General features: G+C 37.5%; 7 protein-coding genes across 8 annotated transcripts; 2 read left to right on the forward strand and 5 right to left on the reverse strand.

Moving 5' to 3' along the window:
• The first annotated feature begins 29,962 nt into the window (after positions 1 to 29,962).
• On the forward strand, positions 29,963 to 33,927 carry LOC107792231 (ABC transporter F family member 4-like). The gene is made up of 2 exons (XM_016614425.2): positions 29,963 to 30,104; positions 31,485 to 33,927. Exon 2 carries the CDS (start codon positions 31,497 to 31,499, stop codon positions 33,672 to 33,674), a length of 2,178 nt encoding a protein of 725 aa, XP_016469911.1. The 5' UTR covers positions 29,963 to 30,104; positions 31,485 to 31,496; the 3' UTR covers positions 33,675 to 33,927.
• Positions 33,928 to 63,801: 29,874 nt separating this feature from the next.
• Positions 63,802 to 65,041, reverse strand: LOC142172457 (uncharacterized). The gene is made up of 5 exons (XM_075236078.1): positions 64,943 to 65,041; positions 64,740 to 64,892; positions 64,568 to 64,640; positions 64,155 to 64,406; positions 63,802 to 64,025 (listed from the first exon to the last, which is right to left on the reverse strand). The coding sequence occupies exons 1-5, from the start codon at positions 65,039 to 65,041 to the stop codon at positions 63,802 to 63,804; spliced, it is 801 nt and encodes a 266-aa protein (XP_075092179.1).
• Positions 65,042 to 68,126: 3,085 nt separating this feature from the next.
• On the reverse strand, positions 68,127 to 71,588 carry LOC107818331 (receptor-like protein EIX1). The gene has a single exon (XM_016644323.2). The coding sequence runs from the start codon at positions 71,394 to 71,396 to the stop codon at positions 68,325 to 68,327; it is 3,072 nt and encodes a 1,023-aa protein (XP_016499809.1). The 5' UTR covers positions 71,397 to 71,588; the 3' UTR covers positions 68,127 to 68,324.
• Positions 71,589 to 75,082: 3,494 nt separating this feature from the next.
• Positions 75,083 to 78,515, reverse strand: LOC107791567 (receptor-like protein EIX2). Its single transcript, XM_016613657.2, has one exon. It carries the CDS (start codon positions 78,360 to 78,362, stop codon positions 75,339 to 75,341), a length of 3,024 nt encoding a protein of 1,007 aa, XP_016469143.2. The 5' UTR covers positions 78,363 to 78,515; the 3' UTR covers positions 75,083 to 75,338.
• A 3,611-nt stretch (positions 78,516 to 82,126) lies between these two features.
• LOC107818332 (receptor-like protein EIX2) lies at positions 82,127 to 85,796 on the reverse strand. Its single transcript, XM_075236709.1, has one exon. It carries the CDS (start codon positions 85,392 to 85,394, stop codon positions 82,386 to 82,388), a length of 3,009 nt encoding a protein of 1,002 aa, XP_075092810.1. The 5' UTR covers positions 85,395 to 85,796; the 3' UTR covers positions 82,127 to 82,385.
• A 2,395-nt stretch (positions 85,797 to 88,191) lies between these two features.
• On the forward strand, positions 88,192 to 110,679 carry LOC107815883 (tRNA-specific adenosine deaminase TAD2). The gene is made up of 9 exons (XM_075236710.1): positions 88,192 to 88,523; positions 88,774 to 88,827; positions 95,805 to 95,842; positions 96,361 to 96,427; positions 101,653 to 101,812; positions 101,900 to 101,996; positions 104,653 to 104,756; positions 106,194 to 106,273; positions 110,077 to 110,679. Exons 2-8 carry the CDS (start codon positions 88,774 to 88,776, stop codon positions 106,229 to 106,231), a joined length of 558 nt encoding a protein of 185 aa, XP_075092811.1. The 5' UTR covers positions 88,192 to 88,523; the 3' UTR covers positions 106,232 to 106,273; positions 110,077 to 110,679.
• A 4,182-nt stretch (positions 110,680 to 114,861) lies between these two features.
• On the reverse strand, positions 114,862 to 119,969 carry LOC107815695 (protein LONGIFOLIA 1). 2 transcript variants are annotated; one of them, XM_016641462.2, is made up of 5 exons: positions 119,669 to 119,969; positions 117,985 to 118,156; positions 116,375 to 117,892; positions 116,086 to 116,275; positions 114,862 to 115,711 (listed from the first exon to the last, which is right to left on the reverse strand). In XM_016641462.2, exons 2-5 carry the CDS (start codon positions 118,102 to 118,104, stop codon positions 115,131 to 115,133), a joined length of 2,409 nt encoding a protein of 802 aa, XP_016496948.2. In that variant the 5' UTR covers positions 118,105 to 118,156; positions 119,669 to 119,969; the 3' UTR covers positions 114,862 to 115,130. The 2 variants fall into 2 exon arrangements, with proteins under 2 accessions (XP_016496948.2, XP_016496825.2); XM_016641339.2 differs by having other exon boundaries at positions 114,862 to 115,720.
• Positions 119,970 to 144,179: the final 24,210 nt, after the last annotated feature.

The raw sequence follows: 144,179 nt of genomic DNA on the forward strand, positions 1-144,179 counted from the left end.
AATAGAGATGAGCCTCGCCAAATAAAGATGCAAAATTGCGGGGCTCTCAATAAATAATCATGATAATTATTTAGAATTCAAGATAGGCCATTTAATAAATTTCATGGCCTTATACAAAGATAATAACGCGTTAGACTCTGTAGGCGCGGCTTAATTAAATCACATTCTTAAATTCGGGTGCACATTGATGTGACCCAAATCCGAATCTCAACGAAGTCCAAATGTGTCGACGATCACGGGTGCATTGATTGTGACGTGGTTCGAGATGCGTTTTCACGACGTTGCAATTCTATAAAAAATAAGTGATAATAATAAAAGCGGTTCTAAACTTAATAAAAGCACGTAAGTCATAATATGTATTTAAATCAGATATTTAGCCATTATAACAATTTAAGCGACCGTGCTAGAACCACGGGATTCGAGGGTGCCTAACACCTTCCCTCGGGTCAACAGAATTCCTTACTTAGAATTTCTGGTTCGCAGACTTCATTTGGAAAAGTCGAAAATCTCCTCGATTTGGGATTCAAGATAAACCGGTGACTTGGGACACCAAAAGCCAAACCTTTCCCAAGTGGCGACTCTGAACTAAATAAATAATCCCATTTTCGAATATTGTCACTTAAATTGGAAAAACTCCACCCGCGCATTTAACCCTTCGGGAGGGCGCGCAAAAAGGAGGTGTGACAGCTCTGGCGACTCTGCTGGGGATTGTGACCCAGAACCACTGGTTCAGGGTCCAAGAATTCGAGCTTAGAATAATTGTTATATCTGGCTTATTATCTGATCTTTATTACATGTTTTGCATAAAAGTGCTAAATGTTGTCTTTTACCGCTTTTGATATTATCTGAACTGTATATAAACTGTGCCGAAACCCTTCTTTTCTTACCTCCGGGGAGAAGCTCGCTGGTCGAGACTCCCTATTCTGTTAGTGTCAATACTTGAAATAAGAAAGAGGTCGGACAAGTTACAAAGCCGGACGATCTCACGGGTCCCCGGTACATAGCCCCCTCCTCGACTCGAGTTGTCCGCTCGGGTACACAGTCTAGGGCAAATACCAAGGTCTAAACCTAGTATAACGAAACTTCATGTCGGATCCCTAGTAGGAACGCTTATTTGCATCATATGGCATTTGACTTAGGGGACTCAACACAGGGGTTGGGTCCGTCTAGGACAGGCAACCTGAAATGGAAAGACCATCATGCTGCATTCCTATCTGTGTTATGCATTTATTTGCTTCGGTTCTGCATGTCGACCGGTTCTTAAAAAAAAGAAAGGAAAATAGCAGCGCAGGGGAGATAATTACTTATTTTTGGAAAATAAAACCAATGTCCAAGTAGTGTCAAAACCTCGCCGGAATTTTTCTAAAAAAAAACTGTTTTGTTTATTGAGAGTTGTTAAAAAAATATATACAAAAATTTTTCTTTTATCACTTTCAAAGATCAAAAAAAAAAGAAAAGGTATTTATTTTAAAAGTAAAAAAAAAATCGAAAATTCATAATTCAAAAAAAATGAGTTGTTTCTTTCGTAGTACCCCTTTTATGAATTCAGACTAATAGTCCAAATTTTTTTTAAAAAAAAAATAATAAAAAAAAAAATAGTTTCTTTAATCTTTATCTCTTTTCAAAAAAAAAATGTAAAAAAAATACGCATTCCTGATTTATAGGTTTATTCGATTTTTTTTTTCCTATTTTACGATACCCCGAACTACGCCGGTTTGATTCTCACCGGATGTGAGATACGTAGGCAACCCTCGTCGGGTTCAACCCCCATTTTGCTAAAATAGCCAAAATCAAAAAAAAATATGTTTCAAATTTTTAAAGAGTCATAAATAAGTCAGGTGATGCTGTTTTGACATGAATAGCCGAATGTTCCCGAAAGGGACGCCGGAAGGCTGACTTTGCATAAATAGCCACTTTTGGGTTTTGCTTAGCATTTTTAGACCCACACAGCCTTAAAATCTTCGTCCCCGAAGTGCTTAAAGGCCGTGTTCAAAGCTTGGTCCCCTCTGTAAAATATTTTGAGTCAGTCATTTTTGTTAAAATCACCTTAATAAATGTGCAGGATGAGCACGATGCAAAATGAATATTTTTCAATAATGACCAAAATCCCTATCAAGTTACGGCTATGGTGGAATGATCTAGGTGTTGAAGGGCAAAATGAGGTTAAGAAATATCTGAAAGGTCTTGTGGGTCTGTTGGAAATCCAGCCTCGGGGAGATATCATAAGAGCTTTGGTTACCTATTGGGACCCGGCGCACAATGTTTTCCATTTCTCTGACTTTGAGCTCACCCCAACTTTGGAAGAAATGGTCGGATACATCGGGAATACTGAACTTCCGTTGAGGGAAAAATACGTGGTCGCCCCAAGAGTCGTCACGGCACATCGATTCCTAGATTCATTGAAGATACCCAAAACAGTCCACAACCCGGATCTAGCAGCCGGATTTTGTACTCCATGCTTCATATATGATAGGTACGGTCATGAGGGGGGATTCAATAATCCAATCAACAAACTGTGCAGCAAAGGAGTTCGGCAGAAGTGGGACGAGCACAGACGGGTAGCATTCATGATGATCTTCCTGGGCCTTCTGGTATTTCCCAGGAAAGATGGAAACATTGATTTGAAGATATCTGGGGTCGTCACCACCTTACTCACGCAAAGTGACAGTACTCTCGCGCCTATGGTGGTATCCGACATCTTTCGAGCTGTCACAGCTTGTAAAGCTGGGGGAAATTTCTTCGAAGGTTGTAACTTGCTCCTGCAGATATGGATGACCGAGCACCTTTGCCATCATTCCGAGATTTTGAGCCATGGTTCCCCGGAAAAGACCCGCATAGAAGAATCTTACGCGAGAGCCAAAGAGATCAGTTTGCCCGAAGGAGTCCTGGCTTGGACCTCGTTCTTTCAAGCTCTTACTGCCAGCCAAATACAATGGAAGTTGGGATGGTTGCCCGTTGATGAGGTCTTATATATGTCAGCGGCTAAAACTCATTTCTTGCTGATGGGGTTTAAGAGCATTCAACCTTACGCACCCTGCCGAGTTTTAAGACAGTTCGGAAGATGCCAGACAGAGGAAGATCTAAGCACTCAAGCAGTTGAGATAAGTCCTAACGGACAGTTCCCAGAAGCAAAGATTCGCCAAATCTGGAATGAGGGTCAATATTTGAAATCAGATACTTGCGTGCGGGATCAAGCCAAAGGAGAAACGGCGCCAGGTTACCTTGCATGGTACAGAAGGGAACTCGAGCATGAAAGGCCAGCTAAGAGACCCCACATCCGGAATTTTACCGAATCATCACAAAAGCAGTGGGATTGGTTAGCAAAAGAAAGAGGCTATTGCACCGAAATCAGCAGGTTAAAGCAACAAGTGGAAAACTTGAAATATGAACACAACGTGCAAGTTGCTACCGATCTGGGAGAGTGGAACAGGTTAATTCAAGAAAATGAAATGCTCAGAGCCCAGATCAAACAGATAAGGTTGGATGCAGATAGACAACCAAGGCGTCGATCGGACGAGCAGCTGATAAAAGGGCTAAAAGGTGAAATCAGGGAATGGCGAGATGGTTTGGAGAAATCTGAAAACATCATAGCAGAGCTCAAAGCACAGCGGGATACAAGAACAGATAAGCATCGCAGGTACCTGAATCGATTGGAAAGCGACCATGAGAAGACTGTTGCTAAGATAAAGAGAGAGATGGCTGCACTTGAGATCAAAGCAGCTAATCAGGCCAAGGATTTCCAAATTGAGAGCAGATACTGGTATGACTCAATAGCCCAGATGAAGTTGGAAGTACGACGACTGAAGCATCAGCATGTACAAGATGCTCAAGTTTTCAAGATATGCAGCGATCAGATAAAACGCCTGCTCGTAGAGAAGAAGCAAACCAGAGATAGGATCAAGGCCATTGCCCATGCCATCACCAGACGATGCCTACGATGTGAGAACATGTCCAGCGCTACCGTCCTCTCGGCAGTAATGGGTTATGTCAAGCAGACTATGCACGAGCTGGAGCAACTTGAGAGGGATCTCACGCCTAGGACCGCGGCGAGGCCGAACGATGCCCCGCGGAAACCGATTTTTAAAACCATAATGCATTCATAGGTCAAATCTGTATTTTAGCATCTTCTGCCTGTTTTTTCATCAAGGTGATTTTCAGTCTATTTTGAGTCTAGGTTCATTTTCCAAGTTTGCTTTTTCTTTTGCAGAATGTAGCTTGTAATAGAACATTTCAACAATGAAGAGGTTGTTTTCTTTTACGTCCATTTGTGTTTCTCGAACTACGTAATGATCTGATTCACGTAGGCATCGTGATACGTAGGCAATCCTCATCGGATCCGGTCGCATTTCTTTTACTACAAAAATAAAAAAATATATATATATATATAATAAATAAAATAAAAGGGAAAACAAAAGAGAAAAGAAAAAAAAGGGAAAAACTAATAAGAGAAAAAATGCCGGAATGACGCATGCTCTTGTAGCAAACATATAGTAATCCACTTAACTGTATAGGTGCATCATGCCCAACGTGAGATTAACTATCTATTATTTGCTGCAGAATTAACCGTGCGTTTGTCATTGAGCATTTTTTTTCAGGGTTTTTTGAAAAGACGGTTGGTTTGGTGAAAGTCTGGCCTCGCACTCATACTTCACGAGGTCAAGGAGAGGTGTTCAACTACCTATTGTTAGGACCAGAAGCAGTACTCACACTTACTTCACCAGGTCAAAAGGATGTGTGGAAATGTCTTCGGAAATTCCATTGCAAACAGTCCCCGTCTCTGAGGAGAGCTCAATCTCAGCCGTCCTCACACCTGAATCCGCAACTGCGGAGGAAAATAGAATCCTACGGCTCCGCATGTTGGAAATGCTGGATGACTGGAACAATGGGAAAGAGCCGCCAAGTGTCGTCCCCGGATTCCCTGAACTATTCTCCAGGTCAAGTGGGACTTCTAATGTTCCCATAAATTACCCTGCTACCCCATTTGGGTACCCAGCCACCTCCGCCTTCTCTGCAGGATCACCGTCTGAGCCTCATCCCCGAATGTCGGCCAATGATGCAAGCATGAACATCTTTACTGCATCGCCTTGCCCAGCTACGGCACAGCCTGCCACGTACAAGCCAAGCCTTGACTCATCCTCTTTTACATTCCAAGCACCGTCCTTCTCAGTGGAACCAAATAGGTTCGCTACCAGTACTAATCCTCTACCGCCTCAATGCGAGCTTGTACCAGGGCAGGATCAGAACCCCAGAGTTGTAGAACAAAACGAAATGGCCAAAAGGATGAGAAGCCTTGAGCAAAGTCTGAAGAATATGCAAGGATTGAGCGGGCAAAAGAGCGTCTCTTACGCCGACCTATGCATGTTTCCTCACATACACCTGCCAACGGGTTTCAAGACCCCCAAGTTTGAGAAGTACGATGGGCACGGTGACCCCATTGCACATCTTAAGAAATACTGCAACCAATTGCGGGGAGCCGGCGAAAAAGAAGAACTGCTAATGGCATACTTTGGGGAAAGTTTAGTAGGGATAGCCTCGGAATGGTATATGGATCAGGAAATGTCCCGATGGCATATATGGGATGATCTCGCCAGAGATTTTGTAAAACAATTCCAGTATAACATCGACATTGCGCCAGACCGAAACTCTCTTTCAAATTTGAAGAAAAAGCCTTCAGAAAGCTTTAGAGAGTATGCTATTAAGTGGCGTGAACAGGCATCGAGAGTGAAGCCTCCCATGGATGAAGTGGAAATGGTCACTACCTTTCTCCAGGCTCAAGAGTCTGACTATTTCCAGAACATGATGTCGGCCATGGGTAAGCCATTCGCGGAAGCAATCAAGATTGGAGAGATGGTGGAGAACGGTTTGAAAACGGGAAGGATTTTGAGTCAAGCAGCCATAAGGGCAACCTCCCAGGCCGTCCAAAGCGGGTCTGGAGGAACAACAAGGGGGAAGAAGAAAGAAGAAACGACTATGGCAGCCTCTGAAGCAAGGGAGTATCATCATCCCAGGCCCCATTTTCCGGGAAGAGCCCCACAACACTATTACCCCCATTCAAATTCGGCATATGCTCATCAACCTTATATGGTCATGAATGCCCAACCTTATAACCATCCACCACAACAAGCCAACCGAGGCCCAGCTCCACCTCCCAGAAATCAGCCTCACTACCGCAACCACTATAACCCACAACCCCCGCAGAATAACTACCGCCCCCAAGAGCCACCTCGACGGCGGACTTTCACGCCCATCGGTGAGCCATACTCAACTTTGTTCCCAAAGTTGGTCCAGTTGGGTTTCTTGCAACCCATCCCTCAAACAAGGCAAAACCCGACATCTCCTTCTTACAAAGCCGGAGTCAGATGCGCCTATCATTCAGGGGCCGAGGGACATGATACAAACGACTGCTGGTCATTGAAAAGAGTGGTCGAAAATTTGATAGAGCAGGGGAAAATAGTGCTAAGGGACGAAGAGATCCCAAATGTGACTAACAATCCATTGCCCGCTCACAATAATGGGCCGCTGATCGGCATGATTTGTGAAGACAAAGAGTTCGACCCTGCCTTGAAAGCCATAATTGCCATTGTCGACACGGGGAGGAGGCCTGAAATAGACCAGAAATCAGAAAGGGGGGAGGAGGCCAAGGCTGCAGAAAGCAAGCCTGAAAAGAAGGTGGAGAAGAAAGTAGTACCAGCAAAGGGTGGAGTTCTTTACATACCGCGAGGTCAAGCCAAGAAGACGCAGAACTTCGGGATCAAAAAGACAAAACCTATGTACGTGCCAAAAGGGGCCTACGTGGTCCGGGGGACGATTCAACCACCTCGGCTGAATGAGCCAGTGGTTATCGGACGCGTGCCACAAAAGCCAATGACCAACCCGTCCACGGTGCCGTGGAATTATCAAAAGACTTTGGTAACATACAAAGGTAAGGAGGTCATGGAAGAACTTCCAGAAAATACTTTCGTTGGAGGGTACTCAAATACCCAAGAACTGAACAACGCCACACAAAGGCGCTTCCCTCCAAAGGAGCCTGTGAGTGTTGAAGAAGCGGAAGTGTTCTTCCAACAAATGAAGATGCCGGATTACGAAGTGATAGATCAGTTGCGCAAGCACCCTGAGCAGGTGTCCATGCCATCATTATTGACAAGGTCGGCCGAGCATCAAAAGATCTTACTGAAGACCCTGAATGAGGCATATGTGCCGGTTGAAACCTCGGTGGAGCAATTAGAGCAGATGACAGAAAGATTCTTCGCCGTCAACCAAATCTCCTTCAGCAAGAACGATCTACCCCCGGAAGGAGCAACACACAACAAGGCATTGCATTTAACAGTCAAATGTGAGGACTACTATGTCAAGCGGGTAATGCTGGATGGGGGATCAGGTGTTGACATTTGCCCGCTCTCCACGCTGCAAAGAATGGAAATTGAGACCGGAAGAATCCGACCCAACAACGTCTGTGTAAGAGCTTTCGATGGTATCAAGAGAGACACCATGGGAGAAATAGACCTGCTGCTGGTCATAGGACCAGTCGAATTTCGAGTCACTTTCCAAGTGATCGACATGGACACATCTTACAATTTCCTCCTTGGCAGGCCTTGGATCCATGCGGCAGGAGCCGTGCCTTCTACTCTTCACCAGATGGTGAAGTTCGAGTATGAAGACCAAGAGATCGTGGTCCATGGAGAAGACGAACATGCCATTTATCGGGACCCATCTATCCCATATCTTGAACCAAGAGAAGGGAGCGAGCATACGGTCTATCAAGCTTTCGAGGTGGTATTGGCAGAGCAGCACGAAGAGGGAGTACCTTGCCCCCAGCCTTTCTTGTCTAACGCTTCGGTTATGGTGGCCAAAGAGATGATCCGACACGGATTTAGGCCAGGGAAGGGGCTTGGACGAACCCTTCAGGGAATGACGGAACCCATTACTTTACCAGTCATCAAGAAACCTTTTGGACTAGGTTTCAAACCTACTCCAACAGACGAAAAATGGGCAAAGAAAAGGAGAAATGAGGGCTGGAAGCTGCCTCAACCGCTGCCGGATTTATATGCGACTTTCGTCAGGCCAAGGTACGCGGAAGAAGAAGATGATGAGGTCTTCACAGCTGAGGAAATCGAGGAAATATGTGGGGCGATGAGAGAAATGCTCTACGAGGTCCACATGGTTCAACCAGGTGAAGGCACAAGCACTGCTGAGATGCTGTACATGGGACCGAACGCCCAACTTCAAAACTGGAAGGCTACGCCATTCCCGACTAGACGGAAGTCCGGGTAGACCTGCCCTGCCACTTTTCCTGTATCACAAGTTATCCCCGGGACCTAACTTGAACGTTTTCTTCTTTTCGATTGTTGTTTTGAATTCCTAGTTGAAAACATTGTTGTATTCCAACTTTCCAAAAGAAATATACAAAAAAATCATCATTGCTTTCCTATTCTTTCTCTTGTTCTGATTTTTATTACTTTTCCTCTTATCTTCCTTTTCAGTCCTAATAATGCGGCTTTAAATATGACATGCTTGCGGACTTCACGCCCAGACCACAATGAGCTATTTAACTGCGAATTAATGAACCCAGAACCAGAATATGATGCGGAAGAGGCTTTTAGGGAGATAAACCGAGAGTTGGAATATTTCGAGAATAAACCTAAGCCAAATCTGAATGACACTGAACCGATAAACTTAGGAACCCCGGAAGAAGTCCGGGAGACCAAGATAAGCATTCACACGAACGAGAAAACGCGAGAGGCGATAATTCAACTTCTTCTTGAATTCAAAGACGTGTTTGCCTGGTCATATGATGACATGCCAGGACTAGGTGTCGATCTAGTGGTTCACAAATTGCCAATTCATCCTGATTATCCTCCGGTTCAACAAAAGCAACGAAAGTTCAAAACCGAGGTCAGTGACAAAATTAAAGAGGAGATCACCAAGCAACTGAAAACAGGAGTGATCCGGGTAGTCCAATACACAACATGGTTGGCGAATGTGGTTCCAGTACCGAAAAAGGACGGGAAAACTCGGGTATGTGTAGATTACCGAGATCTGAACAGAGCAAGTCCTAAAGATAATTTCCCGCTGCCTAACATCCACATCCTCGTTGATAATTGCGCCAAACACGAGATACAGTCTTTCGTAGATTGTTACGCTGGATACCATCAGGTGCTGATGGATGAAGAGGACGCCGAGAAAACTGCTTTCACCACGCCTTGGGGCACCTACTGTTATCGGGTCATGCCATTTGGTTTAAAGAATGCTGGGGCTACTTACATGAGGGCCATGACCGCCATTTTCCATGACATGATGCATCAGGAAATAGAGGTGTACATGGACGATGTGATAGTCAAGTCCAGGACGCAGGATAACCACATCCAAGACTTGAGGAAATTCTTCGAGAGGCTAAGGAAGTATGACTTGAAGCTAAATCCAGCCAAATGCGCTTTCGGAGTTCCGTCAGGTAAACTTTTGGGCTTCATCGTAAGCAGGAGAGGTATCGAGCTAGACCCGACTAAGATAAAATCTATCAAAGATCTACCTCCCCCGAGAACGAAGAAAGACGTGATGAGTCTTTTGGGCAGGCTGAACTACATCAGTCGATTTATTGCCCAGCTGACAAGCACGTGTGAGCCCATATTCAAGTTGTTAAGAAAAGATGCGGCGATTAAGTGGACAACGGAGTGTCAAGAAGCCTTTGATAAAGTCAAAGAGTACCTTTCGAATCCCCCAGTCTTGGTCCCTCCAGAACCAGGGAGGCCACTTTTCTTGTATCTGACAGTCTTGGAGAACTCTTTTGGCTGCGTCCTCGGGCAACACGACGTAACCGGGAAAAGGGAGCAGGCGATCTACTACCTGAGCAAGAAATTCACCAGCTACGAGGCCAAATACACTCTGTTGGAAAAGACATGCTGCGCTCTCACATGGGTTGCTCAAAAGCTGAGGCATTATCTCCAAGCCCACACTACATTCCTCATAAGCAGGTTGGATCCCTTGAAATATATATTTCAGAAACCAATGCCTACTGGGAGACTGGCTAAATGGCAAATCTTGCTTACGGAATTCGACATAGTTTATGTCACTCGCACGGCAATGAAAGCCCAGGCGTTAGCAGATCATTTGGCCGAAAACCCGGTCGATGAGGAATACCAGCCATTAGATACCTACTTTCCAGATGAAGAGGTAAACACCGTAGAAGTGATCTCGGAGGAAGCTCATGTTTGGAAGATGTTCTTTGACGGAGCCGTAAACGCCAAGGGTATAGGGATTGGGGCAATTTTGATCTCACCTGCCGGTCAGCATTATCCCGCCACAGCTAGACTTCGTTTCTTCTGCACAAATAATACAGCTGAATATGAAGCCTGCATTATGGGCATACATATGGCAATCGATCAGGATGTCAAAGACTTACTGATTATGGGAGATTCTGACCTGATCATCCGGCAAGTTCAAGGCGAGTGGGAAACTCGGGACATCAAGCTTATCCCATACCGACAACATGTAGAGGACCTCAGCAAGCGCTTTACCTCAATAGAGTTCAGGTATATTCCGAGGTGTCACAATGAACTGGCAGATGCACTTGCTACTCTGGCTTCTATGCTACCCTACCCGGGCAACGCCCACGTCGATCCTTTGGAAATCCAAATCAAGGAAAGACACAGTTACTGCAGTGTAATCGAGGCGGGATCAAATACGCAGCCTTGGTACCATGACATCAAGAGGTTCCTGAAGACGCAAGAATACCCCGAGCACGCTACTGGAGATCAAAAGAGGACCATTAGGCGACATGCAAGTGGTTTCTTTTTGAGCGGTGAATTGTTATATAAGAGGACTCCGGACCTCAATCTCTTAAGATGTGTCGATATCGAGGAAGCGAGAAAGATCATGCACGAAGTACACGCAGGTGTGTGCGGACCTCACATGAACGGGTATGTCTTAGCGAAGAAGATCCTCCGAGCAGGTTATTACTGGATAACCATGGAAAAGGATTGCTTTAGTTTCGTTCGGAAGTGTCATCAATGTCAGGTGCATGGTGATTTGATTCATGCACCCCCCACGGAACTGCATCCCATGTCCGCACCATGGCCATTTGTCGCCTGGGGCATGGACGTCATTGGACCGATTGAACCAAAGGCCTCAAACGGACACAGGTTTATACTAGTTGCCATAGACTACTTTACGAAATGGGTAGAGGTTGTCACTCTCAAGTCGGTCACCAAGAAAGCTGTAGTGGATTTTGTACACTCAAATCTTATCTGTCGCTTCGGTATTCTTGCGACTATCATTACAGATAATGCGGCAAACTTGAACAGTCACTTGATAGGAGATGTGTGCGAGCAATTCAAGATAACACACAGGAATTCCACTCCTTATCGGCCGAAAGCCAATGGTGCTGTGGAAGCTGCAAATAAAAACATCAAGAAGATTTTGAGGAAGACAATACAAAGTTCCCGACAGTGGTATGAGCAGTTACCTTTTGCATTATTGGGGTACCGCACTACGGTACGCACATCGGTGGGAGCGACTCCTTATCTTTTGGTTTATGGGACCGAGGCTGTAATACCGGCAGAGGTAGAAATTCCTTCGCTTCGAATCATTGTCGAAGCAGAAATCGAGGACAGCGAGTGGGTTAAGACTCGGTTAGAGCAATTGACGTTGATTGATGAAAAGTGGATGGCTGCAGTTTGTCACGGACAGTTATACCAATGCAGGATGGCCCGTGCTTACAACAAGAAAGTCCGACCCTGGAATTTCGAAGTAGGTCAGCTGGTACTGAGGCGTATTCTGCCGCATCATGAAGAAGCAAAAGGAAAGTTTGCCCCAAATTGGAAAGGCCCATACATCGTAAGGAAAATATTGCCAAGAGGAGCATTGTATTTAGGTGATATCGAAGGAAATGACCCTGACACAGCGGTGAATGCAGATGCAGTCAAGAGATACTACGTCTAGATCATACTCCAAGCAGACCTGACACATTTGAGAATGGCGAAGGTTTTATCCCCCACTACTCCCAAACACTACCCAATCCTCTCTACAAAAAGAAAAAAAAAGAGAAACAAAAAAAAAAAATTTAATTGGGGCCGGAACTACGTTTGACTTGATTCCGAAAGGATACGTAGGCAGCCTCTCCCTGAGGTTCAGTCACACCAACAATAAAATCCCATTCACCCTGAAATTGAAAACCGGGGCACGTCGAGCAGTTGAGAAGTTAGTATCACTACCTCTCTTTACCAAGCACAAGCCTTCAAATCAATTACCAAATATGGTGGGGAATCAATAAGTGTCACAAACGAAGACCATCACACTCTGAATTGAGAAAGATAAAATGAGAGAGTCTCGGCGGTGAAAACCTTCGGGCACCACGAGGCGACGGGAGTAGAGAAACCAAAATGAGAGAGTTTGTTTAGTAAAAAACTCGCAAAGAGTGCTATCAAGCGATGACAGGGAGAGAAATGAGAGAGGTCAGCCAGCGAAAACCCGCAAAGGGCGCTGTTGGCCGAAAAGAATGACGCCATCCCAAGAAAGTTTCGCCAGAATGCCACCAGTTTGGAATCACAGATCCGTTCTGGTTCAGGAAAACGCAAGCTCTTAGAAGGTCAGACGTCCAGTCCAAAAAGCATGTCATGTCATTGAAAGCCAGCATTATCTTCCTCAGATAAGTCTTTCTCATCCCGAAAAGGTTACTCCTTTTCTGATTTGTTTTCTCTTTTCTTTGTTTCTTTTCGAATCCCTTTCGCATTTTAACCCCGAGTTCAGGACACACCGGAAAGGACAGGTGGCAGGTTTGTTTGCACGGAATCCCGTCTCATGAAGGAAAGCACCTCATCTCGTTGATGTGATTACCCAAGCATGATGAATCATGACGTTCGATGGTGTTCCGGAGTAAAGGAAAAAGAGAGAAATCTTGAAATCTTCCCCAGCAAGTCTACCTTCGGACAAATCCCCACAGAGTTTCCCCCTGTACAAAACCCCACAGAGTTTCTCTTTTGTACAATCTCCCACAAAGTCTCCCCGCTGGAATTTCATCGGCGCATCCCCAGCGAGTCCTTTTGTAAATATTCCCCAACAAGCTTACCCCAACAAATCCTAGAAATCCCGCTTTGAAATAAATCCCCAATATGCCCCATTGTACAAAAATCCACACAAAGAATCCACTTTGTAAATATTCCCCACAGAGTTTCCCTTTTGTACAAATTCCCACAAAATACCTCCAATAAAATCCCCGTTGTGAACCTCCAAGCAAAACGGGACACACACACAAAAAAAAAAAAAGAGCCTTACGAAGCAAGTCATCACAGAATCCGGAAATACAAGCCTGAGCAGTCTAAACGTTTCGCCGTTCGAATCAAATCAATGGCGTGATTCCGCAACATAAATAGAGACGCAACAAAGCAATTGGAAACGATCAAGGTCACCGAACCGACCGTCATTTTCGAACTAACAATTGTTCTTTAAGTTGAAACAGGTATTAATCCAAGACAACCGTGCAAGAAGCAGGTGTCGCCCAAAGAAGAAGGTACACGGGTACAAGAAACATTTTGGCAATAAGGAATTCACTCGAAAGGTAGGTTTCCACGAAACTCCCTTTTATCTTCTACTAAAATAAGAAAATTCAAAAAAAGAGGTCGCTTAACTTTGTCCCCAGCCAATCAGCATTAGGGTTTTAAAACCTAAACTGAATTTTCCTTTTAGTCAGCATTAGGGTTTTAAACCCTAAACTGAACTTTTCCCTTTCAGCCAGCATTAGAGTTTTAAACTCTAAACTGAGCTTTTCCATGCAATCAGCATTAGGGTTTTAAAACCTAAACTGAATTTTCCTTTTAGTCAGCATTAGGGTTTTAAACCCTAAACTGAACTTTTCCCTTTCAGCCAGCATTAGAGTTTTAAACTCTAAACTGAGCTTTTCCATGCAATCAGCATTAGGGTTTTAAACCCTAAAACTGAATTTTCCTTTTAGTCAGCATTAGGGTTTTAAACCCTAAACTGAACTTTTCCCTTTCAGCCAGCATTAGAGTTTTAAACTCTAAACTGAGCTTTTCCATGCAATCAGCATTAGGGTTTTAAACCCTAAACTGAATTTTCCTTTCAGCCAGCATTAGAGTTTTAAACTCTAAACTGAGCTTTTCCATGCAATCAGCATTAGGGTTTTAAACCCTAAACTGAATTTTTCCTTTCAGCCAGCATTAGAGTTTTAAACTCTAAACTGAGCTTTTCCATGAAATCAGCATTAGGGTTTTAAACCCTAAACTGAACTTTTCCCTTTCAGCCAGCATTAGAGTTTTAAACTCTAAACTGAGCTTTTCCATGCAATCAGCATTAGGGTTTTAAACCCTAAAACTGAATTTTCCTTTTAGTCAGCATTAGGGTTTTTAAACCCTAAACTGAACTTTTCCCTTTCAGCCAGCATTAGAGTTTTAAACTCTAAACTGAGCTTTTCCATGCAATCAGCATTAGGGTTTTAAACCCTAAAACTGAATTTTCCTTTTAGTCAGCATTAGGGTTTTTAAACCCTAAACTGAACTTTTCCCTTTCAGCCAGCATTAGAGTTTTAAACTCTAAACTGAGCTTTTCTATGCAATCAGCATTAGGGTTTTAAACCCTAAAACTGAATTTTCCTTTTAGTCAGCATTAGGGTTTTAAACCCTAAACTGAACTTTTCCCTTTCAGCCAGCATTAGAGTTTTAAACTCTAAACTGAGCTTTTCCATGCAATCAGCATTAGGGTTTTAAACCCTAAAACTGAATTTTCCTTTTAGTCAGCATTAGGGTTTTAAACCCTAAACTGAACTTTTCCCTTTCAGCCAGCATTAGAGTTTTTAAACTCTAAACTGAGCTTTTCCATGCAATCAGCATTAGGGTTTTAAACCCTAAACTGAATTTTCCTTCTAGTCAGCATTAGAGTTTTAAACTCTAAACTGAGCTTTTCCATGAAATCAGCATTAGGGTTTTAAACCCTACACTGAACTTTTCCCTTTCAGCCAGCATTAGAGTTTTAAACTCTAAACTGAGCTTTTCCATGCAGTCAGCATTAGGGTTTTAAACCCTAAACTGAGTTCTTCCTTTGATCGGCGTTAGGGTTTTAAACCCCAAACCAAACCTTTCCCCAGCTAGCCGGTGTTAGGGCTCCAACCCTGAACTGAGCATGCATATCCTCTTTCATCAATTTTATGAATTTCCTGGTGAATAATTAACGAAATTTTCCTAGTGAAACTGGGGCAGAAAATTTCGTTCGTTTGTTTGTTTTTTCTCGCAGGTCTAACCTCGAGCCACACGGATCGAAATGACCTACGAGATGAGTCTCAACTCAGAATCAAAGAAGAAAAGACAAAAGAAGACATTCCGAGATATCAGAGTGAATGGAGAGCGGATTAACTCCAACGTTTAATTAAGGGCTTGAACCTTGCCAATCGCGTCTCACTCAGTATCCCAGAGGTTACACAAGTCGCCGCAACTCGCAAGCATCAAGATTCAGATCGGAGTCTACAAGCAGAATCAGCTAAGACCCAAGATCAAGTCGTAAAAGAATCATAGATAGGAATCTTGTAACTAGCAGTTGACATACATATAAGTAGTTAGTTCAGTTTCTAATTTTCATTTGGTTGTAATAAGGCAGTCAGTGACGTAGCAGTGACAACAGCAGCAGCAGTATCAGCAAGCATTGCAATCCCATGGTAGTCCCAGCTACCAAAACTTCCCGAACTACATTGACCAGATTCCTATTTAGCCCAGGATATGTAGGAAATCTTTGAAGCAAGATTTGGTCAGATCTTTCAAAAAAAAACATGCTTCATACGGAGTAGTCCATAGGCAAAAATCGCTCATACACGCTCATTTTGTCTTTGCACGAAAACTCTTCGTGTTTCCGAACAAAGAGGGGCAGCTGTGAGCACGTGATTTTTGTTTTACGCGACAATCGCTCCAAAAGAATTAAAAAATGTATGTGTCATGCGTAATTTAAACCATGACCCGTTTGTTAGATGGAAAATTACAAAAAATACGCATTTTTTCTTTTTTTTTTCTGATTTGTTGCCGTGTTTAATTTTGCCTACCTTTAACATTTTATCCAAGTGAAATAAATATGTTAAGTGTTAATTAGTGGTGCTTGGTTTTATTTAATTAGTTTGTGTATTTAGGAAATTAGAAATAAAGAAAAAAAAAAAAAAAGAAGACAAAATTTGTTTGGGCCGTGTCCATTTCAAAATTTGGAGCCCAATTGAACAGCCCAAACCCCCAAACAAACAGCCCAAGACCCAGGCCTACCCGGTCCAGGCCACCTGATGCCCAGGACGTCCAAACGACGTCGTTTGAGTCATACCTGATCTGGACCGTTGATCTCAGAATGATCAACGGCCAAGATCAATCCCCCGTAACCCACCAATAAACCCGACCCGTCTCACCCGGACCGACCCCAACCCTTTACCCTTGAAACGACACCGTTCCACTTAAGCTATCAGATCCAGACCGTAGATCTAGATTGATCTAACGGTCGAGATCAATCCACCCATTAACTATATAAAGTCATAATCCTACCCTGCCCCCCCTATCCGAACCCCAGCCTTCGTCTTCAACCTCATCCCCTTCAAACCCTAGAGCCGCCCTTGTATCCCCCACCATGAAAACCGGCGGCATGAACACCGGTGACCTCGCCATGAACACCATAGAACCCCCTCACCACCCTGAACATAGACCTGTTGACCGTTTGGTTCGAATCACCCCCCAGGTCCTCGAATCTTCATTTGAAGATTCGAGTCAAACTCGATCTACACCAAACAACCCCAGCTTCATACCAGATACTCCCCGGACCTTCCTCGTGACCAAACCATACTTGGTTTGGTCCGAATCTAACCAGGGAAGCACGAATATTAGATCTGAGTTTTGAAACCACAAGGTCCCTCATCACTGGCCTATGTCCGTCCAAACCAAAGAGATTAAGGTCTAATGGACCTTAATCGAAGTGTTTCTCATCCGAGAAACACTTCGATTAAAGTCCGTTCACCCTTAAGAAAGTCTGTCCAAGTCCGAGTCAAGGTTTTTGATTTTTCAAGACTTGAGGTGAGTCTTGCTTGCTTTCTTTATTTCTGTTTGGTCCATGTGAGTGATTGAATGGCTGTTCATGTTTTGTTTCAATTTGTATCTTTTGAATTTTTACCAACTTCTGTTTGTCCACTTTGCTTGAACCACGGTGTTTGTTTGAACCCCTCCTATTCTGATAAGGCATGTGTATTGGTTGTGTTCCAAATTTGTTTTGATTAACTGATTCCTCGAAGTATAATTTTGTTTAGCCAGTACAATTCAAGTCATGTGCCCTATACTTTGAATGTCTGATTTTTGGTTACGGTTGTATGTGTTATGATTAATATAGTCGAGTCGACATATGTCGTCAATTAGTTTCAACTGTCCGAACGATAACAAATTGACTTGCCTCTGTTGAACATTTGCCTGAATCAATTAAGAACCAAGTCCAGGTACTTATAAGCTGTTAATGTGATTTCAGAAACCTAAGGCTTGGTCTGTTAATTGAAATCTGAGTTGATGGCATGTGCACTTGTGCACAGCATGTGCATTGTGCACAGCCTGTTTTCCTGCATAGGAAGGCTTTTGATTTTTAAAAATTGTTTGACAGCATATGCTGTCAGATATATTCTACTGCCCATGCTTGTTTTTAGTTAATAAAATAGGAAAGGAAAGCCTGCCAGGGAATATTGATGGGGTTATATACTTAAATAACTAATTGGGATCTGAAAAGGTAAAAGACACATGGGAGGGGTACTGTGACATTTGGAAAAGAGGCTGTTAAAAGAGATGGTGTGAGGCATAGGAGCAATATACAGAATTAGAGGGAAGAGGAGATCAGAAAATAAAGGAAAGGGGAACACACTGTGAGGAGTGTTGAAAGAGAAAGCTTGAAAGACATACAAAGAGATACAGAAATTATACAATCTACAATCAGAAATTGTTTCTTCCTATTTGTTATTTGGGTTTTCAGTTGTTTAACTCGTTGAAATCAATTCTGATTGTTTGAAGTTCCAGCTGTGTCTATTTAGTCAAGTGTTTTCCATTGGTTCACTACTGGTTTGGTCTGCTTGGAGTTCTTGATTCTATTCCACTGGGTTGTGCTCTCGTTTGGCTATTTCTTTCTATTGGCCATAGTTGCATTTCTGCACTTGAGCCTTTTCTGCTGTTCGTTTTGTTTTGCTGCTGCCCTGTCCTGCTGCTATTGCTAGTCCTGTTTCTTTTGCTGCTGATTTCCACATCTTCTTTTCTTCTCCTTTGCACATTCAGCATTTTCAGGTACACATTTCAAGCCCCATATTGATGTAATTGAAACAGTTTGAAAGCATGAAATGGAAAAGGTTGAAGAAGTTCAAGCATTTGCTGTAATATTCATAGTACATTAACAGGCTTGTGAAAATTGATTAGTTTATAATCCAGCAGTTTGAAAGTATGTATTGATATTTGACTGAGTTTGCCCTGTTGTATTTTAACTCTGTAGTTGTTTGTGGGCATGTATATTTCGACCTTATACAATACTGTTCTGGTTTCACTAGTTTTGTTTAGTTAAGACTAGTCCACATAAGCTTAGTTGAGTTCAACTCGAGAAGTGTTCGGATTAAGTGTTGTATTTCGTTTAGCTCGTACAGGATTCCTTGCCAAACTAAAGTATTTTACTTTGCCAGTTATCCTTTAATCTAGTCCAAATAAGTTCAGTTAAGTTCAATTCAAGAAATATTCGGATTAGGTATTGCATTTCATCAATCTCATATGTAGTTTTTTTTGTTCGACTGAAACATCCTCGCGAGGCATGACGTTTTTTACTTTATAAGTAGTTAATCAGAAACTGACAAAAATCCGGATTAGACAAAAGCCTATAATTGAATCAGCATGTACCTTTTTCTTCTAGTTTTAGAGACAAATGCGTTAGAAATGTAGCTATTTTAGGATATCCTTTTCTAAAATAGAGATGAGCCTCGCCAAATAAAGATGCAAAATTGCGGGGCTCTCAATAAATAATCATGATAATTATTTAGAATTCAAGATAGGCCATTTAATAAATTTCATGGCCTTATACAAAGATAATAACGCGTTAGACTCTGTAGGCGCGGCTTAATTAAATCACATTCTTAAATTCGGGTGCACATTGATGTGACCCAAATCCGAATCTCAACGAAGTCCAAATGTGTCGACGATCACGGGTGCATTGATTGTGACGTGGTTCGAGATGCGTTTTCACGACGTTGCAATTCTATAAAAAATAAGTGATAATAATAAAAGCGGTTCTAAACTTAATAAAAGCACGTAAGTCATAATATGTATTTAAATCAGATATTTAGCCATTATAACAATTTAAGCGACCGTGCTAGAACCACGGGATTCGAGGGTGCCTAACACCTTCCCTCGGGTCAACAGAATTCCTTACTTAGAATTTCTGGTTCGCAGACTTCATTTGGAAAAGTCGAAAATCTCCTCGATTTGGGATTCAAGATAAACCGGTGACTTGGGACACCAAAAGCCAAACCTTTCCCAAGTGGCGACTCTGAACTAAATAAATAATCCCATTTTCGAATATTGTCACTTAAATTGGAAAAACTCCACCCGCGTATTTAACCCTTCGGGAGGGCGCGCAAAAAGGAGGTGTGACAGGATCTGCACACAGTGCAGAGTGTAGTATCAGCACAACCAACCCCATGTGTTGGTAAGTGCCTAGCCTAACCTCGGCGAAGTAGTGACGAGGCTAGGACCAAACTACCAAATAAATCTATACAGTTTAGATATATACAGCGAAAAGGGAATGTAGAGATAACCAGTCCATATGGGAAAGGGAACATGCTGTGGGGGAGATAACAGTTCTAAATAAAAACATCAAATAAAGAAAGAAACATCATAACTCGGATACCAATAAGAAGTCAATAAATCAATAGCTGTACGGCATCACTCTTCGTGCTTTCACTCTTGTTCTCACCAAATCAAGTATCATCAAAATATGAACGGCATCACCCTTCGTGCTTTTACTCTCTTTCCTCACCATATATCAATAGAATTCAGCACATAATGGTACATCGTGCGGCAAGGCATCACCCTTCGTGCTTTATACTTTCTCATCATAATCATACATGGCATCACCCTTCGTGCTTTACACTCTTTCCTCACAACAACAATACACGGCATCACCCTTCGTGCTTTACACTCTTTCCTCACAACAACAATACACGGCATCACCCTTCGTGCTTTACACTCTTTCCTCACAACAACAATACACGGCATCACCCTTCGTGCTTTATCACTCTTCCTCACCCAAACAACAATCACAAACAATGGGGTGAGGGGATAAATAATATTATAATAGGAATCCCGGCAAGGGAACAACAATTTAACAATAAAATCTCAACAAGGGAACAATAATTATATAATTTAATCCCGGCAAGGGAACAAGTTATAACTCTTTCTCTTTCTTTCACCTTTTTACTTCATAACTCACTTTACCACTTGAGTCAATGCTCCAAAGGGTTCAATCATCTCATATACTTTCATGATTTAACATAACTTGAGCCAATGCTCCAAAGATGTTCAAAAGTCACAATTTCCTCCACAAACATTTCACAACAAATAGAGATCATCACCAAGACATGAAAGATACAACGAAATCATAATATTTACAATACAAGGACTCACAGTCATGCTAGACACCAACATATAGATACTCGTCACCATGCCTATACATCGTACTCATAGTTAGCACATAGCAAATAAGACTCAACTCCGAATCCCTCAAGCTAAGGTTAGACCAAACACTTACATCGAACCTCCATGGCCAACTCAAGCCTTAAACACCGCATTGCCTTTTGAATTGGGCTCCAAATCGATCGTATCTAGTCACAAGTTACTTAATTACATCAATAGATGCTAAATGAATCAACCCCAATGCATGAAAATGAGTTTTCTAAAGTTTTACCCAAAAAGGTCAAAAATGCCCCCCGGGCCCACGTGGTCGAAACCCGAGGTTCGGGCCATAACCCGGTTACCCATTCCCCCACGAACTCAATTATATAATTTGTTTTGAAATCGGACCTCAAGTTGAGGTCCAAATCTCTAATCTTAGAAAACCCTAGGTTCTACCCAAAACACCTAATTTCCCCCATGAAAATCTTTGATTTGAAGTTGAAATCATGTTAAAAGATGTTAAGGAGTGAAGAAAATGAGTTAGAAATCACTTACCAACATTTTGGAGAAGAAAGGCTATTTGAAAAATCGCCTCTTATGTTTTTGGGATTTTGAAAAGTGAAAAATAACTGAAAATCTCGTTTATGTATACCCCTCTGAGACCACTCGTGCGGACCGCATCAAATGAACTGCGACCGCACAGGCTTACCAGAAGACCTGCAGTTCAGCGCCCTGTGTGGACCACACAAAGCTGACTGCGGCCGCACAGCCTCCACCGTACAAAGGCGACCGCGGCCGCGTCGGCCCCTCCGCGGTCGCACGCGATTTCTTGTGGACTGCACTAGAGGGTTCAGAGACTTGCAACATCTGACTTTCTAAGCCTAAGGCATCCCGGAACCTACTCGAAACTCACTCAAGCCCTCAAAACTCTAACCCAATTATATACACAACCTCAAAAACATCCTTCGAACATATCCGTGTATTCAATTCATCAAAATAACATCACGAACATCGAATTAAGCCTCAAGATCAATGAAATTTTTCAAAACTCCTTTAAACATCAAATTTCCCAATTAGGGTCCGGATCACGTCAAACAACGTTCGTTTCTAACCAAACTTTACAGGAGTGACTTAAACCATATATAAGATCTGTACCGGGCGTCGGAACCAAAATACGGGCCCGATACCATCGCTTTCTAATCAGATTTCATTTCAATTTTACTTAAATATTTTTAGAAAACGATTTCACTTAAAAATTCATTTCTCGGGTTTGGGACCTTAGAATTCGATTTCGGGCATACGCCCGAGTCCCATATTTTCCTACGGATTCTTTGGGACCGTCAGATCATGGGTCCGGGTTTGTTTACCCAAAATATTGACCGAAGTCAAATTTGCTCATTTTAAAGTCAAAACTTAATATTTTTCATAGAATTTCACATTTAATCATTCCGACTACACGTCCAGGATGTTCACGCAAATCGAGGCAACCCTAAATGAGGTTTTCAAGGATTCAGAGACACAGAAGCCACTAAAGACTTCAACCCTCTGATTTCTTCACTAGCCTTGGAGAGTTGCTCGGAAAAAGAAGTTTCGAGAAGATTCTTGTCTTTACCAGCTTGATTTGAGGAAGCGTTTTCAACCGCCAACTCTGAAGTTAAAACCCTAACTTGCTACTCTAAGGTACATTTGCTATCTTCTAATATTTCCATGTCGATTTGAAGACTTTCATACTGTTCCTTCCAATTGTCCGCCTCCACTTGATATTTATGCATTAATTGCTATGAAAGGGAAACCCTTTTCATTATATCCGTGCCAATTAGATTGACCTAAAAAAAAGTGAGAACCCTAAAAATAGAAAAAGGGTGAAGTAAAGTTTGAAAAAGGATACCTTTAAAGAAGATTGCACTATATCGTTCATCAAAGTCAAGGAACTGTGGCTTTCAAGCTTAGCTTTTTCAACTGAACCAATCAAAGGTTTCAACTACACATCAGCTCGACCTGATTTCCTCAAGGTTACCCTCGGCAGGAACTTCGATGATAACTTGCCTCATAGCTTCACCTCCACTTGAGGAACCAACCTCAGTGTGATGGATAGTTGAAGGAGGAACTGTAGAAGGAGTTAAAATAATGTGGGGAGTCAAAACAACCTGGGGAGGAGCAGCAACAATAACAGTCACGACTGGAAAAGAGGGTATCACAGGAACAGATGTAGAAAAAGAAGCAAGGGGTGCTTCATCATAAATTGGCCCTAAACTTTCGCTACCAAACCCGTGGGCAAAAAGTTGTTCAGCAGAAACATGAACAGCAGCGGGAGTATCATCATCAGAAATCACCAACGAGGCTTCAACAAGCTCGGTGGGAGGAATAGAGTGAGGGGAGATGCTTCATCATCTGAAATAATTCTTCTTCTAGCCAGTGGCCTTTTTATCAAAGAACTCCCATCTTGTTCTTCTTCCTCCTCAGAGTCTTGTTCAATAGTAGTTTTCCTTTTCGATGAAGAACCCAAAATTATCTCTTGGGCCCTATCCAAAGAAATTCTGGAAGCTGCGACGATCTCAACACTTATGCCTCGAATGGGAAAGCTTGAGAAAAAGAAGGATCAAAATAATTTCTGGAGAAAGCAATAAGTAAGATAAAAAAAACTCTTACCGTGAGTTTTTACTTTCCAACCAAATCGATGAGAGAAGTTTTTCCAAGACCTACCGTCCATTGGAGCAACACTTAATAGCTTTCTTACCCAACCACGGAAGTTGGGAATTTTATCAACAACTCCCATGGTTGCTGAAAAAGAAAAAGGAAATTAAATGATGACCATCAAAATTGAGAAAAAGGTGCGAGAAACTTATTAATAAAAACTCACATGCAAAATTCCACTTCTCAGGAAAGGGAATATTTCCATCACCCACTAAACCAACAGTGGGGGTAGCAACAAACCTGGCATACCAGCCACGGTCTCTATCGTCTTCAGGATTGACCAAAACTCTTTTGCTCCTTGCCACTAGAGTAAAGACTCCTTGGCGAAAGAGTTTGGGAGAATAGAGATGGATTAAATGAAAAAATGTAAAAGGTATACCAGCCATGTTGGCCAAATGCCTCAAACAAGCAACAACCCTCCACACAATAGGGCCGATTTATCCTAAACAGACGTCGAAAAAGCGACAGAATTCAAGGATAACAGGGTCAATAGCAGGTTTGAAACCCAATGTGAAAGGGTATGTATAAACAAAAGAAAACCCAGTTAAATAAAAGGTAATTCTTTGGTTCGCATTGGGGATAATAATGGGGAAGTCATGGCTCCAATGACAATCTCTACGTACTATAGAAATCAAACCTCCAGTAATCTGAGTCAGGTAGATATCAGCACGATCTAATGAGGACAGTTGGTTTCTAAGGGATTCTCTATCATTGTAGAAAGATAGTTCCGCAAGAACAATTTCATCCACTAAAGATTCACAAAGAGTTTCAGTGGGTTCTTTAGTCCTAAATGAAGATCTTTGAGAAAGTGAACCCCTAGTTCTGGGAGGTGGAGTAGAACTCGATGAAGGAATAGAGGAACCTCGTGATGAAGAAGACCCTAAACTACGAAGTCTTCCTCCTCTTCTAATTCTAATAGGAGCAAGAGAAAGGTTGTCAACAATGGAGACTCTCCGAGGGTTAGGGTTTGAAAAAGACATGGTAGTACGAGAAAGAAGGAAATTAGAATTGAATACTCTAAACTTTTGTGAAAAAGACAAAGGTAAAAAGTTATATTTATAGTCAGAAGCAATCGTCAAAGGAAAAGGCGCAATGATGGAAACGTCATAATAAGAACTGTCGCTTCGTAATTAGTAAAGCTGTAAAAAAAACCTTAAAAGGCGTTGAAGGTTTGCAGAGCCAACTAGGAGACGCCACGTGTCATGGACATTAAATGGAAGAGACGGATGGAGCGTCAGTTCTAGGGAAGAATTAATGGCGGCAAATATTCCTGCTTTAATGAGGTCCACTTCCCAAATATTCTATTGATGAATAAATGGCAAGTGGGGGGACTATCTGTATTGGAAAAAATTAAGTTTATATATGGAATATATTATAAGATGACACGTCATAACACGTGGACCAGTTAATGAAGGATATGTGATGAAGAGTAATCAAAGAGGCACGAGCTTTAACAGGCACGGGTAGAAGTTAAGGAAAAGAACAAGGAGGATATGTGCTCGAAACTCTTTATTATGGAAGGGAATGAATCTGATAGTAAATAAGATATAGATACGTACTATTGGGCATTAAATACAGAAAACTTTAAGGAATCTGTATTGAATCAAATATGATTGCTGATTGTAACATTACATTAAATGTCATTAAATGCCATTAATTGACAATAATGGCTCAATTATGGTAGAAATGAAACGTATTACCTAGAAATAGCTATAAAAGGAGAAGACTAATCATTTGTAAAGGCACAAAATATTATCGAAATAAATTGATTTCCTTTGCTTTCTTTTGTTCATCTTATTATTATTAAAGTCAATTTTTTTTATTCTATATTTGATTATCAGTAACCCGAGTTCTTCTAAAATAAAGCTTTCCCTATTTTTGGTTAAACAATTTCGTTCTTGGAGTTGTTTGTCCGACGAAATCAAACACTAGTTCCTCGTCTTTTTTGTTTTTAAGTAGTTTTTTTGCATATGATCAAAATCAGTAAAAACTAAGGTCAAATGCTAAGATGTTTTAGTAGGTTTTTGTGATAAATTGGCCATAGCAGATTGTAAAGGAGGTGTTGGAAGCATGGAGATGAGAGGGATTTTATGGAGATTCTGGATGATGTTTGCGTTAATGGTATTTCCGGTGGCTGCCAGTAAACTTTTACCGAAGGGTTTGTTTGTATTATAAAGAAAGAAAGCAAAAAAAAAAATTGACTCCATTAACAAAGAAAAAAATACTAAAAAGATACATCAGTTTAAGTTTTAATGTTAATTAACTATAAGTACTTGTCCAGTTAAAATATGATACGCAGCAATATTAATCATATTTTACTCATATTTTGCTTTTCACATGCCTCTAAGGGAGTGAACACACCCTCTATGCCACCTCAGCACCTAATGGTGTACTTATTCCATTTTAAAATAGTTCAGGAAGGTAATAGGAATTCCGAAACGTAAAAGTGTGTAGTTAGAACTTCGGTCATAGGTTAGGGTTGTACTTATGCATTTTTCCGAAAAAATTATATGCAAAAGTATAAAATTATTGTATCAGAGTCCCCAAAAAAATGTGGTGGAGATATGGATTCAAATCCCAACATAAATAAAAGGCAGAATGGCTTAAATGGCACATATAGTTGTGTCACTTTGTCATGTCGGTCCTTCTACTTCACTTTTTTTCATCCAGACACTTTAACTTGTTCAAAATCTATATTTTAAACCCCTCTGGCCATTGACCAAGCACATGTGACAATAAAATAGTTGAGCTGGACAAAATGTGTGTAATTCACGCGACCAAGGAGCGTGCATATGAAGATTTTGAAGAATAAATAATTAAAATAAGGAGAAAAAAATCAATAAAATAAAAATGAAAAATAAAATAAAAATATAAGATAAAATAAGTTTAAAAAAAAAAAAAAGCAAAGAGACATTTTTTTACGCTTCTTCTTCTTCCACCCCCACCCCCATCTTCCTTTTCCCTGTATGCTTTTCTTCTTCGCCCTCACCAGCCACGAATTTTCCTCAATGACTTCTCTGTTCCAGCTTTAGGCCAAGGAATTGGTGGACTTGAAAATGCACAAATAAACTTTAAAGTCACAGCAAAAATTCTAACCAAGGTATTTGGGTTTACTACTATGCAAGTCAAGTGACAGTGTATTATCAAGAACAAGATATTGGAGATTACCAAGTGTTGACACCAGAATTACCAGTGAATTCTCCAGCCAAATTGAACTTTTTGCTAATTTATGAGTTTTTTGCTGGTCTCAGTTGTAGTGGAGGAGAAGAGAAATAAAAAAATCAAGTTAAGAGTTTGATAAACTAGAAATTAGGAATTAAAAAAATGGGACCTAGAAATTACACATGTCAAATTTTAAAAGGTTAAGCATATATGACAAGTCATTTTTGTCTAGTGATTGAGGAACACGCTCAGACGAATATGTTTATTAATCTTTATTTTTTAAGTTGAGGTGCTAAACTGGGAAATTCCTAAGTTCGTTTACCGGGTTGGCACTTCAGTACAAGTTTAAATGGCCAGAAGGCTATTTTGCTTTTAATAAATAAAAAAAAAAGGAAAACAAAGTCATAATAACATAACGGTAGAAAATCTAGCGTTAAAGTCACTGTCCTTTTTTGTTATTTCATTCGATTCTTCTTTTAGGTTCTGGCTCCTAAACTACGATTGATTGGGAGTTAAGAAATTGGAATATAGCATGTTGGTTAATTTTTACCTACAAGTATATTTGCATGTTGAAAGAATTATGTTTTTTAAGAAAAAGCTGTTAACACATAAGTTTAATTTTCTTTTCCAGATTAAGTTTTTTTTAAATATATGTTCTTAGTTTTAATTACTAGTAACAGTGTGAGTATGAAATCAAGTGCAATTCTGTGATGTTTATTTGTATGAGTTTGCCAACTTTTGAAATTTATTTATAGGATAATTTATTTATTTAATTTTAAAAAAATTCTTTATAAAAAGTAAAAAAGGAAAGTATAATAATATAAAATAAAATCAATCTACTTGATGTTGGCGCTTTAGAACACAATGGATAATATATATTATAGCAAGATAATAAGTATCTATAATATTTTTGAATAAGACTATGTGCAAAACACATAAGTAGTTAATTATAGTTAAGTAATAATAATTTTAGTTAAATAAAGTGACAAGTATTATTTGTTTGTTAGTTGAGTATAAACATTCGGTGCGAACATTTTTACCCTTTGACTCTTATAGATAATTTTTCTTACGTGCGGTTTTTCTTTTAGATATTAACCTAGGCTACCTTGTGAAATTTTGGGGACAAGTGCATAGATAGCAATTTACAGGATGCTATTTAGAGATTATCTAATACTTATCTTGTCCAATTTGAGAACAATTCAGAATATTTCTGTCCTGTTATAAAACAATAAAAGAAGAAGAACATTGTAGGGAAAAGTAGAGAGAGAGAATTCTTATTGCTTTTGAGATGAATTACAATAGAATAGAACCCTCTATTTATAGGGAAAGAATGACTTAGCCACCAAGTAATAAACCCTAATATCTCTCTAAATGTAGACATTCACCTTAAATACAATTTTATTTATAACATTCCCCCCTTGAATGTCTATTCAACAGATAATGTGCCTCGTTAAAACCTTAACTAAATAAAACCCAATGGGAAAAAAATTCTAGAGAAGGAAAAAGAGTACACATATCTAACAATATGTCTTTTGGTTGCCTCGTTAAAAACCTTGCAAGGAAAACCCAATGGGACAAAACCGTGTAAGAAAAAAAGAGTACAACGCGTATTAACTCCCTCTAATGAGAGCATCAATTCACATCCTTGAGCCTTCGCATCCCAATCTTGTATACTAGCTTCTTAAAGGTTGACATCGGTAGAGATGTGGTGAATAAATCAATCATATTAACTCCAATGAATATGTTACACCTTGAAATCACCATTCTTGTATATATGTAATCTCTTCATATAATGTCGTGGAATAACATTTTCAATATCTCCATAGAGGTAAAAATTCTCGCTATTACATTATCATGCTTATAGTTATAACAAGATACATATGTGCAGAAATTACACTTATTATATGGTACTTCGGGACCAAGAATTGTATATGCTTCAAGCGATTTAAATCCTTCAAGGATTGTCATATAAGTTAAGTCATACAAGTCATATAATTGACTTTATACTTTCAAGTGTTTGAACTACATGCCCAAAGCTACATGTCTTTCATATGAAGCCATTTCTATTTGAATTGTGTCTCTTCTATTTGGCCAATATTTTTGTGTCCGTATGCAACATACTTAAGATCCTCATCTATACTTAGCGCTATAATAGATGTCGTCGACGAACATTTTATATCGGTTCCAACCTCCTTATTTTCATAAAGACATAACATAGAGATCTCTTCATTCATATATTTAGGTACCTGAATCTCTCCTGAGATATTATGAAGTGTTATGTCATGTGATCTTCTAGATCACTTGCCTCCTTTATTATGATCATTTTGATCATTTGGTCATATTCTTTAGGAAGAAGTTTATTTGAAACCGATTTGTCTATACGCTTTAAGCGTACTATAGACTTTATCCTTCTGGGACTTAATTGGAGCATTTGCAATGAGAATATAGTTACTTTCTTTGTGTTAGCAAATGCGTCTGACATGCTTTGCAATATATTGCAAATGAATTATCCTTTTATGAACTTCAAGTTCATATTATCTTATTCGAAAATCTAAATGTACACATGATAATTCATTCCACATAACTTTTTCTCAACTGTTTATCATGTCTCCCCCTCATGTTAGAAAAACTAACTTACTTCCTCAACTTTGGGAACCCATCTTTATGCGTTATGGTGTTAATCAAAATATACACCGCATGTCAATAATAATAAGATGAAATTATTTGGTTCCTGACCTGAACCACTTGTGAGGGGAGAATGTAATATACTTTTATATATAACGTATATCAAAGATAATTTTATTCTCATAAGCAATAGTTTAGCTATTAAGTGGAGGCACTCAATAAGTTATTTTGCTAAATCAATTTTGATAGAAATCAACTTATTAAGATGAACTGTCTTGAATGGAAAATATAGAAATTATGTTCGATCCCAAAGCTTCTACTCAATTGGTTAGAGTCTCGTGCTGATAACGTGTTATAAAACAATAAAAGAAGAAGAAGAAGAACATTGCAGAGAAAAATAGAGAGAGAGAATTTTTATTGCTTTGAGATGAATTACAATGGAATAGAACCCTCTATTTATAGGAAAATAGTGACTTAGCCACCAAGTAATAAACCCTATGATCTTTCTAAATATAGATATTCACCTTAAATACAATTTCATTTATAACATGTCCAAAAAAATTGAACCGAAAAACTAAAATCCAGGAATACATTGGCTAATTTCTAAATACAGCTCTGTAAAGTGGCTATCTTTGTCATTTCTATGAAAATTTGACCGGGCTGGGCGGATTGAGCCGATTGGGCCTAAAATTGCCAGCTTTAGTCAAGATACAATACGTGCCAAATAACAAAAGATCAAGAAATTTAATTAAATTAAAGAAAAATAATGTTTGTTATGATTTTCTCATTAAAATATATACAAAAAATTTAGCCTGATGTTAATCTTAAAACCCTTATAAGAATCTGATTCGCTTATACAGACTAAAAAAAAAAAAAGTAATACACAATTCATTAAACTCCCACTCTATCGTCTACGACCTTTGCTCATATCTCCGCGACCTCCTCGGCGGCGATTTCTCTTTTCCGGCGAATTCAAAAAACGTAAGCTTCTTCTCTGTTATATATACATCCCGATTTTTCGTGTTTAAAATTAATTAAAACGGAATCTTATTAATTCCTCTTTCGTGAATTAGGTTTTACTGATATAGATTATGAATTATGAATTGGGTTTTAATTCACTGTGGCTGCTCCCACTGTATGAAGAAAAGAATCTGCTTTAATCTGTGTTTTGAGTGTTACTAATTAATTTTGTCGAACTATCGGATTCTTACAAAACAAGTAAAAGAATTATGAATAACGCTACTAAGATGAGTTTTCATTTTTATATAACGTTCTGCTAGTTTTTTTTTTTTTTTTTGGGGGGATGGGGGGGGGGGGGGGGGTTCTTGGAGCGTTATAAAAGATGAGATATGTATATTAATATTTGTATTTTTAGCTTTTTTTTCCCTTTGGCATGTTTTTGGTTTGTTTAATTTGTTTGTTTTTCTTTTTTGATTATTTTTAAAAATTTGTCTGTCCTCTCCCCCTCCAAAAAACCCCACACATTTGTGTGTGTGTGCATACTTATTGATTCCAATTGGGACGATGGGACGAAAGTGCTTTCAGGAATTTCAAATTGATCGATACAAAGTATACTATTATGTAAAAATAGTTTACTATGAATCTATGGTGGATATATTGAAGTGGAATGGATAAAGAAGATTTATGTAGCCTATCTCATCTAGTTTGGGATTGTGGGCATAGTGGACTAGTTGAATCAATCTTGGATGAAGCTAGAAGAAGCCTTGGTTTTTCCTCTCAGGATAAAAAGCGTACATTATTTTTGAGATTCCTTTGGACTTAATGTAGCAGAGATTCAACTCGGAGTAAACAAAAGTAATATTTGTAATTGGTCTCAACATTTGTTTTATTTATGTACTAAGGAGAATGTGGTAGGGGTATAATTGAAATATTATACCAGAACCTTCTGGTTTTCTTTGTTGGTTAACGTAATGTGCAAATCTGTGGGAAACAAATGTTCCCTAAAGTTTTTAATTGATTGGTTTTGCTGTTACGGTGTCCCAACAATCCTTTGGCTTTTGGAATGATTAGATATGTCATTGTATTTCTCTCTCTTTTCCTATAACATATGTTCCAGTGTTCGAGTCTGTATAATAACCTTAAGCTTTTTGTTTTTCTGGTTCACTAAACTATGACCTCTTATTGCCATTCTGTCTCTGGCTTCTTTCAATGTGATTTTATGCTTCTTTCTTTTCTATTTATGCTACTGTTCCAATTTCTTGCTAGTTGCTTAGTCTTTTGTGCGAAGCTTCTTAATTACTATTCTCGATGTGTTTATTTCTTGGTCAGTTGGCTGAGCTGACTGGTGTATTGACGATCTACTTGTTCACATTTTCTAATCACTATCTTTGGTTACAACAGATAGTAAATACAATGGGGAAGAAAAAAACAGATGAGGCTGGTATTAGCGGGAAGGCTAAGGGAAGCAGCAAAGATGGCTCCAAGGAAGGGAAAAAGGAGAAGCTTTCTGTGTCTGCCATGCTTGCCAGCATGGACCAGAAACCTGAGAAGCCCAACAAAGGATCTTCAGGCACTGGTGCTAGTAAGCCCAAGCCTAAAGCAGCTCCAAAAGCGTCAGCTTACACTGATGGTATTGATCTTCCTCCCTCTGATGATGAAGAAGATGTGCTTCTCCCTGAAGAAGAGGAAGAACTGAGAAGGCATAGAAGGAATGAAACAGGTCCACTTGATACCTCCATAAGTCATAAAGAGCTGAAGAAACGCGAAAAGAAGGACGTGCTTGCTTTTCAGGCAGCTGAGGTGGCCAAAAAGGAGGCACTTAGAGATGATCATGATGCTTTTACTGTTGTTATCGGTAGCAGGGCGTCTGTTCTTGAAGGTCAAGATGATGCTGATGCAAATGTCAAGGATATAACTATAGAAAATTTCTCTGTAGCAGCTCGTGGAAAGGAACTTTTAAAGAACACATCAGTTAAGATATCTCATGGGAAGAGATATGGTTTAGTTGGTCCCAATGGAAAGGGCAAGTCCACCCTACTAAAGCTCCTTGCTTGGAGGAAAATTCCAGTACCAAAAAACATTGATGTACTTTTGGTTGAACAAGAGATAGTTGGCGATGATAGGACTGCCCTTGAAGCTGTTGTTTCAGCTAACGAGGAACTCATCAAGCTCAGAGAAGAGGCTGCATCTTTACAGAATGCTGCTGCATCTGTTGGTGAGAATGAAGATGATGCTGATGGGGATGATGATGTTGGAGAAAAACTTTCTGAACTGTATGAAAGGTTGCAGCTGATGGGATCAGATGCTGCTGAGGCCCAAGCATCGAAAATTCTTGCTGGACTGGGTTTCACTAAGGAAATGCAGGTTCGTGCTACCCGGTCTTTTAGTGGTGGTTGGAGAATGAGAATTTCTCTAGCACGGGCTCTATTTGTTCAGCCTACGCTATTGCTGTTGGATGAACCTACTAATCATCTTGATCTTCGGGCTGTACTATGGTTAGAGGAGTACCTGTGCAGATGGAAGAAAACTCTGGTTGTTGTTTCACATGATCGAGACTTTCTGAACACTGTTTGCAATGAGATTATTCATCTCCATGACATGAAACTGCACTTCTATCGGGGTAACTTTGATGGTTTTGAAAGTGGATATGAACAACGTCGTAAAGAGATGAACAAGAAGTTTGAGATTTATGATAAGCAGTTAAAAGCTGCCAAGAGATCTGGAAATCGAGCACAACAGGAGAAGGTAAAAGACCGAGCCAAATTTGTAGCTGCCAAAGAATCAAAGAAAAAGGGCAAGGATAGGGTTGATGAAGATGAAACTCCACCTGAAGCCCCTCAGAAGTGGAGGGACTACACCGTTGAGTTCCACTTCCCCGAGCCTACTGAACTGACACCTCCACTTCTTCAGCTAATTGAGGTCAGCTTCAGTTACCCTAATCGACCAGACTTTAGGCTCTCTGATGTTGATGTTGGAATTGATATGGGGACCCGAGTCGCTATTGTTGGGCCCAATGGAGCAGGGAAATCGACTTTGCTCAACCTCCTCGCAGGTGATTTAGTTCCTTCAGAGGGTGAAGTCCGCAGGAGTCAAAAGTTGAGGATCGGACGGTACTCGCAGCATTTTGTTGATCTTCTCACAATGGATGAAACACCTGTCCAGTACCTTCTTCGTCTTCATCCAGATCAGGAGGGACCTAGTAAGCAAGAAGCTGTCCGTGCAAAGCTCGGAAAATTTGGACTTCCCAGCCATAACCATCTAACCCCCATTTTAAAGTTGTCTGGAGGACAAAAAGCTAGAGTTGTGTTCACATCTATTTCCATGTCGAAGCCTCACATCTTGCTATTAGATGAGCCAACAAACCATTTGGATATGCAGAGTATTGATGCTTTGGCAGATGCACTTGATGAATTCACAGGTGGAGTTGTGTTAGTCAGTCACGACTCTAGGCTCATATCGAGGGTTTGTGACGATGAAGAAAGAAGTGAAATTTGGGTAGTTGAGAATGGAACTGTTGAAAAGTTCCCTGGTACATTTGATGAGTACAAGGAAGAACTTGTAAGGGAAATCAGGGAAGAGGTTGATGATTGATGTTGCAACCGGTTCATTCTACTGTGATATCTTGAGTTCTTTGTTCATTTTTTTGAACCTTTTCTTTACGACTTCATATTGAGGGAGTGTAATCTTCTGTTGCGGATATAGAAGAACATAGCGACTAAGTTATATGTACTGTGTCATATTCTATCTATTTCTTGTTATGGTTTGCCTCACAGGCAATAATGTCAGGAACATTGATTTTTGCTTCTTATTCAATCTGTTTTTCCTCTTGGTCTTAGGTCTGTCAGATTTGCCTCGATTTGCATCTTCAACTTGCATTAACATGTATGCTGTTTTGTTTCTATCGATCCGAGGACAGGTTTTATAATCTCACTTTCTAGTTTTGTAACATGAACGATATGATACTGGAATTACTCGAATATGAACATATGATCTTTGTTTTTACCTACTGTTTTTCTAAAATCTGCAATATAAGATTTGCGTACTCCATTTTTTTTTTATAAGGTAAAGGTTTCATTAGATAAAGTACCAAGATGGTACACAAAAGTACATGAAAGAAGGCTCAAATATCCAGTTACAACTTTCCGAGCATCTCAATAAAGTCCAAATACTGATCTACATTCTCCAAAATAGTACTCTTACACCAGAAATACAAATTATGTGGACATTTGTTCTTAATCCTACAGATATATGTCTTCTTTGTCCTTCAAAACATCTCTTATTTCTTTATGGCCAAAAAGTCCAAAATGTTATAAAATAAAGACTGTAAAGTAAAGACAAGTATAAAGAGAAACTGATATATTATTCGAACTCAAACTGATGTACATAATGAACTGAAATCTCTTCTATTTATAGAAGAAAGGAAGCTGCTACTACAAGTTGTTGTGTAAGCTACTATAAGCTGCTGTGTAAGCTGCTACAAGCTGCTGTGTAAGCTGCTACTACAAGCTGTTGTGTAAGCTGCTACAAGCTGCTGTGTAAGTTGCTACGCAAGCTGTTGTGTAAGCTGCTACTGTACCAGATATGGATAATCTTCTACTGAGAGCAATATTTATCCATAACGGAGTACTGAATGGATAAACTTATTATATCCGGTATGGATAATCTTCTACCGGGGGTAATGTTTATCCATAATTGGGTACTGAAAGGATAAACTTATTATACCCGGTATGGATAATCTTCTACCGGGGTAATGTTTATCCATAACTGGGTACTGAAAAGATAAGCTTATTATACCCGGTATGGATAAACTTCTACTGGGGGTAATGTTTATCCATAACCGGGTACCGAAGTGATAAGCTTCTTCAGGAAGCTTATTTCCAATATAGTACTAAATAGATAAACATATTTACGGTGGAGTCCCATATGGATAAGCTTCTTCAGGAAGCTTATTTACAACGGAATACTAAATGAACATCCATAATATAATATATTTATAACACTCTCCCTTGGATGTTCATTAAAAGATAATGTGCTTCATTAAAACCTTACTAGGAAAAACCACGTGGGAAAAAAATCTCAGTGAAGGAAAAAGAGTACACATATTTAGTAAGACGCATTGCTAGGTGCCTCATTAAAAACCTTATAAGGAAAACCCCATGGGAAAAAACCTTAGTAAGGGAAAAAGAGTGCATCGCGTATTTTACTCCCCCTGATGAAAACTTTGTTTCAAATATTTGAGTCTCCGCATTCCAATCTTGTATAACATCTTCTCAAAAGTTGAAGTTGGCAAAGATTTAGTGAATAAATCTGCTGGATTATTACTTGAACGGATTTGTTGCACATCAATGTCACCACTTTTCTGAAGATCGTGTGTGTAGAATAGTTTTGGTGAAATGTGCTTCGTTCTATCTCCTTTTATAAATCCTCCCTTCAATTGGGCTATGCATGCAGCATTGTCTTCGTATAAAATTGTGGGTCTTTTCTCACATTCCAAACCACATTTTTCTCGAATAAAATGAATTATTGATCTCAACCATACGCATTCCCTACTTGCTTCATGAATAGCTATTATCTCGGCGTGATTTGAAGAAGTAGCAACAATAGATTGCTTTGTGGAGCGCCATGATATGATAGTACCTCCATATGTAAATACGTAGCCGGTTTGAGATCGAGCTTTATGAGGATCAGATAAATAACCTGCATCTGCATAACCAACAAGGTCTACACTATCTTTGTTAGCATAAAACAAACTCATATCAAGAGTTCCCTTTAAATATCGCAATATATGCTTAATCCCGTTCCAATGTCTCCGTGTAGGAGAAGAACTATATCTTGCTAGTAAATTAACAGAAAATGCTATGTCAGGCCTTGTAGCATTAGCAAGATACATTAGTGCACCAATTGCACTGAGATAGGGTATTTCGGGACCAAGGAGTTCCTCGTCCTCTTCTGGAGGTCGGAACAAATCCTTATTCACTTCAAGTGATCGAACAACCATTGGTGTACTCAATGGGTGCGCTTTGTCCATGTAAAAGTGTTTTAAGACCCTTTCTGTATAGGCAGATTGATGGATAAAGATCTCATCTGCTAAATATTCAATTTGCAGACCAAGACAAAGTTTTGTCTTTCCAAGATATTTCATCTCAATTCTTTCTTAAGATATTCAATTGCCTTTTGAAGCTCTTCTGGAGTTCCAACAAGATTTATGTCATCAACATAAACAGCAAGTATAACAAATTCTGATGCCATTTTCTTTATAAAAATACATGGACAAATAACATCATTTATGTAACCTTCTTTCAGCAAATATTCACTAAGGAGATTATACCACATGCGCCCAGATTGCTTTAAACCGTACAAAGATCTTTGTAATATCATTGAATACATTTCCTGAGATTTTGCTTCAGGCATTTTAAGTCCTTTAGGGATTTTCATATAAATTTCATTATCAAGTGAACCGTACAGATAAGCTGTAACTACATCCATTAGATGTATTTCAAGCTTTTCATGTAGTGCTAAACGGATGATATATCGAAATGTTATGGCATCCATAACAAGTGAATATGTTTCATCAAAATCGACTCCAGGTCGTTGTGAGAATCCTTGTGCAACAAGGCGAGCTTTGTATCTTTCAACTTCATTTTTATCATTCCTTTTTCGCACAAAAACCCATTTATGACCAACTGGTTTTATACCAGCAGGTGTTTGGACTACTGATCCAAAGACCTCTCTTTTAGCAAGTGACTTCAATTCCGATTGAATTGCCTCTTGCCATTTTGGCCAATCAGATCTTTGTCGACATTCTTCGAGAGATCGAGGTTCAAGATCCTCACTATCTTGCATAATATTAAGTGCAACATTATATGCAAAAATATTATCCACCACTATTTCAGATCGATTTAAATTAATCCCATCACCGATCGAACTTATTAAAAGTTCCTCACTCACATGAGCTTCGGGTTCATTAATTTCTTCAGGAATCTCAGAACTAATCAACTTTTGGGTCTCTTCAGGAGATCCCTTCATATTATCGTTTTGATCATTTGTCGATTTTCTTTTTCGAGGATTTCGATCCTTAGAACCCAAAGGCCTACCACGCTTCAGGCGTGCTTTAGGTTCACTATCTCTCATGCTAGTAGATGGTCCTACTGGGACATCAATTCGGATAGGCACATTCTCTGTTGGGATATGTGACTTAGTTATCCTTTTCAAATCAGTAAATGCGTCTGGCATTTGATTTGCTATATTCTGTAAATGGATGATCTTCTGGACCTCCTGATTACATATAGGGGTACGGGGATCAAAGTGAGATAATGATGAAATTTTCCACACAATTTCTCTTTTGATTTCCTTTTTCTCTCCCCCTAATTGTGGAAAATTTGTTTCATCAAACCGACAATCTGCAAATCGAGCAGTAAATAAATCTCCTGTTAATGGTTCAAGATAGCGAATAATAGAGGGTGATTCAAACTCAACATATATTCCCATCCTTCTTTGTGGTCCCATCTTACTACGTTGTGGTGGTGCTACTGACACATATACAGCACATCCGAAAATTCGTAGATGGGCAATATTTGGTTTATGACCAAAAACTAATTGTGACGGAGAATATTTATTATAATGTGTCGGTCTGAGACGAATAAGTGATGTTGCATGCAAGATAGCATGGCCCCAAGTAGTAGTGGGCAATTTTGTTTTCATAAGTAGTGGTCTTTGTAAGCACGTGATTTTTGCCCTATGAAAGAATTACTCCCAAAAAATTCAAAATAAAACAATTTTCCTTTGGTGTGCAATTTTTTGAATTTTTGTGGTATTTTTGTATAATTATTTGTATTTTTGTCTGTGCATGTTTATTCGTTTAAATTAATAAAAATATAAAATATGTCACATTTTCATTTAGTATTTATTTAAGTTTGTTTTACAAAAAATTAGAAAATCATAAAAAAAATAATGTATGTTGCATTTTAGCATTTAACGTCTAAATTGTGCGATTTTATCGTTAATTGCTATTTAAATGTGCGATAATAGTTATTGGGAATTATTTAGTATTTTTGATAAGTTAATTTAGTTTATAACTTAATTTAGAATTTTAGTTTTATTAATTAGAAAGTAGAAGAAAATAGAGCAAAAATTATAAAGAGAATCGGAATTGGGCTTTTCTTCAAGTTCAAGCCACAGGCCCAAAAAATACCCAACCTTCCCTACGACCCGGTCCATTTCAAACCGGGTCGACCCAGTCCATAACCCAAAACCTCACCCCCACCCTTTCTATTTTCATTCTTGAACAAAAAAAAATTGCACAAACCTAAAAAACCCTAAACTACCCGCCCCCTCCCCCCTCTCTTTTCCTTCTTCCTCCCCAAGCTTCACCAAAGCCTCTCCCATGGCTGCCTTTGCCCTTCCGTCTCCTTCCCCTTCACCCCGTCACACTCACACACACACACATCAACACATACACACATATACACAGTGCAAAACCAGCTCCAACATGAACAACCAACGTTCATGGCTGCTGCTTCCTCCTTCGTTCTTCGTCCAAATAGACCCTGCTCCTCCTCCTTCGTTCTTCGTCCAAACAAGACCTCGCTGCCACTGCTTCATCTTCTTCGTCAAGCTCGAGCTTGAGCTCGACACTCATGGCTGTTGCTGCGTCTTCTTCTCCATCCCGTCGCACGCTGCTGCTTCTCCTCCTTCACGGCTGCGTTGATGCTTCTTCTTCTTCGTCATTGTCGCTGCTGCTCCTGCTACGTCCAGACATGGACGAGATCCTCACTGCCATGGCTGCGTTTTCAAGCTCGAGATCTCGTCTCACCATGGCTGTTGCTCCGTCACTGCTGCTGCTCGATGCTTGTTCTTCTCCAGCTTCGCGCAGCCATGGCTGCTTTGTTGCTGCTGCTCGATGCTTCTTCTTCTCCAGCTTCGCGCGGCCATGGCTGCTTTGTTGCTGCTGCTTCAGTTCTCGTCGTTGCCAAACACCCCTCCATCGAGCTTTGTCTATTGTTTAAGTTTCCGGGCAGATTCGAGTGATTTTGGTGCAATAATTGTCTCCGGACAGATTTGCTTTCATTCAAGTTCTTCGTCATTTCGATCCGGTTAGTGGGTTTGAGTTTCATTTTGTCCGTATTTTGTTTTGATATTCTCGGATATAAAATCGGTGAATGTTTGATTCTTGTTTTGTTCGTGTTCATCGTTTAATTAATTAGTTTTTCAGTTTGTTCATGTGTTTTATTTATTAAAAGAAATTGTTAGTTTAATTTTAATATTATTAGATTCAAATTGAAATTTAATTAATTAGTTTTTCAGTTTGTTCATGTGTTTTATTTATTAAAAGAAATTGTTAGTTTAATTTTAATGTTATTAGATTCAAATTGAAATTTAATTAATTCTTCAGTTTGTTTCATGTATTTTTATGTATTTTTTTAGAAATTTTTAATGTTGTTAGATTCAAGTTGAAATTCAATTAATTATTTCTTCTTCGGTTGTTTTTACTCGTTTAAAAGAATTTAGTTGTAATATAGAAATATGTCAGTTTAATCGCTTGAATCATCCATGTTTGTTGTTTAATATAGATTTAATTCATGTTCATTTTTGTTTGAAGTTCATTTTTAATCTAGTGATTTAATGTGAGTTTATGTTTTTTTTTTTAATTTGTTGATTTAGTTTGAATCATGTATCTTTGTTATAATTTTGTTGGATTTAATTTGAAGATCAATTGATTATTTGAGTTTAGTGATTTGAATCTGTTTATTTATTTTGTTTAAAGTTTAATTTGAATTTGAGCTCATGCTTTGAATATATTTGTTTGTTATTGTTGGTGAATCTGAAGATAAGTTTGTTGTGTAAAAACATTGTTCAGTCAAAATAATTCAAGTTGTTTCTTTGTTGTTCATCATATAGTTTGAGTTTGTTCATAAACTCTGATTAGGAATTGGTTATAGCTGCTATATTTTGGTTAGAATTGATTAGTTGAACTTGTTATAGCTGACGAGGTAGATTGGTAAATTACAATATTTTCAGGGTCAAAATGGTAATTTCAGTAAGGTCAGAGGGGTATTTTTGGAATTAAAATTCTGAACAATTATTTATTTTGAGTGCTCTGTCAATTAGGATTAAAATACTATTAAAATAATCAATAATGGGGGGACAAGATATAATAATGGGGAATAATGCAATTATTTAATATAAGCATGGGGGACAAGATATATTGGGGTATTTATTTAATGTAGTGGGGGACAAAACATTAGGTAGTGGGATTAAAAGGGGGATGAGTGGGAAGATAGTGAGTTTTATGTTTAAAAATGCTGAAAGATGGTGATAAATAAGAGAGACTTGATCAGATTTTAAAAAAAGAAGAGGAGAGAGAAAAAAAAGGGAGCTGAATTTTAAGAGAGAGAAAAATTCCGAAAATACTAAGACTCCAAAAATAAAAAGAAAAACATTCTGGAAATTCAAAAGAAGAATAGTATACACCTGATATACAATTTAAATATTCTGATATACTGATTCAGAAATTAAGGGTTGAACATTAATTAGTCTTTCAAATCTGAAAAGATTCCCTTGGCTTCTGTCCGTTGATTGTTGTCGGTGTTTCTGGATTTTTATCTTGATTTTAAAATCTGTCACTAGTTTCTCGTTGCTGGGTGTTACTGGTTGCTGGGTGTCGCTGTTGTTGTATGCTACTGAATTTCTGCTGATCTCCCTTTTCTTTTGCTTCCAATATCAGGTACACGACTGTAACACTAGCTATTGCAAGCTAATAATGTGGAAGCATGAATACATATGAAGAATTGAATTTTGACGTTTTAATGTCGCTTTTCTTTGTTCCTTTTATTGATTGTATTTAGGCTATTTCATGTATTACTGAATAATAATTGGAATAAGAAAAAATAACATAAGTTAGTCTTTAATGAATCAGTTTGGCAAGACGGGTTAATTCACTAGTTATGAAGGTTTTAAGATTATCAACAGTAGGTTAATCGTGAACAAGTAGCTAAATTTAGCTAAGGTATGAATTTAAACTGAATTTCGTGAATTAGGCATTAAGGCACGATTTGAGTTCAAACAAGATTAGAAGAACGTTTAAGTTTAATAAACTTTCTAATAAGCATTAATAATTATGGTTAAATCTAGTTTCAAATGGTTGTGAATAATTAATATCAATAATTTTTTTTATAACAATGCGAGTTTTAATCTAGCTATATTTGATTCTTTTGAATATTAGTTGTCGAATTTTTATTTTATTTATAATTTCGAATTTTTGAGTAAAATTCCTTTTCATCAATATTTGTATTAATCTAGCAATTAGTATGTCATGCTTTCTTAAATAAATAAATAATATAAAAAAAGCTCGTAATTAATTAGGATTTTCTTTCTTTATTTTAGAGACTAATTTTAATAGAAAAATGTAGTCGCTTTAAGATTTGTCCATTTAAAATAAATGAGATGAGCCTCGCCTAGTAAAATATGTAGATTGAGGGGCCCTCACAAATGTATGCATTAATTATTTAGAACATCGGAGTTGGCCGTCTAGTGAAATTTTACGGCCTTTCCCAAAACAACAATACGCTAGTCGCTCTAGGCGCGTCTTTAACAAATTATTTTCTTAAATATGGGTGTGCATTTATGTAACCCAAATCCAAATCTCAACGGAGTCGAAATGTATCGATAACCACGGGTGCATTGATTGCGACGTGGTTTGAAATACGTTTTCACAATGTTGCAATTCTCCGTAAAATAATAACAATAAATAAAAATAATAAAAGCGGCTAAAGGATAAAATTTGCACATAAGTTTATAATATGTATTATATCAGATAATCAAGCCGAATATAACAGTTGAGCGACCGTGCTAGAACCACGGAACTCGGGAATGCCTAACACCTTCTCCCGGGTTAACAGAATTCCTTATCCGGATTTCTGGTTCGCGGACTGTAATACAGAGTCATTCTTTTCCTCGATTCAGGGTTAAAAATGGTGACTTGGGACACCCTAAATCTCCCAAGTGGCGACTCTGAAATAAACAAACAAATCCCGTTTCGATTGTCCTTTAATTGGAAAAAACTCCTTCACCCCTAGCGGGGACGGAAAAAGGAGGTGTGACAGTCTTGCTATCAATTGCAGGCGTTTAATAAATGACTTTGCAAGGCCATTTTGAGTATGAACATAAGCTACAGGATGTTCAACTTTTATCCCAACGGATAGACAATAATCATCAAAAGCTTGAGATGAGAATTCTCCAGCATTATCAAGGCGAATAGCCTTTATAGGATAATCTGGGAATTGTGTCCTTAATCGAATTATTTGGGCTAATAGCTTTGCAAACTGCCAGGTTGCGAGATGATAGTAGGCACACATGAGACCATCTTGAAGATGCATCTATTAGGACCATAAAATATCTAAACAACCCACTTGGTGGGTGAATAGGTCCACATATATCCCCATGTATACGCTCTAAAAAGGCAGGGGATTCAATACCAACCTTCATTGGTGATGGTTGTAGACATCGGATTTTTGACCCTCCCCGAGAATTTTCACATTTTTAGCGTGAATATGTGAAGTTGGGTCTAATATAGCTATTTTAACTATTTTTACTTTATTTCGTTGCAAAAAGAAAAATTACAAAAATATATATATAAATTTTTAGTTTATGTATTTCTCATAAACTTGAAAAAATACAAAAATTGTACTTTATTTTTGTACTTTATATAATTTCGAAAATTAACAAAAAATATAGTTCTATTAATGTTTTATAGTCATTTTAATTTTTGAAAAATACAAAAAAAATATTACTTTATATTTTATCTTTATATAAAAAAACGAAAATTACAAAAAAAAATAGTTTTATTAATATTTCGTAGCTATTTTAAATCTTGAAAAATATTTAAAAAAAAAAGATATAGTTTTGTTTTAAATATTAGTCTTAGTTTTGTAGTTATTTTGCTTACATAGGACTAGTTAAGCAACGTCGTGTTCTTATTCTCGGGTCCGGGCTAAAGAATAATATTCGGGTTCAAACTACCCGGTTTTAGGCCTAATTTTCGGACCTAGCCCATAATAAACCGAGTCCACGACACATGGGGAACCCCACCACGTGTGGGGGACACAAGTCTTGAACCCCACCACGCGTGGGGCTCATTTGTCTTGGCAAAGACTATACAAATGCACGGGCAAAACATTTTGAAAAGGGGGTTGGACAGATTTTTTGAAGGGAAGCACTGTTCATGCTTCTTCTTCCTCAACAAAACCCTACTGCCTCACGTAAAACCACCCTCAAACCCTAGAAAACTACCATCCGCAACCACCACCCCCCCTCGTCGGAGCTCTAGCCCCAGTCCGTCGCCTTCCCCGTCGTCACCATTCCGAACTTCCCCTACTCCGGACCTCCATAGCTGCTTCTTCCTCACCAAGAAAAACCTAGCAGAACTCCCTCACCTTCCCCCACGCCTTCGCTGCTATCACGCAGCAGCTACTGCTGCTTCCTCGTCGGAACCGCTACCATCAACCACCCTCGCACCCCAGCAACTCCCCAAAACCACCAGCCCGGACGCCTTCCCCATCGCCTATAACCACCGGCAGTCCCCATCGCTGCTTCACTCGTCGTCCTCCTCGCATCACCATCTCGTCCGAACACCAGCTCCGACACCGCCTCAAACCACCACCAAACGACCACCCGTCCCCTCCAAAACTCCAACGCCATAACCGTCATCATCTGAACACCACGTCCAAACGACCACCTGCTCCGACGACACCAGCCCCCTCGTCATCATTTTCCGGTCGACAACCACCCAACCCAGCTCCTTATTCGCATCCAAACGACCCCTTTCTGTCGCACGTTTTGGAGCTAGCCTGCTGCGTCGCAAAATCCAGCAGCAGCAATAGTTTTTGGTCCAAGCTTTCTATTTCCATCGAGGTCGTCTTTGGTTCGTCGAGGTCCGGTACGTTGAGCTTGACGTCGAGGTTCCGTCGTTCTGTTATTGGAGAGGTGTCCGATAGTTGTCGGTCCAGTTGGTTGATGTTCTTGCTTCAAACAGGTGCATACGCATTTTTAAACTTGTGATATTTGCTTAAATGGAATGAAACGATATGGATTTCCTATGCAGTGTTTGTGTATCATCTTTGTTGAATTGCTCTTCATTTTTACCATGGATATTATTACCTATTAGAATTTGTTTTTTTGTTTAATCTCAGATGGCTTCACTAGTAGGAAATCGTAGTTGTTTTAAGTTTGCCCTTAAATAGTAAAAATGAGATGAGCCTCGCAAAAAAGAAAAAAAAGAAAAATGCACAAGCCGCGGGGCCCTCTAAGTGTATATATTAAATACTTAGATTCCGGGACGGGCCGTTTAGCAAATTTCACGGCCCTACCCAAAATAATAACGCACTAGTTGCTTTAGGCGCGCCTTCAATAATTTATTCTCCTTAAACTCGGGTGCGCATTTATGTGACCCAAATCCAAGTCTCAACGAAATCGAAATGTATCTCTAATCACGGGTACATTGATTGTAACGTGGTCTGAGATGCATTTCCATGACGTTGCAAATTCTCTAAAAAAATAATAATAAAATGAGGCGAGCCTCGCCAAATAAAAGGGACAAATTGCGGGGCCCTCACAAAATATATGTATTAAATACTTAGATTCTGGGATGGGCCGTTACGGCCCTACCCCAAAATAATAATGCGCTAGTTGCTTTAGGCGCGCCTTTAATAATGTTATCTCCCTAAATTCGGGTGCACATTTATGTGACCCAAATCCAAATCTCAACCGAGTCGAGATATGTCAATAACCACGGGTGCATTGATGTAACGTGGTTCGAGATATGTTTTCACGACGTTGCAAGTCCTATAAAAATAACAGTGAATGATAAAAGCGGTTAAAAGATAAAATTGGCACATAAGTTCACATTTGTATAAAATCAGATAATCAAGCCGAATATAACAGTTGAGCGACCGTGCTAGAACCACGGAACTCGGGAATGCCTAACACCTTCTCCCGGGTTAACAGAATTCCTTATCTAGATTTCTGGTACGCAGACTGTAATATGGAGTCATTCTTTTCCTCGATTCGGGATTAAAATTGGTGACTTGGGACACCCTAAATCTCCCAAGTGGCGACTCTGAAATAAATAAACCAATCCCGTCTCGATTGTCCTTTAATTGGAAAAAACTCCCCCTGCCCCCTCGTGGGGCGGAAAAAGGAGGTGTGACAGCTCTGGCGACTCTGCTGGGGAGATAAAAACCCAGAACCACTGGTTCAGGGTTAGAAATTTGAGCTTAGATAAATTGTTATATTTGGTTTTGTCTGATTTTTACATGTTTGAGCCTAATGTGCTAAATGCTACTTTTACCGCTTTGATATTATTTGAACTGTATATAAACTGTGCTGAAACCCTTCTCTTCTTACCTCTGGGGATGTGCTTACTGGTTGAGACTCCCTATTCTGTTAGTGTCGTACCCTAAATAAAAGAGGCTCGGAAAGTTTCTAAGCTGGCTGGCCTTTTGGTTCCCGGAAAGGAGCTCCTTCCTCAGCTCGAGTTGTCCGCTCGGGTACACTGTCTAGAACACCGACCCAGGTTTTGAACATAGAATAACGTGACTTCATGCCGGATCCCTAGTAGGAACGTTTATTTGCATCATGTGCATTTGACTTAGGGGACTCAACATAGGGGTTGGGTCCGTCTAGGACAAGCAACCTGAAAATAATAGACAATCTTTCGGCATCCTATGTGCTACATATTGTATTTAGTCAAGGGCGTATGGGTCATTTGGTCATTTCCAGCATGATGTTATTTTAATCAAAGCATGGGGAACATTTGTGGAATCCAAGAAGCCTTGGAATTCCCTATGTCCCCCACGCTTGCTTTTTGGGAAAGCACATGGGGAACATTTGTGGAATCCAAGAAGTCTTGGAATTCCCCTATGTCCCCCACGCTTCATATGTTGGGAAAAGCGCATGGGGAGCATTTGCGGAATCCAAGAAGTCTTGGAAATCATTATGTCTCCCATGCCACATTTTTGAAAGAAATAATAAATATAAAAAATAAAATTACAAATAAAACAAAGCATGAAAATTCAAAAAGATTTTGTATGTTTTCATTATTTTCCACAAATTAAAAAAAATCGTGAAAAAGAGGAGAAAATAACAGTGTAGAGATGTGACTACTTATTGTTAGGAAAAAAAGCAAATGTCCAAGTAGTGTCGAAACTCTGCCGAAATTTTGAGAAAAAAAATAAAAAAAATATGTCTTATTAGTTTGTTTTATTAAAAGCAAAGGAAAAGTAGAAAAAATCATCATTGTTTTGTCTTGTTTTTCTAAATAAAAAAAAGTCTTGTTTTTAAAATAGGTTTATTTATTTGTTTATGAAAATGCCGAAATTAAAATAATCCAAAAATATTTTCCATTATTGACTTCTTTAGAAAGTCTTTCTAATTGTTTTAAAATATATATATATATATATATATATATATATATATATATATATATATATATATATATATATATATATATATATATATATATAAAAAAAAAATCCGAAAATATTTTGATTCTTCTTGCAAAATTGAAAAGAAAATTCAAAATTCAAAAACATTTTGAGAAGCATTTCTTTTATTAAAAGTAAAATTCTGAAAGATATTTTCTTCTTCTTCTTTAGGATAAAAAAAAAAGCAAATGAAATTCAAAAATATATCCTAGAAGTATTTCTTTCAAAAAGAAAATCAATCAAAAATCAAAAAATATAATTCCTTTCTTCTTTTAAAGTAGTTCTTTCACAAATTCAAAAAAAAAAGTTAGTTCATCTACTTATTCCTGATTGACCGAACTACGCGGGTTTGATTCTCATCGGATGTGAGATACGTAGACAACCCTCATCGGGTCCAACCCCCTTTTGCTAAAAAGCTAAAAACAAACAAATAAATAAATAATAAAAAAAAACATGTCATAAATAAGTCGGGTGAAGTCCAACCCCACCTTTTGCTAAAAAGCCAAAAAACAAATAAATAATAATAATAAACAAAAAAAATATATATGTCAAATTTTAATTTTGTCATAAAGAAGTCGGGTGACGCTGTTTTATCAAGACATAGCCGAATGTTCCCGAAAGGGACGCCGGAAGGCTGACTTTGCATAAACAGCCACCTTTGGGTCATTTTTTAAGACTTGGTCCAATTGACCCACACAGCCTGAAAAATCTTCGTCCCCGAGACGTTGAAAGACCGTGTTTGCAATATTGACTTTTCTAATTTGAAAAACGATAAAAAAGAGTTATAAATAAGTCAGGTGATGCTGTTTTGTCATAAATAGCCGAATGTTCCCGAAAGGGATGCCGGAAGGCTGACTTGGCATAAACAGCCACCTTTGGGTCATTTTGAAATATGGACCCACACAGCCTTAAAAATCTTCGTCCCCGAGGCGCTAAAGGGCCGTGTTTGCAACACCACGTTTTTGTAATTTTGAAAAAAAAACAAAGAGTCAGCGGTTAGGTGAATACTGTTTGAATTTTTTGTCAAAAATAAATCGAGCCAGCTTCGGCCGCGTCTTAAACCGTTCTTGCCGAAATAGCCTTAGAGTATCTTTCAGTTGTCGAAAGGTTGTTTTCGTAAAAGAATGGACAAGTTGGTAAAGTGTCATAAAATAATCCTCCCCGGCCTCAAAATTCATGTGAGAATTGGAAGGGGCCACATTTGCAAAAATAACCATTTGGTTAAAATTAGCAAACGGAGGAAAGAAGTTGGCCATTTGTTTTGAAGTTTATAAATCTTTTGACAAGAATATGCGGGTTGTTTGATTCTCAAGTTTGTGGGTCATCTTTAAATCCTTGAAACCCAGTTTGTTTTAATTTTTTTTTAAAAAAAATGTGTTTAGTATTGTTTATCTTTTATTGGTCCGAACTACGCAAGATCTGATTCATGCGGGGTCATGATACGTAGGCAATCTCCATAAGATTCGACCACAACAAAAAGAAAAACAAAAAAAAAAGAAATAAAAAAGAGAATGAAAAAAGAATGGAAAAGAAAAAAAGAAATGAAAAAAAAAAGAAATGAAAAAGGGAAAAATGAATGAAAGAAAAACATCGAAAAAAAAGAAAAAGAAAAAAAAGATGTTGTTAATAATGAGGACCGACTGAGTCCATTCTAACCTGTTTGTTTCGCAAATAAAGTTAAGGTGGTTGGTTTGTGGTAAGCCGGACAATGACACTCAGAATCCTTTACTTGCACGTAAGGATACACACTCTGCGGGGATCAGGCCTGATAACAGAAGCACTTGAATCCTAGTGGGAACTTGTTGACGGAAGTTGATGATATTAAAGCTGGCAATGGTCTGGACAATACTGATGCGAAGCTCAGTGGCTAAGATGTCAATTTTGATAAAGTGGGAGAACGCTCCGTTCCTTGGTTAGCAAAAGAGAAGCTTGTGGTGGCTTATTTTGTTGTCATTTCTGTTTGTTCTGATTATTAGGATTGTAATTCGGATTTTTGTTTTGTGTCAATATCTTTCCGCTTATCTTTCCGTTTTGTCATAGCGGTTTGTTTAAGTTTGTCCAGGTTGTTTTAGGATTTTATTCTGGTTTGTTTCGCTTGTCTTGTTGTTCAAACCATTCCACCGGTAGTCTAAAGCAAATCCGGTCTTCTATTATTTCCAGTTTTCTTTTGTTTAGTCCTTTTATCATTTTTATTCAACGCCGATTCTAGTGACATGACATGCGCACACAGTTTGGGCCTAATCTTAAAAGTTAATCACAAAACCCTGGGAAGGTGATCAAAGCATTTAAAGGAAATAAGAACGGTTTGAGATTATTTGGAGCCCGAGTCATGTGGAACTAGGGCAAGTAAAACACAAAGAAAACCGTTTAAAAGCAAGATTCGCCAAATTGGCATGAGGGTCGTTCATGATAATGAAAGTGAGAGTGTCGCCAAACGGTGTTTAGAAATGACAAACGAAAAGCAAATGTTGAATATAATTGTCAAAGTCCAGCACCATCAGAAGAGACTGCGGATCTTTGTTTAATTATGTTGTTTGCACTGGGCATGTTTTGAAGACTGGAATGACGAAGGCATTTTGTTCTGCTACCTAAACACTTTATCCTTCGTTAACCCTTTTGAGCCTTAATGTTTTTCTTTCTTACCCCTCGTTCGGAATTAGTAGCAACGAATAGAAATGCAAGCATGGCATAAAACAAAAACAAAAAAAAGAAAGAAAAGAAAACAACAAAACGAAAAAAAGAGAAAAGAAAAATGATAACAAAAAGAAAAAAGAAAGTCAAATGAAAAAGAGGAATTGAGAACTACGTTTGACCTGATTCCTCAAAGAGGATACGTAGGCGCCTCACGGCTCGGTCATAGTTTTGAAAAATGAAAAAAAATCAGTTAGGATATCCCCAAGCAAGAAACTGGGGCAAAAGGTTGCGTTTATTGTGAATAAATCTAATTCCGAAGGTTGTAACTAATAACCCAAAATTAATGCATTTTTTGAGCCTTTAATACCCTTTCTTTCTAGCCCTATCCAAAACCCACATTACGGTCCAAAGAAAGACCTTCTGATCAGTCTTCAAAAGATGCCAAGTCAGACAAATGAAGGGTCTTATCGGCGAACATAACATTCTGTTCCACAGCAAAAAGGACTCTAATCTCCAGCAGAAAGAGTCATACCGGCGACACTCCAAATCCCCAGCTGGAAAGTGATACAAATGAGAGAGTCTTATCGGTGAAAACCTTCACAGGCACCATAAGGCGATGAAAGCTGAGAGAAAACCCAAAAATAAGAGAGACTTGATAGTGAAAACCCTTCGGGCACTACAAGTCGAATAAGATTGAGAATCAGATGGGGAATCGCCAGTTGAAGATCTTGAAAGATGATTGACGGTAGATGATAGACCACATACGCATGTCATGGCCATTAGAGTCGGTATCTGCGTTTGATAAATTTTTATTTATAGTTTCTTTTGTAAAAGAGTCATCGTTTCCTTTGTCTTTTATTTTGTTTCTTTTATCCTTCTCCTTTCATAGAAAAATTCCCCAATAGAGTCTGTCTGGTCAGAACAAGTATGAAATGACTTCAAATATGCCATCAGCTTTTCAAAGATGAGATCTAACTAGTACATCCAAATGGTATAGTCAGCAAGGTTATCAACCTCAGGGCCAGCAGAAGGGAATTGACAAAGGGATTGACGAGTGTCGAGAGGGATATCCTTGCCAAAACAAAGGTTATAAACCTCAGGGCCAAGGCCCATGTACAAAGCAAGGAAAGCAGTGAGCATGATTTGGGGAAATTCATGCTAGACTAAAAGGCCTCAGAAATGCCAGTTTCCGAGCTATGCCACAAAAGAAGAGGGATATCCCCAGCAGAAAGGGATTGTACCCAGCAAATAAAATCGTCCCCAACAAGTTGTGCAACGCAAAACAAGGAAGGAAAAAAGGAAAAGCCATCCCGTTGGGAGTATCACAACCAACCACCATGTTTTAAACTAACAATTTTGTTTGATTTGAAACAGGTAAAGGAAATGGCATTGATGCAGAAACGCATGCCACAAGGGATATTATCAAACTGGGGCAGAAAATTTTCCTTCTATTTAGAAAATTTTCTGGAAGTCAGGTACCCCCAGTTGATAACATTTTACCCCCCAACAGGTAAGTAAATAATCCCCACCAAGTTTTCCAGGTAAGACATTTTCAAGTCTTAAGGATATTTTGGGTTCATCCGCCCTCAAATAGGATATGTTGGGTTCATCCGCCCTCAAATAGGATATGTCGGGTTCATCCGCCCTCAAACCAGGATATGTCGGGTTCATCCGCCCTCGAATAGGATATTTTGGGTTCATCCGCCCTCGAATAGGATATTTTGGGTTCATCCGCCCTCGAATAGGATATTTTGGGTTCATCCGCCCTCGAATAGGATATTTTGGGTTCATCCGCCCTCGAATAGGATATTTTGGGTTCATCCGCCCTCGAATAGGATATGTTGGGTTCATCCGCCCTCGAATAGGATATTTTGGGTTCATCCGCCCTCGAATAGGATATTTTGGGTTCATCCGCCCTCGAATAGGATATTTTGGGTTCATCCGCCCTCGAATAGGATATTTTGGGTTCATCCGCCCTCGAATAGGATATTTTGGGTTCATCCGCCCTCAAATAGGATATTTTGGGTTCATCCGCCCTCGAATAGGATATTTTGGGTTCATCCGCCCTCGAATAGGATATTTTGGGTTCATCCGCCCTCGAATAGGATATTTTGTGTTCATCCGCCCTCGAATAGGATATTTTGGGTTCATCCGCCCTCGAATAGGATATGTTGGGTTCATCCGCCCTCGAATAGGATATGTTGGGTTCATCCGCCCTCGAATAGGATATGTTGGGTTCATCCGCCCTCGAATAGGATATATTGGGTTCATCCGCCCTCGAATAGGATATTTTGGGTTCATCCGCCCTCGAATAGGATATTTTGGGTTCATCCGCCCTCGAATAGGATATTTTGGGTTCATCCGCCCTCGAATAGGATATTTTGGGTTCATCCGCCCTCGAATAGGATATTTTGGGTTCATCCGCCCTCGAATAGGATATGTTGGGTTCATCCGCCCTCGAATAGGATATTTTGGGTTCATCCGCCCTCGAATAGGATATTTTGGGTTCATCCGCCCTCGAATAGGATATTTTGGGTTCATCCGCCCTCGAATAGGATATTTTGGGTTCATCCGCCCTCGAATAGGATATTTTGGGTTCATCCGCCCTCGAATAGGATATTTTGGGTTCATCCGCCCTCGAATAGGATATGTTGGGTTCATCCGCCCTCGAATAGGATATTTTGGGTTCATCCGCCCTCGAATAGGATATTTTGGGTTCATCCGCCCTCGAATAGGATATTTTGGGTTCATCCGCCCTCGAATAGGATATTTTGGGTTCATCCGCCCTCGAATAGGATATTTTGGGTTCATCCGCCCTCGAATAGGATATTTTGGGTTCATCCGCCCTCGAATAGGATATTTTGGGTTCATCCGCCCTCGAATAGGATATTTTGGGTTCATCCGCCCTCGAATAGGATATTTTGGGTTCATCCGCCCTCGAATAGGATATGTTGGGTTCATCCGCCCTCGAATAGGATATGTTGGGTTCATCCGCCCTCGAATAGGATATTTTGGGTTCATCCGCCCTCGAATAGGATATTTTGGGTTCATCCGCCCTCGAATAGGATATTTTGGGTTCATCCGCCCTCGAATAGGATATTTTGGGTTCATCCGCCCTCGAATAGGATATTTTGGGTTCATCCGCCCTCGAATAGGATATTTTGGGATCATCCGCCCTCGAATAGGATATTTTGGGTTCATCCGCCCTCGAATAGGATATTTTGGGTTCATCCGCCGTCGAATAGGATATTTTGGGTTCATCCGCCCTCGAATAGGATATTTTGGGTTCATCCGCCCTCGAATAGGATATTTTGGGTTCATCCGCCCTCGAATAGGATATTTTGGGTTCATCCGCCCTCGAATAGGATATTTTGGGTTCATCCGCCCTCGAATGGGATATTTTGGGTTCATCCGCCCTCGAATAGGATATTTTGGGTTCATCCGCCATCGAATAGGATATTTTGGGTTCTTCCGCCCTCGAATAGGATATTTCCAGGTAAGACATTTTCAAGTCTTAAGGATATTTTAGGTTCATCCGCCCTCAAATAGGATATGTTGGGTTCATCCGCCCTCAAATAGGATATGTCGGGTTCATCCGCCCTCAAAACAGGATATGTCGAGTTCATCCGCCCTCGAATAGGATATTTTGGGTTCATCCGCCCTCGAATAGGATATTTTGGGTTCATCCGCCCTCGAATAGGATATTTTGGGTTCATACGCCATCGAATAGGATATTTTGGGTTCATCCGCCCTCGAATAGGATATTTTGGGTTCATCCGCCCTCGAATAGGATATGTTGGGTTCATCCGCCCTCGAATAGGATATGTTGGGTTCATCCGCCCTCGAATAGGATATTTTGGGTTCATCCGCCCTCGAATAGGATATTTTGGGTTCATCCGCCCTCGAATAGGATATTTTGGGTTCATCCGCCCTCGAATAGGATATTTTGGGTTCATCCTCCCTCGAATAGGATATTTTGGGTTCATCCGCCCTCGAATAGGATATTTTGGGTTCATCCGCCCTCGAATAGGATATTTTGGGTTCATCCGCCCTCGAATAGGATATTTTGGGTTCATCTGCCCTCGAATAGGATATTTTGGGTTCATCCGCCCTCGAATAGGATATTTTGGGATCATCCGCCCTCGAATAGGATATTTTGGGTTCATCCGCCCTCGAATAGGATATTTTGGGTTCATCCGCCCTCGAATAGGATATTTTGGGTTCATCCGCCCTCGAATAGGATATTTTGGGATCATCCGCCCTCGAATAGGATATTTTGGGTTCATCCGCCCTCGAATAGGATATTTTGGGTTCATCCGCCATCGAATAGGATATTTTGGGTTCATCCGCCCTCGAATAGGATATTTTGGGTTCATCCGCCCTCGAATGGGATATTTTGGGTTCATCCGCCCTCGAATGGGATATTTTGGGTTCATCCGCCCTCGAATAGGATATTTTGGGTTCATCCGCCCTCGAATAGGATATTTTCGGTTCATCCGCCCTCGAATCGGATATTTTGGGTTCATCCGCCCTCAAATAGGATTTTATTTTCTAAATTATTGTTGAAGACAGGCGCCCACTGAATAACGAGAGGAATACTTTTTGTCTGTTCATTTCACATTTTAGGCGCCCACCTGTATAACGAGAGGAATAAATTTCATGTCTTAGTTTAAATAGGCGCCCACCTGTATAACGAGAGGAATAATTTTCAGTCTTAGTTTAAATAGGCGCCCACCTGTATAACGAGAGGAATAAATTTCATGTCTTAGTTTAAATAGGCGCCCACCTGTATAACGAGAGGAATAAATTTCATGTCTTAGTTTAAATAGGCGCCCACCTGTATAACGAGAGGAATAATTTTCAGTCTTAGTTTAAATAGGCGCCCACCTGTATAACGAGAGGAATAATTTTCATGTCTTAGTTTAAATAGGCGCCCACCTGTATAACGAGAGGAATAATTTTCAGTCTTAGTTTAAATAGGCGCCCACCTGTATAACGAGAGGAATAAATTTCATGTCTTAGTTTAAATAGGCGCCCACCTGTATAACGAGAGGAATAAATTTCATGTCTTAGTTTAAATAGGCGCCCACCTGTATAACGAGAGGTATAATTTTCAGTCTTAGTTTAAATAGGCGCCCACCTGTATAACGAGAGGAATAATTTTCATGTCTTAGTTTAAATAGGCGCCCACCTGTATAACGAGAGGAATAAATTTCATGTCTTAGTTTAAATAGGCGCCCACCTGTATAACGAGAGGAATAAATTTCATGTCTTAGTTTAAATAGGCGCCCACCTGTATAACGAGAGGAATAATTTTCAGTCTTAGTTTAAATAGGCGCCCACCTGTATAACGAGAGGAATAAATTTCATGTCTTAGTTTAAATAGGCGCCCACCTGTATAACGAGAGGAATAAATTTCATGTCTTAGTTTAAATAGGCGCCCACCTGTATAACGAGAGGAATAATTTTCAGTCTTAGTTTAAATAGGCGCCCACCTGTATAACGAGAGGAATAATTTTCAGTCTTAGTTTAAATAGGCGCCCACCTGTATAACGAGAGGAATAAATTTCATGTCTTAGTTTAAATAGGCGCCCACCTGTATAACGAGAGGAATAATTTTCAGTCTTAGTTTAAATAGGCGCCCACCTGTATAACGAGAGGAATAATTTTCAGTCTTAGTTTAAATAGGCGCCCACCTGTATAACGAGAGGAATAATTTTCATGTCTTAGTTTAAATAGGCGCCCACCTGTATAACGAGAGGAATAATTTTCAGTCTTAGTTTAAATAGGCGCCCACCTGTATAACGAGAGGAATAATTTTCATGTCTTAGTTTAAATAGGCGCCCACCTGTATAACGAGAGGAATAATTTTCAGTCTTAGTTTAAATAGGCGCCCACCTGTATAACGAGAGGAATAATTTTCATGTCTTAGTTTAAATAGGCGCCCACCTGTATAACGAGAGGAATAAATTTCATGTCTTAGTTTAAATAGGCGCCCACCTGTATAACGAGAGGAATAAATTTCATGTCTTAGTTTAAATAGGCGCCCACCTGTATAACGAGAGGAATAATTTTCAGTCTTAGTTTAAATAGGCGCCCACCTGTATAACGAGAGGAATAAATTTCATGTCTTAGTTTAAATAGGCGCCCACCTGTATAACGAGAGGAATAAATTTCATGTCTTAGTTTAAATAGGCGCCCACCTGTATAACGAGAGGAATAAATTTCATGTCTTAGTTTAAATAGGCGCCCACCTGTATAACGAGAGGAATAATTTTCAGTCTTAGTTTAAATAGGCGCCCACCTGTATAACGAGAGGAATAATTTTCAGTCTTAGTTTAAATAGGCGCCCACCTGTATAACGAGAGGAATAATTTTCATGTCTTAGTTTAAATAGGCGCCCACCTGTATAACGAGAGGAATAATTTTCATGTCTTAGTTTAAATAGGCGCCCACCTGTATAACGAGAGGAATAATTTTCATGTCTTAGTTTAAATAGGCGCCCACCTGTATAACGAGAGGAATAATTTTCAGTCTTAGTTTAAATAGGCGCCCACCTGTATAACGAGAGGAATAATTTTCATGTCTTAGTTTAAATAGGCGCCCACCTGTATAACGAGAGGAATAATTTTCATGTCTTAGTTTAAATAGGCGCCCACCTGTATAACGAGAGGAATAATTTTCAGTCTTAGTTTAAATAGGCGCCCACCTGTATAACGAGAGGAATAATTTTCATGTCTTAGTTTAAATAGGCGCCCACCTGTATAACGAGAGGAATAAATTTCATGTCTTAGTTTAAATAGGCGCCCACCTGTATAACGAGAGGAATAATTTTCATGTCTTAGTTTAAATAGGCGCCCACCTGTATAACGAGAGGAATAAATTTCATGTCTTAGTTTAAATAGGCGCCCACTTGTATAACGAGAGGAATAAATTTCATGTCTTAGTTTAAATAGGCGCCCACCTGTATAACGAGAGGAATAATTTTCAGTCTTAGTTTAAATAGGCGCCCACCTGTATAACGAGAGGAATAATTTTCATGTCTTAGTTTAAATAGCCGTCCATCTGCATAACGAGAGCAATAAATTTCATGTCTTAGTTTAAATAGGCGCCCACCTGTATAACGAGAGGAATAATTTTCAGTCTTAGTTTAAATAGGCGCCCACCTGTATAACGAGAGGAATAATTTTCATGTCTTAGTTTAAATAGGCGCCCACCTGTATAACGAGAGGAATAAATTTCATGTCTTAGTTTAAATAGGCGCCCACCTGTATAACGAGAGGAATAATTTTCAGTCTTAGTTTAAATAGGCGCCCGCCTGTATAACGAGAGGAATAATTTTCAGTCTTAGTTTAAATAGGCGCCCGCCTGTATAACGAGAGGAATCATTTTCAGTCTTAGTTTAAATAGGCGTCCACCTGTATAACGAGAGGAATAATTTTCATAGGCGCCCACCTGTATAACGAGAGGAATAATTTTCATGTCTTAGTTTAAATAGGCGCCCACCTGTATAACGAGAGGAATAAATTTCATGTCTTAGTTTAAATAGTCGCCCACCTGTATAACGAGAGGAATAATTTTCAGTCTTAGTTTAAATAGGCGCCCACCTGTATAACGAGAGGAATAATTTTCAGTCTTAGTTTAAATAGGCGCCTACCTGTATAACGAGAGGAATAAATTTCATGTCTTAGTTTAAATAGGCGCCCACCTGTATAACAAGAGGAATAATTTTCATGTCTTAGTTTAAATAGGCGCCCACCTGTATAACGAGAGGAATAATTTTCATGTCTTAGTTTAAATAGGCGCCCACCTGTATAACGAGAGGAATATTTTTATGTTTTAGTTTAAATATTTCAGGTTTTGAGAGCAGTAACCCCACCGGAAGGTAGAAGGTTACAACAGGAATATCCAGCAGGAAACAATAAAAATCCCCAGCACCGGGAAGCAGAAGGCGGCAAACTCAGGCACACGAGTCAAAAGGACGCGTAAGGACGCATTTTGAATGAAGCAGCTTGTGAACATTGAGTCATGCCCAGCATGGCAAATCTGATGAAGAGAGCCATACCGCCGAATGAACCATTGAAAGTCTTGATGAAGAAGGCCGTGTCCCCAGCGGTTCAAGCAAAATGAAAACTGGTACTCTGAGGAGCAAAAGGCCCGTACCATCCCTCAAGTTCACAAAATAAAAGCATCGGAGGAAAACGCAAGCCGACAAAGAAGAAATCAGGCATCCACCTGGAGAACAAGGACAAAGAAAGGAAGTAATCAGGTGTCCACCTGGAGAACAAGGACAAAGAAAAGAAGTAATCAGGCGTCCACCTGGAGAACAAGGACAAAGAAAAAAGAAACCAGGCGTCCACCTGAAGAACAAGGACAAAGAAAAGAAGTAATCAGGCGTCCACCTGGAGAACAAGGACAAAGAAAAGAAGAAATCAGGCGTCCACCTGGAGAACAAGGATAAAGAAAAGAAATAGAAATCAGGCACCCACCTGGAGAATAAGGGAATACAATTGAAGTATTGAAGCCAAAAGCCCGCTCATATGAGAAAGAAGCACACTTAGAATCAATAAAGCAGAGGAATACAACAGGAATCTCCCGCAGTAAACAATAAAAATCCCCAGCACCGGGAAGCAGAAGGCTACGGTTAAAATCCCCAGCATTCGACCAAGTTATAAATAGCAGAAGCTCGCCTCAAGAATGCGAGTCAACAGTCTGAGATAATCAACAAAAGCTGGACACAAAAAAAGTATCAAGGTCTGCTCAAGGATATGTAGGCAGAACAAATATGGTATGTTCAAGAACTAGCACCTACAACTAGCAAGTAGCAAGGTTCAAATCCAAAGTCTGTATGAAGCACCATTCAAGACTCAAGATCAAGTTTCAGAAGACTTAAGGATAGGAATCATTGTAACTAGTAGCTGATAGGCTTAGTCAGTCTTTTTCAGTTTTCATTTTTGATGTAATGATCGGACCACGGATCGGAACCTCAACGTAATGGCACCTCGATCGGCTCTGCACCTCGGTACACTTAACCATCTCTCTCATTTCCGAACTACACGTGGCCTGATTCCTGTATAACCAAGGATATGTAGGCAGCTCAGATACCAGGGCTTGGTCACATTCCCTCCCTTTCCTTAGTGTAGTCCGTCCAAGTAATGGTCGGGTCAAAAACATGTCTAGTCGTTCTTTGTCGGAAAACTCTTCGTGTTTCCAGTCAAAGAGGGGCAGCTGTAGACACCAGATTTTTGACCCTCCCCGAGAATTTTCACATTTTTAGCGTGAATATGTGAAGTTGGGTCTAATATAGCTATTTTAACTATTTTTACTTTATTTCGTTGCAAAAAGAAAAATTACAAAAATATATATATAAATTTTTAGTTTATGTATTTCTCATAAACTTGAAAAAATACAAAAATTGTACTTTATTTTTGTACTTTATATAATTTCGAAAATTAACAAAAAATATAGTTCTATTAATGTTTTATAGTCATTTTAATTTTTGAAAAATACAAAAAAATATTACTTTATATTTTATCTTTATATAAAAAAATGAAAATTACAAAAAAAAAATAGTTTTATTAATATTTTGTAGCTATTTTAAATCTTGAAAAATATTTAAAAAAAAAAGATATAGTTTTGTTTTAAATATTAGCCTTAGTTTTGTAGTTATTTTGCTTGCATAGGACTAGTTAAGCAACGTCGTGTTCTTATTCTCGGGTCCGGGCTAAAGAATAATATTCGGGTTCAAACTACCCGGTTTTAGGCCTAATTTTCGGACCTAGCCCATAATAAACCGAGTCCACGACACATGGAGAACCCCACCACGCGTGGGGGACACAAGTCTTGAACCCCACCACGCGTGGGGCTCATTTGTCTTGGCAAAGACTATACAAATGCACGGGCAAAACATTTTGAAAAAGGGGTTGGACAGATTTTTTGAAGGGAAGCACTGTTCATGCTTCTTCTTCCTCAACAAAAACCCTATTGCCTCACGTAAAACCACCCTCAAACCCTAGAAAACTACCATCCGCAACCACCACCCCCCCTCGTCGGAGCTCCAGCCGCAGTCCGTCGCCCTCCCCGTCGTCACCATTCCAAACTTCCCCTACTCCGGACCTCCATAGCTGCTTCTTCCTCACCAAGAAAAACCCAGCAGAACTCCCTCACCTTCCCCCACGCCTTCGCTGCTATCACGCAGCAGCTACTGCTGCTTCCTCGTCGGAACAGCTACCATCAACCACCCTCGCACCCCAGCAACTCCCCAAAACCACCAGCCCGGACGCCTTCCCCATCGCCTACAACCACCGGCAGTCCCCATCGCTGCTTCACTCGTCGTCCTCCTCGCATCACCATCTCGTCCGAACACCAGCTCCGACATCGCCTCAAACCACCACCAAACGACCACCCATCCCCTCCAAAACTCCAACGCCATAACCGTCGTCATCTGAATACCACGTCCAAACGACCACCTGCTCCGACGACACCAGCCCCTCGTCATCATTTTCCGGTCGACAACCACCCAACCCAGCTCCTTATTCGCATCCAAACGACCCCTTTCTGTCGCACGTTTTGGAGCTAGCCTGCTGCGTCGCAAAATCCAGCAGCAACAATAGTTTTTGGTCCAAGCTTTCTATTTCCATCGAGGTCGTCTTTGGTTCGTCGAGGTCCGGTACGTTGAGCTTGACGTCGAGGTTCCGTCGTTCTGTTATTGGAGAGGTGTCCGATAGTTGTCGGTCCAGTTGGTTGATGTTCTTGCTTCAAACAGGTGCATACGCATTTTTAAACTTGTGATATTTGCTTAAATGGAATGAAACGATATGGATTTCCTATGCAGTGTTTGTGTATCATCTTTGTTGAATTGCTCTTCATTTTTACCATGGATATTATTACCTATTAGAATTTGTTTTTTTGTTTAATCTCGGATGGCTTCACTAGTAGGAAATCGTAGTTGTTTTAAGTTTGCCCTTAAATAGTAAAAATGAGATGAGCCTCGCAAAAAAGAAAAAAAAGAAAAATGCACAAGCCGCGGGGCCCTCTAAGTGTATATATTAAATACTTAGATTCCGGGACGGGCCGTTTAGCAAATTTCACGGCCCTACCCAAAATAATAACGCGCTAGTTGCTTTAGGCGCGCCTTCAATAATTTATTCTCCTTAAACTCGGGTGCGCATTTATGTGACCCAAATCCAAGTCTCAACGAAATCGAAATGTATCTCTAATCACGGGTACATTGATTGTGACGTGGTCTGAGATGCATTTCCATGACGTTGCAAATTCTCTAAAAAAAATAATAATAAAATGAGGCGAGCCTCGCCAAATAAAAGGGACAAATTGCGGGGCCCTCACAAAATATATGTATTAAATACTTAGATTCCGGGACGGGCCGTTTAGCAAATTTCACGGCCCTACCCCAAAATAATAATGCGCTAGTTGCTTTAGGCGCGCCTTTAATAATGTTATCTCCCTAAATTCGGGTGCACATTTATGTGACCCAAATCCAAATCTCAACCGAGTCGAGATATGTCAATAACCACGGGTGCATTGATGTAACGTGGTTCGAGATATGTTTTCACGACGCTGCAAGTCCTATAAAAATAACAGTGAATGATAAAAGCGGTTAAAAGATAAAATTGGCACATAAGTTCACATTTGTATAAAATCAGATAATCAAGCCGAATATAACAGTTGAGCGACCGTGCTAGAACCACGGAACTCGGGAATGCCTAACACCTTCTCCCGGGTTAACAGAATTCCTTATCTAGATTTCTGGTACGCAGACTGTAATATGGAGTCATTCTTTTCCTCGATTCGGGATTAAAATTGGTGACTTGGGACACCTTAAATCTCCCAAGTGGCGACTCTGAAATAAATAAACCAATCCCGTCTCGATTGTCCTTTAATTGGAAAAAACTCCCCCTGCCCCCTCGCGGGGCGGAAAAAGGAGGTGTGACAATGGTCTAGTGATCATTTTTCCTTGATAACAAGCATCACGAGAAAATTCGTCATTTGTAAGAATCTTCAAGTTCTTTAATGGATGCACACTCGAATTTTCAGTAATTCGTCTCATCATTATTGATCCGGGATGGCCCAAACGGCCATGCCAAAGCACAAAAATATTTGAATCCGTAAACTTCTGGTTTACGATAGAGTGTGCTTCAATTGTACTAATTTTTGAATAGTATAAGCCAGAAGATAAAGTTGGTAACTTTCTACAATGCATTTCTGGCCAGTAATATTCTTTGTAATACAAAGATATTCCCTGTTCATTTCATCTATTGTCTCTACATGATACCCATTTCGGCGGATATCTATAAAACTCAACAAGTTTCTTCGGGACTTGGAGGAGAACAATGCATTGTCTATAATAAGTTTTATTCCCTTAGACAGAAATATTATGACTCTTCCGGAGCCTTCAATCAAACTTATATTACCAGAAATTGTTGAAACATTTGCTTTTTCCTTATGCAAATAAGAAAAGTATTTCTGATCGTTGAATATGGCATGAGTTGTTCCACTATCAATAACACACATATCTTCATGATTTGTCTTTGATCCAAACATAATTTGAGGGTTATCCATATTCTTCAAAATAACATAAATAAAATATATTATAGTAAACATCATTATCAAAGCATAACTTTTATTTATGTACAACAATTATATAACCATACTATCTATTACAAACAACAAAAATTAAAATATTTACATTTCTACAGATTCACTACCGATTACATGACTTATTTCTCCTTTTGGGAGTGCAAAGTAATCAGCTACATCCAAATGCATGAAGTCTAAATTATCTTCAGAAATAAAATTTGCTTCAGCATTTTTCTCTGTCTTCTTCATGGAGGCTTGATAAAGCTCAACCAGGTGCTTTGGAGTACGACAAGTACGTGACCAGTGCCCTTTTCCTCCACATCTATAGCATGCATTTTCTGCATTTGGCGCTTGCACCGCTTCATGCTTTTGTTCCTTCCTTTTCCACTGCTGGTGGTGAGGAGGCTTCTTTGGTGCATTATTATTACCATGATTGGGGTTTCTTCCCCGACCACGGCCATGACCACGACTGGGGCCACGACCTCTTCCACGTTTAGCTTGGTGGAAGTTCGTCTCATTCACTTCAGGGAATGGACAAGAACCAATAGGTCGGCTTTCATGATTTTTCATTAATAGCCCATTATGTTGCTCTGCTATAAGAAGATGTGAGATAAGTTCAGAATACTTTTTAAATCCCATCTCCCGATATTGCTGCTGCAGGAGCATATTCGAGGTATGAAAAGTGGTGAAAGTATTCTCCAACATATCATGATCAGTAATATTATCACCACATAATTTTAATTGGGAAATAATTCTGAACATAGAAGAATTATACTCACTGATAGATTTAAAATCTTGTAGCCTTAGATGAGTCCAATCATAACGTGCCTGTGGAAGAACGACCATCTTCAGGTAGTCATATCTATCTTTCAAATTATTCCACAGTATGACTGGATCTTTAATAGTGAGATATTCCATTTTCAGGCCCTCATCAAGGTGATGGCGTAGGAATATCATTGCTTTGGCACGGTCTTGGTTTGATGCCTGATTTTTATCCTTGATGGTGTCTGCCAGACCCATCACATCAAGATGAATTTCAGCATCAAGCACCCAAGACATGTAACTTTTGCCCGATATATCCAGGTCTACAAATTCAAGTTTAGAAAGATTTGACATTATTTAGGAAAAGAAAGTTCTTACCTCTAATACTTTCAAAGTATTTGCTCGAGATGTCAGAGTCTCGTGCTGATAACGTGTTATAAAATAAAGACTGTAAAGTAAAGACAAGTATAGAGAGAAACTGATATATTATTCGAACTCAAACTGATGTACATAATGAACTGAAATCTCTTCTATTTATAGAAGAAAGGAAGTAGCTGTGTAAGCTGCTACTACAAGCTGTTGTGTAAGCTGCCACTACAAGCTGCTGTGTAAGCTGCTACAAGCTGTTGTGTAAGCTGCTACTACAAGCTGCTGTATAAGCTGCTACGCAAGCTGCTGTGTAAGCTGCTACTGTACCAGATATGGATAATCTTCTACTGAGAGCAATATTTATCCATAACGGAGTACTGAATGGTTAAGCTTATTATATCCGGTATGGATAATCTTCTACCGGGGTAATGTTTATCCATAACTGGGTACTGAAAGGATAAGCTTATTATACCCGGTATGGATAATCTTCTACCGGGGTAATGTTTATCCATAACTGGGTACTGAAAAGATAAACTTATTATACCCGGTATGGATAAACTTCTACTGGGGATAATGTTTATCCATAACCGGGTACCGAAGTGATAAACTTCTTCAGGAAGCTTATTTCCAATATAGTACTAAATAGATAAACATATTTACGGTGGAATCCCATATGGATAAGCTTCTTCAGGAAGCTTATTTACAACGAGTACTAAATGAACATCCATAATATAATATATTTATAACACAAAAGATGCATAACGGAATAGTTCTCCAAAATTGCTGCTGTTCTTTAGCTATTCTTTGGCTCTGCCAGCTCTCCGACAGACTCCTAATATTGTGAGGCATTACCCAGGACACTCCACAAATATTCAGGATTAGATCCCAACATTGCATTGAGACTTCACAATCAGAAATAAAGACACCAAGTAAGTTGGAACTCCATCTACTACACTATTAATAAGAGTGAGTCTGCCCCCAAAGGACAGACACTGTTTCTCCCATGAAACCAGCTTTTCTGCACATTTATTGACAACTCCTTGCCAGATTCTCTCGTCATTCTTTGTTACTACTTGTTGTCTATCGAAAACAGCATATCTACCTTCGCAAGGTAGGGATAAGGTTTGCGTACACTATATCATCTTCAAACCCTACCTTGTGGAATTATACTGAGTTTATTATTGTTATTGTACATGGCAGCCTAAATATAGTGTGAAATTCTCCACTTTACATCCCATTATATCAGCAATTTCTTCAACACTTGGCTTCGCATTTATGCTGAATACACTACTTTTTGCTAAATTAACTAATAAGCCAGTCACAACTTCAAAACTCAACAATACCCCTCTGAGATATAGAAACTCTTCTTTCTCAGCTTCACACAAAAGTAAATTATGTGATATGACCATGTTTTCCTCACCAATATTTCCAACATTTAAGCCTTTAATCCATCCAAAATCTTCAGCTCTTTTGATTATTTTTGCTAAGAATTTCCATCATCAACACAAAAAGGTAGGGACATAGGAGATCACCCTGTCTTAATCCTCTCCGAGATTTGAAAAACCTTGTGGATTCCCATTAATTAATATTGAAAATCTCATATAGTTGACACACAATACTTAATCCGTTTGACCCATCTCTCACCAAAATTCATTTGTCTCAGAGCATTCAGCAAACATGACCAATTTACACGGTCATAGAGTTTCTCAACATCAAGCTTTCAAGCCACACATTCATTGGCCACCAAAGCAACATCAGCTATTTGTCTACCCTTTATGAAAGCATTCTAATGGGCCGAAACTAGTTTATCAATCACCAAATTGAGCCTTTCTGTCAACACCTTAGCAATTATCTTATAGATACTTCCTAGAAGGCTAATAGGTCTAAAGTCTTTTATCTCCATTGCTCCCTTTTTCTTAGGTATCAATGTAATGAAAGTAGAATTAAAACTTTTTACAAATGTACCTTCCTGATTTAAAAAAAAAAAAACTCCAGTGTATCCTAGACATCCTTCTTTACTGTATTCCAATACTTCTGAAAGAAAATTAGATTAAAACCATCAGGGGTAGGTGCCTTGTCCCCTTTGCAGAGTTCAACTACAATCTCTACCTTTTCCATAGTGAATGGTCTCCGCAGCCAATCCCTTTCTTCATCAGACAATTTGTTCAACTTCTCTTATAATCTTCTCATCTTCCACTAACTCCCCATCAATCACTAATCTGTCAATTGTTGTTATAGCTTTTATGAGCATTAGCTTGTTTGTGAAACAACTTTGTATTTCTATCGCCTTGTTGGATCTATGGACATCTAGATTTTTGTCTCGAGGAAATTTCCTCAGAATTAAAGATCTCCTCAAGCTCTTTTCTAATAGAACTCCTTTCTGCCACCATTTTGCTCTTCATTTCCGATTAAATAGACCACCATGATCCAACTCTTCCAGTCTTGCTAGGGTCTTATTTTTTCTTTCCTTCAAATTTCTGAACACTTCTTTATTCCACTTTTTAATGTCGTTTTTCAGCAATATCAACTTCTTGCTAAGACAGCATCAGGCTTGCGTTGGATATTTGTATGATTTCCACCATTTATAAACCATGTCTGCAAATTGCGCGTATTCAAACCACATATTCTCAGATTTGAAATATCCTTTCCCTTTCTCCAGTCACCACATTCTAACATAATAGGGCAGTGATCTGAAGTCAGTCTAGGAAGGACTCTTTGCTTAATCAACTTAAACTGCTCATCCCGCCCTTCTGATATTAAGAATCTATCCAACCTCGAGGCACAATGGTTACTTTCTCCTTTAAACCATGTGAAAGTACCCCCATTAAGTTGGCTGCTCCAGTTTCTAGCTTCTATAATGCCCATATCGTGTATTGGTTTCACTAGACTGACTACTTTGATTTTTTAGATACATGTTGATAGCTGTTATGAGCTATAGGGAGTTTCTGCTGTTACTTTTTAGGAAGGTGTTTTCTCTTCTACGAGTAAAAGCAGTTTACTGAATGTTTGAACTTGCTCATTGAGCTCGCTGAAGAGATGCATGAAATTATTGTTCTTAAAGACGATAAAGTTGTAACAATACCGAAATCATATATGTATATGCAATGGCGAACCTAGAAAAAGGGTGTTCAGACTTGAAAGAAGTAAACAAATTTCCCGCCAAATGGTGTTCAATATATGTTTATATAGATCTAAAATCAATATTTTACTTATATAAAGTGTAATTTTTGGTCAACTGACCACGCTTAGCAAAAGGTGGCTTCGCCCCTGTGTATATGTATGTACTATGTATGTTAACATTACCAATCAGAATCCTTCATTTGAGCTCTCTACAATATGGCACTTGGTAATAGCCTACCTGCAATAGTTATTCAAATTTGCCTTTTCTAAAAAAATTGCAGAAAAGAACAGGACAAGTTGCAATATTTTGGAAATACTGACACCTTTTGCCATCCGTTTTGTTTTTGAAATAGAGATTTGTGTACAACAACAACAACAACAAACCCAGTATGATCCCAACAGGTGGGATCTGGGGAGGGTAGTCTGTACGCAGACCTTACCCCTACCTAATGCAGGTAGAGATTTGTGTATTAGTGGAAAATAAACTCGCCACATGAACTAATACTGTAATGACATGTGTCATGGGAGTTAAAACGACAAAGAAGGATGGCGTGTATCGAACACCCACGGGATCGCTTGTGCAAATACCGTACCTGTTAACTTTGAGGTTGATCATAAGAGAATAGCTATGAGGTTGATAATTAAAGTCATTAATAGCTGCAGATATGGAAAGAATCAGTCAGATCCCTGATTACACGCGATTTGTTATTATTACTTCAAACGTTATAAATCGGTCACGTAACGGGCAATTAATGCAATAAATGGCAGTAATGGGCAGGAACTAAGCAAGGCAAGTGGTTACGAGATGTAATACTATTACGAGATTGCTATCCGACCCTCCCATAAGGATAAAAATAACACTACAATCCCGGGATAACTAATTTCGGGATTAGTTCTACCGCGATATTATCTCAACCAAACTTGGGATAGACTCATTTTAAATTTAATCCCCGGATTAATTAGAGCGTGCTTTAGCTTTATGACACAATAATGTTCCTGCACAAGGAGGGTAGAAAGGCGCTGATGGCTTTTGCTGTAGGTTAAATGTACTAGTGATAGATATTAGGTTTCACGGACGTCATCATTTGGGAGCTCAAGAATCTTTTCTGGTTTCTTTTCTCTTTACATGAATTATATCAGATTTTAATACGTTTAGGAAATGATGTAAACATTTTGTTGTTGTCTCATTAGTGGGACAGACAATGTGGTGATACTAGTAGTGTACAGGTCCATATTGTGTCTTTTCTTGGTCATGCTTGAAACTGTTGAAATTGCCTGTCCGTATCAGTAGTACTAGTTTTAATCTCGTATTCCTTCTGCTTCGATTTCGATTACTACTTGAGGTTCCTTCTGCTTTAATTTCTTATTACTATCTTACTGTAGTTGCTGCTTCTCTTTACATGTCTTCTTCGCTATCGTATTCCTTTTATTATGCTATGTTTTTGCTTTCCTTCTGCGTATACACCACCCTCTCTAGACCCCACTTGTGGGATTACACTAGGTATATTATTGTTGTTTGTTGCTTGAAACTGTTGAAAGATGTATTAGTTCAGAATAGGAGTTTGATACTCTCTGTTTGATGCATACTCATATTGCTGAGTTGCTGCAGGATATTCTCTGGAGTACCAAAAGAGGGTGCGACTGCAGTCTAAGCAGTATCCACTTCTTGTTTAAAGAATATTTGTCCAATCTTGTGGTGGCTCTAATGTATGTCAAAGTTTGCTATCATCGCCTGGCAATAGCGGACAAAGAATCTGGTATTTCATATTTGTTTAAGTGGAAGTAAATATGTTTAATGATAAGATGTTATATCTGATATTGCCTTTCCTAGTTCTCTAAGAGTATGTGTAGAACAAGCACATATGCGAAATTGTTTTTTAAATGGTGGAAATGTGTTGAAAGTTATTTTCTTTTGCAAAAAGCAGAGTTTCTGTCGCATATTTATGGAAAATCTTGCTCCAGGGAGTATTGGGATGGTATACAATGTGTTTTGATCCAAAATCAGCTCTGCTCTTTCTGTTTTCTTCTTTTATTGCTGTTCGTCTGACTGTGCCAAGCATAACAACTATCAAAGGGAACATTTTTCACTGGCAAAACTTTGGTACATTTTGATTCCTTTGTGTTGCAAAATTCTATCATTAACATTATTCTAATCAACATTCACAAATTTCAAGAGATGGGTAGCTTCAAAACCACAACAAGAGTAGGAAATGGAGGAAAAAAAATACAGAAAACAAGTTACCTCTTGAAAGTAAACAAGTACATAGAAACTTTACAGTTATCAGGCCCTCAGCTTTCTCTTCAGCCTTGAACAACAGACTCTTGATATCATATCGAGCCAACTCATCATGTCCGCTAAGAATGTGAAATAGGCATTCCTCCAAGAAGGGTTGACAATTAAACAGCCCAAGATTCCCCAAAATGCAAGAAAGAAACCAAACACCATTGATATATAAAACTCCCGAGATGGAAACTCCACATCCTCACCATGTTCTTGAGGATTCATGTTGCTGCTATGATCAATATGGGGACTAGGAGGAGCATATCCGGGACATTCTTGAAGAGGAGGACCGCAGAGTTGAGCGTTACTACTGTAGGATGATCTCTCAAAAGTTTGGAGTTGAGTGCTTGATGGAATTCTCCCTGATAAGTGGTTGTTTGACAAGTCCAATACACCAATAAAAGTCAAGTTAGCAAGGCCTTTAGGAATCATACCAGAAAGCTGGTTTCTTGACAGGTCAAGTGACTCCAACATCTTCATTTGACCTATTCCTTCAATGATACTTCCATTCAGATCATTTCTTGAAAGGTTCAAAGATTTCAATCCTCTCATTTCAGCTATTTCTTTAGGGATACCTCCAACCAACTTGTTACTTGAAAGATCAATAGTCTTCAGATATGTTAAAGGATTCTTGTACTCAGCCTCCTGGTTTTTCCATTGAACCAATAAATTGCCTAAGTACGAGTAAGGTCGAGGATATTTGCCATAGAAACCTTGAACTTCAAATCCCATTGGCTCACCCAAACCATTTTCTTGATGCAGTAAGGTAAAATTATTGAAGCATTGTGGAATTTTCCCAGATAATCCATTTGCTGAAAGGTCCAGTATCTGAAGAAACTGAAGCTGACAAATGATCGATGAAATGCTGCCATAGAATTTGTTGAACCGCAGGCTTAGAATGCGCAAGTTGAGTAGGTCAGTCCCTATCCATGCTGGGATTCTTCCTGTCAGCTTATTCCCTCCAAGATCCAAGATTTGCAACGACTGACATTGCGAAAAAGAAGGCAACATTCCACTAAAACGGTTCTGGCGCATGTATAACGCCTTTAAATTTGTCAAGGAGCCTAATGACTCTGGAAGTTTTCCAGAGAAATTGTTATAGGCTAGATTAAGAACAGCTAGATTAGTCATATTCATCCAACAATCAGGAAGCTCTCCTGAGAATTGATTGTGTGATAGGTCAAGGGAAGTGGCTCCTGTTGTACTTTTACAAATGGAAGAGATGGATCCGAAAAACTGATTTTTGTGCAGGTAAAATATTTGCACATTTGTAGGAACTAAAGGCAAAGGTCCTGAAAAGTTGTTAGAGCTTAAATCTATAACCATGTAATCATATGTATTCTCTGTTAAGTCAGACACTCTTCCACTGATTTGGTTGTTGGAGAGATTCAAAATCTTTATATCGGGAGGTAAACCTGAGAACCAACTTGGAAGCGTGTCTGAAATATTTGCAAGAGAGATATCAAGAACAGTATAACTGTTTTGACTTTGAAGCCACTTGGGGAAAGAAGGTCCCAAATTGCAAGATGGAAGGTTTATAACTTGAAGCTGAAAAGGAGGAAGCCAATCGAAGCTCGTCTTCAAAGCCAACGAGTTGAACGATAAGTCCAAACCCACTAAACTGGAGAGGTTTGAAAGGTGGGATTCAGTGATTGTACCCTTCAGGACATTGTAAGAGGCATCAAAACTTTCTAGGTTCGATAGTTGCCCCATACTTTCTGGTAATCCTTCCAGCCTATTGGACGAGACGTCCAAAATTTTAAGCTGTGAAAGCTTTCCAATACCTTGTGGTATCCTCCCATTGAAGTGATTAGATCCGAGATGCAACTCTCTCAATGATGGAAACAATGCTAAATCTGGTAATGGCCCTCTCATTTGGTTATCAGACAAGTCTAGATACTCAAGGCTCGAAACTTGTCCAAATCTTTCCATGAAAAAACCATTCAGCACATTTTTCTGCAGGTATAATCTCTTTAAGGCTGAAAATCTTGTGACATTAACCAATGAACCAAACATTGAGTTGTCGTTCAACCCCAAAACCTCAAGTGTTTTCCTACTGCCTGATAACCTGAGAAACAACTCAGGAAGCCATTGGTATGTCCGAGTGTCAGACATGTCCAGATAACGTAAACGTGTCAAATTGCCAAAAGAACTTGGAATCCCACCTTTAAGATTAAACTCATTTGCAAGATTAAGATGTTCAAGATGCATCAAGTTCCCAAATCGATCATCAATTTGACCGTCTAGCTGATTATTGGAGAGGTCTATACTAGTTAAGCTTGTGCTAAAATTGAATAACCAGCTATATTTAGCTGAAGAAGAAAACTCATTACAACATAAATGAAGAACAGAAAGAGAGATCAAAGAAGAATTGGCTATTTCAGCTGGAGATGGAACCAATTTAGAGAGTCCACAAAGACTCAAGTCAAGTTCTTTCAATAAAGGGAGCTTAGTTATCTCTTGAAACCAATTCTTTACTTGGAAGTCACTACCACCTAGACTCAATAACTCTAGAGAAGAGAGATGAGAAAGCCATCTAAGGTCCTTTACTATAAGATTATTATATCCAAGATCAAGAATCCTCAATGAAGTTAGATTCTTGAACTGTGTAGGAATTAAACCAGAAAGAAAGGAAGATGAGAGGTTCAAATACTCTAGTCTCTTAAAGGAGCATATGAATCTTGGTATTTCACTTCTTTCAAAATCATTCACACTAAGGTCCAAGAAATTCAAATACTCCAACTCAAGTAAAGAAGGACTAAGTTTACCTGTCAATCTTGGAGCAAAACAAGCACTAGCAGAACAAGTAAAGGCATTGTGAAGATCAAGAACAATTACATGACCAGTTGTTTTGTTACATTCAATACCTTTCCATTTGCAGCATTCTTTTTTATCTTCTTCATCACCCCATGTTGATAATTGACCAAAATTATCATTAAGGCCTCTTTTGAACTCAAGAAGAGCATCTCTCTCCTTTTCTATACACAGAGTCAATCCAAAAGCTGCTTGTAGGAGCAGTAAAGACAAAGTAACAAGGAAATGAGCTGAACTTGGATATTCCCTTTTGCCCATTGTTCAAGAAGCAACTAAATGTTATGTGTTTTTTTTTTCTTTTCTTTTTGAAATCTTTAGCTTATCCTGAACTAACTTTCAAGAATGTGCAAGGAAATGTATGTAGGTGTCTTGCTAGGAAATTTAATGCTCGACTATCCGAGTAATATGTTGTCTTCAAACCCAATTTGAAGATTAGAAAAGGACTATTCAGGAATAAATTATACTACAGATTTTATTAAATATTTGATATAAGAAACAAGTGGCCCCACCTTGAGAAGAAAAAGATCAAAAGAGAAATGATTGATTACATCTGATTTTCTCCGATAAGCAAGTTGTAGTACTGGAGATGAGTCAAGAAAGACGGGCTAGTTGAGTTTGTACCAAAATACTGTAATAAGAAAAGGAAAATGTGAGAGGCAGTGGAATTGGAAGATACTAAGGAAAGCCATCTTGGAAATGGATTTGGATGTAATTGGGTATAATTATACAATTTGACATGTTTATTTGGCCAAGTAATTACTTGGTCAGCATGAAATTGAGTGTAATTACACTCTCCAACTCTCAAGGGGAGGTGAGAATTGATAGTAATTACACTGTGTAATTACAAGGTTGTTTTTTAGTTTCTTTCCTTTTTGTTTTTATTTTAATTTATTTTCTTTATAACTTTTTATTTCTATTATTTTAACTTTTTAATTTTATTTTTACTTTTTAATTTCTTTTGAAATTTTAAAATATATTTTCTTTGTACATTATTTATCTTTTATTTCTCTATCTTTACTTCTCGTGATTCCATATAATTGCTTACTATATTTTATTTTTTATTTATTTTATTATTTTGCTTTTTTAAACTACATCTCGTAATATTAGAAATAATGAGTCATTAACAAACTTGATATAATGAGTGATGCAATTAAAGTGAAATTTCGTTATTAAATGTGGTTATAAACTTATCATGTTTCCTAGTTATTAAGTTGCAACTTACTATTATTATGTTGGAATTTGACATATGTTAAACTAATTTTTTTTTTTTTTTAATTTTGAAATTGTGTTATATTCGTGGTTCAAATTTACTTATTTTAGTAGTATTGGCTCACATTGAATGTTGTTCATTTTTTAGCTAGATTTGATAGATTAGTTTTGTCAAACATTTGAATAATGTTATGACATTAAATTTGTAAATTAATTTATTTTATCAAACATGAATTCCATGATGTTCTTACAAAACGTATATTTTTTTATTTTTGTAAGTATCTAAACTAAATATTATTAATTTAAAAAATATATATAAATTACAGTATTAATTATAAATATACGATTACTAAATTAATGTATATTCACGAAAAAATATACATTATATTAACTTTTAAGTTTTGATAATTATTTAATTTAAAATTTAATCTAACTGTGTAATTACACTTGTGCAACCAAACAGTAAACTTGTAATTACACTATGACAAACAAACAGGTTATCGTAATTACACAACTGTGTAATTACCTCTATTTTAAAAGGTAGAATTGGGACTCGCCCTAGGGCAGTGCACTCGTAAAACGCCCCTGGGCTTATATGTGGGGTTTAGTTCCGTGAGACTTACGCAACGCCTTACGTATTGGGCTCGCCTCATAGAACTTTATGCAATTATATGCAACTAACCTTGTAAATCCTCAAATTTTCTTAATAAATCGTTAACTATTCAAAATTACTTTTTTCTTAATCATAAATCATTAACATCAAGTCTTAGGCTAATTTTCAGCAAGTAGGAGCAGTAAAGACAAAGTAACAAGGAAATGAGCTAAACTTGGATATTTCCTTTTGCCCATTGTTCTTTACTACAAGCAAGAAGCAACTAAAAGTTTTCTTTTTTCTTTTTGGAAATCTTTAGCTTATTTTATATAAATATAAATATATATACACACACATATTCTTGCATGCATGCATCAATTTCCGAGATAACTTTATGTATGCGTCTTGCTAGGAAATTGAATTCTTGACCATCCAAGTAGTAAGTTGTTTTCAAACCCAATAAATTAAAGATTAAAAAAAGACTCTTCAGGAATAAATTATACTACTACTGATTTTATTAAATATTCTTTAATAAAAGAACCAATTAAATTTTGACATAAGAAAAAAGCGACCCCACCTTGAGAAGGAAAAAAAATCAAAAGAGAAATGATTTATTACATCTGATTTTCTCCCACTTTGACTAGTAAGCATACGCAAGTAGTAGTACTCGAGTTTGAGTCAAAGAAGAGGGGCTAGTTGAGTTTTATCCCAAAATACTACTATATCTTTTTGTTAGGACCGAAAAGTTTTAGGTGTCACGCGGAATCTTACAAAACAAACCTTCAGCCACGATAAATCAGACAACAAAAGAGAAATATATCAAAAGAGACACAAACAATATTTAACGTGATTTGGCCAATTGATCTACATTCACGGACGGAGATGAGCAATTCACTATATAAAAAGAGAGTATAAAATATCGAGAGAACAACCTCACGAAGAGACAAACACAAGTGACACACTAACACTTGTCCCATAACGTTCTCCCTTTAAACACGACTCTCAAACCACATATGGCTACATTGTGGATGCTGCTGAATGAAAAGGACGAATCTTCAATTTATAAAACTCAAAACTTTTTCCCACAAGAAAAGAGACTAGCCAAATATTGAAAAAGTATACTTTCCCTCAAGTAAAAGAAAAACTCAATTATGGTAAATATGTTGTCCTTTCCTTCACGGGATAGGAAAACCAATTATGATAAAAAAAAAATCTGGACAAACACCTAACATCTTTGGCATATCCATTAAGGAAATATGAACTCCTAAAGAAAAAAAGATTATTCACTAAATTAATCTTAATAATTATTACCTTGACATATTGGAATATGTAAATAAGGGCAAATTAGAAAAAATAAAATTAATACATTCTTGATTATGTAAATGGACACCTATTTTGGACCAAACTAAATGGACCGGAGGTATAATAAACAAAGGAAAATAGGTGTTGCTACACTTATTACAAAGCTTGTGGTCACCCCAGACATTAAATAGGTGTATATCAGTGGTGTGAATGTGATATCTGAAGTTTTTCATCCAATATAGTCTAAGATAACATATTTATATACCCATATGACTGAGATGAAGGGGTCGAAGTTTGTACTCACTATATAGACAAGTACAGAAGCTAAGGACGACAAATATCCTGTAAACATACAACACGGTCACTTAATTTTAACAAGAACAAAGATCCATAAATCTTTATCTGCTTTTGTTTCTTCTAGAATTGTCATTCTTGATATGAACAAAGATCCATGAATGATAGTGTTGTATGGATATGCTCCATTTGAAGGACTGAAGCTGGACCAACAAGAAGATGGATATCCCAACTTAGGAGACTTTCTAGTAAATGGAGCAGCAACAATAAACACTGAGAAGACATGTACAATGAAGAGATACACAGAGTTGTACTTGCATGTTTTATTAATAAAATAATCTTTCTTTACATTTGTCTTGTGATGATTGCAGTTATTAATTTCTGTATACTAAATTTGCCGTGAATAGGAAGCTCATCAAACTAATATGATTGGTGGAATATGCCAAAATGCCTATGATTCGAGTGAAATGGAAAATGCTATCTAAACATATGTCTACCACTGGTACAGTTCAGCACTACCCAATTTTTAATACTTGAGCATTCTCTCTTCAGAAATGGAACTTCTATATTTCCTCGGTTATATTTTGTTTAAGTCTAGCTTTCACCAAGATGCAAATGAAACATTAGAAATCCAACAACAAGAGATTTACTCATACACACCACAACAAGAGAATAGGAACTCGTAACGGAGGAAATCAAGTAAACAGGCACATTGGAACATTATGGTTATGAGGCCCTTAGCTTTCCCTTCAGTATTGCAAAGCAGACTCTTGATATCATATTGAGCCAATTCTTCGAGTCCATTAGAATGTGAAGTAGGCATTCCTCCAAGAACGGTTGACAATTAAAGAGCCCAAGATTCCCCAAAATGCAACAAAGAAACCCAACACCATGGATATATAAAACTCTAGAGATGGAAAATCCTCACCATCATCATCATGTTCTTGGGGATTCATGTTACTGCTATGATCGATACGTGGACTAGGAGGTGCATATCCGGGACATTCTTGGAGAGGAGGGCCGCAGAGTTGAGCATTACCACTATATGATGAACTCTCAAAAGTTTGGAGTTGAGTGCTTGATGGAATTCTTCCTGATAAGTGGTTGTTTGACAAGTCCAACACACTAAGAAAAGTCAAATTAGCAAGGCCCTTAGGTATCATACCAGAAAGCTGGTTTCTTGAAATGTCAAGTGACTCCAACATCTTCATTTGACCTATTCCTTCAGTGATACTTCCATTCAGATCATTTCTTGAAAGGTTCAAAGATTTCAATCCTCTCATTTCAGCTATCTCTCTAGGAATACCTCCGACCAATTTATTACTTGAAAGATCAATAGTCTTCAGATATAATAAAGGATTCTTGTACTCGGCCTCCTGGTTTTTCCATTGAACCAATAAATTGCCTATGTACAAGTATGAACGAGGCATATAGTCAAACTGGACTAAAAAATCCATCGACTCACCAGAACCATTTTCTTGATGCAATATAGTAAAATTGTTGAAGCATTGTGGAATTTTCCCAGATAATCCATTTGCTGAAAGGTCCAGTATCTGAAGAAATTGAAGCTGACAAATGATCGATGGAATGCTACCATAGAATTTGTTGAACCGTAGGCTTAGAATACGCAAGTTGAGTAGATCAGTACCTATCCATGCTGGGATTCTTCCTGTCAACTTATTCCCTCCAAGATCCAAGATTTGCAATAATTGACACTGTGAGAAAGAAGGCAACATCCCGCTAAAACTGTTCTGGCGTATGTATAATGCCTTCAAATTTTCCAAGGAACTTAATGACTGTGGAAGTTTTCCAGAGAAATTGTTATAGGCTAGATTAAGAACAGCTAGATTACTCATATTCATCCAACAATCAGGAAGTTCTCCTGAAAATTGGTTGTGTGACAAGTCAAGGGAAGTGGCACCTCCTGTTGTACTTTTACAAATGGAAGAAGTGGATCCGGAAAACTTATTTTTATGTAGGTAAAATATTCGCACATTGGTAGGAACTTGTGGCAAAGGTCCTGAAAAGTTGTTAGAACTTAAATCTATAACCATGTAGTCTTGTTTATTCACTATCAACTCAGAAACTCTTCCACTGATCTGGTTGTTAGAGAGATTCAGAATCTTTAAATTGAGAGGAAGATCAGAGAACCAACTTGGTAGCGCATCTGATAGATTTGCAAGCGAGATATCAAGAACAGTATAGTTGTTTTGACTTTGAAGCCACTTGGGGAAAGAAGGTCCCAAATTGCAAGATGGAAGGTTTATAATTTGAAGCTGAAAAGGAGGAAGCCAATCGAAGCTCGTCTTCAAAGCCAAAGAGTTGAATGATAAGTCCAAATCCACTAAACTGGAGAGGTTTGAAAGGTGGGACTCAGTGATTGTACCCTTCAGGACATTGTAAGAGGCATCAAGACTTTCCAAGTTTGATAGTTGTCCCATGCTTTCTGGTAATCCTTCCAGTCTATTGGACGAGACGTCCAAAATTCTAAGCTGTGAAAGTTTTCCAATACTTTGTGGTATCCTCCCTTGAAATTGATTAGATCCAAGATGCAACTCTCTCAATGATGGAAACAATGCTAAATCTGGTAATGGCCCTCTCATTTGGTTATCAGACAAGTCTAGATACTCAAGACTCGAAACTTGTCCAAATCTTTCCATGAAAAAACCATTCAGCACATTGTTCTGCAGGTATAATCTCTTTAAGGCTGAAAATCTTGTGACATTAACCAATGAACCAAACATTGAGTTGTCGTTCAACCCCAAAACCTCAAGTGTTTTCCTACTGCCTGATAACCTGAGAAACAACTCAGGAAGCCATTGGTATGTCCGAGTGTTAGATATGTCCAGATAACGTAAACGTGTCAAATTCCCAAAAGAACTGGGAACCCCAACACCTTTAAGATTAAATTGATCAGCAAGATTAAGATGCTCAAGATACATCAAGCTCCCAAAGCGATCATCAATTGGACCGTCCAGCTGATTATTGGAGAGGTCTATGCTAGTTAAGCTTGTGCTAAAATTGAATAACCAGCTATATTCAGCTGAAGAAGAAAACTCATTACAACATAAATGAAGAACAGAAAGAGAGATCAAAGAAGAATTGGCTAAATCAGCTGGAGATGGAACGAATTTAGAGAGACCACAAACACTCAAGTCGAGTTCTTTCAGTGAAGGTACCTTTGTTATCTCTTGAAACCAATTGCTTGCTTGGAAGTCGTTACCACCGAGACGCAAGAACTCTAGCGAGGAAAGATGAGAAAGCCACCCAAGGTCCTTTACTATTAGCTGATTATTGTTCCCAAGATCAAGAATCCTCAAAGAAGTTAGATTCATTAACTGTGTAGGAATTACACCAGAAAAATCTGAAGATGAGAGGTTCAGATACTCTAGTCTTTTAAGAGAGGATATGAATCTTGGTATTTCACTTCTGTCAAATCCATTTACACTGAGGTCCAAGTAATTCAGATGCTGCAACTCAAGTAGAGAAGGACTAAGTTTACCTGTCAATATTGGAGCAAAACAAGCATGGCCTGGACATGAAACCTCACTGTGAAGATCAAGAACAGTTACATGACCACTTCTTTTGTCACATTCTATACCCTTCCATTTACAGCATTCTTTTTTATCTTCATCATTACCCCATGTTGATAATCGATCAAAATCATCAATAAGGCCTCTTTTGAACTCAAGAAGAGCATCTCTCTCCTTTTCTATACACATGGTTTTGTTAACTTCTCTTGAAGTTAATCCAAAAGCTGTGTGTAAGAGCAGTAAAGACCAAGTAACAAGGAAAGGATCTAATCTTGGATATTTCCTTTTATCCATTGTTTTTTACTTGAAGCTATGAGCATGAAGCAACTAAGTTCTTTATATTTCTGAAATTCTTAGCCTATTTCAAAGACATTTGTCTATACTTGTATTTGGCTAATTAGGAAACACAATGCTTGACTATCCAAGATTTTAAGTTCTTTTCAGACCCAACTAAAAATATAAGAAAAAGACTTGCTAGCAATAAATTTTACACATGTTAATTATACAACCAACTTAAGTTTGACATCAAAGCCAAGTGACCCCACTTTGAGAAGAAAAAGATTAACAAAAATTATTCTTTACATCCAATTTTCTTGCACTTTGACTAGTAGCACAAACAAGATCATGTAGTCAAAGAAGACGGAGTATGACTTTTATCCAAAATACTAATAGCTTGTTTGGATGGTTAATACCCATTGTATCCTATTGTATTGTTACTTTAAATACAATGTTTGTTTTGATTGTTACTTAAATTTTATTGTACCGTATCGTTAAATCCATCGTTACATAACGACGAAATGTGCCACTTTATGTAACGACCGATTTGGTGTGGTCGCGTCGTTACCTTGTCTTTTTCTCTCAATCTCACCCTTTATTATTATTAAATTATTTTATTTTATCATTTACCCTACTTTTTTATATAGTAATTTTACCTTGTATCATAATTTTTCTTTATAATATTGCAAGTTTATTCTTCATATTGCTGGTGCGTGATATCATGAAACGATGACAAACGACACAATCTATCCAAACATTGTATTTATCAAATGATACAGTACAATACAATACAGTACAATACCATATATTATGAAACGATGCATAACAACCATCCAAACAAGCTGTAAGTAAAGCAAAATGGCAGAAGGGCTCAACTTTGGTTCTATGAAAAGTGAAAGGTTGTCAAAATTTTCACCTTTTGAAACTTACACATACACACTTGTAGACATATGATTTTTGACCTTCCCCAAGATTTTTTATATTTTAGCATGTAAATATTTAATTTAGGCCTAATATAGCTATTTCAACTCATTTTGAATCTTTTACTTTATTTTATTATAAGAAAAATAAAAATTACAAAAAATATTTTAGTTTATGTATTTTTCATAAATTTTTTTAAAAAAATATAATACAAAAACTAGTACCTTATTTTTATCTTTATATAATTTCGAAAACACAAAAAATAGTTTCATGTTTAGTTTAATTAATTAGGATTAGCTTTGGCATTGTGTAGTATTTCAAATCATAAAAATATAAAAAATATATTGCATCTGCATTTAGGATTTTATTTTACATTTTTAGATTAATTAAGTAAGTTGTTGTTTGACAAAATAGAAAAATTATAAAAAATAGTCATGTTGCATTTTACTCTTTAATTTTCGAATTTAGAAAAATTATTATTTTGAGTAATTAATCTAATTTGGTAGGCTGAATCTTGGGTCAATTTGACCCATTTGGTTTTTGAAGTAATTAATATGAAATTTTAAGGATAGTCTAGAGATTGTTTAAATTGGGGAGTCTTACGTAACTAATTAGGAAGCACATTATTAAATAGAGTAAAGAAAAGGATTTGAGCACAAACACACACACAAGGGAACAATAAATCTGGAGGAGCTAACCGAAGCACCCCAAGAAAAAGAAAATCTGCCGTTTCCTAATAAAAGGGAACGGATTCTGGGCTTCTCTTGATCATTTTCAAGAGCTAGCTTTATCTTCTAAAAGACAAAAAAAAAAAAAAAAAAAAAGGGCAGCCATTTTTGAACCTTAGAGTCCTAACGCTAAAGACCAAAAAAGAGGTTTAAGCACAAAAGGACCGGCCAGCTGCTGCTCTCTTCGTCTTCCTCCTCCAGCAGCTCGCCGGAAAAACGAGCTCTGGCCGAGCAACAACGAACCAGAACCCACCTCCAAATCACCCCAATTTTAGCAACAAAACCTCACGTTTTGTACCTCAAAACAACCTGAAGTAGCTGCTGAAAAACGCTGCTCAACTCTACCTATATTTCCAGCAAGAACAGTCCAAAAACGAGTTCAAATCCATCCATGAACGACCTCGATACAGCTCCAAATACGAGCTAGAAATTCATGCCAAAAACCAGCTCCAAGACAGCAAAAAGAATGCTGCTAAGAACGGACCCAAAGCAGCTCCAAAAACGGTCAATATTAAGTGAGGTTTCCGTTTAAACTTCGGCGAGGTGTTCCGGCAAAGTTTCGAGTTCCGGTCAGTGGTCAAATTTCTGTGTTTGTTCGATTCGGGAAGTACAGATGTAATATTTAAAGCAACGTTTCTCAAGTATGAAAGGTTCATTTTCTCATTCACTTCTTTTATTAGTTATGTGTGATTAATTCTTGTTTTAAGAGTAATGTTAGCTTCCTGTCCTGTTATTTTATTTGTTTAGTTATATGATACACTACAGTTTTGTGAGGTACGAAAGACTGGATCAGTTGCTCCAAAATTAGTACTTTTTTGAATGGCTAACACCCTTAAACAGCGTTATTAAAAATCGAAGCCAATATGACTCAAAGCAAAGGATTTGGCTGTTGTAGTATTATATTAACATATGTTTGATAATTTTTTGATTTGCCATTATGAGATCTGTCCTTTAAATAACTGTCTTTAGAAGCATATATGAATTTGTCAGTGATGTTTAATTTGATTAATCTTTAGTCATTTGCTTCAGTGTTAAAGTAGTACCCGTGACGAATTAATTAATTGCTTTAGAAGTGGAATTTAGCAGTTGTCCTTTTTAAGGGTTCATTTCATAATAGGTTGTAATTTACGTAGTTTCTATTTGGAATTAAATTGCTTTCCCCGTGGGCATTGAAATTGACACAATAGCTAATTTGTAATTTGTGATTTCAAAGTAGTTTAGAAAAAATACATAATTTTTGAACATCGTAGCTTACTTTAGGCGCGATTAATAAATTATCGTAGTCATGGGTACGGTTCCTGTAGCATGGTCACGATAATTAATCCCCAATTCGGGTGCGCATTTATGTGACCCAACTCCAAATCTCAACAACGTTGGATAAAATATGTCGTGGACCGCGGGTGCATTTATGTGACGTGGTTCAAGACGTATTTTAGATAACGTTGAAATCTTCCTTAAAATAATTAAAAGCGGTTTAAAGTTAAAATGCACATAGGTTTGGAGTGTTTTAAAATCAGATAATAGGCCAAATATAATAGTTGAGCGACCGTGCTAGAACCACGGAACTCGGGAATGCCTAACACCTTCTCCCGGGTTAACAGAATTCCTTACTTGGATTTCTGGTTCGCTGACCGTTAAACAGAGTCAATATTTTCCTCGATTCGGGATTCAACCGGTGACTTGAGACACCATAAATCTCCCAAGTGGTGACTCTGAATTTCTTAATATAAATCCCGTTTCGATTGTCCTTTAATTGGAAAAACTCTTTTATACCACCCTTTCGGGGGTGTAGGTGAAAAAAGGAGGTGTGACAACACTAAGTTGCTCTATCGTCTCGAAATTTTTTGTCTGTCGTGCTCAAAGTACCCAAAAATGTTTGACCAAATCCGGTACGGATCCCATACCCACACCCATACTAGTATTGTGTTGACACGGGTGCAGCACCTAAATTGCCATGTCGGAGCAACATAACTTGTACATTAAGACGAGTAATCTAGTAGTATTACTAGAATTTTTTAACACAAAATGTGTGCATTCAACTGTCTCATTCTCTCATTCCTATATTCTATTAACTTTATTCTTGCTGCTTTGGAGGAAGAACTAAGTTCTTGTTTTTTCATGTGTTTGCTGCAGTGGTAAATTCTTCTTGTTACGGGAGATGACTCCAATTATTTTCTTATGCTTGAAAACTTAAGCTAGCTTAGAAAAATATGCATTTGGGATCTGAATATCATAGAGTGGTTCTACTAGAAAGAAGCTGCTCTTAATTGCAAGCCATCCATAGAATATTCAAATATAGCAATAACATTAAAAGCAAAGCAACTTTCAAGAAAAAAGATGAAGGTTATCTCTTGACTATGAGTAGAATACAAACTCAGTCGTCGGCCCTTAGCTAAAGATGGAGCAACTTGAAATATGCTGTCCTCCATGAATTGTTGAAGAACAAAGAGCCTAAAACTCCCCAAAATGCAATAATAAAACCCAACGCCATCGATACATAAAACTCTTTAGATAGAAACTCATCGTCATTTTCTTGAGAAGTACTAGCATTGCTGTCATAACCAACTTGAGGATTAGGAGGAGCAAATGTAGGACACTCTGGAAGAGGACGGCCACATAGCTGAATATTCCCACCATAAGTTGAGGAATCAAAACCTTGCAATTGAGTGCTTAACGGTATTCTCCCTGACAAGTTGTTATTTGACAAGTCCAACACACTAAGAAACGTCAAATTAGCAAGGCCTATAGGGATTTTCCCTGAAAGCTGGTTTCTTGACAAGTCAAGTACCTCTAACATCTTCATTGTACCAATTCCTTCAACGATATTTCCTGTCAAATTGTTTCTTGATAGGTTCAAAGATAGCAATGCATTCATTTGGCTAAAATCTTTAGGGATCTCACCAACTAGTTCATTGCTAGAAATATCGATGGTTTTTAGTAGCCACAAGGTACTCTGGTACTCCGACTCTTTGTTTTTCCACTGGACTAAAGCATTGCCATGGTACAATACACCAACTCGAGGAACATAAGGATCAAAGTCATAGCTCACACTTGAACCATCTTGCAAAAGTTGCAGTGAGGTGAAATTGCTGAAACCTTGTGGAATTGTTCCAGATAAATGGTTGCCAGAAAGGTCCAGTATTTGAATAGATTGAAGCTGACATATACTTGGAGGAATGCTCCCAGAGAATTTGTTGAATCGAAGGCTCAGAATGCCCAAATAAGGTAACTTAGTCCCTATCCATTCTGGGATTTTTCCACTAAATGTATTTCTTCCCAAATCCAAGACTTTCAAACCTTGGCAATTCTTCAAAGAGGCGGGGAACTCTCCACTTAAATTGTTCTTACGCACATATAGAGAGCCCAAGGCCGTTGAAGAACACAAAGAGTATGGAATGCTTCCAGATATACGGTTATTGGCTACATTAAGGATCATTGGAACAGACATGAGGCTCCAACAATCAGGAATCTCTCCGGACAAGAGATTTTCTGACAAGTCAAGGATTGTGGCTGAACGAAGTTTACATATGGAGTTAAGTGATCCAGAAAACTGATTGTTGTTAATATGCAAATCATAAACAAACTTAGGAAATATTGGTAAGGGCCCTGAAAAATTGTTATAACTGAAATCTAAGACAAAGGAACCAAGATTATTGGCTGACAAGTCTTGTATCTTTCCACTGATTTGGTTGTAAGAGAGATTCAAATATGATAACATGGGAGGCAACTTTGAAAACCAACTAGGCGTTGTGTCCGAGATACTATTAAGAGAGATATCCAGAATTGAGTAGCTATTTTGAGTTTCAAGCCATTTTGGAAAAAGAGGCCCAAGATTACAAGATGAAAGGCCGATGACTTGTAGTTGAAAACATGGAACCCAATCAAGGCTAACATTCCAAGTCAAGGGGTTGGAAGTCAAATTTAAACTTTTCAGGTTGCAAAGGTTAGAAAGATGGGCTTCAGAGATTGTACCTTCTAACAAATTATAAGGAGCATCAAAACTTTCAAGGTCGAAAAGCTTCCCTAAACTTTCCGGTAAGCCTTGCAGTCTATTGAAAGAGACATCCAAGATTTTGAGCTTGGAAAGTTGCCCTAAACCTTGTGGCATCTTCCCATTAAAATGATTACCCCCGAGACGCAACTCTTTCAGAGACGGAAATAATGCCAAGTCTGGTAATGGCCCTGTCATTTGGTTATTAGACAAATCAAGATATTCAAGACTGGAAATTTGTCTAAAGCTTTCGTGGAAAATGCCATTCAGCAAATTGTTTCGTAGCCTCAATTCCCTCAAGGATGAAAATCTAGTAAGATTAATCAATGAGCCAGTGAGTGCATTGTCCTCAAAAGACAAAAGTTCAAGTGATCTATTACTCCCTGACAAGATATTAAGCAACTCAGAAAATGGTTGACTTAAGTTATTGGATCGTGCATCAAGAGAGCATAAATGACTTAAATTCTCAACAGACTTTGGTATCCCACCTTGAATACCACTTCCATATAGCCTAAGATGTTCCAAAGATTTCAAGTACCCAAAGGCACTAGCAATTTGACCTAAATCATTGCCCGAAAGATCTAGGCTAGTAAGACTAGTGAAGTTAAATAACCAACTATTTATTGCAGGAGATGAATATCCATTATAGGAGATGTCAAGGACGGAAAGACCAGAGGAGGAAATATTTGCTGATACAAATGATGAAGGAATGATTATGGGGAGTTGACAGGAAGATAAATGCAATTCCCTCAAATTAGGGAGCTTGATCACCTGCTGTAACCAATTTGTAGCTTGCACATTGGATGCACTCAAATCTAAGTACTCCAAATACATTAGATGAGGAAGCCACTCAAGGTTCTTGCATGTTAAAGAATTGCCACCAAGATCAAGAGCCCTTAAGTAGGTAAGATTTTGGAACTGAGGGGGAATTAGACCAGTGAAAGTATTGTAACTATATGAGAGATTTAAGTACTCTAGTCTTTTGAAGTATCCAATAAATCTTGGTATTTGGCCTCCAAAATCATTGAAACTAAGGTCCAAGTACTTCAAATACTGCAACTTAACCAATGAAGAACTGATGTTACCTCTCAATGTGAGATCCTTAGTACCATCAGGATTGGATTCAATACTCCCACGAAGATTGAGGACGAGTATATGGCCAGTTGTGTTACTGCATTTCACACCCCTCCAAGAACAACATTCCTCGTTATCTCCATCATTTTTCCATGAAGAAAGCAGATTATTTTCATCTATGAGACCTCGTTTGAACTCGAGAAGAGCTTCCCTCTCCTTCTTTATGCACAAAACTTTTGCACTTGGTGTTGATCCAAAAGCTAAGGTTTGATGCAGGATAGTTGATAGACAAATCAGAAGCAAATAAAGTGGTTTGTAGTGTTCTTTGGTATCCATTTTTTTTTGCTTGTTTCTGAAAGAGCATATGCAAGTAGCAAATGAGGGCTTGAATGTGAGGAAAAAGGAGTGTCCACTCCTTTATATATACATTTTGAAACAAAGTCAACTCTACCCTCATTTGTGAAATGTATTTATTAAGCAATTTTCAATAAATGTATTCAAGACTTGAGGACTAGCCACAGTCAAGTAGAATAAAAAGAAATCAACTATCTAAGAAAGATGCTTTAAGAGCTGGAAAAAAAAAGTAAGTAACCAATCATACTATAGTCGAGTATTACTTTTGGATTTTAAGAAATTTCCAAGTCCCCTTAGATTTTTTTCTAAAGTCAAAAATACAGATAGATAGAAGAGTACCCTTGTGGCTGTGGAGTAAACTCCAAGGTCAAAGATGTTGAAATTGTATACACAGATATAGATATAATTTATACCTTCCTTTTTTCTTCAATTATTGATCTTTTTTTTTTCCCATCTAAAAGCAGGAAGAGAGTCCACTAGTTATAGAACTCTTAAAGATAAAAGATTTAATTTTCACTGGACCTCTTCATTTCATAATTTGTTGTAATCCGAATAAAACTTGTCACACCAATTCAGAAAAAGAGTTGATAAAATGCAAGTGTGATTACAGTATAAAACACTAATAAGGCTAATGACTGTACTTCCTCAATAGGAAAAGTATAGAAGCTAACGATGACAAACAGGGGCGGACACACCCTTTCCCAAGCAGTGTCACGTGCGCCTCTTGTCATTATAGTTATTTATTCCTTTGTTCATTTCTTCAAATGTTGACTCCGCTTATGAAAATCTTGCCTACGCCACTGACATCAAATATCCATGTAAACATACAATATTATTATCATCTAATTTTAACATGAACAAAGATCCATAAATCTTATTCTGCTAAGTTTTTTTACCTAGATTAGTCATTCTTTATATGGAAGGGTACAGCGAGGTTTGGCAAAATCATGAAAAAGCTCAACGGGAGGGCCGGGAAGGTAAACTTTTAGCTGGTTAAGCCCTTCCTTCCCCTGCCTCGGCCTGTCCCATTTACATCCATAAGATGAGAATTTCAGCTGTGCTCTAGTCTCTTAATGCTGCCAATGAAATGTTGGAATTTGACTTCAACCAAAATCATTCACACTAAGCTAAGTTCCAACTTCCAAGTACTTTAATTCAAGTGCTGATACTCAAGTAGAGAGGGACTGAGTTACTGTCAATCTTCGAGCAAAACAAGCATTGGCTGAATATATATTGTTTGCAAGACCAGAAAATGAAAGGTAAATCTTCTTTGCCTTTAATTGAGTAATGAATTTAGACACCACTTTTTGGAGGCAAAATACCTTAAACCACCCCAACTCATATTATTACTATCCTCCCGAACTATGCCCGGTCTTAATTACCCCTCAACTTGACTTTTTGAGGGCCATTACCCCTAGACGCTGATGTGACAAAAAGTGTGGGTGCACTCGCCTGCCACGTGGATTTTTCTGTCTATGTGGCACTTTTTGAAAAATAAAATATTTTTTTACCTTTTTAAAAATATTACTTTTTTAGATAATTTTTTTCGAATAAAATTTATAATAAAATTGGATATAACTACATTATTTAGACTAAATATTTTTATTTGGCAAAATATAATAAAGTTTTAGTTAATCTTTTTTTGAATTTGACCTGAAAATAAAAATTTATGCAATTGAAATAAATAGACAAGGCATCTAAAAAGTTATAAAAAATACATAGTTGAAATATTTTATTTTTCAAAAATACCACATAGACAGAAAAATTCACGTGGTAGGTGAGTGCACCTACATTTTTTGCTACATCAGCATCTAGGGGGTAATGGCTCTCAAAAGGCCAAGTTGAGGGGGGTTAATTAAGACCTGACATAGTTCGGGGAAGATATTAATAATCTGAGCCAAGTTTAAGGGTGGTTTAAGGTATTTTGCCCTTTTTGTATATAAGATTAAAAAAGAAATCAACATTATGTAAGTCGTAATCCCTCTAGTCTAGTGTACCTAAAATAATAATGAGGGAATTCAAGGAAAGTTAGCGATAATAAGAAGGCATAGTGCTGATATAAAAATTTAATACCATTTTAATACTTCGTTTGGTTAGCAAATCAGGTATAGGTTATCGCAGGATTAAAATTAGCATCGGGATAATTTATACCTTATAGAGGGTGTGGTAATTAGCACTGGGATAACTTATACATTTTTCTTACAAATTATGCAATTGTCATATTTAATACAACATACCAAATAATGGATAAAAAATAATCTCAGCATAACTAATCACAACATAACTTATACTAATATAATTTATCATGGCATAAGCCGTATTCAAACCAAACTACCCCTGTAGTTCAACGTTCCACTTTATCCACGATCACTTTTTTCCTTCATTTATTTGGTTGGAGAAAATGAAAAGGTAGAAGTTCTAGAGAATGAAGAGTTCTTGGAAAATTAAAGGTCTTGGCGATTTAGGTCTCCTTATCTTTCATTTTCTTAAATGTTCTCCTTATTTAATTGAGTAATGTATTTAGACACTTTTTAATTTTTTAAAAATAAGATAATAAAAAATAAGGAGAAAAAAACTAAAAAAAGATAGGTAATTCTCTTGGGTCATGAGAGGCGTCACCTTAACCCCTCTCTCTCTATATATATTAATTTCAGCTTGTTACAATTATAAAATATATCATATCAATTGTTGGACCAAATCAACCATAAATTTTTTATTACAACAATAAAATCTTATGGTGCATAAAGATAGTGTAATACACTTATTGAAGATAGTTGAAATCTCCTCTATAAGCAGATAGAAGAATAATGACTCGCGATTCAACGAGTCTAACATTTCGGTATTGCGTGTCATAGGCTTATTTTTTTCGAAATGAAAAATCCTATTATATGCCAAGAAATTTTTGAAAGACTTAAATATTCAATAAAATCCATTATTCCAAAATATAGGTCCCACAATCCGAACACATAAGTTAAAAAGTTTAATATGTTCAGCGTTACAGTCTGAAAAATCGAATCCATCCTCTGTTACAAGGGTTTGTTTCAACTTGCCACAATACTCAAATCGCAAAGTGGTCGAGAAAAAAACCCGCAACGAGCTTCACCTCTCCAAGTGCGTCTCTTTTCTTTGTTTGGTTCGTTTTTTAATTCCTTCTGATAGCGTGTATCATATATTTTGACATTGTTTACTTATTTTTGTGATTTACATGTAACATTTCATACTAGGACACCATCTGTTTGATAAAATGTCTATAAGACTTGGAGATGTTGTGGACGCGTTGTTGTATTGAAAAATCCTTGTCTGTTTGATTGACTCCTTTCTCTTGTTAGTTATATCATGTCTTCTGCTTATTTGACTGCAGATGGCAAGCTACGAGGACCAGACATTTGAATTTATGAAGCTCGCTTTAGAACAGGTATGGACCTATTGTATGTGTGTGTATATTTTATTATGATGATTCTCCAATCAAATGTAAAATTATAAGTTTGAGGTCACTAGCAGAGCCAGAAATTTATACAAGGGGATTCAGAAATATCTAAATAGAATGTGAGTCATGGGATTTGAACATGTGATCTAAAGCAACTTTTGGCCCATTTGCCACTTCACTAGACTTTATTCCTTATATCAAGGGGATCTGACAACTAATATATAACCAAACAAAATTCATTTTGGCTCTATTTGCACAGTATAACTTTTAATGAAAGGCCCTTTCCTCCACATAGTTCCGCCACTAGTTGAAATGTGGAACTACTAGTTGATCTTAAAAGTGGAAACTGATAGTCAAGTTTGTTCAGTCCTAATAAGAATGATGAAAGACACACTTCTACTGAGGACAAAAAGAAAGAAACTTTTTTGTTCACTTTGCTGTAGCCCGAATTTAATTTAAGCAACCATAGTTTGATTATAATTTAAATCCTTCTTTTTGTTTATTTATTTGTTTATGTTAATAGGGTAAGCTGTCTTTCCTTTAGTACCTTTGTTTTGGGTTGATTTAGGAGTATAATATTTTGTTTCCTGATCTTTTAGGATCTTGTCGTTAGGTTCCTCTTTAATTATTAAGCTTCCAATCTTGGTCCCATAAAGTTAAGAGTGTTATGAAATACAAGCAATTTAGTAAAACATTAACAAGAAATAAAGACATTTTAGTAAAACATGAACAAGAAAGAGATAGAGAGAAAGGAAGAAATTTTCTTCTTCAATTGTGTGTATTTTCCTATCTATTACAAGGCCTTTATATAGGCATGAAAAGTGAAGAAAATATGTCATGGGATATATCATTGAACATAGAAAATATGTCATTGAATATGTCATTAACCATTTGAGAGAAAGATCATGGAGGAAGAGTAGACATCCACCATATTTTGATTTTTATCATAACACTCCCCCTTGGATGTCCATAAATAATGTGTCTCGTTAAAACCTTATTAGAAAAAAAAACCTATGGGAAAAAAATCCTAATGAAGGAAAAAGAGTACACATATTTAGAAATACGCCTTTTGGTTGCCTCGTTAAAAACCTTGCAAGGAAAATCCAATGGCACAAAACCTTGTAAGGGAAAAAGAGTACAACGCGTATTAACTCCCCTGATGAGATCATCAGTTCACATCGTTGAGCCTTCGTATCCCAATCTTGTACACTAGTTTCTTGAAGGTTGACGCCGGTAGATATTTGGTGAACAAATCAGCCATATTATTACTTGAACGGATCTGTTGCACATTAATATCACAATTCTTTTGAAGATCACGTGTGAACAATAATTTAGGTGAAATGTGCTTTGTCCTAACTCCTTTATGAATCCTCCCTTTAATTGGGCTATGCATGTTGTATTTTCTTCATACAAAACTGTGGGTAGTTTATCACACTTCAAACCACATTTGTCTTGAATAAGATGTATGGTAGACCTCAACCATACACATTCTCGACTTGCTTCATGAATAACAATTATCTCAGCATGATTAGAAGAAGTAGCCACGATTGATTGCTTAGTCGATCGCCAAGATATGACAGTGCCACACATGTAAACACATAACATGTTTGAGATCAAGCCTTGTGTGTGTCAGATAAATACTCCACATCGACATAACCAACAAGATCGGTATTGCAATCATTGCCATAAAATAAGCCCACATCGGTAATCCCCCTTAGATAACGCAATATGTGCTGTGCTTGATTTTTTCCAATTTATCCTTGAGCGGAGCTATATCTTGTTAAGACATTAACTGAAAAGGTTATGTCATGCCTTGTAGTGTTAGCAAGATATATTAGCGCACCAATTGCATTACGATATGGTACTTTAGGACCAAGAAGCTCTTCATTATTTTCATGAGGTCAAAGTGGATCTTTATTTATATCGAGTAATCTCACAACCATCGGGGTACTTAATGGATGTGCTTTATCCACATAGAAGCTCTTTAAAATCTTTTTAGTGTATGCTGATTGAAGGACAAAAATTCTATCTTTCATATATTCAATTTGTAGATCAAGACAAAATTTTGTCTTTCCAAGATCTTTCATTTCAAATTCTTTCTTTAAACAGTCTATTGCTTTAGGAAGCTCTCTGGGAGTTCTAATGATATTTGAATCATCAACATACATGGCGATTATAACAAATTCAAATCCATATCCTTTTATAAGGACACAAGGACAAATTGAATTATTCTTATACCCTTCTTTCAACAAGTATTCTCTCGGGCGATTATACCACATGGGCCCTGATTATTTCAATCCGTATAAGGATTTTTGAAGCATTATTTAATAAATTTCTTGGAAACCTTAATATGCTCCAAGACAATTTAAATCTTTCAATGATATCCACTATACGCATATCAAGTTTTTCATATATTGTCAGATTAAAACCTGAAGTGACTATATCCACTATAAGAGAACATGTCTCCATATAATCAATGTGAGGATATTTACTAATTTTCTTGTGCCACAAGTCGTCTTTATGTCTATCGACTTGAACCTTTCGCAAAAGAACACATTTATACCTCAATTGACTTTATACTTTTAGGTGTTGGACTATCCGTCCAACTTCACATTTTTCAAGTGAAGTAAATTTCATTGCGTATTTTTTTATTTGGCCAATCTTTTATCCGTCCAAATTTTATGACAGATTTGATCTCAAGATCCTCGTCAATATTAATCATATTGAGCGCTACATTATATTAACAATATTGTCGATAATCATTTTATGTCGGTTCCATTATTACCCAATAAAGACATAACTTATTGAGATCTCTTTATTTCATTATTTTCAGGTACCTGAGCCTCTCCCATGAGGTCTTATGAAGTGTTATGTCGTGGTGCTCTTCTAGGGCACTTGCCTCCTTATTATGACCATTTTGAATATTTGCCCCTCTCCTTCTTCAAGGAGTTTTATCTTTGGAACCGATTGGTCTGTTACACTTCATGCGTGCCATAGACTCTGTCCCTCATGGACTTTATTCTATTTGGAGCATTAGCAGCTGAACTATGACATTTAGCTTTGGGTCAGCAAATACGTCTGGCAATAATTTGTAAATGAATTATCACTTGAACTTCAAGTTTATATTTTCTTGTACGAGGATCTATATATATTCATAATAATTCATTTCACGTATCACTTTCTCAGCTGCCCATTTTCTCCCCCTAATGTTGGAATCACCAACACATTTCCCAACCATCTTTGGGAACTCATCTTTGTGCATTTTGGTGGCATAATTAAATCATATAGCACATCCATATTTCTATATAGAAATTATTTGGTTCCTGACCCTGAACCGATTGTGATAGGGAAATTTTTTTATAACTTGGCTAGATGCGTACAAGTGCTGCTGTATATTAAATAATAAATCTCATACCAAATTTCGTTTTTGGGAGTTTTGTTCTCATAACCAATGATTTAGCTATAATTGGAGGCATACAATTTCTGCTAAACCAACTTGGATTTAAACCAGTATTATTAAGATAAATCATCATAATTTATATTCTGGAATTGTGCTCTAATAATTTGAGCAAGCAATCTTGCAAAAACCAAACTGCAAGTTGATAACAAATGCACATGTGACCATAAAATAGATGCATCTATTAAAATCATATTATAGTAAACAGTCCACATGGCAGGTGACTGAGCCCATATATATATATCACCTTTTATTCCTTCCAGAAATCAAAGGATTCAATCCCAACCTTTAACTGGTATATCATGAGAATAAGCAGCACAAGAGAATTCTTGAAGAATCTTCTATTCTTCAATATGTGTCAATGTAATTCTTAATTAATTTTTCGCATCATAATTGAACCGATATTGTCAACCGGTCATGCCAATTAATATTTATTTTAGTAAATCTCTAGTTTACTTGTGGCATATGATTCCAGCATCATGCTTATATTTGTGTAGTACAAATAGAAAGAAGATCGGGTAACCTTTCATATTTACCCGGTATAATTATAGAAATATGAAGATATTCAATCTTCCTTTCATTTATAGTCTCAATATACCAATCACTTTGACTTATATATTTGAAACTCAAAAAGTTTCTTTTGAGACTTTACAATATCAATGTCATGAATAAGTTTATTCATCGGGGTAGTAACAAATTAGTTTTTCCGGAGTTCTTAACAACTTTTGTACTACAAAATCTTTTATCATACCATTCATATGGTAAATGTTTCATTCACGGAGAAAATTATATCATAATAAATTATCATGGTCAAAATCATCATAAGCAAAATCATTTCTTGCTTTAATTTTGCCTTTAATAACTTTTATAAGGCATGACAAAATAATATTTGGCATATCACATGTACGCGACCAATGACATATTTATGTAACTACACAATAATATTTATTCTCTTTATTTTACTCAAACCTTCCTTAGAGGTGAGTTGTGTGGTATTCATATAATCATGAATTGCATGTTTTATTCATTGCTTTTATCACATATTGCCACATTCAACTTTAGGAATGGGTTTGCATTCTCAATGCTTATCATAAGTCACATTCTCTTCAAGGAATGGATCATAATCAGCGACGTGTTTTATTATTTTCATACCAATTTGATGGTAAGCATTGATTTCACATTTTGAAGGACTATTTTGAGAACCCTTATTGTTCTCCTTTTATAATCATAGTGATGATTATTATTATTTTGATATTTGGAACGCCTTTGTTCATTGTTTAACCACTTGTCTTCATTGAAACTTATTATGCATTGTTATCACATTCACTTCAAGAATGGAGCAAATCAAGTGGGACAATTTTCATGCCTTTTCATGAAAAATATATTATTTTTCTTTAGTCATCATTATATCATCAATATGGTACATTGGGACTCAAACCCAATGTCTTACCAATATAAAGGCATGGTAGACCATAATAAATTGGGACTCAAACCCAACTCTTATCATTATGGAGCATCAGGACTTGATCCCCATGTATTACCCTCAATCAATGGCATAATAGGCTAAACAATATTGAGATTGATTCTCAAGCCTTAATTTCAATCACATGCCAAGAAAGTTATACACAACTAATTTGCAACTTAGCAAATCAAATTTGCTTTCTTAAATAAGTGTACAAATCTCAAATCAGCGTAAAGCTTTATTAATTATTTGTAGCATCTATATGAAATACAACCGTTTGTAGTTAGAATATTTCTTCTAAATTCTATTAGAGTTTAAAAGGATCATAAAATCATTGTCATAATATTTATTGAGTCTCTCTCAAAAATATTGTTGTTTTCGGGGTATATCCTACCTATTGGATTTGATTTAACGCCATGACTTTCCTTCACTCAATTCAACCAAGCAATTAGTGAATAAATTTATCAAAAGTACATCATATAGGTAACAACACACATATAATACTAATACATAAATTTAGTATTTATATTACCTGAAAAGCGACATTATAGGTAACAACTTACCAGTTGTAGCTTGTGCATCATTCATATAAAATACTTAAAAATGGTAAGTCAGTAGCACGCATCAAGTAGGTCATGGATACTCAAAAATACCTCTTCTAGTAGTCATACTAATCATTGTTTGCTTTCAAATGATACGACCATAAATTATGAAGTATACTTTCTCAATAGCTGGTTTGTTTTCCAAATTTCAAAGAAGTAATTAATCAACCTAAATAAAGATGTGAAGTATTTTTTTGTTTTCTTCAAGGTGATTTATGCTTTTAATCAGTATGACCATTTTTTTTATTCTTTTTTTTTGTACTATATGCAAGTGTAAAAATCCAAAAGGAAAAAAAAATATTCATCCAAGTAAAAGAAAATGTTAAAAGCGGCAGGACAGATTGAAGATAGTTAACACACAAATATGCATAAGACAATTTATATAAAATATCCTTGGTTACCATGACATGCATCATATCAACAATTAACTGCTACTATGATTTTCACATATAGAACTTCGAAAATTTTATTCCATTCATGCGATATAAAAGATGTAATATTAATATGTGCTTATGTAATATAGGTGTAGTACGAAGTTGTGTGCATATGGGATTTAAGAGGAATGACAAGTATAAGATAATCATACATTCTTACATTTCATTACTTACCATATGTAGTTTCTCTTTACATTTAACCATATGATGATATGTATAGCTTCTAATTGTAATCTTTCCGGATGTAGGAATTTTTTTTGTAGATATACAATTGGTTAGAGACTCGTGCTGATAACGTGTTATGAAATACAAGCAATTTAGTAAAACATGAACAAGAAATAAAGACATTTTAGTAAAACATGAACAAGAAAGAGATAGAGAGAAAGGAAGAAATTTTCTTCTTCAATTGTGTGTATTTTCCTATCTATTACAAGGCCTTTATATAGGCATGAAAAGTGAAGAAAATATGTCATGGGATATATCATTGAACATAGAAAATATGTCATTAACCATTTGAGAGAAAGATCATGGAGGAAGAGTAGACATCCACCATATTTTGATTTTTATCATAACAAAGAGTTATTATTGTTAGGCTCCTTTACATATTGGCTCCCCAGCTCTTCAAATTATGAGGTCAGATTTATATTATTCTTGAGGGAGTTGATAAAGTCATTTGTAGTTGTTTTCTACTACTTTTTTTCCAGTTTGTTTCTCTAACACAATCTTTAAGCAAGTCTCCTCCACAAAATGATGGGTATAAAATTGAGATAAAAGTCTTTTGGCTGGGGTCATGATGAAAAGTTAGCGGTAAAATGATCGGGTAGGACTTTGTAGTTCAAAACTCTGACTCGGTACTGCTTATCTGTGCAATCTGGGCACAGTGTGCTCTTTCTTCCTTCTTTTGTCACCATATATAGAGCCTAGTTAGGACTTAGGATACTAGTTTCCTTTTATTTTTGCTTTTTTATTGCAATTCTGGCCATATTCCTAATACTTTTTTCTTCTGCCAGGCAAAGGATGCATTGGCCAATCTTGAAGTTCCGGTGGGGTGAGATTCTTGTTGAAGTTATTTGTGTTCTTCGGAAATAAGTTCTTAGCATAATCTATTTTAGCTCTCGGGGAAGTGCATCCACAGAACCTTCTTTTTTACGTATTGGTGTCTTGGTGGTATTTCTTCCTCAATTAGGCCCATGTTGACATAAGAAACTATGCCTCCTTGAGTGTTACTTTGTTGATGATTGTGGATACACACTAAAATTTCCCATTTGTATGGTAGATGAACATTTTTGCTAAGTCAATTCAAAACTGCTCTCATTGAAACCTCTGTCAGACCTTAATGAAGAGTTGAATAGTATGTAAGTTGTGTAACAGTCATGTTACAAACATTATGCCCACAAGGCGTAACAGAATTTGGGTGGAATAAAATTTATCTGGACTGTAACTTCTCCTACCAAATTGTATTTTTTATCATGAATCCCTTTTGATGCAGTTCCCTATGTCCTTGTCTTTTCTTTAGTTGTGCTTTGGTCAGTTCGCATATTTGATTATGTATTTTTCTCAGTCCAGTTGCGTTATTGTTGAGGATGGGGAAGTTGTTGCCTCAGGAAGAAATCGAACAAATGAAACAAGAAATGTAAGTTTTCAGCTCTTATTTTTTCTTAGTAAGATCTTATTAGGCATCTTCCATTTTGTTAGATTGTTAGGTGCTAACCTGATGTCAATATCTATGCTATAGATAATTTATCTTGGATACTTCTATTCATTTGTATTCAAGAAATCTTTTATGCCTATGTTGTCCACATGTATGCTCTAATGAACTTATCAAAGAAAAAGATGTGCTGTACTCAAGAGTTTGTGTTGCAGTAGTGATATCTCACCCTCCGTGGTACTGAGCAACTATACAAAATTTTATATTTAGCCTCTTAAGCGTTTCAATGTTTTTCCTAAAGCTAAGTCATTTTGTTTTCACCAGAAGGCTAGAGAAAAAATGACTTTCTGTGATACCATGTGAGAATGCACGGGAGAAAATATATTATTGATTAATATTGACAATGATACAATGAGCCCTATATATAATACATGTCCTACTCCTAATACATGTGATTAAAGTTATTTACTATTATTTAACTATCAAACTAACACTCCCCCTCAAGCTGGTGCATATAAATCATATGTACCGACCTTGTTACATATATAATTAATACGAGGACCAGTGAGGGACTTGGTGAAAATATCAGCAAGCTGATCATTCGACTTCACAAATTTTGTAGCAATATCTCCTGAGAGTATCTTTTCTCTAACAAAGTGACAGTCAATCTCGACGTGTTTAATTCTCTCATGGAACACTGGATTTGATGCAATATGAAGAGCAGCTTGATTATCACACACAAGTCCTATCTGACTAATCTCACCAAATTTCAACTCCTTGAGCAACTGTTTGATCCAAATTAGCTCACATGTGGCTATAGCCATTGCTCGATATTCTGCTTCTGCACTAGACCGAGCAACCACATTCTGTTTCTTGCTCTTCCAAGACACCAAATTTCCTCCTACTAAGACACAATATCCAGACGTAGAACGTCTATCAGAAGGTGATCCTGCCCAATCAGCATCTGAGTATCCAACGATCTGCTCATGGCCTCGATCCTCAAACAATAAGCCTTTGCTTGGAGCTGATTTTATATACCGAAGAATGCGGACAACTGCATCCCAATGACTATCATAGGGAGAATCCATAAACTGACTCACAACACTCACAGGAAAGGAAATGTCAGGTCTAGTCACTGTGAGGTAATTTAATTTACCAACCAACCACCTATATCTTGCAGGATCGCTAAGAGGCTCCCCCTATCCTGGCAGAAGTTTAGCATTCGGATCCATCGGAGTGTCAACAGGTCTACAACCTGTCATTCCTGTCTCCTCAAGAATATTTAAGGCATACTTCCGTTGTGAGATTACAATACCTGAGCTAGACTGAGCGACCTCAATACCCAGAAAATACTTTAATCTGCCCAGATCCTTAGTCTAAAAGTTCTGAAAGAGATGTTGCTTCAACTTACTAATACCATCCTGATCATTGCCGGTAATAACAATATCGTCAACATAAACGACCAAATAAATCCAGAGATTTGAAGCAGAATGTCGATAAAATACACAGTGATAAGCTTCACTACGAGTCATGCCAAACTCCCGAATAACTGTGCTGAACTTACCAAACCAGGCTCGAGGAGACTGCTTTAGACCATAGAGGGACCGGCGCAACCGACATACAAGGCCACTAGACTCCCCTGAGCAACAAAACCAGGTGGTTGCTCCATATAAACCTCATCCTCAAGGTCACCGTGAAGAAAAACATTCTTAATGTCCAACTGATAGAGAGGCCAGTGGCGAACAACAGCCATGGATAGAAAAAGGCAGACTGATGCAATTTTAGCCACGGGAGAGAAAGTATCAGTGTAATCGAGTCCAAATATCTGAGTATATCCTTTGGCAACAAGACGAGCCTTAAGTCGATCAATCTAGCCATCTGGACCAACTTTGACTGCATACACCCAACGACAACCAACAGTCGATTTACCCGAAGGAAGAGGAACAAGCTCCCAAGTACCACTCGTATGTAAAGCAGACATCTCGTCAATCATAGCCTGTCGCTATCCGGGATGAGACGGTGCTTCACCTGTAGACTTAGGGATGGAAACAGAGGACAAAGATGACAACTGCACAATAGGATGATGAGAGACGATGGTAACTTAAACCGATATAATGAGGATTAGGATTAAGTGTGGACCGTATACCTTTTCGTAGTGCAATCGGTTGATTAAGAGGAGACAAGTCCGCAGTATTAGCAGGGTCAGGTGCAGGACGTGAATCAGCTGGGCCTGATGCTGGGGGCGGACGACGACGATAAGTCAGGAGTGGTGGAGCTGTAGAAGGTTGAACTGGACTAGGTGGTGGCACTCGAGCTATAATTGGTGAAACTGGACTAGGTGGTGGCACTGGAGCTATAGGTGGTGGAGCTGCAACTAGAACTGTAAGCGATGGAGCTATGGAGGAAGATGAATGGGAGATAGGGACTGAATCTCCAAAAGAAGGAACAGGTAGCACCTCAGAAATATCTAAGTGATTAACTGGACCTGTGAAGTATGATTGGGTTTCAAAGAAGGTAACATCAACAGACATAAGAAATCGCTGAAGGTCAGGAGAATAACATCTATATCCCTTTTGCGTTTTCGAGTAACCCAGAAATATGCACTTAAGAGAACGAGGAGCTAACTTATCTTTTCTTGGAGTAAGGTCATGAACAAAGAATGTACTCCCAAAGACACGGGATGGAAGAGAGAACAAAGGTAAGTGGGGAAACAGGACAGAGAATGGAACTTGATTTTGGATAGCTGAAGATGACATACGATTAATAAGATAACAAGATGTAAGAACTGCATCCCCCCCAAAAACGCAGCGGAACAAGAGATTGTATGAGTAGGGTACGAGCAGTTTCAATACGATGTCTATTCTTTCTTTCAGCTACCCCATTTTGTTGGGATGTGTACGGACAAGATGTTTGATGAATAATCCCATGGAGTTCATAAACTGCTGAAATGGGGAAGACAAATACTCTAGGGCATTATCACTACGAAATGTGCGGATAGAAATCCCAAATTGATTTTGAATTTCAGCGTGGAAGATCTGGAAAATAGAAAACAACTCAGATCGATTTTTCATCAAAAATATCCAAGTGCACCTGGAATAATCATCAATGAAACTGACAAAGTAGCGGAATCCTAAGGTAGAACTAACCCGACTAGGACCTCAAACATCTGAATGGACTAAAGTAAAAGGTGACTCTGCTTGATTATTAAGACGTCACGGGAAATGGGAGCGGGTATGCTTACCGAGCTGACACGACTCACACTCTAGAGTGGACAAGTGAGATAAGCCAAGTACCATTTTCTGAAATTTTGACAAACTGGGATGTCCTAACCGTTTATGTAATAAATCTGGTGAATCTGTAACGGGACAAGTTATTGGATGAAGACAAGATGCGAGTCTATGTAATTTTGCAAGGATAAGGTAATAAAGTCCATTTGATTCACGTTCGGTACCAATGATCCGCCTTGTACTGCGTTCCTGTATAAAAACAAGGTCATCAAGAAATAAAACAACAGATTTAAGTGATTTGGCTAAGCGACTAACGGCTATGATATTAAAAGGACTACCAGGAATATAAAGAACTGAGTCTAAAGGTAAGGAAGGAAGCGAACTTACTTGACCTATTGCAGTTGTCATGGCTTGAGACCCATTGACCATTGTGACTGTTGGAAGAGATTGAGAATATGAAATATAGTGAAAAGAGATTTGTTACCAGAAATATGATCAGATGCACCTGAATAAATGACCCAAGACTCAGAAGGTGAAGATTGGGAGACACAAGTCATGCTACTATATGTTGGAACAACGGAGGCTAATCCTGAAGATGTCTGTTTACGTGCTTTGTACTGAAGGAACCCAATTTAATCCCGTAAAGAAACCATCTGGATTGGATTTAATGCATTCGATCCAACGAATTGTGAGTCTAAGGCTTCTAATGAGAATGACATTATAATGTTCACGCCGGAAAAGGTCAGAAAATTGTTCGGAAATCACTGTTTCACTGTTACTGTTCACCAGAAATACTGTAGCTCGCCGGAAAATAAAAAGGTCGTCGGAATCTGATGTAAACTTGATGGGTAGGCTCGGAATAATGTCCTGAGAAGGCTGTCCAAAAGGAGTTTCGTCAGAAACTGACTGGAAGGAGGTCCACGCGCCGGCGCGTGGACAGATCTCGCCTGGAAAAAATCACTCCAGTCGGCGCGTGACGGCGCATGGATGGATTTTTTTCCGGTGGGATTTGGTGGGGTTTGGTCGCCCGGAGACGAAGAACACTGTGGTGGTGTTGGTTTATGCACAACACCGGTAAAAAGTGGTTTTGATGCAAACATCTACTCGGGTCACCGGAAAATTGCACGGTGACGACTAATTTCTTCCCGGATGTCGTTGGAATGACGCACAACGATAATTATCTCACCAATGCTCTGATACCATGTGAGAATGCACGGAATAAAAAAAATTATTGATTAATATTGACAATGATACAATGAGCCCTATATATATAATACATGTCATACTCATAATACATATGGGATTAGGGTTATTTACTACTATTTAACTATCAAACTAACACACTCTTTTCTGAAAAATAGGATAAAGGGATAGCCTAGTAGAAAGTATCCTCCGCCACAAACATGAGGTTGGTTCGAGTCACCAAGTGGAAATTTGGCAAAAAACCATTGTCGGTTGGGGTTGTGAGGGAAGTTGAGGTTTACCATATCAAAAGAAAAAAATCCTTTTTCTAAATTGTTCATCCGAAAAAATTGAAACCCAGTCTGAGTCCTCTTATCTATGTATACACACACACACTATCACATTGTTTGCCTCATATCATGTCACAGGTAATATATTCTGTTTTTTTTTGCTTCATGAAATGCACATATTTTTACTATGGCACCCTAGAAAACAATAATTTAGCTAGCTTTGTACTGTTGTCTCTTGTATCTTGTTTTAGTTGATATTATTCTACTTTAGATTTTTGTAACATTGATCAATATGCACAGATCTTTTACTATCTCGCCCAAGAAGAATATATAGCCATTGCATTTTTTGAAATTGATTTCCTATATTAGACTATTGCAGTTGATACTTGCATGATTATTTCCTTGTTAGGGTTAAAATCTATTGGCTTTTAGTAACATTTAAGGCCTTCTGCATTCAAGTGCACTCATTTCCTGATAATGTAAACCTGGCTAAGCTTTTCCGTGAATCCAGGCTACAAGACATGCGGAGATGGAAGCAATTGATTTTCTAGTTGAACAGTGGCAGAAAAATGGACTTTCACCTCTTGAAGTTTCCGAAAAATTCTCAAACTGCATGCTGTATGTTACTTGTGAGCCGTGTATAATGTGTGCAGCAGCCTTATCATATCTTGGTATGTTGAAGCATTTCATTATCTGTTAGTCTTGCTTTATATAAACGTTAGCGCCTTTCTCGAGCATGACCTGTTTTCCTTTGCTAGGAATAAAAGAGGCATATTATGGATGTGCAAATGATAAATTTGGAGGTTGTGGATCTATACTATCACTGCATACCAGCTGCTCTCAGCTTCCCACTAGGTTTGACCCCGAGCTGATATTTATCACTGAATTTACTTCTTCATAATTCAGCTTTTCAAGAAAAAGCACCCAGACACAAATAGTAGCTTCTTTTGTTAGGTCAATTATTTATTCCCCCGTCATATACTTTAGAATATCTGTGACCTAGAAAATCCCCACTCTTCTTTGGCCACTTGGAGATCTAGTGGAACTAAGGGTCAGAAGCAAGACCACGAGCTAATTCTACCTATGAGCTGCATGCTGATGTAAAACCTGTGGAGATGTTTGGCCTAATCCAGAGAGATTATTTCTGAGATTTCTTGCAAGTGGAAAATGTTGGCCAGTTCTTGAACTCTGCGTCAGAAAGATGGTTACTGTTAAATGAGAAAAAGTTTGAATTTACAGTTGTCTATTTAAATCTTTAAACAAAAAAAAAGAATTTTTTTCTTGTCATGTACCTGCCTTGTGTTATTATTTCCTAGTAGCCTCTCTGTTGAGTGTGCATATTTTTACTTCAAGGAAGTCTGCTTAGAATTCTCAAACTCCTTTTCCTTTTTCTATTTTGTTTCCTTTCTTTTTTGTTGGGAACATCTTTAAAGTTTTCAGATTTTTATGGCCAGAAGCGTTTTTGACTATTAGTTAGGGAGAAAGGATTTGAAACGAGTTACTTATCTTAGATATAGATTAGCATAATAGTACTCTATATTTTATCTTCATGTGTTACCTTAATCCTAGATCTGTCGAAATTTGATTCTCGCACGAATTTACCATTGCCCACTTCCATTGGCAAGGTTAGGGTACAGAAAGTCTTTTGTGAGTGACCAATATATACCAATTTGATGTATGGCTTAAAGATCAGCCTAGTAACCCAGTTAGATATACTTATCCAAGAGCTATCCTTCACTTTCTGCTTTACCATCTTTGATCCTCAATTTTCATTTCTGCTGCCCCAACTTGCTGAAATTTTGCCAAGTGTTTGCTGGTTTGCCTGAAGGCAGGGCACCACTGTACTGGTGTTTTGATCCATAGATTGCAGCACTGTGGCTATAACGGATAGCCAAAGATAGAACAAGTCATATGTGGTAGCTGGTTTGTTGATTGATTCAACTATAGCTTTTGAACATACAGAGGTATGCCGTTTCTTCATTCAAAAAAAAAAAAAAAGAGGTATCCCCTTGGTGCTCGGTGAACGCAAGTTCTGCTGCTTTTCAATATCAAAAGAAGTTATTGGTCATAGTTTCTGGACAGTGTATGCTGGCATCATATACTTTTGTTTCCTCTTCAAAACCTCCTCAATGAAGACTTTATATTTTCATTAGGGGTATATATACTCTGCATTTCCGAGGCATAGTTGTTGGTATATACTCTCCATTTGCAATGTAAGCACAAAAGAGATTGTTATGATTTAGAATTATAACATGTTTGGCCAAACTTCTAAAATCTTCTTATTTTGAAAAGTGCATTTCGAAAAAGTACTTTGAAGAGAAGCAGCTTGTGTTTGGCTAATCAATTTGAAAAGGACTTTTGACCAGCAATTTGTGTTTGGCCCAAAATGTGCTTTTGACTAGTAAACTACGAATAAGGACATAAAATGATTTACTTAATTGTTAATTTTTTTTAAGTAGATACATAATTTTAAATATTTATTATGAAAACAGTAGGTGAATTCTTCTCATATGTCCAAGCTTTGGTGGACTGAGTTACCCGGTGCCTGTGCTGGTGGGGGGTAGCAACTATCCCCTGGAATTAGTTGAGGTGTGAGCAAGCTGGCCCGGATTCCACGATTATGAAATTAAAGCGTAACTATTAGGTAAATTAAGTAGGGTTATTTTGGTATATGAAATGCTTCACTAAGCGTATTTTCACCAAGAGGAAGATAAAAACAGCTGATGCTTCTAGTTAGAAGCACTTATTTTTCTCCACAGAGCTTGGGCAAACAATTCAGCTCTCTAAAACAGGCATCTTTTTTTTTTGAAAAAAAAAAGAACTTTTGGCCTCCTAAAATCTTGGCCAAACAGCTTATTGGTAATGTGTGTAAAGAAGAATCATGAAATTGCTCTTCTGGATGGAAAAAGAAAAAACATTCTGTGGATGTGCTTTAGAGACTTTAAATTAAGTTGAGAGAATGAATATAGCTGAGAAAGGGTCTGGAGTTCCTTTAAGTGAAAATTCAAATGCATGGTAGTTTGTATTATTACACTGATCTGGCCTGATTTCAGCATTTGCTGTTTTCTTCATCAGTGATTCTTACCCGTCGAAATATGCGGAATGCATCTGTCTAAAATTGTTTTCTTCTTCATCCATCACTAGTTACATCATACCTGTCGAAATATGCGGAATGCATCCATCTAAAGATGTATGTTTGCTATACCATTATAGAATGTGGATAACATAGCCAACCGTTTTGGAAAACAAGAAACCTGCTCCTTCTGGGAGACGTGCTGCGTGATCAAGTATTTCGGTTTAACAAAGATTTTAGCCCTTTCTGGTGGGAGATCCCACCCCTCTGCCTTCCCAGCTGTGGGTAGAGGAGGTCGGCATGCTCCATTATCAGTTTAATTTTTTGTTTTCTTTGTTCACTTACAATTGCCAACCCCCCCTCCCCCCCCCCCAAAAAACGTCCCCCTTCCCTCCCCCCACTGGTGTTTTATATTTAGTTTCTTTCATTTTCTAACAGTGGATTTGCCTCGTCGAAAAAGGGTTTCAAATGCACTGCTGGAATAATGGCCTCTGAAGCAGTCTATCTTCTTCGGAGCTTCTATGAGCAAGGAAATCCGAATGGTATAGCTCTATCTCTATAACATTCTAATGCTAGTAAATGTTGTTTGACACTAGATACTACATACAGAAAGTGGATGATGACTGACAGACTTAAAGCTGTTTCAGCCAGGGATTTATTTGCTTGCCTCGCTCATCATGCTATAGGATGTGGTGTTTTCGCAATTAAATCAATAGGTTTAGAAAATCTGATAGGAGTAACACTGGAATGAAATTAGAGCTAAATTGGCATGTGGTAGCTTTATGATGAGGTTGCTTCATATTCCACTAATTCATCAAAGCTATCACAAATATTACTTTTCTAAGACAGAGAAGGTTTTTATCCCGATCTTGCATAGTAGAAGATTGCCCTAATTGTGGGCTGTCACCTGGCATATAAACAAAGTACAGTGTCTGTACAAGCAGTGCTCCTTCAATTCCACAATTGACGTGACTGTCACTGGTCTACTAGTCATTTATAAATGATGTTTTGCATAAAACAGTAAAAGTTTCTTTCAGCATTTAAAAGTTCACTGTCAGAGTAAACGGTTTCCTTTTGCTATTTTCTTTAAAATTTGGAAGGGAGTTGGAAGAGGAGAGAAGGTGATCGTTTCACATTTTACTGTGTCTAAAATTGATGATGGGACATTCTTTGATCAATTGCATGTTTTTTTATATTTGTTCCCATTAAGTAGTATAATTAGCCTCTCTACCTTAATAGGTAGGAGTAAAGTCTGCGTACACACTACCCTCTCCAGACCCCACTTGTGGAATTCCACTGGATTGTTGTTGTTGTTGTTGTTGTTGTTGTTGTTGTTGTTGTAAGTAGTATAATTAGATTTCTCAGTGGTGTGGAATTTACATAGGGATTACGCATACAAAATACATGCTAAGACTCTTAAGGCCTTTTTTCATCAAGTTCAGCAATAAATACTCATCTCTCACTATTGCATGTTACTTTTTACACCTTATTTGCTTGAGCTAACTACTACCATCATCGCTTAAAATGAATTTCCTTGTTAGTAAGGTTCTCACTGTTTAAACCGACTTTTGCTTGGTTAATATTACAGTGTCTCTTTTTGGTACATTTGTTATAGTAAAGGGGTTGAGTTCTGATATTTTCTTCTATTTTGTTTTTTTTTGTGACTGTTTTTTTTTTTGTGGGGGGAGGGGGAGGGGGTAAGCCAGGTAAAATCGAATGCAGGTGATATGAGTTTATTATATTCTGGATGTGTTAGAACTATCATTACTAATCTCTTTTTGCATCCTCACAATTGATCTATCTTTTAAAAAAGAAATTCATTTTGACAATTAAATCATCTAGAATTCTTGAAGGCTTACCCATCTTCATAGCTTCTTCAATTATGAATTGCTACAATATTAATATCCTTTCTTCTCCAACATCATACTTCTTTTGCCTCTACAAAAGTTGGAGTAATTTTCTTGTTTTAATGATTCCAGCTCCAAAGCCTCACAGACCTCTAAAGCAGCGGGTATAGAAGTACAAGTATCAGTGTTTCCTTCAACTTCTGGTACGAGAGGTACAATCTGTAGGTTATCATCCAATTTTGGTACGATTGTGTATAGCTCCTAGACAGCTGAATACTATTATTATTTGAAGTGTATATCTGTTGATTACTCTTGTACTACTATTTAAAACGTGGGAGCTGTCTACGGTTCATTCTGTGGTTGTACACACTTCAAGGTAAGTTAACTAATCTAAGCAATTAAACCTGTTCTAAATGCTTTAGGGAATGTCATGTGTAGGTTTAGTTACTATAACTAGAAGGTAGGTCACTTATAGACAGTTGATGGCTATTTACTGTGATTTTGAATGGAAGTTTAAAAGATATACTTCCTCATTTCCATTTAATCTTCAAATAGCTAAAAATGATATGAAGGGGTTAACCCATCTATTACGACCCGGGGGGGGGGGGGTGTATGGATATTTGAAAATCTTCTACCTTTAACCAGAAGTTTTGTGTTTTAAGTCCCGGGAATGGAGAACCTTTTGGTAGAAAGATCTAAACTTTCTTTAGTTACTTGATGCAAATCCAAATCTAGCCCCAATGAGCTTTAGATACCGGGTGGTTAAAACCAAAAAAGGAAACTCCTCTATCTTACCGTCCCATCTTTTACTTGTCAAACAAAGGTGATAACAAACAGCTCGCCCTTCTCTTTTCATCTAAATAATTCAAAGCACATCTGTCAAAATAATGTCCCATTTTGAAACAATGCTTAAGCAGAAATGAATCAGGGTTTGTTCCAGGAAGAATCAACTAGGGACATCATTACCCTTCTCTCTCCTTCCAGGTTTATTATTTATAATAAGTTGGAGCAAAATAATTGTAGTAGGAACAATTACTCCGTTTGTTCCAATTTATGTGTCATACTTTTCCTTTTAGTTTGTCCCGAAAAGAATATCATACTTCCTTATTTAGAAACAATTTAACTTTAAACTTCCTACTTTACCCTTAATGAAATAATTTACCGGCACACGAATATTTATGGTTTCTTTCAGACCACAAGTTTTAAAAATCTTCTTTTCTTATTCAAACTCCATGCCGAGTCAAACACCACCACATAAATTGGAATGGAAGGAGTAGCAATTAAACCCAAAAATAAATAAATAATATATAATTGAATAGATAAATGGTAGGATGACTGATCTAGCAGTATCTTTTGCTCTAGGATCTTTACAGCCTTTTCTGTAAATAGACGCTTATCAAAACAACTAGTTTCTGGGCACGTGTGTTGCACATATATCCCATATTAATTTTTTATAACGTATATCTAAATCTAAAATGGTTATGTTACAAATTCAAATATACATATTCTACAAACATTTGATTGAAATATATGTTACAAATCCAAATATACAAAAAGTTATCATTTTTACATATCCTTAATACCTCTTACGAATGAAGTCAGAAATCCTACTATCTAACCAACTCAATCTCGGTTAAAAATTCCAACCATGAATGAAGTCAGAAATCCAACCATGACACTATCGATTAGAGTTTCTCTTTGGTATTTTATAGGGGCAGGGAAAGGGTTCTCTGCTAAACATAATCTTCTAACTTTACTCTTTTAGTATCTTGTGTAATCTACACACGGCTGATTTGAACATGTTAAGTAAAAAGAATGATCGTAGGTATAATTACATATATAATTAGGAACTAGTTATAAGCATGATGAGATATTACTGCGCCCTAATGCTGTGTTGAGTTAATATCAGGTATTTTCCTTAATATTTGGTCTTAAAAGTTTGATCTTAATGCTCAACTAAGCTTGGAATCAGAGGGTGATATAGGAACTTAAACCAGCGAATATGGTGCACCACTACACTGTGTTTTGTGACAAAAATGGGTGCATGCTTGTCAGACATATATCTTTTTATTGAAAATATCAGCTATTTTGCAAAGTAAACTGAAGGCAATGAGGTGGTAAATCTGAGTTTTATGATTAACCCCTTTTAAGATCTCACATGATATGTACACAATGTGGAGGTAATTTTTCCAGGCTTGTGGTAGTTGAATAAATTAGTCAAGTAGGCTGGGTCTACAAGGTAAACAGGAAGTTTTGAGGCTAACATCTTATTGAAAACTGTTGGAAATTCAATGTGATTTTAAATACCATAACTCCATAAGGATGTCTTTATTGTAGCAAAAATAAAAATTCTCCATCACTTATTCAACTTCTCGCCGACCCCGACTTGCTTGGAACTGAGGCATAGTTGTTGTTATTACTTATTCAACTTCTGAGTTGTGGATCCTCTTTTTTCCTTGTACAGTGACATTTTATCTTTATCTAAAGCTTCTTAATTGCATACTGTAGGTGATTAGTTTTACAAAATATAACGAAACACCTCATTTCTGTTAACTTTATCCATTAACCTTAACAAAATTAACTCACTGGCTCACACATGTTTAAGGACCTTGAAATCTTTAAATTAGTCATTTTTCATATTGGGTTTTGTGTTTTCCTCTTTCTTTTCGCTTAAATTCGGTGTGTAAGGTGGTTGAGGGCCTGCGACGGATGTATTCCGGTAGTCAGCTTATAATCCTTACCATCGGCTTGAATTTATATATTTTTAATAACTTTTTTTTGGGTTGATACAATAATAACAACTACGCTTTATCCCAAACAAGCTGGGGTCGGCTATATGAATTCTCAGTGCTTCATTTAAGCTCAACTCTTTTTCGTAGATAATTGAATAATCCTTAAAAGTATGTGTTTGTACGAAATTTGTATCAGCTGGCAAAGAAAATAAATATAGCAGTGGAAGCAGCTATTATCTTAAATTCCTCTCTGGGAAGATGGTGGGGGAAACTATCCTTTTCAGTCATTTTCTCTTTATTTCTTTTATGCTGGTGGGTAGCAAACAAAGTCTTCATAGTTATACCCAAGCTCTGGCCAATAAGTGTCTGGTCCTATAATGAATTTTCCCTTTGCTTTAGTCAAAAGTTGAGGTCCCAAACTAGAGGACTATTTTCAGGGTGGAATGTGGATAGCTAATATCCATACAAAGACAAGATTTGATAGAACTCTGTCAATGATTTCTGCTTATAATGTTCATGGAATACTTAAGATGAACAAGAAAATTGTTCAGAATATAAACTAAAAATTGGCATGTGCCATGACAGAGTACCTCTTCATCCCCATTAATTAGTGCAGACTATAGATAAATTTTGTGCCCTTTTGGGATGGCATTGGACCCTCTAGTTTTTGGTTCTGTTTCTTTCTAGTGTTTTTTCCCCATATATTAGAGGTTTTGTACATATGTAGGGTATTCAAGGTACATCTTTTGATTGCTAGATTGACATCTTGACAATTATGGTGGCTTTGCGCGTGCTTTTTGAGTCAGTTTACTTGTGTCAGTATGATCGACAGTACACAGCGGGCGGACAACAAAGATAGAGGGTGTATTGAAATTTAGCACCTACTGATTTGAAATTCTGAATTAGTCTGCGCATAGAAGATCAATCTACCATATGGAAAATAGATCCCCGAATAACTTTTCCTGCCTATAAGTCATACGGAGGGAATTCATATTCCATGAAAGAAAAGTTAACCGCAGAAAACTCAAATTGTATGGTAGATGACTTAGATGGAAACGACCAGAGCAATATTTCAGTCTCCTGCAGAAATGCAGGATAAGGCTGCGTACAATAGACCCTTGTGGTCCGGCTTTTCTCCGGACCCCGCGCATAGCGAGGGCTTAGTCCAGTGGGCTGTGTTTTATTAGTCTTGAATATCACATTAGGAGTATATGCTTTCATTGGAAATATTTAATAATTTCTGAAACCCCTTTCCTTATTGTATTTCTGTTCTATCTTTTCAGTGGGACCAAGAAAAGGAGCATTACAATTGATATGTGGGCCTATTTAATTAGTTAGGTGGGCCAGAGAGCCCAGAACAGTGAGCAGGAGTGAAAGAACCTTATGTCACATGGAAAAGGACAGTAATGGGCGCTAAAAAGAAGCTCAGTTCTTCTCGCCTTTTGTGGCAGGAATTATACAAGCTTGTACTGTTATAACAATCGAGAAGTGTGGTGGGATGGTTGAGATCACCCACTTTAAGTAGAAGTTTTGAGTTGAAGAGTTGATAATAAGAACCTCTTGATCGAGAATGCTGTCTCTCGCATAAACCTATCCGACGCGAATCCAAATTAGTTGGAGGCTGGTAGTTTTTGAGTATCAGATGCCTAAAAAATCGATCTTGCAGTAGCATATCCGACGCGAATCCAAATTAGTTGGAGGCCGGTGTTTTTTTGACTACCAGATGCCTTAAAAATCGATTAAATTATATTGATAGTTTAAAAGCTTTATACATTATCAGAGTATGTAACTTAGATCCTTTATGGGTATTATCAACTTGTTAGCTAGAAAAATAAGTGAATTACCAGTAAAATTCTCCAGTATATGTATGATGCATCTTTTCATTATTTTTCCCTTATCCTTTTTATTTTTCTAATTTCTGTAAAAGTAGATTAACTATGAAATTTCTAAGCTGCTTTAAAATTTTTTCTACGAAATAAACCATCAAGTTGTAAGTGTTATGTTAAGCAATGGAATTTTATAAAGAAACTTGTTCTGTTAAATATAATGAATTTCCTGACAAATAGTTCAAGTTATTAAGCTTTATTAAAGTTTCACCCATAAAGGAAAAAAGGATCCCCTGAGTACTGTTACTGAAAAGTAGAAAGAGCTTTTAACTCTTTTTGTCACTTTAATTCTCTCTTGGATCCAAACACGTGATCATAAGAAAAGTAATACAGCCTTTTTTTGGTGTAGGTTAGAATTTAGAAGCCTGGATTAAAAGACAAGGTTGCAATATTTAACTGGCTTTGGGGGTATTAAAAACATTACTATATTATTGGACGGAGGAGCTAAGTTCAATAAATGGGTTCAATTTGAATTTCTTTCGTAAAAAAAATATTTTTTATATATACATATAAGTTTTTAAATCCCCTGTACATAAGAAAATTTTAATATAATGTAAAGGAGATTAAAAAATTATTTTAGATCATAAATATTCGAATTCTTGGCGTGATATTCTTGCATTCTTATTGAATTCTCTTGTGTACCCAAACGCCAAACAAATGTGTAAGAGAGTTGGGGACAAGTAAAGTAGATCAATTATTACAAACAAAACAAGAAAAATAGAACTGGAATAAGTTTTTTTTTTTTTTTTTTAAATTTCCTAAACAACTTCATTTCATCGCCACATCAGTCGTCCAGAAAATGAGACCTGTGATATGAGGTTCAAAATCTATAAGTTATATGGCAGTTGAATCCAAAATAGTACTCCCAATTACCTCATTCCAACTATTTCCCTCACACCCTAAACATTTTGTGATGTAATTCATCACATGCTAACTCTTTCAAGTTTCAATTCTTCTTTCCTTTTCACTTACACTTTTTTGGTTAAAGTTTACTTCTAAAGCTTCTATATAGGGTCTAGTAGTGCCATTTCTTTTTATTGTGTAAAAACTTGCACACCCTTATGTGGAAAAACTTGCAATTGTCTCCATTTGTAGGGTAAGGTCTGCATACACACTATCCTCCTCAGACCCCACAACATGGGATAATATTGGGTATGTTGTTGTTGTTGTTGTTGTTGTTGTTGTTCTGTTTGGACAATAATTACGTCTCAATTCCATGCAAGTCGAAATAGATTGTATAATTTCACTTGTTCCTTTTTTTAAATTAAAAAGGGTATCCAAATGCGCAAAACGTCCTGCATTAGCACGGGGTCCGGGAAAGAACCACATCCTATGATGGTGTGATGTAGGCAGTCTACCCTGATACAAGTATCAGTAGCTGATTCACTTGTTCCGTTTTCTAAATTAAAATATTTTTTGTCATTTAAAACAAAAGGAACTAATGAAAAAATGAAACATTACATTTCTAGAAAAGAAAAAAAAAACAGCAAATTAATGAATAAATGGCATACGTCTACAACTGCACTTTTATTACTTAACCATAATTAATAATTATGCATGTTACCTTAATTTTCACTCAACTACGACATAACAATATGAGTAGGGCTACCAGGTGCATTAAGCTTCCGCTACGTGCGGAATTCCAAAAAAGGCCGGATCATAAGGATCTATTGTATGCAGCTTTACGCTGCATTTCTGCAAGAGGTTGTTTCCACGACTCAAACTCATGACCTCCTAGTCATATGGCAACAAAGTCTACTAATTGCGTCAAAACTCCCCTTCACAATATAATAACATGATTTGACGTAAATACTAAGTTTAAATAAATTTTCTCACAAACCCCCAGCCCTTGCTTACCTTCTGGATTTAGAGGTGCTAGGGATTGAGGAAGGATAAAGGAGGAACATGGGGTTTCTACTTTGGCTGAAAAAGTGAAGTGAAATTTCCTTAAAATTGAAAAAGGAGAATCGTAAATGTACTAAAATGGTAGATTCCACAAAGTTAGAAGCACTGTTGTGGTCAAAACTGTAGATTTGGAATCTGACAGAACTATCATGGGAAAAGATTGGGAGGATCAGAAGTTTTAAATTATTCAAAAATGGTACTATTATTACTACTTGCCATGCCATCTGACCTCATAAGTTTCAGAGCCTCTACGCAAGCACCTGTATAAACTTTTACAAAGATCATTCAATTTCAGTAGACAAAATTTAGTAACAAGATTCTTTTTTTTTTTTCCACTCTTGATCGTATGGTTTGAAAATAAGTTATCCTGAGATTAGTTATACTGATATTAATTATACTAAGCTTAATTATATTGAGATTAGTTATCTTGGCAGTATTTATTATTGAGTATTTGCTATATTGTATTAATCCCGAGATTGTCAATTTTACTGCTTTTGCTTTAACTTGGAATTACTTATCTTGGGATTACTATTCTATCCTCTGGCTAGTATAAGTTATTTCGGTACTATTTTTAATCCTGTGATAACTTATTCCAGGACTGTAACCAAACAAGGGATGAAGCGATACTACATTTTTATCGCATGATTATTTTTGCTTATTCATCCTAACAAACAACCTCTCGGTGTTGTTTGCATGAAAGATAATACTTTTCCATTAGTTTGAAATTTATTTTAAATATTTTAATTAGTGGAGGATTAATTAAGTGAGACGTTTAAAGAGAGGTAGATAGTAGTTTAGACATAGTCAAATGATTAAACTTTTAAAATATATTTTATAAGACGTGTGTAAAAGCTGAGAAATAATATGCACTTATTATTTCTACCTGTAATGTGGAGTAGTAGAATTAAATACCTTTTACAGATTGATTTATTATTTTTCATATAAAATGCTTTTACTTGATATGGCTTGCTTTAAAGGTGGTAAATACCTCATAATTAAGACTTGCATTATGTTTACTTCCAAGTTCCAACTACTTGATATGGTTGAAGAAAAAGTAAAAAATATGGAAAAAATTTAAATGGAACTGTATCCAACTTTTGATTGTTTAGATTTTCCTTTCACCTTCTCTTTTATTTCCTTATTAAATGAGGGAAATAGCTCTAACCCCATCATATTTATTTCCAGTGCTCCAACCCCTCTTCATAGATTTGATTTTGTAGTCCACTACAAATACTATTATTTTATTTTAGTTATGTGACCTTTGGGGGTAAAAAATGGACACTGACATTGTAGTTGAACCGAAAGTCCCATCTGGCGACTCCAGACTTGAGTCCGGAACCACAGCCATTCAACGGAATTCGAAATGCCAAGGCTCGAAGACCGTTGGGACATGGAACAGTACTTTAAGGCTGTTCGTGCCCCTTTTGACGATCAAGGCACAATGGCAACAATCTATTTCCTTGGGGATGCAAAGAATATATATATATTTCTTTTAAAAGAACCACCTTAGCGGTGTGCGGTCAGGTTTGAACCGCAACCTATATATATCACAAAAGAAGAGAACATGGAAGAGGACATAAACCTGTGCTTGCAATACAAAGTGATGGTAGAATGAAAATTTTCTACTGGATAGTTGTACCAAAAGGAAACTTGCTGAGGAGAACTTCACACGAATTCCGACCCAATTACTGTAAGAACAGAGCAAAAAATGATTCTACGCGCAAATATGAAAACTCTATCAATAAAAAGATTTTAGCTTATTTTTATTTATTTAGAGAGGAATGATTCCCTCGTGAGAACCGCAACAACAAATGCTTTTTCATCCCCAAAGTAGAGGAATTGAAGTATTACTGTTTTTCAAGGTATAGAGATACACTAAAACAAACCTTTTGCTTTTCTAAAGTTGCTAGGGTGTAAATGTTTTTGGCCAGCCAATCAAAAAGGAAATAAGAAAATGATGACAACTTAACACAAAATCATGTTATCAACCCTTAAACATTACTCCCGGTCCACAATAAGCGACTAATTTGTTTTTTTTATTTTGGTTCAAAGTAAGTATCCATTTATATAATCAAGAAAAAATTAAATTTGTTTTTACAAAATTACCCTTCTGTACATATTTCTGAAAAGTTTTTTTACTCCTCCATTAAATATTTAACTAAGGGTAGTTTAACCATACTAGGTATTTTTGTGTAGAATTTAGTATTTTCTTAATGGGCACCACTTTTCCCAAAGGGTCAAAAATTTAATTTACTTGAGTCACATGATAAACAATGATTTCTGCCAACTAACTCAAACTTATGCATTTCACAGAAAGAAAGAAAGAAAGATCTCCAAACTCCAGTCCAGTCTCTAACAACACTTTCCCCTTTTTTACATCTTGGAAAGTGACCATTCCCTTACAACAGCTTAGTACTTACCTAGGTAGTCAAGAATCAATAGGAACCAAAACCTAAAACGTGGAAAAACAAATTTAAAAGAAAGGAAAAAGCAAGCAATAAGGGGGCTTCTCAATGTAGTTATCCTGCCAACTTTTGTTTATCAGCTTAGAAAACTAACTTCCTACACAGGGATGTTAAGAGGGTCGTTTTGCAGCTGAACTCAGCAAGGTCTTGGATCGTTTCGACTATTAAATCCTTGAATATCTGCCTTTCCATGTCCAAGACTGCCTCGGACATCTCCACCGGACAGTCTCCCCAACCACTGACAGTGTCTTGAGCCAGGTCTTTCTTGAGAACTTTACAAATGATCTCGACCAAGTTGTTACCATTTTCACGTTCTTGTATTCTTTGGAACTCGGTCCAAACATTCTCCACTGATGGCTTTGCGATAGATGAACCTGACCAGGAGAATGCTTTCCAAGGGGGAAGTTGCCTGTTTCTATCAAGAATTTCAGTGATAGTGTCAAAGATCAGCTTTCTTTCGAGTATGGAGACTTTGGAAGTGTCCTTTCCTTTGAGATATTGCTGCTTCTCCAATAATAAAAATATATCAGATTCCTCAGGCAGATATTGGGAAGCTCTAAGGATGTCTGAAATGTAACTAAGATGAGAGTCATCCGTTGAATCGTCATACTTTGATTGGACAGGTGAAAGTGCCGAGATCCATATTTCTTCCTCCGATTCCCCTGAAACATCTGATTTAGTTTTTAAGTAACATTAGCAATAACCCAAGAAGAAATATGGCAAGCTTGTCTAATATATTTAACTTGCCATTAATCACCAGTAGTACTCAATAAATAACTTCCATATGCAGAGCAGGCATCCTAAACCATTATTAACCTCATTATTATGGTAATGCGTGTTACTTTTATCAACTTGGTAATTTCCTCCTGATGCTGCATTTTTGCTCTTTTTCGGAAATACATGTTTAAACTAAAGTAAAAATGGATTTGAGGAAAGATTTAAAATGAATAACCGGATGACTGGTTAGAAGACGAGAACCAGAGGGGGCAGGGTTATGTTATGTAAAACAAGATTTGAAGATAACATAACTGTTTACCTTTGAAATCGATGTTCCTTTTCATGATAGGTGAAGGGGAAGGTGAATCGTCCCTGTAGAATGACGAGTCAAGAACTGACACCGGACTCGGTTGTGATTCAGGGGCATTCATCTCTGCTATGCTATTAAGGAGCTTATCACACCTTTCCAAAAGGCTCCTTCCTTCATTGTAATCCTCCAAATTTGATCTCTACAGTGCCATTTCAAGAAACAACTATTAGAATCAAGTCAATATTGATTACTGTATTTTCTCTTAAGATTAATTCAGTTGCTTAATTTGTTACTATACCTCTGCATCAGTTTGAAAAGATGAGCTAACGGTGCTTTCAGAAATGGAAGATGACTCGTCCTCTGTAACAAAGGTTGTGATCTTCTCTTTCTGCTTACTCTCTGCCATTTCTCTCTTGTTTCTAGGTGATCCCTTTGTGACATTTTGCTCCAAACTGCTTCTCCTCGAGCTAAGCTTTGGTGATTGTACTGGAGAACCTCTTCGATTCTCAATTGGCTCTCCTGCTATTCTACGAGTCTCAACATTCAAGTTCTTTGGTTTGGCCACAGAGTTAGAAAGCCTCACACTGTTTTCTCTCTGGGTTGGCGAGCCGGAATCTCTAGCTCTTAGTGGACTCCGAGCATTTCGTTCAGAAGCAGGTCGTTCCCGATATGGGCTCACCGATGGAAGACTTTCACTGGAGAGATTGGGTCTCCGACCAATGACATTTCGGCTTCTCATATTTGACGGGGGTGTAACATTTGCCATTCTTCTCTGGCTTGGTGAAACTGATCTCGAAGGCCTCATAAGGACTATTGGGGACTCATCAGATGAGTAAGTTGGGTCGTATACAAAATTCCGGTGGCCGATCTGCTCCGATGGTCTTTTGGTATGTAGGAGCCCTTTGAGTTGCAAAGCCTCAAGGATTTGCTTCAAGGTCTCAAGATCTTTAGAAGGCTCGTCAATGCCTCTCATCTTCAATCTCTTGTCTATCTCACCATAGAGTGAGACTGTCTGCTTTGGCTCTGGAAAAATGTCTGCTGTATCAAAGAAACATTTTCTGTGTTGAGGTGACTTCCACGGTGATGAATTTAAACTTCTGTTCGAAGCCTTTGGCCTTTCAATCTTCTCGTTCTTCAGAGGATATCCCATCCGATCCATAGGTCTGGCATTTGACATTGAGCTTCTACGTTCGTTCGCTGCATTGTCTTTCATTGCATTGTTTGATATGTTAGATCGAGGATGGTTTAGCTCTTTCAAATCCACATGGTTTCCTTCCACAAAACGGCCATTAAACAAGTCTCTTGAGACTCTGGATTCTGATGCAGATCTTCGCAGCTCTGCTTGCGGCAGAGCTTCTGGGCTTGATTGGGGTAATGGTTCAAGGCCCATTAGCCGTGCAATGACACTCGGGCAAGGACGCTGATTGTCGTCACCGTCAGCTCCATCCTCTGTGTTCTCACCTCTATTTGCTGATAGAGTTGAAGACTTCGTTCGTAGCTCCCTCGGCCGAAGACTTCCTTTAGCATCAACAACAGCTCTGCTGTCCAGAGAGAGCCTCGGAGCTTCTTTGCAAAACTTCCACGAAGACCTCGTCCCATCTTTCACTTCAAATATAGGAAGAGGGAGTGGTGATTTTGGCGGTGTCTCTACGGGGACAGAAACAGCTGGCTCGACCGGGCTGACCTCTGCTGCCGGCTGCTTGGATCGGTCTGGACTTGGCGTTTCTCCAGGTCTAGCAGGATGTGGTTTCCCGAGCTCCTTTGAAACTGCCGGCGATGTAACAAATTTATCGGGTTCTGACGCATCATCAACAACCTGAAAATTCAAAGAAACGCCCTCTAATCATCAACCATTATAAGCAATGCCGACATCCAAACACAAAAATGAATAATCTAAGAAATTTCTACCGTGAAATGTGGCAAGCGTTTGGTTGCATAAAGTCTCTTCCCAGCTAAAATGTGATTACGGTCAAAGATCTGAAGAAATCCAGCCATACAACCCATTCTCCTATCATCCACACCATCCATATTGCGCGCACAAGAAAAATGCTTGGATCTACAACTTTATTTATAATAGCTCCTGTTGAACAATAATTGGTCAGTCCATGTGCAAATCAATTAATTTGCATAGAAACAGCTTTAGTCAAATAACCAATTATTATCAGTAATTTGAGTAAGCTCACAGATTATAGGACTGAAGAAACAAAGTTTCCAGATGGTCTCTTTTTCTCAAATCAATGGCATTGAACTTCATTTATCTTAATACTGCTCAAGAATCAGAATAAAGAGCAAAGAGAAGAAGAGCATTTTTCTTTTAGATTCTTCTTGTAGGGTATATTACCCATTCATCTATCTGAGTATGAACAGTCATTCAGTTCAACTCGATGTACTATACACACACACAACAGATTCAAAAAAAAAGGGCAGCCCAGTACACTAAGCTCCCGCTATGCGCGGGTGCGGGAAAGGGCGGACCACAAGGGTCTATATTACGCAGCCTTACTCTACATTTCTGCAGGAGGCAGTTTCCACCGCTCAAACCCGTGACCTCCTGGTCACATGGTAGCAACTTTACCGGTTGAGCCAAAACTCCCCTTCTAAAAGGGCAGCCCAGTGCACTAAGCTCCCGCTATGCGCGGGGTCTGGGGAAGGTTCAAAAGAAAGTTGCAAATGTAGCTAAAACTTGATGAGATCTGCAATTTAGTGAAAAACCAAAGAAGTTATGCTGCGCGAACTCTCCAAAATACTGTCGCACCCGTGTCGGATCCTCCAAAAATCCTCCAAATATACACTACTTTTGGAGGATCCGACACGCACCCGGAGACATTTTCGGAAAGTCCGAGCAACATAACAAAGATAAAAAAGTCAAACCAATTAGCTTTCCAGATTTGTGTTTGCTCTTTTAAATGATAACAAGAACCAAAACTCTAGCAAACACTTGATTAAAAATTAAAAAAACTCCTATGATTTCTCAACTTCAAGAACATATTCATTTTCAAGATTTTATAAATGCACAATGCCATTCAATAGAAGCAATGAACACATTCTCACATTTCTTAAAAAGGAAAAAGAAAAGAGATCCTTTAATTGGTTTTGTGTCTCCTTCAATTTGGAAACTCGTTCAAGGAAGTAACTGTATGATGCAAAATACATACATTTATAGAAACCCAACGAGTTAAAAATCACATCTTTACAGAAATTTCACCACATTGTGTTGTGTATTATTTTTCACAAATCCAATCACAAAAATGGAGATGAATGCCAACAAAAAAAATGTAGAAGAAAATCATGCTGACGTCACTAAAAAAAGGTAAGTGAAATTATTGCACATTTTCATGTAATAATTTTTTTAGCAAATTCATTCACAAAATGGAGATTAATGTTGCAAAAAATAATGAAGAATCCAATTGAAAAGAAGACGAAATCAATAAAAGAAACACATTTACACAAACCCAATGAGGTAAAAATCACACCTTTACACAAATTTTTAGCTCATTTTCTTGTGAACTTTTTGACCAATTCAATCAGAAAATGGAGATTACTATCCAAAAAAGAAAGGAACCCAATTGGGAAAAGAGTAAGAAAATCATGCCTGGAGCTTGAACACAAAGAGTTAGACAGATCTGAAGCTGGAAACACTCTGTAAATACACTAAACCATTCAAGAAAAGAAAGTGGCCATTCATGGTTATAGTGATTATATAAATTTGGCTATTTTCTTGCAAAGAAAAAGGTTATTTTGGCAAATGTGAGTTTTAGCTATGGAAGTTCCAATTTCATTTCCACCGAACCATTGAGGAAGAAAACAAGAAGTAAAAGGGGCGAGAGAGGAGCCGTGGGGTGGAGAGGAGAGAGATTAAAGAAGTGTGTGTGGGGGAGTGAGTGATATGATATAGTGTATTACTTAGAGATCACCTCAGAAAACCACAAGGGGGTGGGGGTAGGGGTGGGGTATTTCGCGTGGGGGGGGGGGGGTATCATTGTTTTGTGTTGACAACTTTGAAGAACTTAGACCGTCAAAAGAGCAATTAAGAATTATTTTAAAAAAAAGAAAGAAGTAATATGAAATAACAAATGCCAATAAAAAAAATTAAGTCTTCTTTTTTCTATATGCATAGGAGTTTCTGATTCACTAATCTGATTAATTAAGATTTGCACGTCACATGAAGCTCATTAATTGAGGGACCTTTCTATAGTTAACGACCGAAAAATCACATTCATCCACGACATTTTTCGTTGTGTGTTACAAATATAATCAATACTACGAAAAAGTGTTATTGGATAAATGAAATTCATATACCATTAACTAGAAGTCTTGAGTTCAATATCCATAGAGCTTATGAAAGGGAAAAGTGTTTTTTGCTAAAAAAAAAAAATCCATATTTTCAAGGTTTTAATTTGAGGCATTTAATTAAAGGTGAAGAAAATTATATTCATCCGATGATACTCTCTGGTGGTTTGGCGCAAATATAATCACAACTACCAAAACTAATTGATGGATAAATAAAATTCTTCATTCTTGACATGAGATCTGGACGAATTGGAATTAATAGACTAGTATTTTTCGAATATCAATTATATAAAGCAAAAGAAACAATATTATCACTTTGTTTGTAAATGAAAAGATATGTTGGAACAAACTTTTATATTCTATCCACACTTTCATTCTCTCGAATAAATATTCTTTTTCTTTTTGTTTTCCAACTTTTCGCATACAGCACCATGTGATTGTGGCATCAAAACAACCTAATCGAGCAAAGATGCAGTGAGGGGTGAGGACCCTTAAAAAAAAGGTATAGATTCCTAATATACTAATACTATAAAGAATTCTAACAATATCAATATATTTTAGCATGTTACTGTTGGTAACTTATTTTATTTTTCATTTATTAATTTTATTTTTTATGAGCAATTATAAGTAATTATTATTTAGGTGATAATGATGGGGCAGGCAGGCCGGTGCACAATATATTCCGCATTCGTACAGGGTCGGGAGAAGGATCGTACCCCAAGGCGTATAACGTAGACATCTTATCCTAATTAAGCATTAGTGGCTCCTGGCACGACTCGAACCCGTGAAATAATAATATAAAAAAGGTATATGATCGGTATATAAAAATAGTGAAGTTGGTTAGTATACTGTATATATGCAGTATATACACTGCATCACATATGAACTGATAATATTAATGGCTCTTTTACAGAAAGGATTGTATGTGAATCACGAGGGTTGGAGAAAGAAATTTATTGTACTAAAAGAAAGTCAAGCTAAGGCACAGGTTATGTATTTATTTGTTTTTTTTTTAAACTAGACGTATATATTGTATAAATACATCTTTCTACAAGTATATTTATTGCTCATCTTTTTGTTCAGGTTAACATTTAAATTTTCCTTTTTTTTTTTCTCTAGTGAAATATTGCAAGACACAGAATTGAAATAACATGTGTGTTCAGAAGTTGGGACACAATAATAACAAGTGCACTTGTATAAATAAAGCTTTTAAACTATTGTTATATCTTTAGGGATCATTTGGTCGGGCGTATAAGAATACTACTAAATAAGGTATATTAGTAATATTAGGATTAGTTATACTAGAATTATTTTTTATTGATTATTTGATTTGGTATATTAAAAATAACATGCATTGTATAAAGTAAAAAAAAAATATTTGTTTACCGACATACCCTATGAAAAACGTTGAAAAGGAGGTAGAAAAAGTTTTGAAAATGCAGTTCTGTCTTTATACATGTTTATCTATGTATTAAAGATTATGGTATTGCTAATGCCATGGTTTGTTATGTATAAAATAATAACGAATAAAGTGTATAATTAATACAAGTATTAGTTATACATAGATTAAAAAATACTAGTAGCAAACAAGGAATTCATAACACCAAAGCTAATACATATATAATTTTTCGTAATATATCCTACCAAATAACCTCTGAAAATAAGTTATCCAAAAATTAATTATTCTGAGATTAATTTTTCTAGGATTAGTTATACCGCAATTTTATCCCGGGATTAATTATCTCCTATTCCTCGTACCAAACGAGCCGCAAGGGCTACTTTTACTGATGAATAAACCAAAAAATATTTGTATTAAAATAAACATATATATTTCTTGCCAATGTCACTATTGTGTGGGATTAAAAATGACAAGAGATATCATGGTTTAGAGGCTATCCACTATAATCATTTGTGTTTTTTCAAACTATAAGTGGATGTCAATATCTATAAATTAACTTTGCATCCATAAGGACCCCCATTTGTCCCACCTAAAATGAAAGATACTATAACTATAGATAGGTCACTTTCTTTTGCATGTAGTTGAACTTTTATATTCCTGTGCTTTCTTTTTTTAGATTTATATTTTTTTTTAATTGAGCTCAATCTTTTTTGTGCAGGAAAAAATAATAGAGATATAAAGAGAATACATATAATTTCCTCTCTGCAATATTCGTATTTTTTATACTTTATGTAATTTTGTTATTAAATGAATTTCTCAAAACAGAACGATGAATCATTATTACCTTTTTCGCTAAACTAGAAAACTCTAAAATAAAAGAAAATAATATATTGAAATTTTTTGCTCTGGGATGTATTTCAAGAAAAGATTATTGAATAACATCTGAGTAAAAAGTAAATTAATTAGAAAAAAATCGATCAATATCTAAGAACAAATAGAACTGTGCGTAATAAAGTAGATTCTGTCTTTTGCTTTATCTTACGATGGCTAGCACATTTTGAGCATATGTATATTCTATATCTGAATATAATTCCTTTTTTAACAATTAGTGGAAAAATATATTATATATACACACGTTAAAATATGGATTTAGTTATTCAATAAATTAAAGTCTATCGATTTTCCAAAAGCTTAGTTAACTAGTTGCTAGTGATTGCGTGATTTTGACGAAATAACCCGAATTTAATGTGCCTTTTGGTTACGATATTACTACGTATTGCTATTGATAAGTTACGTACCATTGCAACAATTTTTTGGGGTTTCTAACTAAACAAATAAAATAAAAGAAAATGTTTGCAATATTTTTGTGAATTTTCTTGATATTTGTCTCCGTTGAGATTGAGTATTGATTGTCCCAAGTAACGGTAAAGTTACTTTTTTAAGCAAGAAAATGATTAGATTAACATGCATGGTTTTCTCATAACTTTGCTTGTCAAATCAACAAAGGCATGCTACTACCCATTATATCATAACGGTGTAATCTTGGTCTTAACAATTTCCGTGCATCTCAAGAATTCTTTTTTTTTTTTTTTTTTTTTTGTGAAATACATGAAGGAAAATTACATTTGTAGCTGTTGCTCTGGGCTTCACATAATAGCAATGAGAAACATTGGCGAATATTATTACAATTTCGTCTAACTTTAACCCTAAGAATTAATTAATGAGGTGAAGATTACTAGTGACATTGGCTCAAAAAGAGGAAAGGTTGTCTCAGCTATCATTCCATCATAGACCTGCTTAACGGCCTAAGTATGTTCAATTCCAAAATTAACTTATGAAATGAAGAATTATAAACCACCTATAAGTTTATTTTTGCGCTAGTTACTATTATTATCGTGTTTGGCACTTATTGTAGTTAATTTGGATAACTTTTTTATTGTTGTAGTGAAGCTTTTTGGATCTATGTGATATTGTGGTTTTTATCTTCGATTTGAAAGAGTTTATATATTAAATTTGGTGTTCTTTATTTTCAATATTTTTGAGTTTGCCTCTTTTCGACGTATCAACGATAGTAGGACCAAGTTATTATCCGGGATTTTACGTGATGGAGGCGAATATGAGCAAGATGATATGTTTTTATAATATATGAAAAAGTAAGATGAAAGATTTGCTATATGTGAAGAATGCATTTGCCCGTTTTTGCAGCTCATAAGTCATAAACTATGTCTGATGAAGATTGATATTTCGAGCACCATCAAGTGTATGGATATATAAGACAATGGGTTGAAGACAATGTTCGCTACCATATGTAAATGAGATACATATTAGATCCTTGTGGGAAAAGTTGGAGACACTTTATGCTTCAAAAATTGAAAACAACAAGTTGTTCCTACTAAAATAATTGATGGCTTTTAAATATAATGAGGGCAGTCTTATTTTTGATCATATGAATAACTTCATGTCTGGATTGAGAGAGAATTTTGCTGATATGATATATTGACTGTGGCTTCTTAATACTCTACCGCATTTTTGACAAACTCCTCGCGTTTATAAATTCAGCTCCCAGTGGTAAGATGATCATGGAATAATGTTAGAAGTGGTATGTTGAATGAAGAAGTAAGGAAAAAATTCTAGGGTTTGTCCTCACAGACAAATATTTTGATTACACTAGACCGGTGGAAAGAGAATTACGAAGTTCGAGGTATAGAAGTAAAAGTATAAGCAAGTCGATTTTCAAACATCGAAATTATTTGTACAACCATTGTGGCATGAAATGACATACTAAAAGATTTTACCATAAGTTGAAGCAAGACACTAGAGAAGGAAGAAATTTAAAAATAATGAGAACAATATTGTTGTTATTGTTCGAGATGACCTTTTTGCTTATGATAAAAATGTTATCACTTTGGCATTCCAAAAGACGAGTTGGGTTGTAGATTCTAGATCTAATTCTACAGCTACCTCACATGTCACTCCAAGAAAAGACTTCTTTTCATCTTATATTCTTGTTGATCCCGGAGTGTTAAAGATAGGCAATACCAGTAAAGTTAAGGCATTTGGTGTTAACATATTTTATTTGAAGAGTAATAATGGTTTATCATTAGTTCTTCAAGTTGTCAAGCATGCTAGACTTTCCTTTAAATTTTATCCCCGCAAAAAAATTATAAGATGAAGGTTACCACAATGCCATCTTTAATGGCCAACGGAAGGTCATCAATGACTTGTTAGTTGTGGCTCAAGGAATCAAGTCTTCTCATCTTTACATAACATAGAGTTTCATATTTAGTGACTCCATATATTTAGTAAAAAGTGATATTTTATCATAATTGTAGTATAAAAGACTAAATCATGTGAGCGAGAGGGGGATTACACATTTGGCTGGGGGAAAAATTCCTCTAGAGTGAAACAGCAAATCTGAAAAGACCATAGCCATCTTCTTCAAGAAAGCTTGAACTATTAGAGCTAGTATATTCTTATTTATGTGGTCTATTAAAGTAAAGTCAAAAGGTGGTATGCTTTAGTTTAACCATTTTCGCAAGCTTTGGATATACTCTTTGATATTCAAAGATCAAGTACTTAGCGTGTTTAAGGAATTTCATTTTGTAGCTTAGAGGCATATCAAAAAGAAATTAAAATGTATTTGTACTAACAATGGTGGTGAATATTACGTCTTTTTAATAATTATTATAAAGCATAAGGAATTCGTCATCAGAATATCCCGCCCAAGACGCCTCAATAAATCCTTTTGGCAGAGAAGATGAATAAAATTCTAGTTGAGAGAGTTAGGTACTTGTTCTTAGAGGCAAAACTTCCAAATTTCTTTGGGGAGTAAGCACTTAAAATTATTGCTTATGTTATCAATTTGCCTCCTATTATTGCTTTGGATAGAGATATATCCCTGATAAAGTTTAGTTCCCAAAGATGTTTCTTATGATCACTTAGAGTTTTTAGGTATAAAGCTTGTGTGCATGTTCGTAAAGATGAGAAATCAAAGCTGGATATCAAAACTAAGCAGTGCATCTTCAGCGATTATGGTCAAGACAAATTTGGATATATTTTCTATGATCTAGTTGATAAGAAAGTTATTATAAGCCGTGATGTAGTATTCTTTAAAGACCACACTATTGAAGATACTGACAAAACTGAAAAAAATAGGTTTTTAGAGTAGTGAGAGCTTAGTTGATATTAATCCAATTTCTATTACTAATGCACCTATCTCACATGAAGGAACCCAAGATAACAGTAAAGATGGTGATCAAAACCAAAATGATCATCACGGTGTAGATCCTATGTATGCTCAAGTTGATGATGTTGTGGTTAATTAGCAACCAGTTCCTGCTCAGATAACTACGGCGAATATTCCTCAAATCTCTTTTAGAAGATCTACAAAACTTTCCATATTATTCTCCTCATGAGTTACTTTTAAATGACATAGGAAAACTTAAAAACTATAATAAAGCCATGCAAGATACTCACAAGAATCAGTGAATAGAAGTCATGAATGATGAGATGAAGTCACTCCATGAAAATAGCATATATGAGTTAGTGAAATGGTTGAAATGTCAGATCAGTGCTTTATCGAACATATGAGTTTTCATAGTAAAATAAGATCAACATGCCTATCCGCCTCAGCACAAGGCGAGGTTAGTGGTTAGAGGGTTTGGCCAGAAAAAAGAAGTTGACTTTAATTAAATTTTCTCCTCTGTTATGAAAATATCTTTTATTCGTGTAGTTTTAGGATTAGCCACAGCCCACAAGTCTAGATTTAGAGGTTGAGCATATCAATATCAAGACTGTTTTCTTCATGGTGATTAATATTAGGAGATTTAGATGGAGCAACTTGAGGGTTTCGTAATTAAGCATGTAGATAAACATGAGTTTTGCAGAAAATTGGTGTGTATAAACCTGTCAATAGTTCTTCTACTTGAAGGCACATATGGCCCCTTGGCTGGAGGAAAGATTTGTTGGGCCCATACCCATGTTGTCCAGCCAAAGGTCGAATAGCCTAATTCTATTCTCTTTTGGTTTTCGATCCTATTTGGAATTGGATTTTGGTTCTTATTATTATTTGGAGTTGGTTTTGGTTTTAAGAACAGGCACCACTCACTATCTACAAATAAAGCAACTTTGGAGAATTATTCTATGCTTAAGATATTAGTCTTTGAAAGACTTTAGCACACAAGAATTTTTTTTGAGAGATCATCCATCACAAGAGAACAGAGAAGAAAAAAGATTGTTTATTGCAAATATTTACTCCAATCAGCCAGCTTTAAATTACGTTTTTATATTGTTCACCGTTGGGTGGGCTAAAATTTTTAGTATTACATAATGGTTCTTGCTTCCTCCATAGTTAGCATGTATCCCCTGGCAGAGGCGGATTCGGGATTTAAACCTTATGGGTTCAACTTTTAAAATTTTTAGAATTGAACTCATTACATTTTTTAAGTTATGGGTTCGTATCTACTATTTTTGTAATTTTAATGAATTTTACACATAAATGTTTGTTTTGCGTCGAAAGCTATGGGTTTAATTGAACCCGTCGTATATACACTACATCTGTCCCTGTCCCCTGATCAAACTTTAGTATCAACTCGTAAACCCTCATCCTAAAGCTATTTTTCTTATCAGTGAATTGGAAGATAGTGCATAGGTACTCTTTGATGAAGCGGGGACGAGATGATGTGACATACTATGATCACATAAAGAAGTGCTATCCTTCTCTCGACTATTTTTATGGGGTCTTTTCGGGATAGGTAGGCCCAACCCTTTCCCCACTCCCCTTCCTCCATAACACTTTTTTTCTCTTTTTCTATTAGGAAACAAGATAAGAAAGGATTTATTTTATTCTTTCACATAAACGCGCACCTTATCTTGTATCGAAAATTTTTCGTCCTATACACTACGTTGAAAAAGCCAATGATAACGCCCAACTATGCCTTTTAAAGGACAAAGCGATCGCTGCAAATATAATTCGGTTTTAAGTCCGGAATCGATCCTCGGGGAACTAACCTATTTATTACACTATTCGACAATGTTATTATCAACTCAATCAATCTCTAGATGTAAGATTTTTGATCAATAAAGATTGGGTTTTTGTTTAGCTACTTCAACTACTATTAAAAACAACAGTAAGCTAAAACAAAGATAATTCAATGGTAAAAAGGTCTAGGGCAATGATTTCCCCAATTGCTAGTTTAAGTCTCGACTCTTCGCTATAATCTCACCGTAATACTCTATGAGGATTAAGAGTTATGGGTTATTGTAATTATCTCTCGATCAACTACAATAATTTACTAGATCATTTTCTCGAACTACTCTAGCTGACAATATGTGTGCAACTCTAAATTATCCCACCAAAGTTCCGTTATCTCTAAACCCACTTTTAAGTTCAAGTAATGAATCTCTTCAATTACCCTAAAGTGGTGTTGTTCAACAACTGTCTAACCTTGTGAGCACGTGATTTTTGCCTTACGAAAAACTACTCCAAAATAAATCAAAATAAATTTCTTTTACTGTGTAATTTCTGAATTTGCGTGATGTTAAAAATTTGTTTATGTCCGTAAAATGTTTGCTTTGTCATAATTAAACAAAAATAAAATAAAATACATATTTGCATGAATATAGGATTTAATTATGCATTTAAGAGATAATTTAAATAAAATCACAAAAATATGCATTGGTTTTATTTTAAATGTTTCACTGTGTGATTAATATTTTTTGTCTATGTGTTAAATAATTGTTATAGAATAATTAATATATATTTGTGAAAGTAAATTTGTTTTATAATTACAATTAGAAACTTAAATTAGAAAAAATGAAAAAAAAATATAATAATACATATACATAAAAATCGGACCTGGATTTAAATCCAGGCCCAACCAATTAATTCCCTTCACAGCCCAATCCCAACAGCCCATGTCCGGTCCAATCCAAGCTAAAACCAAACGATGCCGTTTGGTCACCTCTCATCAAGGGCCGTTGGATTAAATTCAACCAACGGCCAAGATCTCATCACCCTAACCCAAGACCCTTACCCGATCCGATACCCGGTTCAACCCGTCCCCCTAACCTAAACCAAACGACACCGTTTGGTTAAGTGAGTAGATCTCATCCATCCATTCTACTTGATCCAACGGACGATACCAGTCCACCCCACCCCTATATAAATCCCAAACCTCTACCCAGCCCCTAACTGAACACCCCCCCCTCTCCGCTCCTGTTCATCATCGTTCCAAACAGACCCCTAACCCTAGCCGCCCCTATTCTCCTTCGCCTGAAACCCGGCGGCATCAACGCCGCCGGTCACCAACTTAACACCCTAGGACCTCCTGAACCTCCCCTACACGAATCCAGCCTTAGTTTCCTTCGAATCAGGCCACAACTCTTCGAATCTTAAATCGAAGGTTGGCCTGAAAACTTGATCTAAACCAATCAGCCCCAAACCAACACCATGGCTTCCCCTAAGAACCCTTGTTGTGGATCTGAAGTTAGTTCGGCTCGAATCAGCTCTGAACTTCTCGAATCTTCTTTTGAAGATTCGGACCAAACAAAGATGAACTCAGATCCGTTTCAAACTAACACCAAATGACCCCTAGGCTACCCTCACCCTTGTGTCATGTTTGGTTCTTCTCAAATCTGACCAGAAATGGTTAAATCCCAAATCGAATTTTTAAGAACCCTAAAAATACCAAACTTCCGGATTCTGTGCATATTAAATGAAGATTGAGGTTTAATCGACCTTAGTCGAAGTATTTTCAGTGGAAAATATTTCGACTAAGGTCAGTTTGATTTCAAACAAAAAAGGTCCAAATCCAAGTTGAGTTCGAGTTTAATTGAAGATTTAGAGGTATTTTCTATTTCTTTTGTATTATTCTACGTGTATTGTTGTTTGTTTTAATAGCTTTTTAATTTTTCATATTTTTGTTTTGATTAATTTTGTCATTTCTGTCTCCTACCTATCTACTTAATCCGAATGTGAAATGTTTCTGTTGATTATGTTTATTTATAATGTGTGTAATCGACTCGATTAAGTTCGTCGATTGGTAACATTATGAATCCCCGTTATGATAATACATTGTAATAACCTGCTCACCTGTTTTGATTGACTATTATCATGTTGTTGTAATCAGTTAGTTAGACCTTGCTAATTAGTTGGTTCTTGTTTAATAAGTCAGAAAGTTTATCAAACATTTGAGTATTAATTTTGGGCAGTTGGTTTCAGGCAAAGTCAGTATACTGACCATACCCCTGCATTCATACATATTTCAGATTTAGTCTGAATTGTTCTGATTCTGTGTGATGTTGTTGAGATGTTTTGAATTCAAATTTACAAATGTTGCATAGATACAACTGTGTTAGGAAGTTGTTTAGAATTGGTTTTAGCTGTTAAAATTAGAAGGATAACCAAGCCTGGACAGATTTTAAAATCAGTTTTGTAATAGATTCTGGATTTTGGTCTGGGGCAGTAATAACAATAATATTAAGGGATTTTCAGGGGGTATTTGAGGAATGAAACAGTAGGGTAATGTAATAATAATAGTATGTTTATAATGGAATGTTAGTGGCTATAATTTAATGGGATAATGGGAAACAAAGGTTAATGGAATTGTGGAAATCAGGGAAAAGTTCACTTAATGGGATTTAAAGTAGTTAAAAGCAGATTTTAGATAGGATTTTCTGTTTTTAAAAGATAAAAGGGTGCAACCATCCCTGTATAAATACAGGAGCTGGACAGACAGTTGAGGAGGACAGAATTTTGAGAGAGAGAAACAGAATTTTCAGAAAGTTTTTTTTATAGAGAGAGAATTTTTAAGAGAAAATCTTTAAGAGATTTTGAGGGCTGAGATTTTAAAGAAAGGAAACAGAAAATAGAACACTCACATATACACTCACACACAGATACAACAGCAGAAACAGAAAATCAGAAACAAACTGAATTTGTAACTGAAGAAAAGCTGAAATCTGAAATGTTGTTCTTGTGTTGAATCTGTTCAACTCTGTGTGATTCCACTGTTCAGTTAAAATCTGAATTGTCTTTCAAAATACTATACTGTGCATCTATTTTCTTCGGGTCTTATTATTGTTCAAATCTGTGGGAATACTGATATTTGGCTGAGTGTGTTACTACTGTAACTGCTGAAACTTACTTCTTCTACCTCCATTTTCAGGTATATGTCTTTTAAATTTTAAGTTGGAAAGAGATTCAACATGACTTGTCGATGAAGCTTGAACTGAAAGTCTATTTTTATTTGTCCAAGTTCATCAATTTAAATTTCATTTTTTGTTTCATGTTAGTTAATTAGTAGTAAATTCAATTTGATAGCTATGAGCTATTTGTCTTACTTTAAAAGTTTGTATAAAGGTTTGTAATAATATTAGTTCATTATCTCATTAGTTTAATAAATTGTCAAGACAGGGAGTAAGGCATAAAAATGGACCATTGATTGCATCCCTTAATACTATTAGCTAAATGCAAAGATAAAGAAGTTACATTAGTAGAATATCTTGTAATGAGTATGATTTTGTTTAGATTGGTATAAGTTATTATATGGTATGATGACAGGTATAATCATATGAGTAAAGTAAGTTGGTATAGCTCGTCATGATGACAGAACGTTATGAATGCTTACGCCAAATAGTCGGGTTGCATGTAATGTAACTTTGTTAAATTAACTTGCATAATAATTCCCTTTCTACAAATTCGATGCTTATCTATTTTCATAAAACAAAGTGACCAAGTAATTAGGCCTATTAGATTAAAAGTGAGTGTATGAGAATGAAAAGAGATGTACAAGCATAGATTGCCACACTTTACATCATTGATAATTAGAAATAGAATTTGCATTAAGTAAACAATGAAAATTCTCGGAAAATATTTCCTTCCCTTTATGAATCATTTATTTTCAGTTTCATATGCCATTTATTCTTTGGCATGTATATATATATATATGTCATATATTTTTTTTAAAAGATAGTATTAATCATATTTTTATTATGTCCTTTGAATTTGAACAGTTGGAATAAATTATTTATATTCGGAAAATATAATCAACGGTCAACATTTAATATTGTAAATTCTTTGAAACCTTAAATGGGAATTTATCATGATTTTCACATAAAAATGTATGGATATAATGAATAATTTGCGGGAAAATCCTTAATATCATTGCAAATATTTTTGCGCAATTAGGGATACGTTCGCGTACCTTGATTATATTTTTAAAAGAAAAAAATTCGGATTATGCGTACGCGCAATTTCGAACGAATATTTAATAAAAGGATTTATCCAAAGGCGTTAAATCAATTTCATAAAAACCCGAGATGTACGGTTCACTATTCAAAAAAAATAAATATTCTTGATTCAACACAATCTCGGAAAAATGATTGCTTAATATATTATCAAAAATTATTGTGTACACGTACGCGTGACACAATTCCGCATTTTTAAATTTGTAACACGAATATACGTACGCGTAATTCGATTCAAAGAAGGGTCCTTAATCACGATAAGCAAAAGCGGTAGAAAAATCACGTAACAAAAAAGTATTTAATAAAATCAAGATGATTAAGCCAATAATAAAAACAGTTAAGCGACCGTGCTAGAACCACAGAATTCGGAAATGCCTAACACCTTCTTCCGGATTAACAGAATTCCTTACTCAGGATTTCTGGTTCGCAGATAAATAAACAGAGTCATATTCTCCTCGATTCAGGGATTATAATTGGTGACTTGGGACGCCTCAAAATTCCCAGGTGGTGACTCTGAAACAAATAAACAAATCCCGTTTCGACCGTCCTTTAATTGGAGAAAACTCCCCACGCGCCCCGCAGGCGCGGGAAAAAGGAGGTGCGACAGCTCTGGCGACTCCGCTGGGGAAAAGTGTTGTCGTAACCCAGAACGATTGGTTCAGGGTTTAAAGAATTCGAGCTTAAAATATTTGTTTTTTGGCTTTACTTACTATATAATTTTCAACTGTTTATATGCTAATATGCTAAATGTTTTTTTTAACCGCTTTAATATTATTTGAATTGTGAATATATACAACTGCTACGAAACCCCCTTCTTTCTGAGTCTTCTGAATTTATGGTGTACACGTGCGCGTGACCCACCTTTCTGTTAAAGTCATACCAAATAAGACGGAGTTGGGACAAGTTACTAGGCCGGGCAGACTTTCGTGCTCCCGGTACGTTGCCCCCTGCTTCGGCTCAAACTGTCCGTTTGGGTAAGCCAGGTTTAGAACAATCAACCTAAGGTTTTACACTTAGAATAACTCAGTCATGTACCGGATCCCTAGTAGGAACGAATATTTGCATCATATGCATTTGGCCTTGGAGACTCAACACAGGGGTTGGGTCTGTCTAGGACAGGTGAACCCAAAATTAAAAGACCATCATGATGCATCCTACTTGTTAATTGTGCATTCATTTGCCTCAAACATGCTTGTTGACCAGCTTAAATAAAATCATGGTAAGAGGCAAGGAATAAAATGGGTTGTTTTAAAATTCTCGAAAAAAAAATATAGTTTTAAATTTTGAAATAAAAATATTTAATAAAAAAAATTCGAAAATAATTTTTAGTATAAATTTTTCCAAAATAAATTTTGACTTTATTAAATTTCAGATACAAAATGAGCACTACGCAAAGCCCATCATCCACAAGTACGGAGGAATTTCTATGTCAGCTTCAAATGTGGTGGTATGATTTAGGCGAAGACGGTCAAAAATGGGTCGTCAAGCATTTGGGAAATCTCACGGACATTATGAAAGTTAAGCCACAGGATGATCTAATTACGGCATTAGTAACTTTCTGGGACCCTGTTCACAATGTTTTTCGTTTCTCTGACTTCGAGCTTACTCCTACATTAGAGGAGGTAGCTGGCTATGTTGGTTTTGACGGAAGTTTAAGAAATCAAAGCTTGATATTCACAAAGGCTCCTTCAATACATCGATTCTTCGGTCTTCTGAACATCAGCAGTCAAATCAGGAAAAGCAATGTCATCAATGGATGTTGTTCCTTCAACTTTTTGTATTCCAGATTTGGAAAGTCAGATGGGTTCGAAATTCATGAGAAAGGCCTTACTAATAAGCAAAACAAAGACACTTGGAAGATACACCGTCGATTTGCTTTCATGGTGGCTTTTCTAGGAGTCATGGTCTTCCCAAATAAAGAGCGAACAATTGATATTCGCACCGCAAAAATTGTGCAAATCCTCACCACTAAAGAAAATCACACCCTTGTCCCCATCATTCTATCAGATATTTATCGGGCTTTAACTTTATGCAAATCAGGAGCGAAGGTTTTCGAAGGATGCAAAATTTTGTTGCAAATGTGGGTGATTGAACATCTCCAACAACAACCCAAGATCATACAGTATGGGTCGAACAAAGCTAATTGCATCGAGAGCTATGAAGAAAGAACAAAAAATTACCAAGCTCCAGAAGGGATAGAAGCATGGGTATCTCATCTAAAGGATTTAACGGCAAGTCAAATTGAATGGACTCAGGGATGGCTCCCGATGAGAGAAGTAATACATATGTCAACCTCGAATAGTTATCTACTACTATTGGGATTGAGAAGCATTCAGCCATATGCACCACTAAGAGTCCTAAGGCAACTAGGGAGATATCAAATAGTTCCCGATGAGGAAGATTTGAGTATGCAAGTAATCGAATTACACCCAGAAGCCACTATTCCCGAAGCTCTACTTAAGCAGATGTGGAATGGGTGCCGATACTTGAAAAGTGATACTCAAGTCCTAAACACTACCAAGGGTGAGATAAATCCTGGATATGCAAGGTGGTTCGAAAAGCGGTCTCGCGTGGATGATGTACCGGAACCTGAGCTAAAAAGGCCAACAAAAAGACCCCATGTTCAAAACTTCAATGATAAAATCCAAGAACGGTTAATCTGGGGAGAAAAAGAAAAAGGGTACAAAGCCACTATCCATGCCCTAAAAGAAAATCTAAGAAGCCTCAGTTTGGAGAAAGATTTGCAAGAACAAGAAGCCAAAGGCGAGAAAAAGAGTCTAGCTTGTGAGAATGAAAATCTTCATGCTCGATTCCTAAAAATGAAAAGAGTCTCTGAAACGCCAAAGAGAAGCTGGAAGGATCAAAAAATTATCGCCAATCTCTTCGAAAAAATGCAAGATTATGATTCCATTCTTGCGGAAAACGAAAGGGCATTGAGCAAAGCAAAAGAAAGGATCCAACAATTAAACGAAGAAGCCAGATCTAACAAGGAACGCCAAGATAGGCAATCCGAAAAAGACAAGGCTCAATTCAAGAAGGAAAAAGACTATTGGATGCGATCAGAAGACCAGCTTCGTGCACAACTAGAAGAGGCAAGAAGATGCAACAGAGAATACCAACAAGCAGACCTCAACAGGGAAAGGTCGCAAGCAAGATTAGAGCAGGCCAGACTCCGAGCTCTATTAGAATCAGCTTTAGATCGTGAAAACCGTGTCAGAGACATAGCCACCACTCGTCAGCAGCAATTGCAAGACCAAGACCAACGTCTCCAAGGTTTCAGGGCACAAATCCACGACTTGGCAGTCTTCACATCTCAAAGTTATGTAAACTGCCAAGGAATGGATTATGAAAGGTTTACAGAGCATGCGCCCACTTTTGCTCGTCATCTAGCAATGGAGTTGGAAAGGATGTATCGTAAGTTGGGAGGCCATCCAGGTCAAGCCCCACATTGAGCAGATAATCCAATATTAGAGAACAAAAGTGGAAAGTGGGGCACTTTGTGAGATGTTATGAATTGTATCTTTTATTTTGATTTAAGTGTGTGTGTTTCAAGCTATTTTCTTAAAGTTTTCGAATGTAATTCCATCTTTATATAATAAATAAATATGATTGACTTTGGTCTGAACTACGCAAGGTCTGATTCATGTTTGACATGATACGTAGGTAATCTCTAAGATTCGACCACCACGATAAAGATATATATAGTAAATAAAAGCGAATGACAATTTTTTAATTTCAAGAAAGCTGGGACGACACAAGCAACCGAGCGAATGCATAACAGAAAGGGATTATTTGTCTAGGAGCATTGCATCTCAACGTGTGATTATATATGTGTTAAACTCTCAAAACTAACAAGTTTGTCCATTTTCAGAATTCGACCAGTTTGTTTCTCTAAAGAGTATACTGGCATATTATCACTATCATACAAGATCAAAAGGACCAATACCCGAAAGTATGTCTATCCCAAATGTTGACACAGGAATGGAGATAGAAGAGATGGATGTCGGGAAAATGAAAGAAGAAATGCTTAAGCTCAAGCAGCAAATGGCTGAAATGTACCAAGCTTGGTCTTCAAGACAGTTACCCCCATCTTACCCAAATAACCCTGCTCCATCAATGATCCAAACTCAGGATAATATCACCACTGAATTATCCCCAAGTTTCCCCATTTATCAGCACTACCGAGGCACCACCTCTCAAACACCACAGTCTCCACCTCCAAAACCAGTTCCGTACCTTCTTCCACCTATGACTCCTATTTTTGTAGCACCTCCCCCTGCTACATTTCACAAATCTCCTAGTGAGCCTACATTTCAGGCCCAAGACAACCAATATTACCCCCGGAGCCCACCTTCAAAGCCTCCGAAATCAATTCACCTGCTCCTCGGTTTGATCTCCCAACCGAAATTGACAAGCCAGCCAAAAATGCTGAACAAGAAGAGATGTTCAGGAAGGTCAAAAGTCTAGAACAGTCGTTCCGAGACATGCGGGGATTAGGTGGGCAAGTCAGTGTAGCATACAAAGATTTATGCTTATTCCCTAATGTACAATTGCCATTTGGCTTCAAGATGCCCAAATTTGACTTATACAGCGGGCACGGCGACCCAGTAGCCCACTTAAGGGGTTTCTGTAGCAAGATGCGAGGAGCTGGGGGAAAGGATGAATTATTGATGGCTTACTTCAGTCAAAGTCTAAACGGATCAGCTTTGGAGTGGTATACACACCAAGACCATGGAAGATGGTACACCTGGGATGACTTGGCACAGGCATTCGCATACCATTTTTAATACAATCTGGAGATCATCCCAGATCGATTATCTTTGACCAAATTTGAGAAGAAACACAATGGAAGTTTCAGAGAGTATGGTTTTCGGTGGAGAGAACAGGCAGCAAGAGTGGATCCTCCTATGAAGGAGAGTGAAATGGTAGATTACTTCCTCCAAGCCTTGGAACCAACTTACTACGCCCACTTGGATTCAGCGGTTGGAAAATCATTCAACGAGGTAGTGAAGATGGGAGGTATGGTGGAAGAAGGCCTCAAGACAAACAAAATCATGAGCTATTCAGCAATTAAGGCAACTACTCAAGCTATTCAAGGCGGGGTAGGAGGAATCGGAAGAAAGAAGAGGGAGGAAGCAACCGTAGTTGATTCAGGAATTTGGCCAGGACCCAGGGGTTCACCGCTTTACTATAATCAGCAACGACCTCGCCAAGCAGCTTATCACCATGATTCATCCCAATATTACTATCACCCTTCAGAGCCTCATTTCGCCATTAACCACGCTCAAGCATACAATCAGCCACCTGTTCACACCAATTGGCGTGCTCCTGTCACACCAAATACCTACCCCCGAGCTTATCCCGGACCAGGTTTCAGGCCTAGGCCAGCATTCAGGGGAGAAAGGGAACAGAAAAAGAAAACTTACACTCCATTGGGAGAGTCTTACACTAGTCTGTTTCACAAGCTGAGACAGTTAGACATGCTGAGACCAATACAATCCAAGCTACCCAATCCTCCACCAAAGAATCTGGATTACACCATTAACTGTGAATATTGCTCCGGTGCACCAGGCCATGATACGGAGAAATGTTGGCATTTGAAAAATGCAATACAAGAGCTGATTGACACTAATAAAATCGAGGTTCAAACCCCCGAAACTCCAAATATCAATGGAAATCCAATGCCAGCCCATCAAGAGGCTAACATGATAGAAATCATACAAGTTGATGGGGAGACAAAGAAGCTGTCACAAACTGTCATGATGATCAAGTCTCATGAAACCAAGCCAGATAAGCAGTTAATGGAGGAGAAGCCGGTGTTTAAGCATAACAAGAATGGTGATGAACCGTCTATGATAGTCGATGAGGGATCATTGAACAAAGTTGCCACAAAACAAGAGAAGCCGAAGGTGATAGTACCAGGGGTTGCTAACAAACCCGTTGTATTCGTGGAAGGAACACGTACAGATCGAGTTATTATTGCACCTGTAATCCAGCTGCCAATCATCAACAACAAAACCATCCCATGGAACTATGAACGGGTAACCATAATGTACAAGGGCAAAGAAATCAAGGAAGAAGTGTGTGAGGTGCAAGGCTTGACTCGTTCGGGAAGATGTTTTACTCCCGAAGAGTTGAGAAAAACTAAAAACAATCCAATGCCAACAAAGAAAGCTGTGACGGAAGAAGAGGCAGAGGAGTTTTTAAGAAAAATGAAGCTCCATGATTATTCTGTTGTGGATCAATTAAAGAAGACCCCCGCTCAAATTTCATTGTTGTCATTACTGATCCATTCAGAGGAACACCGTCTGGCGTTGATGAAAATCCTGAATGAAGCTCATGTTCCTGAAAAGATCTCTGTAAATCATTTGGGCAAAATAGCCAACAGAATCTTTGAGACAAACAGGATTACATTTGCTGATGATGAATTACCTGTGGAAGGTACCGAGCACAACAGAGCTCTTTACCTCACCGTGAAATGTGAAAACTCCGTAGTAACCCGGGTATTGGTCGACAATGGGTCCAGTGCAAACATATTCCCTCTCTCCACTTTAAACAAATTAAAAATTAAAGAGGAGAGGATCCAAAAGAATAGTATCTGCGTACGAGGATTTGACGGTGGAAGTAGAGATTCATTTGGCGACATAGTGTTGGAACTAACTATAGGGCCAGTTGAATTCACAATGGAATTCCAAGTGTTGGACATGACTGTTTCTTACAACTTGTTGTTGGGTCGACCATGGATCCATGCTGCTAAAGCAGTCCCGTCAACATTACATCAGGTTGTCAAGTTTGAATGGGACCATCAAGAAATAGTCGTGCATGGAGAAGAAAATTTAAATGCTCACAACAGCACCATTGTACCAGTCGAGGGAGCAGAAATTGACCAAGGACCATGGGTATACCAAGTGTCAGACACAGTGTCGGTAGAGAAAATTCCAGAAGGAAAATACCTTGCGAATCCAAAGGTATCCTCTACATCAGTCATGGTAGCTTATGAAATGCTGAAGAATGGCTTTATACCCGGCAAAGGTCTGGGCTTATCTTTGCAAGGAATTGTACAACCAGTATCTCTCCCCGAGAACTGGGGAACATTTGGTTTAGGGTTCACGCCTACCGCCAATGACGTGATAAGAGCCAGGAAGTTGAAACACCAAGCATGGGTTCTTCCAAAACCATTACCACAGCTGTCGAAGTCTTTTGTCAAGACCGGTGCTAAAAATCGCCCGATAATAACAATTCCTAAATCCCAGGTCAATCCTGAGGAGGAATTAATTGAAAGGTTCGAGAAATTGTTTAGTGATGTAAATATGCTGGAAGACGGAGAAGGGTGTAGCAACGCAGAAGTTCAATTCGTTGGACCAGAAACAAAGCTCAATAATTGGAAAGCCACTCCTCTCCCAATTCGAAAGGAGTCTTGGTAGTTTATTTTGATTTTCTTTCAGTTTGTTTGGGATATTTCAAGGTTGTAATCCCAAAATTTATCTTACAGTTGGTTTGAAGCGTGCAAAACCTTGTTATCTTTCATTATCCAATAAAAAGCAGTTTCCTTTTTATTATCATTCCTAATAGCTTTCTTTTCTTTTTCTTCTTTTCTGTACAGTTCTTTTTACGCTGGCTCTAGTGATATGGCATGCATGAGGAATCTTCAGCCCAGTCTTAAAAATCAATCTGATTCCGAAATATTAATTCAAGAAACATATTGTGATTATGAATCAGAATATGATGAAGATGAGGTTTTTGAAGAGATTAGTAAAGAGTTAATTCACTTTGAGGAAAAAATCAAACCTAACTTGAGTGATACCGAGGATGTCAATATAGGGGACACGAGTAATGTCCGGGAAACTAAAATAAGTGTCAATCTCGAGCCAAAAATCCGAGAGGATTTAATTAAAGCACTCATAGAATTCAAAGATGTTTTTGCATGGTCGTATGACGATATGCCGGGCTTGAGCACTGATTTAGTGGTCCACAAATTGCCCACCGATCCAATGGTGCCTCCTGTCAAGCAGAGGCTGAGAAAATTCAAGTCTGATATGAGTGTGAGAATTAAAGAAGAAATCACCAAACAATTGGAAGCAAAGGTCATTCGAGTCACTCGATATCCTGTTTGGTTAGCTAATATCGTTCCTGTGCCAAAGAAAGACGACAAAATTAGAGTATGCGTCGACTATCGCAATCTCAACAAAGCAAGTCCAAAGGATAATTTTCCATTACCCAATATCCATATTTTGATCGACAATTGTGCCAAGCATGATGTAGGATCTTTCGTGGACTGTTATGCCGGATATCATCAAATTCTAATGGATGAAGAAGATGCAGAAAAGACGGCATTCATCACACCATGGGGAACTTATTGCTACAGGGTAATGCCATTCGGTTTGAAGAACGCCGGAGCAACCTATATGAGAGCAATGACCACAGTGTTTCATGATATGATACACAAGGAAATTGAGGTATACGTGGATGATGTAATCATAAAATCAAAGCATCAGACCAACCACGTTGGGGATTTGAGGAAGTTCTTCTTAAGACTTCGCAGGTACAACCTCAAGCTTAACCCTGCCAAGTGTGCATTTGGAGTTCCATCCGGAAAGTTGCTGGGATTCATAGTCAGTCGACGAGGCATCGAGCTAGACCCATCAAAGATCAAAGCCATCCAAGAACTACCACCCCCAAGAAACAAAACTGAAGTAATGAGTTTGTTGGGAAGGCTAAATTACATCAGCAGATTTATTGCTCAGCTCACAACAACCTGTGAGCCCATTTTCAAATTGTTAAAAAAGGATGTTGCAGTCAAATGGACCAATGAGTGTCAAGAAGCGTTCGATAAGATAAAAGAATACTTGTCGAAACCGCCCGTGTTAGTCCCGCCAGAGCCAGAAAGACCTTTGATTCTTTACTTAACGGTTTTGGAAAATTCATTTGGTTGTGTATTGGGGCAACATGACCTCACTGGCAGAAAAGAACAGGCCATCTACTACCTTAACAAGAAGTTCACGGCTTATGAGGTTAAGTATACTCATCTGGAAAAGACATGTTGTGCCCTAACATGGGTAGCTCAAAAATTGAAACACTATTTGTCATCCTACACTACTTACCTCATTTCTCGGTTGGATCCATTGAAATACATTTTTCAAAAGCCTATGCCAACAGGAAGACTTGCAAAGTGGCAGATATTGCTTACAGAATTCGACATCATCTATGTGACTAGAACTGCAATGAAGGCTCAAGCACTGGCCGATCATTTAGCCGAAAACCCGGTCGATGAGGAATATGAGCCGTTGAAGACTTATTTTCCTGATGAGGAAACAATGCATATCAACGAGGTGGAACAAATTGAAAAACCTGGCTGGAAACTTTTCTTTGATGGAGCCGCCAACATGAAAGGAGTCGGAATAGGAGCTGTAATCATTTCTGAAACAGGGCATCACTATCCTGTTACGGCTCAACTACGATTTTATTGCACCAATAATATGGCTGAATATGAAGCTTGCATTTTGGGGTTAAGACTAGCCGCCGATATGGGTATCCGAGAAATCTTAGTCATGGGAGATTCGGATCTTTTGGTACATCAAATTCAAGGAGAATGGGAAACCCGAGACTTGAAGCTCATCCCATACCGGCAATGTCTACATGATCTTTGTCAGCGGTTTCAATCAGTGGAATTCCAACATATTCCAAGAATCCATAATGAGGTTGCCGATGCATTGGCTACCCTAGCATCAATGTTGCACCATCCAGACAAAGCTTATGTGGATCCAATACATATTCAAGTCCACGATCAACACGCTTATTGCAATATGGTTGAAGAAGAATTTGATGGAGAGCCATGGTTCCACGACATCAAGGAATATATCAGGATGGGTATATATCCCGCACAAGCCACAGGAGATCAAAAGAGGACCATTAGGCGATTAGCAAATGGATTCTTCTTAAGCGGAGGAGTTTTGTATAAAAGAACACCAGATCTCGGATTATTAAGATGCATAGATGCCAGACAAGCTACAACTGTCATGTCTGAAGTACATTCAGGAGTTTGCGGACCCCACATGAATGGATATGTGTTGGCAAAGAAAATCCTCCGAGCTGGTTACAATTGGCTTACCATGGAGAGAGATTGTATCAATTTTGTGCGCAAGTGTCATCAATGCCAAATACACGGAGATTTGATTCATTCTCCACCATCCGAGTTGCACACAATGTCGGCACCATGGCCTTTCGTTGCTTGGGGCATGGATGTGATTGGACCAATTGAACCGACAACATCCAATGAACACAGATTCATTCTGGTAGATATTGATTATTTTACCAAATGGGTTGAGGCCAAGACATTCAAATCAGTGACCAAGAAAGCTGTGGTCGATTTTGTCCACTCAAATATCATATGTTGATTCGGAATCCCGAAGGTGATCATCACAGATAACGGTGCTAATCTTAACAACAATTTAATGAAAGAAGTATGTCAACAGTTTAAGATTACACATCGTAACTCTACCCCATATCGGCCCAAGGCGAATGGAGCAGTAGAAGCAGCCAACAAAAACATAAAGAAGATACTGCGGAAAATGGTAGAAGGTTCAAAACAATGGCATGAAAAACTACCATTTGCTTTATTGGGATACCGCACTACCGTTCGCACTTCAGTAGGAGCAACTCCTTATTTGTTGGTATACGGCACTGAAGCAGTAATTCCGGCAGAAGTTGAGATTCCTTCCCTTCGGATCATCGCCGAAGCAAAGATTGATGATGATGAATGGGTCAGAACCCGTCTAGAACAGTTAAACTTGATTGACGAAAAACGATTGACCGCAATATGCCATGGTCAATTATATCAAAGAAGAATAGAAAGAGCATATAACAAAAAGGTGCGTCCCCGGAAGTTTGAAGTAGGTCAGCATGTGCTGAAACGTATTCTTCCACATCAGGTTGAAGCAAAAGGCAAATTTGCTCCGAATTGGCAAGGACCATTCATTGTGACCAGAGTATTATCGAATGGTGCACTATGTTTAACAGATATTGAAGGCAAATGCACAGATATGGCGATCAATTCTGACGCAGTAAAGAGATATTATGCATAACTTTTTGAATGTTTGTATTTAGCACTATTTCGAAGATTGAAATGACAAAGGCAATTTATTCTGCTATCCAAACACTATACCATTTGCTTCCCCTTTGAGCCATACTTGTTTCTTTCCTACCCTCTCTTGGAATCAATAAAATAAAATATATATAAAAAAAAGAGATCAAAATCTTCACTATTACGTTAGTGAACTACGTTTGACCTGATTCCTCAAAGAAGGATACGTAGGCGCCTCACGGCTCGGTCATAGGGTGCACCACATGCACAATGTGCACGGAAAAGAAACATTAAGAGACCCCAATCAAGAAACTGGGGCAGGAATTGTATTGGAAATAAGAAAAGATTCCAAGATTTGTAATTTTAAAACCATACCAAAGCTATTTAGCTTTTAATACCTTTTCCATTCCTAACCTTATACCAAAAAGACTTTTCGATCAATCTTAGAAAAAATGCTGAGGCAAGCAAATGAAGTGGTTCATAACACTCTGGTACGAACAAGGAAAGGAAGTAAAAATGAGAGAGTCTTATAGGTGAAAACCCACACGGGCACCATAAGGCGACGGAAGTTGAGAGAAAAGTAAAATGAGAGAGTCTTATAGGTGAAAACTCACACGGGCACCATAAGGCGACGGAAGTTGAGAGAAAAGTAAAATGAGAGAGTCTTATAGGTGAAAACCCACACGGGCACCATAAGGCGAAAAGGAAGTGAAGAAGTGAAAAACAAGGAAAATTTATCGGTGAAAACTCCTTGAGACAATTGAAAGGAGATTGATTAAAAGACTGGGTTGATTAATCCGAAATGCATACCCTGATCATTGGTGTCAGTAATTCCAATCAGATAAGTCCTTTATTCCTTTCCCAACAGTCATCCAAAAAATTGGATTTTTCTTTTCATTTTATAATTGTCGAAATCAGCGTATTTCGTTACTAATATTCTTACTTTCTCCAAGCTTTGAGATAAGTTTTATTCCAAACAAATAAGACGGAATGTCAAGGTATACTACCAAGATTCAAGATTATAAAATACAGCCACGAAAGATGGGAGATAAAATACGGGTGTAAGAAAGATGAAATCAAAAGTGG

This window comes from Nicotiana tabacum, chromosome 18, assembly GCF_000715075.1.
Source record: "Nicotiana tabacum cultivar K326 chromosome 18, ASM71507v2, whole genome shotgun sequence".
In the NCBI taxonomy this organism is placed as follows: Eukaryota; Viridiplantae; Streptophyta; class Magnoliopsida; order Solanales; family Solanaceae; genus Nicotiana; species Nicotiana tabacum.

Coding starts and splice junctions, on each gene's coding strand:
- LOC107792231 (XM_016614425.2), top strand. CDS start 31,497: ATGGGGAAGAAAAAAACAGATGAGGCTGGTATTAGCGGGAAGGCTAAG.
- LOC142172457 (XM_075236078.1), bottom strand. CDS start 65,041: ATGGAAAAGGTAGAGATTGTAGTTGAACTCTGCAAAGGGGACAAGGCA. Junction 64,641..64,739: donor TGACAGAAAGGCTCAATTTG/GTGATTGATAAA, acceptor GTGGCTTGAAAG/CTTGATGTTGAGAAACTCTA. Junction 64,407..64,567: donor TCTGAGACAAATGAATTTTG/GTGAGAGATGGG, acceptor GGAAATTCTTAG/CAAAAATAATCAAAAGAGCT.
- LOC107818331 (XM_016644323.2), bottom strand. CDS start 71,396: ATGGGCAAAAGGGAATATCCAAGTTCAGCTCATTTCCTTGTTACTTTG.
- LOC107791567 (XM_016613657.2), bottom strand. CDS start 78,362: ATGGATAAAAGGAAATATCCAAGATTAGATCCTTTCCTTGTTACTTGG.
- LOC107818332 (XM_075236709.1), bottom strand. CDS start 85,394: ATGGATACCAAAGAACACTACAAACCACTTTATTTGCTTCTGATTTGT.
- LOC107815883 (XM_075236710.1), top strand. CDS start 88,774: ATGGCAAGCTACGAGGACCAGACATTTGAATTTATGAAGCTCGCTTTA. Junction 96,428..101,652: donor GAACAAATGAAACAAGAAAT/GTAAGTTTTCAG, acceptor CCGTGAATCCAG/GCTACAAGACATGCGGAGAT. Junction 104,757..106,193: donor TGAGCAAGGAAATCCGAATG/GTATAGCTCTAT, acceptor TAATGATTCCAG/CTCCAAAGCCTCACAGACCT.
- LOC107815695 (XM_016641339.2), bottom strand. CDS start 118,104: ATGGATGGTGTGGATGATAGGAGAATGGGTTGTATGGCTGGATTTCTT. Junction 117,893..117,984: donor AACGCTTGCCACATTTCACG/GTAGAAATTTCT, acceptor TTGAATTTTCAG/GTTGTTGATGATGCGTCAGA. Junction 116,276..116,374: donor CTTTTCAAACTGATGCAGAG/GTATAGTAACAA, acceptor ATGGCACTGTAG/AGATCAAATTTGGAGGATTA.